Raw genomic sequence first — 125067 nt, forward strand, 5'->3', positions numbered from 1 at the left:
GACTATGGGAACGATTATTACCCATACATGGGCTTGATAATGTAACTCATTACGACAACTTAACAATGTATTATAAGTGAGGATATATCAATGCATATGGAAAACTATGGACACAAAATCGACTGAAAAAATCTGAAGATCTTGGATAAAGGGAATCCTAAAAATACCAGGAAATTTTTAGAAGCTTGGCACTCAGATCAATCATCAATGAAGAAACACATTGAAATCGATCCAACTTATCAACCTATCAGAAAAATTATGGACAAACATAGGACAAAAAATCAAACTAATGGGAGACGCAACTAAAATAAAGAAGTAAATAATGATAGGTTTAAGGTCAACACGAACCAATCAACATCGAGGTCTACAGAACAAACTGTGAGCCGCATGTGGAGAAATTCGAACACTTCACTTCTGCTTGAAGTTTGTGCTGATAATGGCGTTCAGAAGAACAATGAAAGCTCCACGGCCAAACCATCCAACTCAAAGAACAAAGCTCAATCAAAATCATCCACCTGAGTTACAAATCTTCACCATCCCAAGCATCGAGTCTTTAGCTTACGGTCATTCTGCCACAACACCTTGTGAAACTTTGATCTCGCTATTCATTCAAAGCTAGTACACTGCACATGGCTAATCAGTAATTCGTTGAGAGAACCACATGACAATAAAATTGGTTTCTCTAGATAAATGGGATTCTTTAGCTGCCTATACACTATTTTGCCAGTGGATGTTGGGGAAGAAGCTGCTAATTTATAAACTTTAACATGTTTTTTAGCCACCCACAATAACTCGAACTGCAATATCTAGTCTTCACGGATATCCTCATTTGAAATAATATCCGTTTGTCCAAGATTTGACTACATCGCTACACCAGTATACCAATGAAACTTATTCCAATTAATGTGCTAAGAATTTCCGAAATAGTGCAATTCAATGCAGTAGAACTAGATCCACACAAATGAACGTACTATATTTGGAGTTCATAATAAGCGCACAATTAATTTCGCAGGAATCATCAGTTAGTACAAATACCATATTTGCTTGATGTTATAGATATTTTTCATGAAATGTCATGATACCGGCAAACTAAAACAACGCAATGTACATTGGAGTTATTATACAGAAATTTGAAAAGTTGTGTAAATGCAAGTTTAATTCGTCTAAGCCATAAGGGATACAGTTTTCATGTTTCAGACCTAACTTTATAAGATAGGTCAGCTGTAATAAGTCATACAAAGTAACGTCGCAATTTCTTTATCTTATCGGTCAAGGACTTTCAGTATACTTTTAGGGATCAACTATGTGCGTTCTAGAAAATCATATTACATCCTTAGAACTGGAAGTTGTGACTGATAAACTTAGTAAGTCTAAGAGCCATGAAGTCCAGTGAATGTAAGACTTTTGGGATATTTCACTCCCAAATCTCAGACGCTGTTTAGTTTTCTCAATTTCAGCTTATTCAGATACAAGCTTATCTGTGAGTTAAGCTTACCAAAATGCATGTACCAAATCTTTGAGTATGAAGAGGAAGGAACTATTCCTCAGACCGGTTTCGGATTTTACCCAGATCTTTATTATTCTTTTTATATCTAGACTACGAACTGAAGAGAATGTATACAGAACTTCAGGGTCTTCGGCAGATAAAAAGGCTTTGTCAAGTGTAAAGTAACTGTATATGTTATTAATGTACATACTGAACAGTTGGAGTCCGATGACTGAGCCCTGGAGGACATCAGTATCAATGTTCCGAAGGTAGGAGAAAGGTTGCTCTGTTTTCACCACCTGGGTTCTATTCTTTAGGAAAGATGAGATCTATTTGTTCATTTTACCTGCTTTACCAAATGTCTTTAACTTAAATGGTAGAGACAAGTGCTGTACTTTATCAAATGGTTTGCTGAAGTCAAACTACTGAGTAATAACTACTTTCACTTCATCCCTGTTTTCACTATATGACAATATGATATAGTCAAGGACAATCCAACCATCAAATAACGTATGGATATCCCCTTTGAATATAGTCCTTAAATTGAATAACAAATGTTAGCGTCCAACTAGTGATTATCGACGACTCAATACAAAAACTCATCCTGATTGCTACCCCTTACAATACATCCACAGCACAATAGCGACCGTTTTTCAAAAATCAACCTAGTTAGAGGGTAATATCGAAATTCTACTGGCACGGATGACATTTATAAAGCCGAAAAATAATCAAATCAGATGACGGTCTGATGAAAAGATTGTCCGCAGTATAAAGCAATATCGTTAGATAAATTGTCCTTGCATACATCAATAACAAAACAGCCGTTAGTATCTCTCAACATATCAAGACAATTAATTTACATTTCAAGTCAGAATTCAAAAAAATGAGTTTCTTAAAGGATCGGCAAAAAAAACTAAAAGATTTCTATTTTATGTAAGGATTTTGAGTTGGTTTTTATGTATGCCGGAAGATCTATTCAAATTCAGCTCCTTTGGATTTTGCAGGCTAAAACTCCAAAGTGCTTAAATATCACTGAAAAGTTTCGGGACGCTATCTACGTGTAGAGACTTACTAAATTTTATGAACCTGAACCAGAATTCCATACCTTTGTTTTGACATGATCGAAGCAACTATATACACTTGAGATAAATTATGTATGAAAATTAAATTCAGACATGGAGGTAATTATTAAGTAAAAGGATCATTAAACTTACAACATATGTTGCCTTTCTAAAGGCTGAAATTTGAGGTGTTTTAATGCACCACTCTCTATAGTATTTCATAGTCGATCGCTTTACGAAAATGTCAACAATACCATTGTGGTCAGTTTTAATGTCAGATCAGAGTTTAAGAAAATGACTTGCCCTCAAAATCCGTATTTTAATATAATGAAGCACTACCCACTTTCCTTATGGAAAAAACGGGGAAATGTTAACGAAATGTGCTTTGTAACGGTAAGGCAAACAGTGACAGATTAATTATTTTCGTTCAGGATCCTACTATCAAATCTAAGGTGTTGCTAATAGATGGTTTAGTCACTGCAGTAAACCATATCACAACTCCAAATAATGAAAAGTGTAATTTAAGCCTTACTGACGAATATCTGTATCTAATTTTCAAGCCAGTAAAGAATAAGAAATTTCTTATTAGACTTGATTGTAGAACAGAGAGTACGGTTGCCTACCGTGTAACAGTGACGAATGCTGTAAGGTTTCCTAAAGTTTCAAACTTGTCGCTTTGTCTTCCTTTGCCATCGCTGACTGCTTCACCAGATTTAGAAGAACCGAAATGGGTCATTTTGCGTTTTGATCTTCGTAAAATCATTAATAAATACTCCAACTATCATTACCATAGCTTGATTCGACTACAACTATGCTGTAGTTTGTTAATATATGCAGCATTTACATCTGACAATAAGTATTCACCATTTGTTGTGAGGAAAAAGAATATGCTCAAAAATTCAGTTCTCCCACTTCCAAAAGAGTTTCAACCTGTATTAAATTTACAAAAGTTATATGAGACTTTTGAACTAGTTACCATACCTGAAGATGGGACTGAAGACTTCGAGGGTATGTGGGTCTTTTTATTTATCTGTATCAAGAATATGTTGATAGTGATATTACTTCAAAATATACTGCTCACATATTTAGTAAGCGACTGTTATGAAGAGGACCAATATTCATTGTTGGGCCTTAAAGTGTCTGTAAACATTGATTTTTTGCGCTACTGTTAAGCTTTGGTTTACCATTATTTTGTGGGATTGACACACGCATTTAGTCACTCACTTAGTTAAGCTTTGCAGTACGCCTTTTTCTCTATCGTCTTCCTCTATCTCAGATATATAACTTTTTAAATCCAAATCATTCTTCAGTAATAGGGATAGTAGGTTGGTGAACCTGTGTTAATCCTGACAGATTGCTTTTCAGTGAAGGTTCAGTTCCTCCCTGAAAATATTCACTGATGGAGCTGATACCACTTGTTCGGGTAAGGCGTTCCAATCATTGACTACTCGAGAAAAACGGGACCCCACTTTAAGTTTATTAGATCGCGGTTGAATGCTGAAGATACTACAGTTTCCTTTTACTCGTTGAATATCGTTCACAATATTTCCATAAATGTTTTTGTAATTAAATACTAAATAACATAGAGAGTCGATGGTTCGCGTCCAAATTGTTTGTTCTGTTTATATACTAAACAGTTAGATGACTACTTTAGATGAATGTTTACTAGCTTGATTATCATTAACAGAACACTAGAGCCCTTTCTATACATATCTTTAGGTGACTTTTCATAATGAACTGGTACACAATTTAAAATATACCCACTTTACTTGCTTGACTGCGGACTCAAAGTGTAGGTTTTGAAATATTTTAATTACACTACTTTACTTTTTGTGCTGCCATAGATACCGGTTTTTAATAGGAATTGTAAGTCACGTGACTGAAGAAATTGTAGGTCGCTTATATGAACAGCGAGTTTTTTGGTGTTGAACAGGAATGATTTGACCATATAGCCCACTTCAAAAACACATTTCGGGGTTAATACTTTGTCTGGATTACTCTGATGTAATATCCACGTGGTGCGGTTGTTCTATTGATTTTATAAAACAAGTAAAGCCTTACTGGAAGCATCGTCTGTGTTTTTTACACACAAATAGGAACAGTACGGAGCAATGACAGTGCTTCATGGGCCAGTCTATGATTTCAGCCTCAGTTTTGAATGGACAGGAGGCTAGGTGGCATATGTTGGTTCTGGCGGTGGTAGACTCTCAGTTGATCCAAATTTCCTTCGGAAGTGTCGACAGATGGAGGTTCAATCGCGTGTTGAGATGATGTGTTCCATTCGTTGACGAGTTGATGGGAAAGTCGATAGTCAGCTGACAAATAATCTGTTCTGGGCTTGCGAACCGTTTTGGCGTGTCCTCGTAAACTCTCTGTTTCAGAAGACAAGAAAAGTGAGGGCATATCAGATGCAAACTTATCACTAAGTAATTAAAAAACTGTGATCAAGTCGCCTCTGATTCTTCTATATGACAGTGGATATAGGTTTAACTTTGCCAGCCAAACATCACACAAAAGCTTCGGCATTCCAGAAGTCAGCTAAGTTGCGATTCTTCGAACTTTACCCAACAACTCATTGTCTCTTTCAGGCAGCGGTTAGACAATTGTATGTGTACTCGAGTTTAGGACGAACGAATACTGTATACAAAGTCAAAATGGTTTCAGCATCGACATGACTAAGAGCCCTACGTGTTGACCACAGGGTTCTAAAACCTTCAGGGCCAATGCTTGACAGTGTGGATTAGTCTTTAAGTGTAGGTTAACGATGACTCCTAAGTCATTGTGTGCCATGACAACAGGTAGCTCACTGTAATTCACAGTGTATGTATATGTACCTTGGTGAACAAGATGCATCATAATGCACTTGGGAGCATTTATCGGCAACTGCTGAATTTTTGACCACTCAGATAACTTTACCAGATCATTTTGAAGTTCCAAACTATCACTTTTACTTTCTATCGCCCTCCAATTCTTGACATCGTCAGCATATATCAAAACCAGTGATCATAGGAGACCAGGAAGACCACATACACCCAGGAGGAACAACACTGATCCCCAAACTGTACCCTGAGGCAGTCCGTCAAGCCTAGTTTCCCAGTTAGCAACTTTGAGTTCACTCGTACTCTTTATTGACGCTAAACTGGGAAGTCTGTTGTCCACAATAATGAATTGCCCCCAATCCTGACATTGCGTAACTTACATAACGGCCTGTTGTAAGGAACTCTGTCGAAAGCTTTGTTGAAGTCAATGTAAGCCCCATATATAGATAAAGTTTGGTCTTTAAGAGCGCATCAACTTTCACGGGCTACCAATAAGTTAGTGAGACAGAACTAACCTGTCCTAAAGCTGTGCTACTTTTCAGAAAGAATTAGGTTTTCGTACAGATGCTTAAACAAATCCTTCCGAATAATGTTTTCTGAAATCAAACACACTGGTTAGGTCTATGGGTCGATAGTTCTCAGGCCTATGTCTCGAACTTGTTTTGAAGATGGGACTTACTATAGCATTCTTCCAGTCTTTTGATAATCGACCCTGGGTTACAGATAGATTGAAACATCTGCTTAAGGTATTCGCGACAAGATTTGCTAACCCCTTTAGTAACCTCGTATGCAATTCATCGAATCTAATGGGTCTGCCTACGTCAGGTTCACTTAGCAGACCGAAGACTTCGAGTTCTTTAATGCTCGATGTGTTATGTGTGTTTATCAGTTGTCTGAACTGTAGGTGAAGGCATCTCTACGATATGTATTTATTTATTTATTTATCTGAACGCATAAATATTGGTACAAGAGGGCACCAAATATATATGCGTCACACAAACAATGAGAATTCGAAAAGAAAAAAAACAATGACGAACAGATTAGTGTAAGGTAGCGTAATAATAATAATAATAATAGTAACATTGGGGGAAACGGAAAGGCAATCCTTCGAAGTCAGCGATGATCGAACACAGAGAGTCGTCTAACATCCTCAACTCGGAGTGACCAGGTTTCACAAGCATAGAGCAAAACTGCTCTCATCGACGAGTTGTAAATCCGAACTTTTACAGCCAGACTAACATCATGAAGGCGCCAAAGATGACCCAGATTGGTATGAGCCACTCTGGCTTTCACTATACTTTCATTGAGCTCACCACTCACGCCACCAGCAGCACTTATGCAGCTACCTAGATACACGAACTTCTCGACTACTTCTATCTGCTCACCATTCAGGGTGAGTACAGGATTGGAATCCTGCCAGTCTTGTAGAAGTACTTTGCACTTCGAAGGTGCAAAGCACATACCATGCCTACGGACATTGATCGCCAACTGATTAAGTGCGGATTGCATGGCTTGGGCATTATCGCGCGGTAAGACAATATCATCCGCATACTCAAGGTCGAGAAGTCTTTCTCCAGGCAACAGATCCACACCACCATTACTTACATCCATCAGAGCTGTTTCCAGAATGTCGTCGATGGCAAAGTTGAAGAGGAATGGTGAGATTGGGCAACCCTGTCTAACCCCACTGCTCGAATGGAACAATGGAGAGAGGTGGTTGTATGCCCTCATTCTGCCTAAGGTGTTTGTATATAGGGCCTTTAAGATGTTAATAAACTTCTCATGCACACCCTTCTTCAATAGACAATCCCAGAGAACAGTCCTATCCAACGAATCGAAGGCAGCCCTGATGTCAAGAAACACTACGATTGTTGGCCTTTGATAAGTATGGAGGTGTTCTAACATTTGGCGGAGGGTGAAGATATGATCAATACATCCTCGACCAGAACGAAACCCAGCCTGCTCCTCGCGAGTCAATCTTTTTCGGGTTTTTAACAACCTATGAAGTATGACGGAAGCCAATAGCTTGGACGCAATCGGAAGTAGACTTATCCTCCGATAGCTGTTACAGGAACGACGTGAACCCTTTTTAAAGATAGGGACAACTATCGACTCACTCCATGACGTTGGTACACTCTCTAGTCCCCAGATCTTTGTAAACAACGTCGTCAGTCCCTTAACCAGAAAGTCACCACCATCTTTAAAAAGAGCCGGAGGTATTTCATCTGTGCCCGGTGATTTGTAGTTTTTCTCTACGATATATATATTGCTAAAGTAATTTGATAATACCTGAGCTTTGCTATGATCGTCCTCCACTAATGATGCAGTATTATTGTCTTATAGCAACTATCTTATAACCAATTTTAGGTCATGCCCTTTTATTAATTTACTTAACAGACAATTTTATTTGAATTGTAACAATTCAAACATTTCTTTGTACCGTTATGATCACTAGATCACATGACAGACTATAGCTAAAATGTTGATTGCTTAAATATCACTCACTCAAGTTCCCCACTATCTACAGACTGCATCAGCCAATTTTATGTGAATTTTATTACATCCGACTTGGTAGAGTCTATCCGTACACCTGGCTCAAATCTCTTGTCGAGAAAGCTTCGAGCATTTGTGTAATAGATCATTAGTTACTTACTTACGCCTGTTACTCCCGATGGAGCATAGGCCGCCGACCAACATTCTCCAACCTACAGATCCGAAGACCATTTAGGTGGCTTCGTGCTGAGTCCAAAGTGGCTTACGAATCATTCTCTATCAAAGCCTCACCACCCAAAAATCTACATCTTCAAGGTTCTTCTCTCCAGCATCTGACCTTATTTCTAGTTATTCTCCAGCTTCTCGCCTTTATACACGGTCCGCGAGTCGCAAGTCCTTATAAACAAAAACTCCTGATATCTTTAGCTTAGTTTGATTGCTCCAAGTCCATTAAGCTACCTAGTCTATAAACATTTAGCAAGGTGATTCCAGAGAACTTCTTAAGCATTAGCTGGTTTAGTGGCTCTTTTCTCAACTCAATGTCATGCTCAAAACGAGTTCTGGGTTCTGAGCTTTCACTCTCTTTGACTCTATGACAGACAAGTGACCTGTCACTATGATCAATCTTCAATTTCTCAGCTACAGTTTGGGGGACTGACATTTCTTTAGCAACCTTAGGTCGTTTCTCATTCTTGATCTGTAACCATTCATCAACTTTCATTGGGGTAGCAATCACAGCCACGTTGCAAACACTGTGGAGTCCTAGATGATTGACAATGACTTGGGAAGTCGGGTTGTTGTTTTTCCTTCTAGGAACAGACCCAGTCTTGAGATTAGGTTTTCTAGGCATTTCATACTCACTACCATTCGGGGGTTGGCGGACAAAAGAAATTTCCTTTCTTGAGCTTGTATTTCTAACAGACCTCTTTATAGGCCGTCGTTCCTCCGTCCGTCCGTGTAAGTCAATCGACTTTGAGCTTACTTGAGGTAACTTCACATAGATCTGTGTATTGACCGAGTGAGTACCATTTGATGGGTCTAAATTACGCTTGCTAATACTCCTTTTAGCAGCATTCACCATTTCAGTTGCTTCAGATAGCAATGTGTTTGTGTCCGAGGCACATTACTGACACAACCACACGGAAGTACTTTTGTTAAACCATTTGAAAACCGCAGGCGTTAAATTCGTGAAAACTTGGTTGTACCATTCTTTGCACTCATGGCACTGCATGCCATTTTCTACAGGGTATCGACAGCCTGGTAGTTGGTAATCGTTTTTTACACTGTCCAGTCACCAGTCAGAGGTTTTAGAAGAGAAATTAAACACAAACAATACCCAAAGACAAGAAACTAATGACCAGAAAAAAGTGAAAATCTGTAAATTGTTAGTCACAAAAGTTCAGATAAATGTATAAAGAACCAACTTACTCAAAAGTACAGATGATAAATTACTCTCGTAAAAAACGATACTGTTGGGGATTATATGAACTGTATTAGCAGAATATAGATAGGATTAAAGCATGCTTCTTGCAGGATTGTGTTGGTACACGTCGATTGGCTACTTCTTAACCAATCAGCGCTAGTGAATACTTGAAGAAGACTCCAGAATCTCGTGTAAAAACTATACATATAATGACGTTTTTCTCATTGTAATTCCTACTTCCATCTACCCTTGTTATTTGGAATATAGTTTCTTTCCTATTTAACTGTGTTCTGATTTGGGCACTTGTCGAGCGAGTTAGTGTCCAAGAATACTAAGAAATAGGAGTAGCTGGGTCGTAAAAAGAGAAATTATAACAAAGTGAAGCGAAAACAGTAATCGTGATATACTGTAAACGATCAAAACAATAAAATTAATTCAGCGAGGAAAAATATCACTGTGCTTTTTAGATGGCGCGCATGCAATTAGTTAGTCCATATTTGTTATCCTTGAAATTAAGGATTTTCGGTAAACTTTTCAACATTTATTGATCTCCCATTTGACGTAGAAACGGTTTAGTTTGATGATTTACTTGGCCAGTGCTCGGGAAATCTTTGTAGTAGTCTTCGGCTTTTCGTCATAGTAATGCCAAGTAAATAAAACAGTGTCTTTGAAAATTCTTACTCAACGTAGTCTGAATTTGATGATACAGCTTTGGTAGCGTGACGTTTATCGTGTTTTCTCTTCGACCCACACTAAAGATGAGTTAGTCTCATACTTTGTATTAAAAGAATGGCCATATATACACATTTCAAAAGTTTCTCAGTAGTCTTTCATCTTGCGGTTTTAAATGAGTTGTCTCGAAAGATGTGAATTAAGCTTCGCATTTGAAGGCAGAATTACTCAAACTAGTACGTAGAATGTTCTGTTTCAGTGAAAGGACTTTCTACTCTCCTATTTTTGGATCGAAAACAACAACAGACAGCAACAAGTAACAGTACAAGCAGAAGAATTCAATCATTTTCTTCAGTAAGAGACATCAAGTATGTTGAAGGTATTTAGATTTGATGAAGAATTATGGAACTCAATACAAGTTATTTATCTTAATCTTTAAAATATCTTCACACTTTAAATACCCCTCAATTTTGTCGATGTATTTTGTTAAGCGAAAAATACTGGAAATACGAAAACGACTGAAAATATAAATTTATTATCAAGTGTTGAAAACAAGAATTGTGGGCAATCACCACATTTAACAGGGCCAAACACGTTGGAAAATGTACATAAACATAGGGAAAATATTGTTAGGGATGATTATGAGGTAAGAAAGTTCAAAATTTTACAATATTATTTTCAACTTTCATTTTATTTTTAATTCTTCATTTAGTCATAACTAAGCGAAATCATTATTAGTATCAATCTTATAAAGTTATCATCATGTCTGTTGTTTTCCTTAATACTAGCTATTTGTAATTGTTTGACTTCAACGAACTCAGAATTAAAAGTAGAAGGTGACTTGCAAATTTAAAGCCATACCTTTCCATTTCTAACCATTCTGAGTACGTGAACATTCTCATCTATTTTTTCCAACGTTTGAGAGCTAGATAAATTATATAGATTTTTGAAAAAACTAACTGCATATTAATTTACATGGGGTTGACAATCAACGTTATCGATATTTCTCTATATGACTTCGAGTTATATATACTTATGCATTTATGAAAAACGTTTGTAATCAAGTTTCTAGTAATAAATACAGAGTTTGATAAGCATGAGTAATAAAGTAAGGTTTTATGGACTCATGATTATTTCATTGGTCTGGTTAATAAGAAATTCTCATTCGTCTCAACTAGGAGTTCTTCCATATATTAAATTGATTAAATTTACACTTTAACGCATTGACATTCACTAAATGGGTTTAATATTTAACAAAGTGAAGTTAATCAATGTACTTATTTATTATCTTTTTCCAAAAATGATCACATAATTGTAGATGTCAAGTACGGATGAACTAAATCACGAAATGAGTGTTTTACAGGCAGACGGTGCTCACGTGCTATTTACAAATATATCTAACCAAACCATTGAGAATAATGCTAACGACATGTCTTTCGACTTGGTTTATGTCGCTTCATGTCCTTCATATTGTACAAGTTTAATCATCACTCAAAATGGTTGTGTAATTATTTTTCCTTGTGCAACATATCTTATTGTAATGGAGGTTGGTAGTAGGCGTCAATGTTTCCTAGAAGGTAAGTTTCTGTTAGGTATTCGTTCCTCATCACATTCATTTTTCATAACATTCAGTTTTTTACTGTTAGTTCACAAGCTTATTAGAAATTCAAACTGTGCATGAGTTATTTATTGGTCAAAACATTTTGTTATTGATAGACCTGTTTGTGGTTTCTTCTTAAAAATCTTTTTCATGGTTCACAACTCAGCTTTATGATGTATGAGGTCACCAAAACTTCATTAATTCACTTTTCATTGAATTAGGTCACACTGCTGAAGTAAGTGGCATTTGTCAAGATCCAGGTGGTCAAATTATTGCTTCTTGTCAATCTTCAACATTGAGTTCTATTAACTTATGCCTTGGTGTTGTTCATGTCTGGCGTATGCCTAACTTACTTCAATCTTCACTGCATATTCAAAAGCCACTGGGAACAGGAAGGGTCCAAAATGCTCAGTCTATGAAAGGTTTATGTATTTCAGATCGAGGTGAATTTTTAATTGCTTACGGGATGGATGTTCGCTCACGTGGTATGATAGTTGTGTGGGATTTACGGGTAAGTTAATTAATAAGTAATTTTGTTATAGAATTTAACTGGAACAGTGGTCAGTTGTTTAGCTTAAACTTCGATAACGCTATAAATGACGTTCTGTTATGGATTTTTAAGTAATTCTGATTTACTCGTCTAGATTAGTTTAAAGAATCGAATACCGATAATCAATAGTTTTTGATTATACTAATCTAAATATCAATATACTAAGTGTACAAATCTTTCAACTTTCGTTCAAACCAAATTATGAGGAATTAGCATCTCCACATAAGATTTGAACTTTTTGTTTGATGTCTACTTTCTAGGTTCGTTATTTCGAAATTCAATGAACCATTTAAATCTCATATATGCTGTGTAAATATCAGTAAAACGTTACTCTAACTGACTTGCATTTTTACCCCGAAAATCATACAAATTGATCCAACAGATTGTAGTAAACTATATATACTTTTAGATATTCAGCAAAATTAAAAACAACCAGTTATTGAGTTCACATCCTATATGCGTTTAAACTAAATTTACTCTCACAATGTGAATGTATGTATTTTAGATGAATACATAACTTTAGCCAGATTTGTATCTCAAGGCCTTTTGAAATAAAGACAGATCAACCGTTTTGAGGTTTGTTAAGGTGCAACACTATTATAAGGAGTCTTTTTAGATTCTGACTAGAGGGTGATAAATTAGGGTTGGGGAGAAGATTGTATGGACTAAATGGAAGTCAGATCAATGTAGAGTAATTAGTCTTGAAGCAGTTATTATGAATCATTAGTCATAATGATTGTAAGAGGTAAATCAGAATGATTAGGACTACCTAGAAAAAAATTATTTTTTAGGGTTATATCTGTCATGTGAATTCCTTTCTAATGCTTCTTTTACTTTTCACTATAACTTAAAATAAATTCTTTTGAACCCACACAGTCACAACTAGATCAGCATACTAGATACATGGAATGTTATTTTCACATAATGATAATTATGTGATATTTAAATACAGTAATTAAACCTTTTGTAAATATTATTTGCGTTTGCTTAAACTTTATTCAATTTGCATTTTTTAATTTCCTGTTTAGAATCTTCTTCATAGTAGTGTATTACCATTATTAATCCGTTCAACGGTTGACAATACAATTAGTTGTTTTTGCCTTCTACCAGATTACTATAAACAAAATGATGTTCCCGACTCTTTTATACGATTTGCTACTGTATCTGGACTTAATACTTCACATAATACAATGGACTGGAATATAGCAGATAGATATCAGGGTATAAAAAAGAATAAATTTAGTGAAATACGATTATGGCGGTTTAAATATGCATCATTAAGACAAGATACCGTTCAAAAATGTGGAATCTCATTCAATGGTACACTAAAAAACAAGTACCATTTATCTTCCTCAGTTGTTTCATTAGCTTCACTTACTGTTCCGGCATTACGTCAATCACTAAATTTTGTGAGTTGTTGCATTAAACCTCAATTTCAAAATTTGAATCAGTCTTGTAATAAGTTGAATTATTCACTACTAGTTGGCTCTTCTACAGGACATATTTTAGAGGTAATTATCAATCTATCAATCTTTTTATTTATTTTTGATTATAGTCGTTCTTAGACTAACTGTTGCCAATTTCGATAAACACTAAACTAATATAATCTTTCGTAAACGGGAGGCCGAAACTATCGGTTTTATCTCAACACAGAACTAGTGATCGTGTTACTTCATTGGTGTAAATACCCTATTTACTGTGTAAAAATTGCATCATTTAACTTTATTATTATTAGGTAACAGTTATTTCATTGTACAGTTTCCTCGGCGTTTCGTCAGTTGATTCGAAGTTAGGACCCCATTTTATTAGCTAGAGTATTATTATTATTATTATTATTATTATTATTATTAATGGCCTTATTCAATATTATATTTTGGTACAATATAGAATTCTCAGCACATGGTATTTCAGCAAGTTACTCACGCAACAACAACAAAAAAACACAGTAACAAATACAAAAAAAGGTTTTTCTAAAAAAACCGAAAAACTGTACAACTTTTAAAATTAAAGGCATTTTAAGAATGCAGGTTATTGACTAGGTTAACTTTAACAACCTGTTCGTCACAGTATATTTGCTAGGTAAGGTATTGTAGAACTTCTATACTTTTGCTTGCGTGCATGGATTTTAATGTAATTACGTCTCGTTCTACCAGAAGATATACAAGGAGAAAGATAAGAGTGAAGGGGATGGCTAGTATCTGATAAAATAACACCTGCCAAGAGTTTGCATGGTTTTAAATGTCTATCCACAACCATATTAATTATGACCTCGAAAGATTCACCACACATCTTGCTAACTGCCTTCAGTACTCTCCGCAATACAACAAAGTCTTTTCTCAAAAGCCCGGGAAAGAATAATGGAGAACAATGAAGAATAATAGGTAATATGCAAGAATTGACAAATTGTAAGAGTAAGTGACGAGTAATCCCAAGAGCATGCATTCTCTTTATGTAGTAGGTCAGACGGAAAACCTTGAAAGACTTCAGTGTAACCACTTGATGTCCTGTATCGAAGAGATAGTACTACTGAATACTTTCAATCCACGCGATCTTCGACTTTTAATGATATGTTCATTGAATTGGACGTAGGCTCTCCTTTCTTTTCTATCAATTTAACTGCTTTGGCAAATACATGTGAACTTGTATGCACAGTTGATGGTGGCATACCTGAAAGGGTTATCGATCTTTGATTGTGTTAAAAAAACATGTTTTGGACAAGGCAATCAGTCTAGCTGCAGGACAAGTCCTTGTCAATGCAGTTTTAGTCTCATACTGATTGACCCTGTCACATCATCACCTTTGAATTTAAGTTGCATAGAAATAGGTTTTTTGTTTATTGTAGTTTCTTTGGGTTTTTCATCTTCACGTTTCGCACATTTCTCACTAAATTCCAGTAAGTATCCGTTGTTCGTAAAACACCTTTTAACATTCATTAGTTCATCTTCTAGTGTATCGACAGCACATATTCTTTCTGATCTGTGAAATAGTGTTTTAACAAGTGCCTTTTTGTAAGTGATTGGACAGAAGCTATTGAAATTGAGATGAATCCCACTCCGTGTGTCTTTCCTATAAGCTGAAAGCTGGACCGTGCTATTCTTCCCTCGTTTTATTGCGATATCGAGAAAATGGGACTTGTTTTCATTTTCACGTTCCATAGTAAACTAGATATTTTTATGAGCTTCGTTGAAAAGCTTCATCAGATTTATTGCATGTTGTTGATTAGTACATACGATGGTGTCATCGACATACCTTGAACAAAACACCATTTCACCAATCGCTCCTTTGACCTTGGTTTTTTCAAGATTAGCCATAAAAATATCTTTTAGGACAGGACCTAACAGACTTTACATTGCTACACCAACAGAATCAACACAGAAACTCAGTTTGAGAATTTATTTGATCAAATGAAAGGAATGCACCAAATTAATGGAGAGAAGAAAGACGGGCTTAAATCAAAATTAGTTGATATCACGAACCAATACCTTGTTTCACACACAAGTCTATAGTAATAAACAGCAAAACCAACAATTTGTTTATAAATAGAGAAAGTAAATATTGAATTAATGATTTTGTGTCATTATAAAAGTTGTTTATATTATAAGTCTTTTGTAACTATTGCAGTTAATGAACTCCCAATCCTTCTTTTAGGTCGATTTAAATCTTTTTTGTATTTCGAATATGTATCAATTAACTGAAAAATCGCAAGAAAAAAAATCAACAGAGCATTCAAGCACAGTCGAATTGCAACTTTCAGCTTTTAGAGAATTTAGAAACAATCAATGGATTTTAAATTTTCCAGATAATCTAAATCATTTGAAGTCTAACCTCGTTTCAATAGCCTCTATGCATTGGATAACTCCGGGAATTAATTTTTCTTTAGGCTGGTTAGCCGCGTGCACAAGTGATGGTCGTCTGTTTTTATGGGAATCTAGTAATTCACTAAGTTCAGTTGCTCTTTCAGTAAAATATCCTTCGACAATTACTGCTCTCGATTCGTGTTTTAGTAAACAAGGTACTTTAAATAGAAATACACAACATCAAGTTTATATTTCTGTAGCAACATGTTCTGGCGGTCTTGCTTGCCTCGATCTTAATTTCGAATTCGATTTACATAAAAATTCTATGGAAAATAATGAGACAAATATTATAAATGAGTTTAAACTATTAAACTGTTCTCCTAGACGGATTCTTTCATGGCAGGCTTCCGGCCCAATCATAGCCACAGATCTCGTTCATATAGATAAATTAGAATCGCAGTGTATATTGGCTACCTTAAGTATTGATGGGTACGTTTTTTCCAGATTAAAAAATTTATTTATTTCACCTTACTGTATAATATTTAAAAATATTTTAGGAATATTGTAGCTATAACAAGAAATCTCATGAGAATAACTTCAAACCAAAGTAATGTTTGTGATACAATCAACTTACGACATGTATTTCAAATCTTATATAACAGATCAAACGTCTAGCTTAGTTTTGCTCCTAATTCCTTTAGAAAACAGTTTATTGTGAAAAAAATTGCGTATAAATACACTTAGAGTTGAAGTAAACCACGCCTACAACAGCTGTTAGATAGTTCTCAACACCTAATTAGGTTGAAATGCCTATTTTCTTCATTTATATTGCCTTAATCTGTTGGGGAAGGATACATAGGAAGACTACATTTTCAATATTTTTGTGAATACCTGTTTGGAGAAGTAAGTAATTAAAAACAATATTATCAACTTACCTCAAAATAAAAGAATGTTTTTTAATTTGTAATTGTGAAAATCTGGGTTTCCCGCTAGTTCTATGCCTAACGAAGCTTATTGGATGACTAGATGTACTTTTTAACATTAATGTACCCAGGATATTTAAGACCAATACAGAGGATTGTTTAAAATATTGCCACTTTCGTGTATAGCAATGGCTTTGAATGTGTCATTTCGTTCTATTTGTAATTTTTCAACTATTATCGTAATGAATAAGAGCTCAGGTAGGGACAATCATTTTATTGTTTAATACACAATTACACAACATCTTCGTAAAATATGAGAACAGTACATTAAATACTTCATTTGCAAATTTTCCATCAATTGTCCTTCACATTTTGTATGATTTTTCCAACTCACAATTCCTTTCTATTTCCCCTTCTGTTTTCCTCAACTCGATCTTCTTAGCCCTCTGTTGGCAGGTTTTCCACTTCCGATTGTTGTTAAATACTACTTATATCTGTCGACATGTGTAGCACACATCACATTATAACTATATACCAGTGATTGATAATCCTTTCACAGTGATTTTCAATTAATATTTATCATTCCAATGATTAGTTTATTAAGGTAATGATTAATTACTAGAAGGAGTATAATCTGTAGCTTCTTTTTCATATTTTCCACTTGTTGATCCACATAAAACTTAAATAATATTTCTTGACAAAATGAACTTCTGTGTCAATATATGAACTTGTATCTGAATGAACTATAACTGGTTGCATTTGGTTTAGTTAATTGATGATGAAAAAATCAGTTATTCATAAACAACATGGAATTAGTAACTTTATTTGTGGTAGTACAAAAAATTAGGTGATATGATTCGAGAAGAAACAATAAAAAAGGTAGTTATAGATTTTACAATCTAAGGAATGATAAAAAGTCAATAAGTCTGTGCCATCTGTATCTAAGATCAGTTCTGATCCATGTCACCCATTCTTCAAAGATTGGTCAAGATCATGAGGATCTCAACCAGGTGGTCTGCACATGCTAACATGCCTCAGTTCAACAGGCAGTAACTTCGTGTATTAATGCTGTTTCTTGCTTTGGTCGTTCGTAGATTTCTTTCAACCTATCAAAATGATGAAAAATGTTTAACTGTAATATGGAATTTTCAAGTTCTTTTAAATATCATTTTAATTATTTTAAGTTATAAGAATATATGATAAATCCTGGCCGATTGAATGTTTAAAATATGTTCTTGGTTTATTGAAAATGATAATCTTATGGAAATAATCGGTTTGAGTAAGGACAAATTGTTGGTGAGCTCATTATTTGGTTTATTTTTTTAAAATAATGAAGCGGACTTAGAATTCGACATATTTCATCTCGTCCAACCTTTACCAATCAATTTGAAGATGTCGAAATGAAAAGAATAAATGTTCATGAAAACTACACAAACAAAGAACTTGTAGAAAACCCATTAGTCGACTTAATTATTTCGGATGGGACGCCAGCTTGTATTGCTATTCAACCGAAATTGAATTGGTCAGAATTAAACTTGGAAGATTTAGATATATCTTGGATTCAAATTGCATGTGGTTATTCTAAAACTGGTCTAGTACGTGTCTTCTCTCCAGCCAATGCACAAATGTTATATGAACTAAATTTCCATAAAGATTGTGATGTAACAGGTATTGGATTTATACAGTGCAACAAAGTAACCATTGATGCTATAAATATTCCCTTTTTAATTTAAACTATTCATAATTGACAGATGATCAGTTGATGACTAGTACGATTGATGAGTTTCTTCAGTACTTTAGTCACGTATTTTATGGATAAGTCAATTTAGAGGTTGGTAACAATCTATATGTGCCGGTTTACTATCAGAATTATTAGGTTATCTCCAATTTGTACATATTTTGTCTCGTCAGATAGTCAGACTAATAAACCAACTATTCGTGCGAAAGTTAACAGACTTCACATTCCTCAAACTGATCACAACATTCTAATATTAATTTACAAAAATGCTGCATTATGTATATCAATTATTGAAATATGATTATGGTAGTGGTTAGCGTATTGTATCTGTAGGTTAAGAGAGCTAAATCCGTTATTTACCTTTGAGATTATTTTTGATGAGAATTGACTAAGCTAGTAAGGTAAGAAATTGCAAACCTTCTGTCCTAAAGTATTAATTGCATTAAGAGGAACAACTTCTTCTAAGTGAGATGAACAAATAATGTAATCCATTTTCCCCAGGATAAAGTGCCTAGCTGAATCGTTTTGTATAATTGCTTCTAGCTTCATTAGTATTGCTGATCTTTTACTGGATCACATAGACTAATTGAAGAATTCGTATTGCAGCACTGATGTGATATACTTATACGGAAGATTATGAAGAACTCACAGTATACCTGATGAAATAAAATTGTGTATTCTAATTGATGAAAAAATTATTGTTTATTCTTTAGCGATTCCATTCAGTGATGATGACGATTATGTTGAGTACACATAGTCTAATATGCAATTTGGATAATATTTTCTGACTACTTATAAGTAACTACATGTGTAAAGAGACCATTTCATTTTGTCCATAGTGTAGCACACTACCTTAGATTTTCATTTACAGATCATATGTTTAAACTCTCCATTTTCAAACAGTGTGCTCACTGAATATTTATTTTTCGAGAGTTATAAAACATTTCGATTTCGTCTGGACGGTGGTTTTCAAAGAATTCTTGTCTCAGTATTTGTCTGATAATGTAAATATTGGGATTTTAACATAAGTAAAAGAAAGAGGTGATGTTTATTCATAGTTCTGGAATTTGATAACTGTTAAAATCAACTTGATGGCGTCCTAATTCTTCTCCCTTATTCAGAAATGTCAGTTGAATGATTCACAAAAATGCATGGTTTTTACGTCAACAATGAACATTTTTATGTTGTCTGTAGGTACTTCTGTCTTGAACTAAGCATTATTTGTACAGATAAACCTTGACTCAAATTCTAACAAACACTGTGACAAAATATCTCTCCATCCCATCGTTGTTCACATTCGAGTCCACTTGTCTGTAATTAATAGATCATATTTTCCTCACTAATTTAACGTCATGTGAATATATAAATATGTTTTCCGCATTAAAATTCATCATCATACAATTGACAGACATTATCCTAGTTTGATATATGGTCCACGGTCTATAAATCGCTTTCTCAATAGTATTTAGTACAGAAATATACTTAACATTAACCAAGATTCGTAATGAATATTCAAAAGCGAAATCATATCTGTTTAAGTAGTTATTTTTAGTAATCAATCAAATAATATGTAAATAACACAAAGTATATTAAATTCCATACTAAAGTGATTTTGATAATAACATGTATAACGTAAACTTTAAAACGTTTTACGATAATTTCATAAGAGAGATAATGATTGGTAGAGCTAAAATAAAAAGTAATTGTTATGAAAATTCTATATCATTAATTTAAACGAAGAATGTTTAAATCACTCCTGGAGTACAACAAAGAAAGAGGGTATATTTATGTGGTTTCGAAACATGAATTATTTGGCTGTTGGTTAATTTTTCTGGCTTCTATTACTTATAGAAAATACTTCGTACGGGTAAAATGTTTGTTTTCAACTTTTTTTCAGATATGATCATTTGTGTAAATATTCTCAACATATTTAATTCGTTCAGAGAAATTTAAATGTACTCGGTAATATTACAAAGGCTTTTGTATGGTTTTATTTTAACTCGAGCTCGGATTTACATCATAAATACAAAAATCTCAACTAATTTATTATTTCCTGTCGACATATTTTACTTTCAAACATCAAAATAAAAGCATTCTGATAATCAAGAAAGTTTTCTGTTCGTCACTCTCATATACTAAAGCTGGGCATCTAGTTATATAATCAGATATTATTATGTCCTTAACTTATATGGTTATCGCGAAATACGATTTTCAATTTAAATACACTAACTTATACAATAAGAATAATGACGCATACACCAGTACTAGCAGCCTACAGTTTCGATTGGTCCTTTTTCTGCCTAGCTCTGTCTGTTAAGTTCAGAACACCAAATCTCAGCCTCCGTGATACGAATCGTATATTTGAAACATACTGGGTTTATATACAAACAAATGAAACTACATCACACCATAAAATAGAAAATAACATTTGTACTAGATCAAGCCAAAAGTGTGACTAATAGACTGAGAATAACTTGAGGACATTAAATCATAGAACTGTAACCAATAGCCCAAATAAAAGACTAGTTCATACAATGTTCAAAAATTTCAGATATCCAGAGATTGTTGGTTATGTAATGGTTGAAAAGTCGATGAAAAATAGTAAGATGAAAAACTATTTACTAAATAAGAAATAATAATTGTTCCCTTGACAGTTATGAATGATTTATTTTTGTATAAATCATGTTTTTTATTAACATATTTTTTGTTCTTCATTCCCAAAAATAAAAATTATAGCTCTACTTTATTCACCATGTGGTAGTTATTTGTACACTTCAGATAGTTCTGGTCAACTAGCAGTTTGGAAAATTACACATGATGATAAACAGAGATTATATGAAAGTCAATTAATTCATTCATTAAATTATCAAATTGGTATATTTAATATAACTAAACCTATGCTAACAATGATGAAACAAGATAATCATTTAGTGTTGTCAGAAATCAGGAAAAGTATTATTACTGTATCGTCTAAAGGATTACATATTGCTTATATGGGACCTCGTTTAGATATGCTTACTATTGCCAAAGGAGTTAATGCTTTAACTGTAAAACAAATTGATTTAAGCCATTTGATATTGCAAGTGAGTTTTCACTATTTGATTCAATTTATCATCAAACCAATCTCAGCGTTATTGCCATTTGAAGTAAAAATTTGTTTAAATTATATACCAAGAGGATGGTCAGTGATTTAAAGACTTATCTCCCAACTTTTGTTTTCTAAGTTTAGTTTTAATCGAATCACTTCGAATTAAAAAAGTAACTAGATATTAAGTTGCTCCTAAAGAAACATGTAACAATCTGTCACATTTATTTGAAATCGGTCACTTAGTTTTAATTAGACTTTAGGATTATTTCTTTATTGTTGAAAGTCAGGATTGTGCTAAGCTACTGGAATATTTCTTGGTAAAATATAGAACGACTAATTTGAAAGCTTATTCGTTTGTTTCATTTGTAATCAGAGGACATTTCTTGACTAAAATGTGTGCACCCCCGTGTTGCGGAAATATATTTTATTTTGTTTATCTATCTATATAATACATAAGCAAACAAATTAAATAGAAGCATTACTAAAATGTTTACAGGGAAATCTTTCGCTGCAAAAGTACGGATACTTATTTATACTTTCACGTATTTAATCATGATTGTCTTTCAATCAAATGCTGATCTGTTATAGAACAATCAATTAAAAGATATTACAATTCATAAAAAAATTCTAAGAAACAAGTGTAAGGCAGTAGATGGTGTAGCTCTATTCACGGTGTTTGTCTATTCCTCAATTAGGTATGCTAAGTCACCGTTTTCTGTGATTTGTAATTCTAGTTAAAGCAAGAATTATTTGGAAAAATCATTATTTTTCTCTCGTTCAATTAGTTGTCATTCTTCCAAGGATGTATTTGTAAAATAGTATATACTTTGACTCCTATTGAACTTCTTTTTGTATGCTATTGCGAAGTAGGATACATATATAATAGACGAAATATACCTATTGAGACATAAAATAAGATTATTCAGCGAAAAGTTTTATTTTCGGTGGATTCATTTGCAAAGCTGTACAGTTGCAAATATATACTTATTTTTCAAAATGATAATAATCACAATAATAGTGATTATAAAATTTTGTTAAACATGGTAACAATGAGGTAGAATAAACAAAGGTATCATTTTATGTATACTAAATAAACATTTACATGAAGTTCCGTTTGTGTCTGAAATGTATTGTCCCTTTGAGCTAATTTACAGCTTTAGATTATAGTGTTTGAATTATGACGTTCTTCATATTCTTATTCAACATGAAAACATATCTGTTACTACTGATTTTCTTTAAAAAGATTGTAATTTCAACCTTTTTCCAGCATTTTCCTAATAATCAAACAAAATCAACATTGAATCAAGATAATAACTCAATCAATTCATTAAATTTTATTCAGTTTTACTCTCAATGTCATAAAACTAAAAATCTTAATCATAACAATGATACTGGTCATGATGATGATAATGATGACGAGTTTTTGTTTATCTGTACATCTCAAGGTTATCTGTTTAAATACAGCTTATTCGATAGCAAACTGATCAGTTGTGCAGAATTTAATGTAGTATCAAATTCTAAGACAACAGTTTATGTTAATGCTGTTAAAATTACTCCTAATGGGCAAACTTTATTATTGGCTGAATCATCTACTCCATTTATATACATAAGTTCAACTAATCTCTATCCATTATATGAAAATATCAGTAAAAGTATTGATAAAAATGATAAAACATTAAATCGAAGTATAATTTATCGAAAATTCACTGGTCATATTTACCCAATTGACAATTTCTACATAACTTTAGATGGACAATATTGTATTAGTATTGACAAAGGTTGTTGGTGTCAATATCCTCATTTTGTGAAAACTAAGACGAAACCTGAGATATATAATATCACTATTACAAAGGAAATGAAAGCAAGTAGTATATTTATGTGGAAATTTGATTCTACACAAAGATCACATGAATTAAAAGTGAAAAATAATTCTAATAACAATGTAAACATGTTGAAAGATAAATTACAAACAACAGAAAATTCAACTTTCACTCAACCATTTTTGTCATATGAATGTGAGAATAAATCATTCACACCAATTAATCAATGTAATACTATGGAAACAAATATTAATAATAATAATAATAACACTTTCGGTAAAGTCGTCAATAAAAACTGTGAAATAAATAAACAACTGAATATACAATATAACTATTGTCCATTAGCTCATCGACACTGGACTGTTTATGCTAACAGTAAATTGAATACTGCGAAAGGATTCAAGCCAAATTTATTAGATCAATTGAAACTTACTTTAATCAATGATAATTGTATGAAAGGAATAGTAGTTGGGTTTGGTTGTTTCAATCATATGATTGATAATTTGATATGGGACTCCGATACTGGTATATTTATTTACACTTATGAATCTTTGCTTGTAATTGAAGAATTAGAAACTGGTCTACAATTAGCATTTCGGTCTATAGTATTAGGTAGTTTAGACTGTACAACAAATTTCGCTGGAGAAATTTTTAATTCACTTGCCTTAGCTCCAAATAAATCAGTGTTGGTTATTGGTTCAACAACTTATTGGGATTTTAATGAAGATAACTCCAGTTGTACAAATATTTCTTCATTTATAACTGTACCAATCAAATTCACTCTTTATAATGGCCATCGTCAATTAAGCCATTTATCATCAGCATTTCCAACATTGAAGTATGATCAGAGTAAAAGGTTTTTATTGTCTACCAATAATAGTTCCATTGGGAAGGCAATCGATCCAGATTCTTTGATAGAAATCAATTCAGATGTTTATGGCATTTTATTGACTATGACATTTACAATGGATTCCAGATATCTTATTACAATTGAAGATTATCACACAAATGAAGTTAAATTGTGGTCGGTGCTCAATTGGACCTTATTATCAACAGTTAATATTGATGGATATTTTAATCAGATATTATGTTCTCCATTGTTTGGTAATGAGTTTATTACAATTGGTGCTCAGCTAAATCAGATTGATAATGATAATGTCAAGTTATTAAATCATGAAAGTTCTATTCTGTTTTGGAAATTCGATGTTAACCACTCCACTCATATTAATGATGAAATTGTTAACATTAACAATGTAAACAGTAAAGATTTAGTGAATGCAAGAGATATACTTTCATATACTAAAGGAAAAAATTGGTCATTCAATCAAAATAAATTTCTGTACAATACAGAGTTCTGTTCTGCAGCATATTTAAAAATTCCATCTAAATACGATTACTATACCACCATGCATAAGATGACCTTACTAATTCTTGTATCAGACAACTTTGGAAACATCAGCATATGGGATGTGAATAATCATATGTGCTTGCACAATTTCTCTGCAGAATGTAGTGAAGTTAGTTAAGAGTTTATTAGTTCATTGTTTTATTTCATAATGTAATAAAAACAACAGCATATTTTTAATATCCCAATGAGTAGGAAATTAAATCTTCATGGTGTGAATCACAAATAATACCAAGCTAGATCATCATAAACATAACCCTGAAAGCATTGGACAGTCGTTTAATCCTAGTATGGGACTCCTCAGAAGTGTACACCAAAAAACCTGCATCCACGAGTCGATCCTAAGACATTCGACCTTGAGCCTTGGACCAAACATTGTTAATGTTTAACTTGGATTAATTCAAGATATTGTGTGACCTTGGTTTCTTGCCTGAGAATGATACTTATCTAATAATATCCTTACCTTTCATTTATTATTAGCGTCTTTCATTATTACAAGCAACTTAAAAATAAAATTGTTTACTTTTGAATTGTTTGATTACACCAATAATGACGTTTCATAGACCCAATAAAATTGCCACTCTTCATTTGGATTACACTAGTTTAGTTGATTCAAATTATTCCAAGTACTATGTTATCAGACAGTACTTTAAAAAAAGTTCAGTCAGCTTTTTAAAGTGCTTATTTTCGTCAACACATTAGTCCTTATAAATATATGCATATACGCTGATCTTTTATTAAATTTCAGCGTCTGTATTGCAAGTTTTTATAATTCCTCTATCTTGAGACCTCTAGCATCTTACTGTATTTTGAAAGGAACTGTCATCACTCTGTTACAAACGGTATATATGTTTATTGGCAGTTTTTAAATAGAGTTCTGCACCCAGAGAACAAAAAGACAATGTCACTTGTTTTCCAATAATAGCTTATGTTCCCAATAACTTCATCCACTAATCTATTTTTTTGAACCAACTACGCTATCGATTTAGAAAAATTGTCACCGTCTTATCATTTTCTTTGTGTTGCAAATCTTTACTTTCTATCAATCTTAAGAACCTACTCTACCATTTTTTGATGGTAATTATCAAGTCTTCCTTTTAATCATGTTTATTTTCTCTATAAAATTTCAACGCATTATATATATATATATATATATATATATATATATATATATATATTCAACTAGTAAAATTTCTAAAAATCTCCACAAAACCCCTTCTGATAATAAACATCTGCTCACTAGTGACTGACTTCAAGAGATGTTCCTGGAGTTCTAGTGAGAAGCCGTTACCAGTGGAGTTCAACCAGGTCTGTTGTGAGATATCAACTCACTGAAGACAATGGTGGACGGTGGCGCAACTTCGTGGATTGGTTGGTGTTAAGTCTTGTCGATTGGACGCTATATTCGTTCCTAAGCTAGCCTGATAACTCGCACGCTAGAACTATACAGCGACCTGAACACTAGAAAGAAGACGCAAAGTATGAGAGAGACACTTTACTCCAAGGTTCGTTTTTGTACAGAAAACATGGGTATTTATAGATGTTAACGTTTGTTAAATCAACATCATATTTCGGCCAATCCGTTAGCGACATATTGTGCTACTGACCAATAGTAGCACGCCACGCTGGAATTCTAGAATGCTCCATCATGCTCTGATTGGCTAGGACTCTTCGGCTCCTTTTGGGCCTCTGGAGGCTCCGTCGAAGTTCTCCGAAAGCCGACTCAACAGTTGGAGTTAGCCATTAACACCGTTGGATGTCGGCTCAGTGGTCTAGTTGGTTAAGCGCCTGGCGCGAGACTGGTGGGTCCTGGGTTTGAGTCTCATGGGGTGCGGGATCGTGGATGCGCACTGCTGAGGAGTCCCGTACCAGGATGAAACGGCCGTCAAGTGCTTCCAGGTTTTCCATGGTGGTCTAGCTTCAACTGACTAATGATTTCAACTAGTGATTTTTTGTTTTGTTGATTTTTAAAAGCATAACTTATTAAAATCTAATCGTTGTATCGATTACAATCTTCACGGTTATTTTATTTTTATTCCCCCAGATTAGTGTCATCTCCTCCGGTGGTTCATATGGTTTTGTTACAGGTAGTGTAAACGGTTCACTACGCTTTTGGCGATTAGAAACAGAATTTCCCATTAATGAACAACTTTCAAACAATCAACATTATTCATTCCACAACAATAGTGATGTTAGTCGTAACGGGATTAAAAATATTGAAGTAAAACAGATTAAATATATTAATCATTTTGATAATGAAGTAATTTTATCAGCATGCTTTGATGTAGAAGGACAGATTGGTGTTATTAGTACAAGTAACTGTAATGTATGGTACGTAAATATACATATTTCTACAATTATATATATACCTTACCTATACAAAATTAGAAAGCGGGGACTATCATTCAGTGATAGTTCAGTCTATTAGTGATCTTTTAACTTAAAATCGGTAATTGTTAATTTCCTATAAAATATAATTTTTTACATCGTAATCATTATCATGTATTATGATGTTATTACATTACCATCGGTTTACCTCTTTATTTTTTTATAACTTTTTGGCTATTGATTTTATTAGCTTCATTACAGTTATAATCAAACTTTTATCTATTCAGTTTGAATTGCCTATGGATACAAATGATTAACAAAACATTTAAGATGTTTTTGATATAGATAGTTCAAGACTATTTGTTATCACGGGTCCACAACCCAACTAATGATCAAACCCGGAACCTTTAGGTTTTGCTACGAACCTTCAAATCACTGACATGATATAAAATTTTTCATGCCTCTAACTTCGGTATGATTTCTGATACGAAAGCGAAATAGTCCATTACTTCTTGGTTTTCATTAATTGCGTAAATATTGTCAATTCGTGGCGGAAAATCACAAATATTGACAATCTCAATAAGCCCTCTCAACACATACACCAATAAACTAATTATTTTATTAATTCTATTCTACTTATATTAATAACTTGATATTGTTCTCTCAAGTCAATTCTCATAACCAGAATTTACTCTTGAGTTATTTGTTCATAAATTATTTGCCCAATATAACTAATACGCATAAAAGTCTGCTAAATTCCTTTCATTGTGGTGTTAGAAATTTTGGTAGATTAACTGATATGACGGGATGAAAGGGCGAAATTACATTCTTTTACTGACTGTGACTTTTTGTTCAACATTACTTCTGTTTTAATTCAACGTGATAATTATTCAGTGTAGTATTTGTTTTGTTTTACCGTATGATAATTGATTTGTCATAACACTAATTTGTTTGAGTGTAATGTTTGTTTATGAAACAAGATTTTTCGTATTAAATTAACCTAAACTATACTGAGCATGACACGCAGCATGTGATTTGTCATAATTCTAGGTATTTTTCATATATGTGACATTGCCTTAATTAGTAGACAAAATGGGTGTACAATCTATATATTAATGAGTGTATTTCCGAATAGGGTCGTCGTCGTGTTTTGGGTTTAATAAATCTTTACTTGTACTAGTCTTGGTGTTTTTACTTCGCGTCTTGAAAATTGCAGCGGTTCCTCTTTTAACAACTGTAAGTAATAAGCTATTTTGACACAGAAGTCAGGGAAGAACGGAGCTAACAATAGGCGACGCAGTCATAACATTGATCTAATACCTTTGTCCCGTTGTACTATTTAAACTTGGATTAATTTTAATTTGGTTATTTATTCTTTGAAGAAGTGGCTTACACTTAGTCACGAAAAGCCAGAAAATGTGATTTCTCTACTCATTGGGATATTACAAATATATTATTTATTTATTTATAACAATCTATCTAATGCTCAATTTATTCGAATTTATCAAATCAAACCTTGGTAATGATACCTACATTTGTCCTAGTTTGTTTAGTGCTGAATGACTAAATCATTGTCAGACAATGATGTATAGCTGCCGAACAATCACACCTAACAAATATTTATCAATAGTGTCTAAACTTTTTTTATTGGCATTCTGTAGGATTCAGACGATTAGCCTCTTTCAGCTTAACAATGCTTGGAATATTGTCTGAATATCTTGTTTAGGAATATGGATCTATCATTTGGGTAGGTTGTTTCTTGACTAAAATGTCAACGGAAACAAAATTGTCAAGCTGATAAATCTTGAAAATAAGATACTATTCAATACATGCATAAAAATGATAAGTTATTATAAAATACGTATTTTATGAATTAATTCATTTTGATATACATCTTCAAATTGTTTTACTTTATGATATTCTCAAGGTATGTAGATTGGTCTGAAGTTGAAGAATCAACAAATCAAAAAATTTCATCTGTAAATCATTCGCTATCAAAAATGCAAGATTATTTAACACTTTTAAGTAGTGGATATAAAACACAAATTATTGGATTAATTTGGTGGACAAAATCTCAACAACAATTATTTAATGAAAACTTTCTAGATAACAATGATTTCAGTCATATGAATGATATTCTGATTACTTGTACATCAGATGGAAATATACAATTATGGAATCCGGAAACGTGTCATTTAGTTTCTGAATTAAAGGTTATTTCATCAGATGATAATTTATATTTGGGTTTTGTTCAATTTCTCGTTGAAAATTGTTTCATGTTCATAATATATTTTTTTACTAAAAGTTTTTAAACGAAACATCGTTTATTATTTGGTTAACAGTAGATTGCCAGTTTATTAAGTATCTTTGTTCTACTTTCATTAATGGTGTAGATATGAACCTTTATGTTTAAACACAATTCAATAATTCATTTTGTATGGGATACAGATACATTCACCTGACGAGTTCCAAATAGGACGAAACGTGCATCATGAATTCCACCGTTAGTCACCATCCAACAATAAGTTGAAATTAATCAATCAATTTCAAGATCTATTAATGAAGAGTAATTTGATTCATAGATTCTAATTTTAAATTAGATCATGATAAGCTATAGATAGTTACTGTGGGCCAAAATCTGAATTAATTCTTTGATATAAATACATACAAAAGGTGAATTTCCTCACTACTGGGATATTAAATAAGAACAAATGTCAAAAAGTAATCCATAACTCAATAGCGACCGATGGCATGTTTATTTAGTCTTATCATGCTAACCAAATTCAATCGACCAATTTAGAATATGGTCACTAGTCTAAGTAACTTGAAATTTCGTGAATTATGTTGAAATGTTAGGTTGTTGGACTTCATCATCTCAGATGGTGTGAGCTATTCGGAGTGTATTTGAGTAACGTGGGTTCGAATCACACAAAAATATCAATTCTTTTGAGAATTCAGTTACGTATTTATGTTTAGTACTAACTCAAGTCTAGGGTTTACTGTCGGTTTTTTGGATTCCGTTGATTTAGTAGTCATAAGAAAATGAATAAACTAAACAATTGTAATTTGTAGCGTTATGTAATTTACATTTATATTTATAATGTGTTCATCACATTGTGAACAACAAATCAAATAAACATAGTTAATCGTTAAATGTATTTAATACCGTAGGACGATTCGTTCAAAATTCTAAACGTCTATGAACTTCGTAGACATAATTTGTCATGAGGGTTTTATAATTTACCCGTTGAATTTTTCAACTAAAAGTAGCACGATTTATTATTCAATAGGCTGCTTGTCAGTTCCCTTTAATATAGATACTAGTCAACCTTTGATTATAATATTATTATATTTACATCTCAGTGCGAACTGATATTTCACTGCTTTACTGTAAATAAACATCATCACTTCAACTTTTAGACGGACTATGCTACTATAATGTCAGAAAGATAATTGAAGTTCAAAATAAATCCAATTAAATTTAGACTGGTGGTTTTCAGGTTATTGGACTTACACTTTACTAATTGGACATCATTACCAATTCAGTAACCCCATCAGATTTTAGTTTCCACAACCGAAACATTTAAATGTGCCTACTCTATAAGCCAGAGATATGGCATTGTTCCTGCTTCACTGCATTGGATTAAAAATCGTATGTCTTCTCTTTAAAACAAACGTTAAGTTCACCTGGGCGAAAGTTGCTATTCTTACTTGTTATTATAAGATCTGAAAAAGTAATCGAAAAAAAAACTAAACATATATTTAAATCATCATTACTACCTTTTTCTTAAATATCAAATATTCTTGAACATATAAACATTTTTAAGTATAGACATAAATTATGAAGTCATAAAATGGTTCATTTCTTTTTAACCTTTTAGACTAATGAGTCAGCGAATAGTTTAAACGGATCAACAGTTGATTTATGTTTGTTAGACTATCCCGGTGTAATATGCTCTGGATCAGAAGCAGCTGGCGTCAATGAGACGCTTTCATTCAAGGAAGATAGTAATAATAAAAAATCACCAGGATGTTTAGCTATTGCTTATACTGATACATGTGTACGATTATTTTGTTTGCATAAGGTAACGAATATTAAATATTTCATAGATATTTTATTTCTTTTTAAATAAACGGCATGATCATTATTTATAAAAGCAGGATTCACTATAACAAATGAATTTACGTTAACCAGTACTTATCATAGAAAGGTATTCTTTTAAGAACTAAAACAATATGTTTTAATATATGAAACAACTGTTTCATTGCAGATTAGAATTATTCACTGAACTCATGGTTTGTACCTTCAATAATTCAACCTGAGCTCAGGTCTACATAAAGACGAACAAACCGTCATCGAGCAGTAAAATAAGTGATGTTTTGATGCCAAGACCTTGTTTAATAAACCAAGACGGAAAGTTGAACAAATTGTAGATTAATTAGAAATTTAGTATTGTCTGTATGATATTTACCAATGGAATAAACAATGATGCAATCAGTATGAGATCTAAGGATTATAAAGTTCATTCATGAGATATCAAACGTTAAATCTTTTCTTTAATACAATAAGGAGTATTTCCTTTTATGGTCAACTATTTACAGCTCACGTTAAATAAAGGTAAATTAGAATAACTTGTGGTCTCTAAAGTATGCGCACAGGCAGTTTTGCCGTATGTGTATCTAAAACATATATCATTCTACATGAAAAACCAAGTCAATTTATTTATTGTTGAGCAAGTGTAGATGATTGGTTGATACAGAAAACTTTGGTCTTATGCGTTTTTGTGATTGTTAGTAAGTTGTACTTGGAGTCTTGTAAATATTGCTTTCAAGTTAGCCACTCTTCTTATGATAAGCCATTTTGACCACGTTGTTCAGTTAAGAAATTTCTGAATTTCGAGATCAACAGGTTTATTTACAAGATGGCTGATTCACTTTCCTCAAATCAATACAGGTGCTAACTGTAACAGCAAAGGTACCTATTATTCGCATGTAAACTCCCAACACCAAAAGAGTATTATATTGATCAAACTATTTTGATTCTATGTACATATAATATTACTGTAGGCTAAAATAAACAATCACACAATTTTTGAGTCAGACTTTTCTCTCTCGAACTTGAATGAAAAGTCATATCAGCTCGGGTAGGCTGGTATCTGACAGGATCCCAGCACGGATTCAGGTCTTTCACCAACATGCGTCACTTGTGGAGTAGGAGGACTGTCCATCTCCAACCAAGGGGGCGTATACTGAGCAGCGATTCGCTCTGGGTTACTTTATGCATGTGAATCATGGTTTTAGAAAGTGAAAAACATGTGTAAGCTTTAGATTTTTACTTATAGTTATCCTCGAAACTTTGCTCGTGATTGTATAGGCTATCGAGTGAACGATGTTGAGGTTAGACTTAAGGTTATAGGCAAAGTAAAAAATCGGTCGATGAAATTTTGCATCTTCATCCACTTTGATAGTTAGGAAACGCGTCAGGTATGCACAATCACTCCCTACTTCTACAGTTAATCTTCGGTAGTATAGAGAGATAGATCGGGACAATGTTAAAGACTTTCAAGCCACGACACCGTATCAGTCCATGAAGCTGTTGGTCTGAGTTATGTTGGTAAGCCCAAGCTACATGGTTGTGGTCTGCGCGATAACTGCGACCAGGGGTTGAAGACGTAGGACGATTATGCCTAAAATCGCTAGCAATGACTCAGAAGTATTCACTCTTCATCTTTCTGCTTCTTGAGTTTGAATATTTATTTATAAATACCTTTTTCAGCCTATTCTAATGATATTCTCAATTTTCGGTTTATCTTATTATCATTGATACTACATTATTTCAATAGCGTTTTAAATTCAGCTTGTTTGTATCATACGTGCTAATGTGACATAGCAAAGTGGGCCAACTCACATTTATCCAAGGCTCTACGTGTAAGATGGTTGATCTGACAGATCTTAAATGAGTTTTGAACTGATGAATCATGTGTCTGTTTAGATTCATAATCGGTTCAGAGATATTTTCCAACAGCTTATAAGTTTGTTTAATAAGCTGAATTATGCAAAAAGTATCAATGGCAGTCCAATAGAACTATGAAAGTGTAATTTTCAAATCCGCTGTTTCAATTACAGAATCGTTGCGTGATCGAGAGTTAAAGAATGATTATCATGATTTTATACACATCTCAATGGCGAACGTAATTAACCTATAAAGATAATATTCTTGAAATATCGTGTTCATGATTGATTTAGTTTACAAATTTTAACAGATACAATTAGGAATTTTTGATTTTCTGAGAAATAAATTTTAGTAGATAACTATCGGTTCTTGAATTTCGATTTCAATCTTTGAAAATAATGTGACTGTTCGATAAGTAACGGAAAAAAATAGTTACTTCTTATGAGTTTTGTAAATTGATGATTCAGTCAGTGACAGGCAACACAGAACGAAATGCACATATGCACAAGTCGAAGTTGCTATACCATGTCAACACAGCAAGATTGGATTGTCAAGACGAATCCCAAAATAGTAGAAGTAATAACAGGATAACTAGTAGTAAAAACATTAAGCATAGATAATGTGATTCGAGAATAGGGAATAAATTTGTTCAACAAAACAGTATACGTTAATTCTAAATCTCAAAATCTAGGGGAAGACAACATATGGATGTGTCCGGACCACTGAGACTGATTCTATGCCATATCATCCAACGTTTCCAACTATTTGTGACGATAATCGGGAGCATCCCAACCAGATAGTCTTCAGCTACTAACAAGGCTTAATCCAACAGTCAGTAACTCTATGGACTAATGCCAAGTTTTGCTCCAGCTATCTTTAGCTTTCTAATGTACTGCAAAAATAAGGGAATGTAATTAATAATTTAAGAGGTGTAATTTAAGATTTTGCTTTTCAAGTTTTTAAAAAAATCATAGTCATCTGAGGAAAAACGTGCGACAATAAAAGGTCTATTACAAATATGCAAGATCATGATATACTGTTGAACTTTTTATACTTTTTTAATACGTATGAAATCGTAAATTATAAACATTTTTCAGAATACGACTAACACTTTGCTTTAATGGGTCAAATTCTCGTTTATAGATGTGTCTAGTCAGTGAATCTGAACGAATATTTCCACAGTTGGATGATCAGATTACTGTAATCAGATTTTTTAGTCCATATTATTTAATTATTGGGACTAGAAATGGTTTACTGGTCCTGTTATCTATAGGTTATAATACCGAGAATAATAATACTGATGATAAGCTATATTCACAGCCTATTTTAATCAAACGTATTATAAAAGATTACCTGGTCAATTATCAAATCCCTATGCCTATTCTATGCTTGAATACTTATTCACAACCTTTATTGTATGATTATTATTTACATCAACTGAAACAAGATAGCAAACAAACCATGGATTCAATAATAAAGTCCGACATGAATGAACACAACCAATCACAGTCGTGAGTTTATAAAATTTGTTCTTATTACTTAACAGTAGAGGAAATATTGACTAAACTACGTGTATTAAAACAATCAATCAATCAATCAATTAAGTAACCTAACACTTACTGATATTTACTTTTAAAAGCTAACTTTTATTTAATTATGCTAAATGTGCCAATGATATGAATCCCAACTGATTGCAGTGATAAAATTGCATTCATTCCTTGTCTTTTTCTGAATCATGAGATTCTATATGAAAGAGAATATTGTTACTTCCCTTTCGATACTCTTTATCTTGTTAATTTGTTTCGAGTATGTTGATCTGAGATGTCATCATTTAAATCGATCTAGATTCATCTCAAGCACGACTGGCAAACTAAAATTTTTTTAATAGCTTGATGATCAGTACTATAAAAGTCTTGTTAGATTTCTTAATTCATCGGTCACATAATACAATGTGTCACATGTCCTAGACTAAGTAATTAGGTCTTCTTAAAAGTTAGTTTCTTTGATAAATCTAAATAGTGAAATGAGAAAGCAATAACTATAGTCTCCGCACTGTATCTCGATGCTTTTAATTTGATGAACTAGGCAAAAATATTTCCATAAAAATTCTATATCTATTTAGTCTTACCTATTCACAGAAGAATGGGATACGTCGATTATTTGTTCTGAAGGAACAAAACACCTCTTACCTGATTTTTATCTTAACTATCTTTCTTTATCCACATCTTTAAACACAAGAACAGAAAGTTGATAGTTTACTTCACAAATTGACCTTTGTATAACAATCAATTGAGTCATGTAGATGTAAATCAACATTCTTTGACCTCACCCAATAACTATTTTACAATATTTGTCCTTTGGAACATTCAGGATTGGAGTAGAAGAGAGCAGTTGCATATAGTTTCGAAATTGTCGTAAAAGTTATTGCTGTCTTTTCAAAGACGTAGCACTATCATAAAGGTTAATATATTCCGCTTCGTAATACTCAGCTACAAATGGCAAAGCTAGTAAATATGTATTATTCCATGATGTAATGTTAAACGGTTTCCTGTTGTAATAACAGAACAAGTTTATGCACACAGAAACAATAAAACAATCTATATTTAATATAGTAACTTCACATAAATCTAGCGTAGAATATTTCGTTTAAACATAAAAATGTTATGCTTATTACTATCCAAACGACTAGGTAATAGGATTTCTAACATTTCGCCTCGAACAACAAATGGTATGGGCAGTGGTATGGTTAAAAGTGTTTGAATTTATTAACAGTGTCGAGATAGATTCTTCATAATAAATAAATTTGTACTAACTTGTAAAAAGATGTTTATTTGATGCGAAAAAGCAGTAACTTATTAACAAATGGAACCTCATATTCACGCTCAGTTGTATTAAGTCTAAATTCACTACAGAAGTAAAAGTATGAGATATGTGATAGCTACAGTTCGTTTAGTTTTCCAGAATGAATTAGTAATTTGATTCAATTAACTCTTTTTTTACAGTCTAAATATAGTTTACAAATTTTCTATTTTAATATGAAAACAGCCATCATAAAAACAAATCATATTTATGGCCTAATCAAGATTTAGCAAGTACTTTTCAAAAAAACGTAGAAAGAGCATTTGTTTGTTCACAACATGACTTTCAAAATTGTACAATAGTATGGTTTTATTTTTTAAAGCATGACACTAATACTGGATCTTAAACAACCTTATTTTTGAAAATGAAATGCAAAATAATTCCAGTGAATAGTTACTTAGCTCCGTGAATGAAGACTTATCTGAATAGCTTAAGGTGTTTTTTGAAATTCAGGTTGACAACACTTTTGCACATGATCCTTTAGAAAAACAATGTTATTAGTCTATTTTTTTTGCAATAATCAACTACATATATGCAATAATTATAGCTACAATTATATTGATTAATTTTTGTATTGGTTGTTTAAATCTTCCAATCGACGTTTAGGACTGCAATCAACCAGTCTCTTATTGGCATATGTACGTTCTGTGCGAACTGTCTCGATATTGCTTTAAGTTACAAACATTATAAGCGGAGATAGGTGGTGGATTCCCGGACGCAGACTTCGTCCCATTCGCGAATCGTCAACTGGGTGTACCTGGATCCCAGCTTATGTACATTACGGGATTCAAATCCAATACCGTCCGCTTCAAACACCGTCGCGTCATCCACTTGGCTACTGAGTTCAGATAGTGGAAATCAACTTTGGGATCGAGGTACATCCAACTGACGAAGCGCGCGTCCTGGATTGAACTGCTAGCCACCATTCAATTCTGGCAACAATTATATTAGTTTCAATAGGTCAAAAAAGTATTCCTTTATGAATTGTCGCGAAATGTTTTTTCTGCCTACATCTAATACTTCATATATATGCATAATTATTAATTGAACTATCTCTTGTTACATGTTTCTTTCGGAATCTTTTTTCTTCATAATACAAGTTGGATATGCCTTGCAATTGGAGCAGAGAATCGTTTAAGTGTATGGAATTTATCAATCTGTGCAAATCCTTATCATCATAATCCACTGCGATTTTATCTTCTTGCTTGGTTACCATTGGAATCGCTGGAATTTAATAATAATAATAATAGTGATGATAAAAATGAGCATGCTGAACTGTCTTATCACGCCAACTTTTTACCAACTCAAAATCTGAAAGATGTTCTGAAATTAATAAGCTGTAAGTAGTATGTATAATTTATCGAATGAAGATTTTCAAAATTTCCATTTTATATTTATACAAATTAATGAATATGGCTTAACTTTATTTACAGTTTTCTAAAAGCTACAATACACTTAAGTTATAACATCAGTATGCTCTGCTTGTGTTGGAACTAACCAATAAAGTATGTTATGTATCAATTAAACACTTGATATTTCAGCATAGAAATTTCTAGTAGCTTAAAACGATTACGAAAGATAAAAGAAATATGAGGTAACTTTATAAATGAGGAAAGAAAGTGATATAACTAAGACATTGAACTTAAAACAAAATTTGTGCAAACTAAGGAACATGACAGAAAATAATCACAGAAGATTTCAATCATTTCCGAAAAAATGACTTTTTTTAACCGAATACACTCATTTGTACATGGATATTAGTGTTGTTGGATGATTAGCCAACAAATATCATACATAACTGTAGTAGTGGGAATACAAATGGATTTTACATTAAAACAATATAAAAAACTGTTATGAATAAATTTTACTTCGAATAAACGGATGATCTGCCACTCAATAACAGGAAGACTAAATATACGTATATTACAGCTAAGTCCAATATCTCAGAAACGATATGTGTAAAGAACTGTAAGTTGATTCCCCTCATAATTTACACTTAGTAACATATTTTACAAAGTAACAAACTAGTCACAATAGAACAAAACTCTATACAGTCGATATATTTAGCAGAGATTCGATTTTAAAAAATCGTTCCTCATTGAAATCTTAATATCAAAAGTATTATTAAATCTAAGCAATTACTTGGGAAAAGGAACAAATAAATCTAGGATATATTGCACAACCTTAAACCAAAAGTTACCTGAGATATTAATTTCCTGAAGTCTGAAAGCAAATAATTGAAGGGTAACTGATGGTTTCTTATGAGTATAAAAATGACTTGCACTTTTGACTGTGAAGCTTAATTCATTTCACTGACAACCATCAAAAATTAGTATACATTAAATACGCAAATCAAAAAACCATCCATATTGTTTATCGTCGTCAGAACACAAGAATTCCATATACGGCATATTGTAATCTGGCAAACAGAATTTTCGAACTCATAAGTAAGTCTGGTTTATACTCCGACACTTTTATTTAATTGAATATTTCTCCCATTTCAATGTATATCCATGGTAAGTTTATAAAACTATTGGAAGCAAATGTAGTATTGACAATATATTACAATTTAATTAAAATACAGAAATGAACGATTGTCTCTTTTCTCGATAACAAGAAAATAGTGTATTTCCAAGAATCTGCCTTATACAATGGTTTTAATGAGATGACTAAAACTCATTAACAATCCGATACATACTTTTAGTGAAAAAACGCACAAATATTATAAAAGATAGACCATGTTACCAATTGTCTTCCCCATAATTTATCAACTATGACTCTTTAGGCCGCCAGTGACCGTGTCGAGAGCTAATACAGCCTTGAATCGCTGACCCAAAAGTGAAGAAGCGGATTAATTAGATTCTCTGTATAACTAAATAATAGTTTTTGGTCTTTTAGGGTGTTATAGTTGCGTGAAGACTACCTCTTCGTGGTTCCTGCTAGAAACACGGTGTTCTGTGGCTAAGTGTCGCCAAAGTCCTATGCAGTGCCTGTGTGCCTTCAGTAGCTTGAGTGGAACACATCAGGGTAACGCCTATCGGCTGGGGTGAGGGAGGGCTATTGTCTTTCTTTTTCTGAGTGAGAATCCCACCGGCTGTCCTTTCGGGATGGCTCAGTTTTACCCAGTTCTAAGTTGTTTAGAACCTTCTTGTTTCTGATGATTGACTGAGTGTAGGTCTTACAGGAAACCTTCTGAAACATCCCCTAACCAATGTGGATGTTAACGGGTACCACCTGGGTGTTAATTTGTTCGGTCTGAAGGAAGTTTTTCTTAACGTTTAATAAATTATATTACCGATGGTGAATCGATTTATTTTCCTTCTATTTGCTTTTTTATACAGACGATGAAGAAATTCATGAGAAAATCGACAATCCTTTTATTATGATATACGCAACGAATGAAATAACAGAAATTACAAACTTATGGATATATTCAATTGATGATTTGATTAAAGCCCAACCAGAATCATCATCATCATCATGTTTACAGATAACTGGTAAAGTGGAATCAATTAACCCGGTATTTATACTTCCTTCTTCAAATACTAAAACTTATCACTTAACATTATCATATTTACAGTTAATTACACTGACACGATCATCATTAAATAAATATCAAACTGAAATCCAATTGTTAAACTTCTATTCTAACGGTTTACAAATCAAATCTAAAAAAACTATTGGACCACAGTATGTACATAATGCATGTATGAAAGATAATCAACATTATGTATCATCTTTTCCACTTATCAAATCAATCATTATACAAGAAAAGAATAAAATATACATTGCAGCCGCTTATGGTAAAGAATTATTTATTTGGGAAGAAACATACCATTCAGAAAATAATTCACTGTATTATAGTTAGTTTATTGGAAAGATGTATATGTAAATAAATTGTTTGCTTTTGTCTACTTTTACAAAAAAGGATATTTCCATTGAATTTATCTAAACAACAATGCACAGTATTTCAGTTTCATTACGTGAATATTTCTACACATTTCCTAAAAAAATGCGCCTAGTTACGTAAAACTAAAAAAACAAAATAGAATAAAAGCGTATTTATTACGCAATTGACGGGTTACAACAAATCATATTATCATTTTTTGCAATTATGGCAGTCTGTTACAATCAATAGTCATGTGAATAAAAACCGGTTTAAGGAAACAAATGACTAAATAAAAGCAGATGTTTACGAGTTTTTTTAATTTTTATTGATTCTCAGACTGAATATAAATCATTTCTTGCGTTTATCGCTCTTTAGGTTTTTCAGTGCATCAAGATACTAATAAAAATATCAACAATAGGTTATGAAGATCGCTGAATTCAATTGAGATCATAGGTCAATTTAAATTAGGAAACCATTAGAAATCAGGAAGCACGAGAAGGCCGTTTTATCCTAGTATCAGACTCCTTAGTAGTACGCAACTACGACCTCACAACTGGGACTTGGATCCAGGGCCGTCGGCCTCACACGTAAAAGCTTAACCTCAAGACCACTGGATTGGGATTCAATAATGTACAAGTCTAACTTCAATCAACGCAGGATAATACACGACCAACTTTCATTATTATAGATTCAATTCCCGGTTGCAGCGTTGTCAACACACGTTGATGAAACGAATCGACAGTCCAGTGCTTCCAGGTCTTCAATGGTTGTCAAGCTTAGATTGGTTCCTGGTCTCAATAAAATTAGCAAGAATTAGAATGATCAAGCAAGCCGAATCTCTAAAACATACAGTTAAACCTGAACAAATGGAGACTATATATGAATGGGTAGAAATGAAAACTATCGAAATCTAATAATGCAATATTTTATTAACTGAATTCAAGGGCAAAATCTTCTTTAGTAAAAAATTTTTAATTCATTTAACATACTCGAAGGTTGGTGTACAGCGGTTAAATTCATGCACTTATTGTATAAGGACTGATGAATACACCAGGCATTTTAAATGAATACTCAAGATTTAATCCTGCTAACCAATGGTTGTAAGCAGTGTTTAAACTACTAAGATTTAAACCTAATTGATAAGCATCAAATGATGAAATGTAGTTCCTACGGTTTAATTCATTAAAAGTGTATGGCCGAAATTACCTTTAATCATTTAACGACATTAATTCAATTGTTTCACAAAAGCTGTTTTAAAAACAATCAGTAAATGCGAATAAATAATGCTGAACGTTTACAATTTAAAAAAAAGAGATTTAGGACAGTCAAAAAATATGTGATTAATGTCACAATGTAGTTAACAATATATGTCTAATAACCAATTATATCCTTGCCAACTATAAGGTCTCATTGAATCTTCTGTATACTAGCTTAATCCTACCAGGTTATGTGGACTATGTTAAACATAGTAATATACTGTGATCGATGACGAACGTAATTCAGTGATAACTGCAGCAAATAAACGTCTTGCAACTAGTGAATAAATTACTATAAAATCAATATTCCAGTACTTTTTCTCTTTAGGTATTGTACAAAACGTGTAAGTGTAGAATAGAACAGTTATGAAATTTTTACGAAACTTTTATTGGCGAAATCTTACGTAGTAATCATGTTTGGTAAAAAAAAAAAACAAATGCATATAACAAACAACTGTAAACAAGAAACCATTTTCATTGTCAAAATAATCTACCAAAATCATTTTTATCACTGATTAGGGTGATAAAATGGAAAAATTTATGAAAATATTCGGACATATTCAAAAGGTGGTATTGCTAACAATAAAAATAATAATAACGCTACGCTGACGACATTGGAGCGATACTCTTTCATTAGTTTCGATATAACAATGGAGAGAATAATCCGAGAAACGAATCAAAAATTAACAACAGAATTTACGAGAGAATGATTACTGTATATGTGTGCAAAGAAGGTACATTTATCGAGTTATATAGTAATGTGGAGTTACGAAAAAGTTGAGTGACAAAAACAATTGATAAGTTTAAATGAAAAAAAGACGTATTGCTGTGGTATTGTGCACTAAACAGTCTAGAGTAGTGTTTTAAGTGAAATCTCGAGACCACTCAACTGTTGAGAACAGTGCAGTATGGAAATAAACATGTTAATTTTACACTAATATCAGGAGAGATAAATCGATAACAATAAAATATGTAAAGGAAAAAATGACAATGAAATATATGGAAAATGATCCGAATTCAGTAAAGGAAAATAATGTGTACAGAGATGATTTATCAATTACATATATGAAAGTGTCAACCTGACAGACAAGGATTCGCAAAAGAACAATTAAATTAGCACTTAAGTCACTAAAATACTATTTTCATTTAATAATTTACAGATTGTAATTACCATCAACGTGTACACACACCTTACATTTTCATGAAATAACTTCTATTCAATAATCGAATATAAAATAGATATTGCTGTGATGAGTTGTTAAATATTTGATAATAAAATATGAAAATTGTTGATGATTGTAGTGCAGTGCGGAGAATAACACACAGGATAATCAAATACAATTACTTGAAATTATTTTCACTACTCATAACATCTAATGCTTCCAAGAGAACCTCCGTTGGTCCCTTTGATACTTCAACAGCGTCCTCATTATTAGTATAATCTATCAAATGTATAAGAAAAAAAAAACAAAAAGAAAGTCATTCACCAGGTACTGGGGTATGAGCCGCACACTAAATGTGATGGCTAATGATACTACTCGGCTGCCTAAACTAACGTCCAACAAGGTTCGAACATGGAAACTAGTGACTGAAAGTTGAATACCTCAATCAACCCACCAAGCCACTGCTCTAATCAAAATCCATATAATAAAATTTATCACAAAAAAGGAGAGTAACATAATTTTAAAGAGGATAAAATTCCAGAAATCCTCTATAATTTATCGCAACAATACACAGAACCGGAAACTAAAAACTTGAAAGTCATATCATAATACTCATTTATTTCAACACTACAGTAAATCAACGCGTGAAAACTTGTGTTTTTCAAAATTACAAATAGTCGTATCACCGCACATTGATTAAACAGTTCTGAAAAACCTACTACATGACACCTACAGTTGAGACCTACTTGTTCAAAGGGGTGATATTCTTTGAATGAGACCGGGAGAGTTTTCCAAATTGCAGCAGTAATTGCATTCTCTTCAGCAAGATTTGGGATGAAGAAAAAATACCAACAGATTGGGAAGAAGGATACCTGATCAAGAAACCAAAGAAAGGCAATCTCAGCAACTGTGATAACTACAGGGGCATCACTCTTCTCTCAATACCGGGAAAAGTCTTCAACAGGGTATTGTTAAACAAAATGAAGGACTCCGTAGATGCCCAACTTCGAGACCTACAGGTTGGATTCCGTAACGATCGATCGTGTACTGACCGAAACGCGACACTACGGATCATTGTGGAACAATCAAATGAATGGAATTCATCACTCTACATCAACTTCAGTGATTACGAGAAAGGATTTGATAGCGTGGACAGAACAACACTATGGAAACGTCTTCGGCACCACGGCGTGCCTGATAAAATAGTCAACATCATATGGAATTCTTATGATGTATAATACTGCAACATTGTGCGTAGAGGATAGCTCACAGACTCGTTCAAAGTAAAGACCGGTGTCAGGCAAGGTTGCTTACTCTCATCCTTTCTCTTTCTCCTCATCGTGATCGACTGGATCATGAAGACATCAACATCTGTGGGAAGAATGGGATACAATGGACAGCTAGGATGCAACAGGACGATCAAGACTTCGCAGATGATCTGGCCCTCCTATCGCAAACGCAACAACAAATGCAGGAGAAGACGACCAGGGTAGCAGCAGCCTCAGTAACAGTAGGTCTCAATATACACAAAGGGAAAAGCAGGATTCTCCGATACAACACAGCATGCACCAATCCAATCACAATTGACGAAGATTTGGGAGATGTAAAAACCTTTACATATCTGGGCAGCATCATTGATGAACATGGTGGGTCTGATGCAGATGTGAAGGCGCGAATCGGAAAAGCAAGAGCAGCATATTTACAAGTGAGGAACATCTGGAACTCAAAGCAACTGTCAACCAATACCAAGGTCAGGATTTTCAATACAAATGTCAAGACAGTTCTACTGTATGGGACAGAAACCTGGAGAACTACGAAAGCCATCATCCAGAAAATACAGGTGTTTATTAACAGTTGTCTACGCGAAATATTTCAGATCCGTTGGCTGGACACTATTAGCAACAACGTACTGTGGGAGAGAACAAACCAGATCCCAGCGGAGGAAGAAATCAGGAAGAAGCGCTGGAAGTGGATAGGACACACATTGAGGAAAGCACTCAACTGCGTCACAAGACAAGCCCTCGCGTGGAATCCTCAAGGCCAAAGGAAAAGAGGAAGACCAAAGAACACATTACGCCGAGAATTGGAGATAGACATGAGAAGAATGAACAAAAGTTGGATGGAACTAGAAAAGAAGGCCCAGGACAGAGTGGGTTGGAGAATGCTGGTCGGTGGCCTATGCTCCATTGGGAGTAACAGGCGTAAGTAAGCCTGTAAAAATTAATGAAACAAAGAATATATGAACTTGAAAAACAAAGCGCACCAGACAAATCTCTAGACCTTTAGCGCAGTACATTGTAACTGCTGTGATATGACAACGACTAGTAGCATGAAATGGATGAATAAAAACTTGATTTTCGACAATTGATTATCTAACTTTACTACTGGTTCGGAACATTGTAGAGACGGATGTATATCCTAATTCAGAAGAGCATCTGTTCATAATTTCAAAGTAGTAAAAAAGCGGATAAAAGACAAATCATCACATCAAAAGCAAACTAAATAAATTAAAGTGTCACTATTTTCCAATAACTCAAACAAAGCATTCTTTGAAGACACATAATCTGAAAGAATGAAATTGAATAAAACGTCGTTAGAACATTATCAAATAGTTGCTGCTTCTGAAATTTACAGTAAATTGATTATTATGAGATGGAAAGCTTCAGGATTAATTTTAACTGATTCTACACCATCAACCAATTTCGTGTTCTCTGCACATTCGCTATCTAAAGTACGGTTAGTAATGCTAAATGGATTCTTAGATTGTGGTTATTGCAATGATGTTCAAACCTGTGACTAATTGCTTATTAATTGAATGATTAAATTTTAGTCAATGCTCTATAGTTAAGTTGGAAAAATAAAATAAACCTATTTAACTGGTAAATATGTTATTAGCATAGAAGATATTTACAGTTAAAAAGAAATTAAACGTACTATTTGAAACATGTTCATATGCATCAATAACAGGAGGTTCATCCATGTGTACAGATTCATGTGGCGAACTAACAGGTATCTTTATTGAAGGTTCTTCAGAACTTTGAGAGATATCGCACCAATTATCATCTACTAGTTGATTAGTCAAAACTGGAATATCTTGATTCATTGTGGAATTCACATCTTTTTCTTCAGTGGTATTATTGTTACCTTCATCATTATCATCGTCATAATCATCATCGAGTACATTTGGAACTTCTGGATCATTATAAGGACGTAATTTAGGTAAACGAGATGATAATACTTCTGACCTAGTGGTCCAACCAACTGGACGCTGTGATAAATGTGATCCTAACTTAATAGGACTTCCAGCTGTTAATTTCGTACGTAAATGGAGTTTCGATGGATTTTTATTAAGAAAACGTCCACTAGGAAGTCGACTTAAATTTCTACCAGTCGAAAGTTGCTTCCGATGTGCATGGAAGTCGTTAGTAGCACGCTGATGACATGTAGGACAAAAATATACTTTAGGAAGCTAAGACAGAGTAGAAGTAAATAGAGTATGTTGACATGATGCACAGGAAAGAAATCATACAGTTTTATGCAAAAATATACATCAAATGAAACCATTAACAATTGATAAAATAAGAAAAGAATCGGATACAACTGATTAACGGAGTAACAGACAATTACTTCTTTCCAATGAAAGTACTTTGTAACTGAATTGTAAAAAAATATACTATCACACAAATTTAAGGTTCCGTTAGTTAATGTATGATTCACAAACATTAGTCTTAATAGGTTGAAGACTGAATTATTATAATTCATGTAATACAAGGTGCCTAGGTGTACACCACTTGAGAATATGGAAATCATAGAAAATACTAACTGATAAATCGGACAGAAATATATGTATAACCTAGGAAACGTTTGTATCGATATTAGTGAATACAATCCACATAACAACAGTAAGGGAAAACCAATGATAAGGAATCAACAAAAATTAAAAAAATGAAAGTTATTAACCGACTAGATGGATAAAATGTAGATAAGTAGAAACTATAATTATTCTTACTTCACAGTAACCAGCTAAATCAAATTTCTTACAAATGTTTTGCAAACTTCAACCAATAAACGAGTAGTCCTCTGCGTAGGACAACAATGTTATATAGATCGTCTTAAGCTAACATCACTTTAATTGTGAACTGACTGTGTATTAGCGAGTACAGAACGATGAAAGGATAAATGACTAAATATGGATACCCCGTAGCCTCATGACCACAGTCAACAGAATTTCATAATAAATCCAATTATGTTATATCTTTACCTCGTACTCTGTGCTCATGCACACCACGTATCGTTTTCACATATACACAATAATACAAAGCTAAAAAGAATTGCGTTGATGGTTCTAAAGACCAAAGAAATTAACGACGAGCACAAAGAAATGACTATTTAATGTTAATTCTTCTGAACTACTTTCATCAACCAACCATGTAAAAGTCAGCGGACCAAATTAACTTTCATTAAATAATCTACTCATAAATATTACTACCGATATTATCGTCAAAGTGACTACAGTGAGAAAATCAACTTTAAAAATATGGAATACCTGAAAATGATGATGAATTCCGACGCATATCTGATGATACCATCGGCAACATGCTTCACATTGGACCCATTTTACAGTACCAGTTTGTGGATGTAGACATGGTCCTGCTGGGCATTCATCATCTTCATAATTAGACGCTTGATCATCTGTAGCACAATCTACATTTTCTTCTTCACTTTCATCATTATTTAACATAGCTTTTGTTGCTGGCATTGTTGATCGAATCCCACTTAGTCTATCCTGTCTAAAGGCTGACCTTTTTCTACCGACAGTGTAACTAAAATAATTGGATGTCATTTTACGATACGGTATTGATTCGCGTCTTGAGTGATACTGTTCATTTGTTGGTGCCTATGACGAATTTTTTGAACAAAAGATAATAATTAGTGAGTCGGATAGGGAAAATTCCAAGACAGTGAACTGTAAACTAATTATAGATGAAAAACCATTGTCCATTTTACCTACATTCAATTATTTATTATGAAAGCGTCGAAAAAGTACTTCTACATAACAGTGGAAAACAGTTCTACAACATCTATCAAGTTAGACTTCATAACTGATGAATCTATGCTTAAATATTTAAAGAAAACATATATACCTGAAGACTGAAATCAAGTTTAAAAACAATCGACGAATTTAATATTGGAATAACTTAATCAACTACCATTTAGCGGACACCCCTAATTTTTTAAATTATAAACCGCAGCATATTATTTACAAAGGTGGAAACGTAAAACGTCGACTCCAAGAAGCCATTATGTACATAAATATGTGTTAAATAGACATTCTTTTTTATTTATTTGAACACATAACATTGGTACAAAGGGGGACCACGATATAAATGTGCACCACAAAATAAAAATGAGATACTAATACAAAAAAAGAACAAAGATGGATAAAATTAGTGTGTGAGAGTGAAATAATAGTAATAATAATTGGAGAGGCAGTTTAGTCAGGAAGAATACAACCAGAAAGGATTCTTTCAGTAGAAGTTACTCTCATTTATGTAAAGAAAGTAAAACAAAGCTAGATCAAGAATCTTCACTGACTTCTATTCTGAGCCATATCTGTTATATCTTAGCCATTAAATTTATAGGTAACATCTGTTACTCTGTTGAGTTACTTAATTACGTATATTTATATTCCTCCTACAATAAGCTTTATTTTGACCTATTGACTATTATTATACGATTTACTATTCTTAAGTAATATCTAGTTTATTAATTGCAGTCTCTCACAATCACAGCCACTTTCTGGCTCGATCTTGTATAATTGTTATTTTCTATTTTATGTTATGATGCGGTTTCACTTGCTTGCATAGAAACCAGTTATTTTTGAAATAAATGGTTTGTACAGTGGAAGCTGATATTGGTGTTCTGGACTCAACAAGTGGGGCTAAGCAGAAAAAGAACCAATAAGAACGCTAGGCTGCTCACACCGGTCAATACGTCATTGTTGTGGAACAATGCTAAGATTATATAAGTCTAATTCTCATTGGCGAATAAACCACATGATGAATTAACCGGGCGAAAGTCACAACAATGTATGATAACCTTTGAAGCCACTGTGTTGCACCATTTCTAGGACCCCAATCAGGAATTCATGAAAAACCAACAGAAGCCATTCTTGTACGGCTTTCTTTCATAAACCGACACCATGTCATAACACTGACATTCACTTACACAAAGGTATTCTTAAAAGAAATTGAGGAACTCAGCAACGAAATTAAGCAGTTATAAACCATACATTTTGATAAACAATGATATCATTTAACTATCCTAAATTAAGTGACTGGATTGAAGCATAACCACGTGACATTTTAGTTGAAAGTCAAGTATTGATATCAGTATGTCATGGGTCTATAACACTGTGTATATAGATACGATATATGTCTTCCCAGATTTTGTGTAGATGAAATTTCATCGAAATATTTTTAGTGTTGAGTAATTACACCTTTAAAATACAGTGGATTGTATAGTTAGAAGATTTCATTACTCAATATTCGCGTGAAATAAATTATTTAATAGTAGTAGTACAGTGAACCATAATAAGTTATGAATAATTGGGATATAATAAAAATATGTACAAATCCTTTCCGAATGGTAAATTCTAGTTTAAAGTAATAGCATAGTATATCTGTTCTATTACTACATTTTCAAAGGAGTATTTGATACGAAAACGAATAATTCGGAATTTAATTTAACACTGTATTATACCATTGACATCTTTTATTTCATTTCAGTCACAAACAACCAGTTTGTGGTATAAAACTTATTTACCGTTTCCAAGTGTTCTTCACTTGTTGACGAATCACTATATTCATTATTAGAAAAGGCGTGTGGACGCCGTACAAGGCGTTCTCCACGATAAACCCGTCCAGTTCTCCGAGATGCCATGCATAATTGGCCACTTAAAAATCAAAGGCAAACAAAATAGAAAATTATTGATTGAATGTGAGAATTGATAATCATCTTAACAAAAAACATGGTGTGACTGTACTAAGCACAAAATAATGATTGGTTCATTATCAATGAATATCTGTATGAGATGTGAGTACGTAATAGCGTACACTTATCTATGTATTACAAAAGGTGTATGCTTGGATAATTTTGTTATCGTAAAAAATGGTGATTCTCCGCCTGTAGCTCTTCTAGAGTTGCTGCCGGTCCCAAGCCCGGGTAAAAAAGGAGGGTTGGGCATGAGATTAGCGTCCCCATCCCGAAGAAAACTAATTCGCTAAAAAAAACGCTTACCAGAAAAAATAATTCAAACCATTTAAACACTACCCTGAGAGTTAGAAAGTCTTCATTTAGAAGAATTACGACGCTTCATGGTGAAAGCCGAGTTCCTTCGAAAGCCACGAGGCCGATGCCCCTTCTAACAACCAGAGCAAAAATTTTTATAGGTACATGGAATGTCCGAACAATGTGGGAGACCGGAAGGACCAGTCAAATAGCAACGGAAATGAGGAGATACAACTTGGGAGTAGTGGGAATCAGCGAGACCCATTGGACCCAAGCTGGACAAAAAAGGCTAAATAAGGGAGAGATGCTACTATACTCCGGTCATGAAGAGGAAAATGCTCCGCACACTCAGGGAGTTGCTCTAATGCTGTCCAAAGTAGCACGAAATGCACTTGGAGGATGGGAACCTCACGGATCCAGAATCATCAAAGCATCATTCAACACAAAGAAGGAGGGGATCACAATGAATATTATCCAATGTTATGCACCCACCAATGATAGCAACGACGACATTAAAGATCAATTCTACGAGCGGCTACAGTCAATCCTAGAGAAGTGCCCAAGAAAGGACCTCACCATTCTGATGGGAGATCTAAATGCCAAAGTCGGAATAGACAACACCGGATATGAAGATATCATGGGACGACATGGACTGGGTGAGAAAAACGAAAATGGGGAAAGATTTGCAAATCTGTGTGCATTCAACAAATTGGTCATAGGCAGCACAATATTTCCACACAAACGTATACACAAAGCTACATGGATCTCACCGGACCACACTACAGAGAACCAGATAGATTATATTTGCATCACTAAAAAATTCCGAAGGACAATGGAAGATGTGAGAACCAGGAGAGGAGCTAATATAGCTTCAGATCACCACCTAGTTGTGACCAATTTAAAACTGAAGCTAAAGAAGAACTGGACAACTGGACAAACAGTATTACAAAGGTTCAATACAGCCTTCCTTCGAGATACTGACAAACTCAATGAATTCAAGATAGCTCTCAACAACAGGTTCCAAGCCTTACAGGATCTACTGAAAGAAGAAACTACTATGGAGGACAACTGGAAAGGTATCAAAGAAGCATTGATTTCAACGTGTCAAGAGGTTCTGGGCCTAAAGAAGCATTATCATAAGGAATGGATCTCTACAGAAACACTGGACAAGATCAAAGATAGGAAGAACAAGAAGACAGCAATTAACAACAGCCGAACACGAGCAGAGAAAGTCCAAGCACAAGCTGAATACATAGAAGCAAACAAGCAAGTGAAGAAAAGCATTAAAGCCGACAAGAAAAAATACGTGGAAGAACTAGCAACGACGGCGGAAAAAGCCGCAAGAGGAAATATGAAACAGCTTCACGATACAACGAAGAAACGAGCAGGGAATATATAGTAAACCAGAGAGACCGGTCAAAGATAAAGAAGGTAGGCCAACTACTGAAATACAACAACAGCGGAGCAGATGGGTAGAATACTTCGAGGAACTCCTGAATAGGCCAGCTCCAATGAATCCACCGAACATCGAAGCAGCACACACAGATCTTCCTATAGATGTCAATCCACCAACGACGGAAGAAATCAGAATGGCCATCAGACAAATCAAGAACGGGAAAGCAGCAGGACCCGACAACATACCAGCTGAGGCACTGAAGTCAGACATCGAAGTACCTACAAACATGCTTCACCTTCTATTCAAAAAGATGTTGGAGGAGGAACAAGTGCCGATGGACTGGAAAGAAGGACACCTCATCAAGATTCCAAAGAAAGGAGATCTGAGAAAATGTGAAAACTACAGAGGCATTACACTACTGTCAATACCAGGGAAAGTCTTCAACAGAGTTTTGCTGAACCGGATGAAGGATGCAGTAGACGCCCAACTTCGAGATCAACAAGCTGGATTCCGTAAGGATCAGTAGTGCACAGACCAAATTGCGACACTACGGATCATCGTCGAACAATCAATTGAGTGGAACTTCTTACTACACATCAACTTCTTTGATCATGAGAAAGCGTTGAACATTATGGAAACTTTTTGAGACTATGGTTTTAGTACCTGAGAAAATCGTCAACATTATCCTGGATTCATACAATGGACTACACTGCAAAGTCGTGCATGGAGGATAGCTGATAGACGCACTCCATGTGAGGACCGGATAAAGACAAGGTTATCTACTCTCGTCACTATACATCAACTTCATTGATTATGAAAAGGCATTTGACAGTGTAGATAGGAGGACATTATGGAAACTTCTTCGACACTATGGAGTTCCTGAGATGATTGTCAATATTATCCGGAACTCATACGACGGACTACAGTGCAAAATAGTGCATGGAGGACAACTGACAGATGCATTCCAAGTAAGGACCGGAGTCAGACAAGGCTGTCTACTCTCTCCCTTCCTCTTTCTTCTGGTGGTCGACTGGATTATGAAGACCTCAACATCTGAAGGAAAACACGGAATACAATGGACAGCTCAGAATCAATTAGACGATTTGGACTTCGCAGATGACCTAGCCCTCCTATCGCATACACACGAACAGATGCAGACAAAGACAGCCAGTGTATCAGCAGTCTCTGCATCAGTAGGCCTCAGCATACACAAGCGGAAAACCAAGGTCCTCAAATTCAAGGCGGAGAACAGCAATCCAATCACTCTTGATGGCGAAACTCTGGGAGATGTAGAATCCTTCACATACCTGTGAAGCATCATCGATAAACAAGGAGGCTCAGATGCAGACGTAAAGGCAAGGATTGGCAAAGCAAGGGTTGCATTCCTACAATTTAAAAACATATGGAACTCAAAACAACTTTCAACCAATATCAAAGTGAAAATCTTCAATACGAACGTCAAGGCAGTTCTACTGTATGGAGCTGAAACTTGGAGAACTACAACAACCACAATCAAGAAGGTGCAAGTATTTATAAATAGCTGTCTACGCAAGATACTCAACATCCATTGGCCGGATACCATCAGCAACATCCTTTTGTGGGAGAGAACAAACCAGCTTCCAGATGAAGAGGAAATTAGGAAAAGATGATGGAAATTGATAGGACATACACTACGCAAATCATCAAACTGCATCACGAGGCAAGCCCCAACATGGAATCCTGAAGGGAAGCGAAAAAGAGGAAGGCCAAAGAACACATTACGTCGGGAAATAAAAGCAGATATGGAAAGGATGAATAACAACTGGAAGGAGGTGGAAAGGATTGCCCAGGACAGGGTTGGATGGCGAATGCTGGTGAGCGGCCTATGCTCATTCACGAGGAGTAACAGGTGTAAGTAAAGTAAAACAGTAAGTAAAAAATGGTGATTCAGTAAAACATCTCACAAATCATACCGATCATTTAATGAATAGTCAAATAATATTATACATTGTGAACCTTGCACCGAACTAAAACTCTACAACAACACTTGGAATTATCGAAATTAATACCGAATTAAATATCACACATATAGGGTGGAGTTGCTTGACTTGGTTCTATTACTATCAGCAGCATACATATCAAACTGAATTATTGGTTATATACATCAAATTTTATCGTTACTGTTGGTACTGTGTAATTAAAAAGTACAAATAGTATTGTATTACAAATAAAAATACCTTAGATTTCTAGCACGTCTGTTAGTTGGCATTTTACACTGTTTACTGTTAGATAACATTGTATGACATTTTTGTTGTAGTACATTTCGCATAGTTGAATTATAAAAATGCTTCTGTTCAGTGGAGCGCATAGATCTATAACCAATAGCATGAGGTGGTCGTTGAACTGAACGCCGACTTCGTACAGGCAACAAACGTCTAGGTCTACCCATTTTATATCGTCTTGCTATAGTCAAATCTGATGCACGACCTCTCAAGCGATAGGCCTACACATGAAAAAAAGAATTAATGAATGTATAAGGATCTCGTTTGAATAAGCAGATGGCTACGATGTGTGAATTGTATAATATTCATTTGCATTAGGAACGAATAACGTACCTTCCTGTGAGGGATAAAATTAGCACGAGTAATAGGATCTGAAACTGATGACGAACCGCTCTGTTTTTCCTCTGCTTCTGAATATATTGGACTATGACGTTGGCGCTTTTGCAACTCACTATTTTCAGTTACGGATGTGTTGCTATCATCAGAATGTTCCATGTTTTTATCCAATACATTGACAAAATTACCTACTGAACCAGAACCTCTTCTTTTTCGTCGTCCGGCTCTCAATCGTTCAGATAATTTTGATTGACTTGATTGTTGAATATGACGTAAAATTCGTCGCTTAAGACGTTCTTCTTCTATTTTCGCAACAAATGGATGATAGGCACCACAAGATTCTGTTTCTTGATCGGAAGCTAAATGCAATTGCCATAACCATCGTGTTTGTGGTAAATGTACTTCTAATAAGCACGCTTCCATTATTAAGTTTTCTAATATTTTACGAGCTTCTGCAGACAATGGGAAGTAAAATTTTCGTGTCGATTGTATACAAGATGTTTTTCTTGTAGTTTCGAGGTCTGTTGTTGGAATTTTGGAATGACCAAGACGATTAACATTGCAAAGATCTCGAGCATGGTTTGGTGATAAAAGTGAACCATGGTGAAGTTTATTAACTATAAATGATAATAATTCGATTAAAAGAGTTGAATAAAACTAAATACAATCAGTATTTTAAAAAATGATAAATTAATCTATTCAGCTGGAAGATGATAGTAACTTACTGTTGATAAAAAAGTGGTTAGTATAATAAAGAACTACAAAGTTATAAATCGCAATACGATCAAATGTAGACCACCCTTTTAGAGACAACGGGGATCGAACACGGAGATTCGAGAAACATCCCAATTTGACACGATGCATCACCATCAGGATTCAGCAAAACCAATCACATTTATGAGCTTACTAACTATTCCTAATGATTCACCGCAAAAATTGAATGTAGACAAAGATATAACTTAAGCATAAACGTTTGATGAGGTCTGCCTAGCCGTTTTCCTGTATCCTCAGAATTCTCCTACACTTGAGGCTCAAGCACATGAAAAAAAGAATCAAAGTAAGGCTAAAGACTCTACTTCAAGGTTAGTTTATGTAAAGAAAATAATATCATTTAAAGATTGATGGGTAAACTCGACATTCTGAAAACTTCAGGAAACATACTAAAATTAGTAAACAAAAAACGGCAATTATCAGATAAGGTTTTAAAATACAATCCTTGGATTTTTTGGGAAGCTTTCATCGCATACGGACTGGACTAAGTAGTTTTCGATCATTTCCTAGCTTCTGAAGACTTTTACTGGGGATTCTTAAGGGCTACAAAAAATAACTTTGGAAACCGATTCTCTAATGTAAAGGGGGAATTAGGGTAGTACAACACCAAACAGTAAAACTATATTATATGAAGATTTCATGTTGAAGAGATATCCTCCAAGTAGTAGTTTTATAATCCCACTACTATGTAACTGTACGAATCCTTACAAAGTGTTAATGATGATTAATATATTTATATGACCTAAATCTAACTGTCTTGCGGATAGAGTTTTTAGGATACTTGTAAAATTTTCAGACACATCTTTCATTTACGGACATTTAGAGTGACGTTCAGTGAATTAAAGTTGCTCAATGTATTTAGAATAAAATGCCAAAAGATTAATTTTGAATGTCAATAACTATTAATTAGGATGAAATTACATCAAACTAATGACTGCTGAACATAACTATACATGAAACCTTAGTTTGAATTACTGATCATAATTAAGTACTCAGTAATTATATATATACCCAAAGTATGTAGTAGCATCGTCACTACACTGTAAGTTGAATAGACTACATAGAAGCTTAAGGTATTACGTTGTTACTGTGACTGAAATAATTAGGCATAAAGTGTATTAGTAGTGAAATATGTATGAAAATGGTGTAAATTTACCACAGAAATACTTGGTAGTATTAAAAAGTTATAAATTGAAGATATTTTGAACGATACGTTGAAATCAGTTTCTTAAACCCCACCATTTATGACCTAAGGCCATTGAGTAGAGAAAGACAACATAACTGATGATATATATGACATATATTTTCATATTTGAAATTGTGAGCCGATTTAGGCTAGACCACCATTGACAACCTGAGAGCACTAGGCGGTCGTTTCGTCCGATTATGGGACTCCTCAGTAATGCCGCTAGGTTTTCAATAGTGGTTTAACTTAGATCTACTCGTGATTTCAACTGTAAATACACTACAATCTTCACATGTCCCCCATACTTATAACATAAGCATATAAACAATAAATATTATTCTGTGAAACAAGTGCTATGAAATTCAACTCACAGTGCATTGAATCTGACCTATCAGTAGAACATGGGCTAAAACCAGTATCTCGTTGATTCATAATTCTACCAGATAAACTGCCACGATTACCAAATTGACTAAATGAAATATCCGTTTTGAAATTACTGTACGATTGTCGATTATACACTGATGATAAGCTTAAATCTTGTTTTAGCACAACAGAAGATTGTGAATTTAAAGATGCTGAAAGACCAGCTAAAGCTTCAGCAGCTTCCGCCTCTTTTAGTTCACCTGAATGCGTACATCCAGTGTTATCTGATGCTGATAATTGAGATTTACAACCTTGTTTACAACTGGAAAATTGTAATTCCAAATTAGACAGCCTTGATGATGAAGAGGAACGCATTTCATCAGGAACGATAAATTCACGTGGATTACGGTTAACTGGCATTTCCATCTACACAAAACAGTCAAAGGAAAAGGACAACAATCACACTTAGATAATGTATTTCCCCTAAATCCCTATCAAAATGTGTCAACAGAATGTGAAAATGTTTCACTAAACTGCTTTACATAATCATGACTTACTGGTAATCTAAAAAGTAAACAGAAAACAAAAACATATGATCTGGTAAGAAATATGAATCGGCCTAGAGTGATACAATTCAGTTAAGATCAGTGAACAGTAAAACACAATCATTCGAACAGTAGTTGGTAGTATTAGCAATAACAGTCAAGGAGTTATTACCAATAGTAGTAGAAAACTAAAGGAAAAGATAGAAATGAAGAATAATATGAAAGATAAAGTAGAAAATTAAAAATGGTGGATGAATCTGACAAAATGAAACCGATTTCAAAACTCAAGAGAAGGATCGACTTGGGGAAATGATTTTAAGGGTCTTAATAAATTCTGTCTGACCTATACATGGAGTACATACGGTTACTAGATAATAACTTCATGGATATAGTAGAGATAAAACTGGGTGAGTAATAACACAGACAACAGACGAAAGTAACAACACAATACAATCCTATACGGAGTACTTCAAATTCGAGCTCTTGCTTGTGTGTTGTTGTAGTTCTAAACTAATAAGAATAAGTAGTATTTTGTCAGACTAATTCAAATTCTAGAGTCAATAGCAGATTAGACCAGTTCGTCATAATTGTGACTTACGCAAAGGTTCGATACCGCAAAGTGGGATAATCTGGTTACGCTAAAAGGTGGTTGAAACTTCACAAACACATTGTTTCTATCAATAATATCGAAAAAGTTGATCGTGATTGTTTGCAATCCATATAAACCTTATCACCACCTACAATTCAATGTTAAATAAAAACAGTGGGGATGAAAAGTGTTCAAACCACATTTCGTCATAGACTGACAGAAGCTAATTAATAAATGAAAACCACAGAAAACTGGAAAACTGTTTGTTTGGTGTGATAATTCTTAGTCAGATATATTTAACGTAGAGACTGGAGCAAATGTCTATCGCCATACCACATTGGGATAACAAGATGAACAACAGAAAAGCGAAAATGGTGAAGTAGCAATTATAATGAGAAAGACTGGAGATCGAGAATATGGTTCGGGAAGAGGAAATACATGAGTTTGTATTGAAAGATGAACACCAGTAACTAGAAAGTTATAAACTCAAACGAAGACAAAGAATATCCATTTAATAAGTTAAAAACAATAAGAACGAAGGTAAAACTTGGAAGACAGTTAATGAACAAATTTAACCATTTATGGAAAAGCAGCATATACACACATAACAAATAAACTTCATATTATCTTCTGTTAATAGAAAAGCGAAAACAATTGAAATAATGATAATAATTTACTTTGGACATTGTAGAATTCATTACTTTCCAAGGTGATTTGGCAGGCATTGAAATGTTACCAGCTCGAGGTCTAGCTGTTGGTAAATATGAACCAGCTGTTTGCGTTTTCGCATAATCAATATCAAGATAATCTTGGGAATGCGATATCATTGATCGAACAGTGGTATTTGAAGAACGACTATCAGAACCTAAAGAACTTTTAGACGAACAGGCAAGATCAAGTGATGTACCTTTTTCCGGAAGGTAAAGTTTTTTTGAATTAATTAGTATTTGAGAAGTATCATTACAATTTGGACTTGACATCAATTCCTCAGAAATATTCTCTTCTATTAAATTGATCGAAGGCATAGTCATATTGGAAAAGTGTTCATAATCGGACAGAGCTTGTTTAAGTTCTGTATTAGACTGTAAGCATAGACGAAAAAGTGAGAAAATAATAAAACCTATAGCGTAAAATATTCACAGTACTAAACGATATTTAAGAGCGAGTAAAATAAAAAGCGAACATCCATCTTTCTAGTGCTAAATTCATGGAAATAATACAAAAAATAACAATAAAAACTATTTACATTCACGAATTTAGAGCTAAACATAATTTCTAGGAACATTAGACAAACAGATACCATCAAAATAGAGCCTGGTACAATTAAGCATTGGTCCAAGCAGCTTATACCAGTTGCTATAGCAAAAGAAAATCGAAAAAAGTAGTAGTAATAATAATAATAGTAACGATAAGACAATAGACTAAATCTTGGGAATATGTTTTAAAAAGACAAAGTGGAGAAGTACTCATTAAGAAATACTTGAATTAGAGATTGAGAAGAAGATTAGGATTGAGCGAATCTGAGCCATGTATTTCAAAGTATTAGGGCACTGGCAGCAGTTATCGCGGGAACACCAACCAGGTAATATGCGTCTATAAACATAGTACAGGCCAACAGTCTATGACTTTATAGAATGATGCTAAATTTTTAGTTCGGTCGCACGATAAACTAAACGGTTTAACGAAGCAATGAAAATTAAAATAAAAACATTTATCAGACCAATTTTACTTTATTTAATCAAAAGAAAAGTTGAATCCAAACCATTTCAATTGATTTTTTATGCAAATTAAATTTTAGTCCTCTTTCTAATAAAGCAACTTCATGAAATCGCTTCATTCGATTTTCGGACAGGCGTTCTGATAACATTCCTCATTTCAGATTGCCTCCAAAAAGTGCAAGATTCTAAATTAACAAGCACACTAACCATTCCTTTAGTTTATTGAACTAAAATGGCAAATTTAGTAGTGAAAATAAAACTGTTTGTTTGTGGGGGATAGTCGTTTGAAATAAAGGATATAACTCAATGATTAATTAAGCAACTCTTCTGGCTTGAGCAAATAATCTTCAATAAAATCATGTACTTAGTCTGCACTATGTACAGTAAGGAACACTGGTTACTGTATATAGTTCACCTGATCGTTAAAACGTTGGCCGAATGATTTATTGTGGGTAATTCACAATAAAACGTAAGATGGTTAAATTGCTAAGGAATCAACATGGACACTAAAGAGAATGATTCTACAATGATTCTACACAATTTCAAACAACTTACTGCAATCGACGTTTGAATATGCTTGATAAAGGAAATAGCTCGAACACAAAGTAGTTGAACCGCAACGAATTCTGGAAATTGATGGAAACATAAACTAATTTCATGGTGATTGTTGTTGCTGCTGTTCACTGTTTGGTCATGATTTGAGTCATTATTGCATGAAGAAAGATTATTAAGTTCTGAGACAAAATTAAGGACTTGTTTTAAATCTGGTCTTAAACTACATTCACACCGTGGGCAAATATATCTCATACGTTCAGTTTCTGAATCCTATAAAATAATGATAAGAAATAATCTACTTCAAGTCATGAAACAACGATCTTTATCTGAAACGAAAACCTAAATTAATAGGAGTAAGAAATTAACAAATCAAATTATCATCTTCAAAACATCCATAATGAAAAGTAATGTTCAAAACATAAAAAGTTATTCGTTCTTTAGAGATAAAACTAATGATAGAACCTACCCCAAAAAATGTAACAAGTCGAATCCTAGCATGACCAGTATCGGGCCCTTTACCTTGATCATGTTGGTCTATTTAGTCAAATATCAACAGATTAAAATCAATTCCAGTTATTTACTGCTGTCCTCACTCATGTCTTTTTCTCGCCGAAATCACACTTAGAAATTATCATATCCAGACTTTATTTGTTCTACAAACAAAACAGTTGAGTTTCTGGCCCTGTACAACATACAGTAGACGCATGTCAATGCTGTTTTAACGTCTACATTGAATTTTCACCCTATTAAAAGTCATTTAGAATCTGCCACAAATAAATCAATTAAGCAGATTAAATCTTAAAACGTTACAAAAATGAAACGTTTATTTCACCATAGATCTTTATAATTTATGCTTTATGTACGACAAAACTGAACTGACAAATATACATATTACCAAATTAAGCAGCCTAAAAGTTACTTTTCCATGAAAATCCATAGATGATTCAAAAAAGGTAGAAGGATACATCCAAAATTCTGTCTATTCCAGAATCATTCATAAAAATCGTCTTTTTTCTTTGTTTTTGGATGAAGGCTTAGCTGAATAATTTATTAATCAGTAAGTATAATCAATGTTCAACCAATGGACAAAAACTGTGAAAATGTCTTCAAGAGATGCTATTTTATTCATTCATTTGAAAGATTACACTATCATTTCTCAATAGATTAATGCGTGAACAAGCGGTTACGGCAACTGGGTAGTGTTATTATCTCTAGAACTTAGAGTGTAACTTATACTTAACTATCTGGTGAATGAATCAAACTCTTCTAACCATCGTGGTAATCCGATAAGCACATACAAGTCGACGCAGAACGCAGGACAACTGTGTACCAACTTAAGTAATCAAATCCTAGACTGCTCTTCTTTCAACTTCATTCACCTGAGTAAAAAAACGAGGAAAATGATACAATTCCCAAATATTACAAACTATTTTCTCTGTAGTTTAAATTTTTTGTCCGCTTACTTTTCCTATTGTTGATGTTAAATCACAATGTCAAAACTTTGCAACCACAGTCAATATATACTTGAATCATAGCATTGTGTCGATTCTTTCTGCATTTTTGTTTACCTCCCCATACGTATAAATTGATGATAGTATCTGGAATTTTGAAAGCAATACTCTATGGTATAGTCCCTAACTTCCATCATAATTTTAAACTTAATATGGGAGAAAAAAATTTGCTCAACAATCATCGTGAACAAATATTAAGAGTTTATTGCTTTAAAAAGATTAAGTGAGTATAAACACTCACCTTTAAAGCTGGGAGTGTAACACACCGACCGTGTACCCAATCACGGCATAATTCACACTGAAGCATAAAACTAGTAAGTCCAGGCTGTCTACATATACAATAAACAATTTTCTCTTGATTTTTTGCTCGTGATTTTCGCATATTTGTACTGCGTAAATAATGCATTAATGAAACTTCAGCCTCAACAAAACGATTATACGTCGAACTATACACTTGTTCCCAATTGGACACATTTGAAATTTTAGCGAATTCCTATGGCGAACAAAGTAGAAAATACAACATTTAAACACTAGGGAAAATCATTACCTTTTAATTGAACAAGTATATAAATTAGTCTTATTTAAAAGTGATCAGTTTATCCAAATTTAGGCTTTAAACCGGTGGGAAAATTGTATATAAGGTTTCTGTAATAAATAGTTGCATCTTATGAGTGAAACTATATTCGTTTTTTATCAGTTATGCTATTCCTAGGATCTACAAGAACTAAATGTATTAGATTGGATTCCTAGTGTGGTTGTCGGTGTCAACTGCTGGGAAATCACATATGAGGACGAAACAACTGCCTAATGTTCCCTGACTTTAAAGGGCACCGTAAATGAGGTCAATACTACCTACAATTTAAAATAATCTCTATAAAACAAATAATGAACTACGTATGACACGACATCTACCGCATTAAATCATACTCCTCAAATGATACTGATAGTTTGTAATAAGTGTTTGAAAACATTGATCTCACTTATGAGCCTACAAAGTACAATAATCGGTATAAAATATATTATTATATTCTGAATATAATCATTACAAGTAAAGAACACGAATAAAAAAGCGATGACACTTGAACTGCCACTGTACTGAATACAAATGGAAGACATATTCAACATAAATTTAAAGTATCCAACAACTCAAATAAAAGTGAAAATAACTTCCAAAAATTACATGTTTTACTACATAAAATAATTTTCAAGCAACAAAATTTTACAGAATTGTATGTTCGTAGATAAAGCAATAATAATATTACGCTAAGCTATTTGTTTCAGCTCGATGAAGTGATTCTACAAACATTATATTCACTATATATAGTAACAAAACGGAAGTAATCTTTTCATTTAGACGAATAATAATAAAGCGAATAAATATACACTTACTTGTACATTATCTTTGCACAACGATTTGTATGTTAATGACTGAAAATGTGGACTACGTGTATGCCGTTTATATGTAGTAGGTGGACAGTTGTTTGCATCTAAATTAAAATTATTTCTATATGAATCCGGTATAATATCTGGATCGCCATCTAAACGAATAAGCCATTCTAATGCAGATGCTGATCTAGGCAGTAGAATTTCTAGTAAACTTCGAGTTGATTGTGGTCGTATAAATAATTTTGATAATTTTTCATGGAATTTATTCAAATCTGATAGCTAAAAGTTTATTAATTAAAAAAATGTGAAGAGAGGAAACAATAGCCACGGTTATTTCCATATTTGAAGTGAGTAATACATAGAATAAAATCAAATAGTCTATTTTAGGACAAATAATTCACGTTGTTTCCCTCGTAACGAAAAAAGACTTTTGATTCCGGTTGTAAGATGATCACATCTAATTATTTCACCTACGCCACACTTAACGTTCAATCTTTCACCCACCTCAGTTATAGTAACGTCACCCATCAATTACACCGTAGAATTACATAAACTTCTAATTAGAATAAAAGAGAGTCATAAGTCGCATATAAGTTTGATTCATAACTTATATAAATACACAAGTGTAATATATATACAAAAATTTGCAGATCTCACATGACAATTTTACAATGAAAACGAGATTAAAAAATAACTAACACATACAGTAATTACAGTGAGCTTAAAGAAAGTCAGTGGTTGTGAATACATAAATAAGTGTCCTAAGGAAATCATACGATAGATCCAACTTAACCTAATGGATCATTATTCGAGTTTGATTTTTTCATTCTTATCTAATCCTAAAACATATTTTGATTTATTATTGAAAATTCTAATTAAATGATCAAAGATTAGTAATTTCAAATTACTTATATTTCACTGTTTGATTACATATTGAGCATATTTCTAAATCTAGTTTATTAAGCGTTACAAGACATTCATTTATATACAAATTAGCTGATAAATATTATGTACAGATTTTTTGTTAGTCATTTACTCAGTTGAAGTTAATTGGTGATAAACTTGCAGTACATCAAATTACATATATTTTCTGTGTACATCACTTATTTATACCTGTCACCTTTCGTGGAGAGGCATAGGCCGCTCAACAGCATTCTCTATCCAACTCTGTCCTGAACAATCATTTCCAGTTGTTATTCAACCTTTTCATGTCTGATTCCAATTCTCCGAGCAGTGTATTCTTTGGCCTTCCTCTTTACCGTCTATTTTCAGCATGACATGCTAGCGCATACCTCGTGAGGCAGTTTGATGATGTTAATGAGGTATGGCAACTTGGACCGATGCATATATGTGCCTGGTCCTACGTTGTAGCTGACTGACTGACTGAGTTTGATGATTGATTTCATCAATATATATCCTATCCATTTACAGCATCTCTTCCTAATTTCCTCTTCAGTTGGAAGCTGGTTTGTTCTCTCTCATAGTAGGCTATTCTTGATGTTATCCGGTCAACGGACATTCAGTATCTTGCGTACACAATTGTCTACAAATACTTGTACCTTTTTGATGAGGGTTGTAGTGGTTCTCCAAGTTTTAGCTCCGTACAGTAGAACTGTCTTGACGTTCGTATCGACGATTCTCACCTTGATATTGTTTGACAGTTGTTTTGGGTTCCATACGTTCTTCAACCGTAAGAACGCTGTCTTTGCTTTGCAAATCCTTGCATTTACGTCTTCACCAGATCCTCCTTATTCATCGATGACGCAGATGATCAGCTACGTGAAAGTCTCCACCTCTTTCAGAGTTTCACCATCAAATGTGATTGGGTTTGTGTCCTTCGTGTTGTATTTGAGGATCTCGCTTTCTCCCTTGTGTATGTTAAGGCCTACTTATGCAGAGGCTGTTGCTACACTAGTTCTCTAGACCTGCATTTGTTGGTGTGAATGAGATCATCTGTTAATTCCAAATCTTTTAGTTGATTCTGAGTTGTCCATTGTATTCTGTGCTTTTCAGTACGAATACAAACCGTGAAAGCGTGACCTATTGATCCTTTTGATGTTATTTTCGGAGTATGAAGCAAGTGGTGTCAGAAAAGTTACCACCGCAGCAAAATCCGATTTAAGGCCTCCTCGTGGCGCTGCTGGATAGTAGGAGCAACCATGTTAGCCAACTTAAGCGGTTGAAGAAGTCGAATCGATTATCTACTCTGTTGTTTCTTATTAACCTGGGTTCTAAACTAGGGGCTCACTTAGCTATTGCGGGCTACCCTATGTTTAAGCTTATGTATAAGAATTTCAGAAGTTTTCGAACTTGTGTAGTTCAAGTATGTAGGTATGTATGAGCTGCAAAAATATCTGCCTTATGTCTAATAAAATCAGAGGCCTATGTATTAGGTCAAAGACATAATAAGAAGATATGGTAGCAAATACTAGAGTGAGGTGACCATCAACCTCCTCTAAGAGTGCTTATGCTTATGTGAGTGTCAGGAATTACTGAGGCGGTAACCATGGGCTGAATGATATGCATGTAATGTGCAAGAGCCTGGTGTAGCAAATAATTGTTTTTTTGGAGAGGTGAACATCTACCCTGCCAAGTGGGTGAATATACCTATATGTATGCTGTGGGATACATGGGGTGAAACCTGTGTTACCGGTGTGCATGTAACGTACATTCGCTCACAGAGTAGGTATACCTGTATGTATGCTAAGTAATACTCGGATGAAAGTCGGTGTGTAAACTAGTAAGCATGTGGACTATACCTATCCAGGACAAGTAAATTGCAGAAAACCTTTTACTTGTTACTTGTGCAATACCAATTGCATGCAAAGACCTATGAAGCCGCTGCTCCCCACTATATTACATCCACGTAGTGAGCATATGAGCCTCGAAAAATGGAATTCATTTCAGAAGGTCCGGACGCGGATCCCCAGTAGGCTTTACCAATCAATCTAGCTGGAACACCGTACCACAGGGATAATTGACCTGTGGTTTGTGAGAAACACAGAATGAATACATCTGTGCCACTGCCACCGATTCTGTGTGACGTCATACAACATTTCCAACTACTAGTCATGGTAATCATGAGAACCACAACCAGGTAGACCATAGTTACCAACACAACTTAGTCCAACAGTCAATGACTTTATACATTTATATGTTTCAGCTTAGCAGCTCCTAACACCTCCCAATACCTAGGTCGATGAAAATTCGATACCTCATTAACGGATTTGTCCTATTTATTATGCACAATGCATCAACATAAGGCTAGACTCAATCTTTGTTTGATATCTCAAATGATGAATGCATGCCTAATGTACACAAATATATGAAGCCATTCATCAATAAAAAAATCGTACTTTCAGAATAACCAAAAATAATTAATTCAAACTATTTTCAACAGAAAACAATTTCGATAGAAAAAACAACCATATTGTTGTATGTAATTTCATAATCAAACAGTATATACAACTGATTTTTTTCAAACACTTAAGATAATAAATACATATTTTTTTGTGATATCCTAATCAGTAGGGAAATTGTATTTTTATTATAGGTCACTTCTTCAGGGTAAACAAATATATTTATATAAATATAATGAATATATTCATTATTAACTTTATACCCAATGCTCAATTTATTTGAAACTAACAAGTCCAATCTTGGCATTGATACCTACGAATACTTAAAAGTTGAAAATTACAATAAGAGTAATCTCAGACAGTCATTGGTGTGTACACATTTCGAATTAAATCTATCAACAAAAAAACATTAGCATATCACAGTATATATATATATATATATCCCTAAATATGATATAAAACTCCTTACTAGTTTCCTTATAGAATCATTCTGTGGGAATTTTATAACACAATCTTGTATACTATCTTCTAGTGTATTAAAATAAGACTGCCAATTGATTGGAGTGGAATTCACTGAGCCTAAGCCAACCTCATCTAATATTTCTTGATCCATAGTGCATTGATTATTGTTATTATTAACTGTAGAATTTGCTTCTTCTTCTTTTTTCTGTTTCACTTCGGTGTAACATTGTTCTTGTTGAAATGTGTTTCGATTGTACTCATTCAATGATGATGATGATGATGATGATGATAATGAAATATTCTGTAAGAGTAACCTTGCAAATAATTCAAATTGTTTCTCATATTTCTCTGCTTTCTCACATATTGATTGAACATTGGTAATGGTAGTCAATTGAATTGGTAATTGCTCGGCTATAATTAATTGTTCTTTGACTGAATTCAAAGATAGACTACCAGGTCTACAAGAAGAGTACCAAGAAGAAACAATAGACAAATACATTGAAATACATATTTTTTTTTATTTTGTAGACAATAACACTCATGAAATATAGATAGCGTAATCTTACATATTTATGACAAATGTGATTAGTTATCACAAATGAAAGTACATGCATAGATATTAGTAGGTTTCACAAAACTAGACTAAACACTATACAGTGTTAAAAAAAAGTAAAATTAAGATTTGCTGATACGGTTTTATTTAATTTAACTGCGGTGTAATCTATAGGTTTATGTGCTCAACTTGTAGTGCTGATGTGTGAGAATCAGTTATACACAATATGATTCGCTGCCCCATAACCGAATTAGATGAAACTTAGTTAGAATCTGAAATCTATTACTTGAAAATCGACTTGTGTTTTTTTTCTTTACCAACTAAGCCACCGATCCATTTGATTTCAATATAAACGCAGCAAGTCTGAGGAAATGAAAATAATTCCAATGGATTGGAACCCTTAAACACTATTTCACCTTAACTAAAAGCTAGAATTATATCATCATAATGAGTTTAAATGTTTATAACTTTATATGGCTACCGGAGTAATCCACTCATATTGCATATTCATCAACACAGACTCATCAAATGCAGTTCATAACACTAATAGCGAGAAGATTAAAACCGTTACAATTGAATTATATCTCTATATATTTAGCATGTTTAGAAATATGTGGAAAAAGAACATAAAACGTAAAGTCCCCCATAATCGTCGTTGCCACTGATTTCAGGATTTTATAAATAGGTTTTCGGATTCGAAAGTGAACAAATCTAACACACATCGACAGATGAAATGCATGATAAAACCGTGTGGCTGATTAGTGACGGCTGCACTCAAACCCCAACCTACTTTTCGTCCGAGGTTGAACGATTTAAGATCGAAGACAAGACCCATAGCCAGAAGAAAAAAACCAATTCTAAAATGATTATTTCCCACGTCCTACCGGAATTATAAATGAAAGACAACTTTCTTAATTTTAAGAGAGCTCACAAATGAATTCGGTGAGGACAGTGATTGTACAACGATAGACGCATTAAATTCATACAAAAAAATCACACAGCTACTATATATATATATATATATATACCATTCCCCTGAAAGTAGATTAATATATTGGAAGACAACAGCACAAAGGAAACCAATAAAGAGATAATCATGTCATAACTGGTTAAAACGAAGAGGAAAACGTAAAGTCATTTAAACAGGAAAAAACCTGGGACTTCAGATCAATATATGATAGTGTTATATCTAGATGGTTGTTTTTCCTGATATACCGCGTACAACTTGAGCACTAGAACGCCAAAACCCTTCCAAGCCGCAATGAGAAGACAGAAGACTAGTGAAAGTAATATTACTTCAGACAGTGTCAATTATAGTACAAAATTGTCAGGTATTTATAGTTTTTAGTAGGAACGAAATCATCATTACAGTCCTCCAATCCGCATACTGGTGAGCGGCCTATGCTCCTTCACGAGGAGTAACAGGCGTATGTAACTAAGTAAGTAAGTAAGTAAATCCGCATACAGGGGGTTACTAGCATTGTCCAATCGGGAAGCTACACGTAGGAATTCTAGAATATTCCTCTAAACGGTCCTGACAGATAAATTACTAAAAATCGTATTCTAAAGAAGTTATAAGTATGATTCAAACATCCCTAAAATTAATTCATAAATTATGTTTTGAATTATAAACATTTCAGTGAAAGTATTATTCAACATGAACAACTGTCTGAAGATAAGAAAATATAGCGTAAATAAGATCACCAGATATTTTTTTCAAGTTTTCGATAGATAGATGTTCTAAATGTGATAGATATATCAAATGATCCAGATGAACACTATTATTCTCTAAACTTAATTGTCACCGAATCAATGAAATTAAAGTTTTACATAACAGAGCTACCAAGAAGAATTAACAAATATGATTTGTAATTCATTAGATGACCAATGTTTAACGACATAAGAAAATAGATATTAATATAATAGAGTAATATGTAGGTATTTTAAAGCAATCAACTTTAAAGTACTAGGTAAAGGGCTCAAACTCAGAGATTTAGGTTGTCTAGAAATACTGTCAACGCTTTCTTAGACAAAAAAACATTAGTATATAAATATGACATCAATATTTAAATATTAAATTATAATTACATTTATAAACACAACGAACTTTTAGTAAACCCATAAACTACAATAGTTTGACATAGAAATTATGATAATTTCTTCTTTCCAATAAATTTTAAATGTACAATTGTATAGTGAATATACTTGAAAAGTTTGAAATGTGAAAATAATAATTTCATTTAAATAAAAATAATAAAAAATATTAAAATAATACATACTTGGCTTGAATAATTTCATTTAATCTTTCTTCAATCAACTTTACTGTAGATATCGTTTCTAAAAGATGTCGACTTTGAATACTTAATACTGTATCTAATAAACTATGTGAAGAAAAATTATATGATGAATAAACATTTTCTGAAATATTCATTACATAAGCAATAGCTGAAGCTACATGACTACCTTGAATTTGTAAATCGCATAGATTACTTAATGTTGGTTTACTGATGATTGTAATATCAGTTGATGGATTTGTGTTACGATATTTTTCAATTTTCTCTTGAACAGAATTTGATTTATAATTTAATGCTTTGTCTACTTTTTCTAACCATGTTAGACATTCATGAACCTTGAAAAAAAAAATTAGAAGAGAAAAAAAATTATTTGTATTTGGTGTAGATTTCGGTTTTGACTGAAAGCGAATCGGCGTTAGCCACTAATAAAATTTGTTCACTTATTTGAAAATAGACACTACTATGTTAATAAATCTTAAATAGAAATATATCATAACAGTTTAGTTCTAGTCAGTATGAAATCTGTATATTAGTTGGTTCCTATTTAAATCACTTGCAAAGTTAACTTTTTCCGTTTTAATGAATCTATCCAACATTAATAAACAAAGCTGGGTAAAATACAAGGACAATTGGTTGATAGTGTCAAATTCTCTCCGTTGGAACGTTACACTTGCATTAGTTACCCCTTCCAGCCAAACAAGTTGATGAAGCCTGTTAGGCCCTTCTGGAGAGAAACAGGCCACATCGAAGCACGGCACAACTACCGAGGCTAGAATAGTTGTTTCTGCAATCCTTTGGAGTTTGCCCAATGACGAGCAACTCCATATGATACATGCACCACTTCCAAAAATTTTTTGTCGTTTTCCATTCCAAATGTAACTGTGCTATGTTTCTCTGTGGGTTTCGTAATCGATCGGTGGATATAGGTAAGAGTGGGTGATTAACCCGATCTCCACCACCCGGGTTACCGCTCACGTGAGTTCTTGAGTCATTCGTCTCATTATCCAGGAGGCACGACGCGGACGTGTGAGTCGGATTTTGCCTCTTGAAAAAATCATTAACACCTACCTCATGAATAAATGAGCAATAATTTAATTATCCCACAAGTGCCGATTATTTTATTTAGAGTGAAAAGGAAAGCTTCAAAATTTAACCACTAAGTTCAGAGAATATCTATCTGAGCTGCATATATTCTCCAAGATTTCACAATGAAGAAAAAAATTTACAATGATAACTTGACATTTTGATATACTAATCAATATACCAACCTAGCAACTGAAACTAGGTTAAATAACTTAGTTTTTCTATCAACAGTACGCTTTTTGATAGGTACTTTTATAAGTGACTCAATTATTAAATAATAATCAGTTAAAGTGGGTGTATATGTAAAGAGACAATTCACATATGTATACGAAGCAGTCCTTATTGCAAATGTAGTTCAGAAACTTGTATGTATTCACTTTCTTATTGAATATCATTATTTTTCTTAATGTCTATGAATAATAATTAGTTACTGATAAGTTGCCATTACAGGATTCCAGTGTGGTCATTCACTTGACCTCACCTCGGCAAAACGGAGAGCCAACGAGATACACCCTCCGTGTATCTGGTGACCCGATGGCCAGTTCTCGTGGACTGGCAGGAGTAGGCATAGCACTAAGCATGAGGGCGGAACAAGCACTGCTAGAGTGGATCCCCGTCAACAGTCGTCTATGTGCTGTTCGGCTAAACGGCTCCGTAAGAACTCGGAAGGATAGGGACACACGTCGTTGCCTTTTCGTCGTTTCTGCCTACGCTCCCACTGACTGCAGCTCAGATGATGTGAAAGATGAATTTTACAGAAAGCTGTCCGAACTTCTTCAGAAAGCTAAACGCTCAGACATAGTACTCGTAGGGGGTGACTTTAATGCTTAATACCAACACGTGATTACAGTACAATGGTATATGACTAATAATAACTATGTAACCGAACTTACTCTTTTCAATTGATTTAATTCGGGTAATTCAATATCGATCGCGTTGCCAACGTTGATATATTCTGCAACTTTTATTACGGAGGGCAATACTGATCGAAGTTGTAGCTCTATTTTATTTGGATCATACAAACTACTGTTATCATTAGTAGTAGTGTTGATGTCGGAAATAGATGAAATAATGCAACCATCATTAACATCGACAATATTATTGCCATTATTATTGTTATTAAAAAAAGGTTTCTTGTTTAAATTTACTAACAAATCACGCACTTCACTTCTCCATCTAGTGATATGATCAGCAAATTCTTGTAGATCTTTGTATTCCGGTAAAATAACCGGTAAAGTTGAAGCTAATTTAACTAGACTAGCGAATTCATTTAGTGTTAGCTACATTAAAGGTTAATAAAACAAAATAAAATAGTAGTTAATTTTAACAAAACGTTTCAGTGCACATTCTTCTTAACAATACACAATGACACTACTGATGAAGATAACAGTGATTACCATTTATTGGGTTCCATACGTTCTTCAACTGTAGGAATATGGCCCTTGTTTTGCCAATCCCCACCTGGTCATTTACGAAGTCCAAATCGTCTAGTTGCATCCAACCTGTCCATTTTATTCCGTGCTTCCCGTCAATTGTCGAGGTCTTCACCATCCAATCAAACATTAGAAGAAAGAGAGATGGGTAGAGTAGGTAACCTTGTCTTTATCCGGTCCTCACCTGGAATGCGTCTATCAGCTGTCCTCCATGCACGACTTTGCAGTGTAGTCCATTGTATGAATCCAGGATAATGTTGACGATTTTCTCAGGTACTAAAACCATAGTCTCAAAAAGTTTCCATAATGTTCAACGCTTTCTCATGATCAAAGAAGTTGATGTGTAGTAAGAAGTTCCATTCAATTGATTGTTCAACGATGATCCGTAGTGTCGCGATTCGGTCTGTGCACTACTGATCCTTACAGAATCCAGCCTATCGATCTCAAAGTTGGGCGTCTACTGAATCTTTCATTGGGTTCAGCAACACTGTTGAAAACCTTTCCTGGTACTAACAGTAGTGTAATTTCTCCGTAGTTCTCGCATTTGCTCAGATCTCTTTTCTTTGGTATCTTGATGAGATGTCCTTCTTTCCAATTTGTCAGCACTTGTTCCGCCTCCCAAACTTTTTTGAATAAAACGTGGAGCATACTTGCAGTTACTTCTACGTCTGACTTTAGTGCTTTAGCTGGCACATCGCCAGGTCCTGCTGTTTTCCCACTCTTGATTTGTCTAATGGCCATCCTAATTTCTTCGACCGTTGAAGTGGGATCTACAGGAAGGTCTGTGTGCTTCTTCGATGTCCAGTGGATTCAATGGAGCTGGTCTATTCAAGAGTTCCTCGAAATGTTCCACCCATCTGTTTCTCTGCTCTTGAATTTCAGTGATTTTCATGCCTTATTTGACCTTGACTGGTCTCTCTAGTTTATTATTTCCCTGTCAGTTTCTTCATCGTGTCATATGGTTATTTCATATTTCCTTTTCTTGGAGCTTTTTCCGCTTTTCCACGTATTTATGCTTGTCCGCTCTAATGCTCCTCTTCACTTGCTTGTTTGCTACTGTGTATTAAGCTTGTGCCTTCACTTTCTCTGCTCTTTTTCGACTGTTGTCAATTACCGTCTTCTTGTTCTTCCGTTCTTGAATCTTGTTCAGGGTTTGTATAGAAATTCATTCCTCACGATGATGCTTGTTCTGGTCCAGAACCTCTCGACATGTTGAAGTTAGTGTCTTTTTGATCCCTTTCCAGTTTTCCTCCATAGTAGTTTCTTCTTTCAGTAGATTCTGTAAGGCTTGGGACCTGTTATTGAGAGTTATCTTGAATTGGTTAAGTTTGTTAGTATCTCGAAGAAAGGCTGTAGTGAACCTTTGTAATGCTGTAACTGATCTTTATCGTCGTCATTGCTATCATTGGTGGATGCATAACATTGGATAATATTCATTGTGATTCCCTCCTCCTTTGTTTCGAATGATTTTGTGGTGATTGTGGATCCGTGAAATTCCCATTCAATAAGTGAATTTCGTGCTTCTTTGGATAGCATCAGAGCAACCCCCTAAGAGTGTGGTGCGTTTCCTCTTCACGACCGGAGTACAGCAGCATATCTCTCATATCTAGCCTTTTCTGTCCAGCTTCAGTCTAATGGGTTTCACTGATTCTGAGAACTGCTTAGTTGTATCCCCTCATTTCCACAGCTAGTTGACTGGTCCTTCCGGTCACCCACATTGTCCAGACATTCCACATACCTGTAAAAATTGTTGCTCTAGATGTTAGAAGCATCGGCCTCATGACTTCCAAAGAATCTCTGCTTTTATCATGAGGCGTCATAATTCTTCATTCAACTCGGAGAGCAGAGTTTAAGTGGTTAAATTCGTTTGTTCTGGTTAGCGTTTTTCTAGCAAGGTTGTTTTTGACGGGATGAGGTTGCGGACTCCATACCCAACCTTCATCCGTTACCCGGGCTTAAGACCGGCAGTAACCCTAGAAGAGCTACAGGAGAGAATAACATGAATATAGCTGAGGTAAATCAAATGGAAGTAACCTGAACACTATATGATTGCTTCTATCATTTGCTATCAAGTTGATTGGTTCCAAAATACGTAATAAAAAATTGTCAATATGACTGATGAATACAAAGAACCGTCAATACATAATTTAGAAATAGGTGAATCTTGCACGTCACTACTTATGGATGCCCATGAGAGCCACGTCTTTTATCAACAAGAGTTGTGAAAGAAGAAACCATAAATTTAAGCAAATGTAAACGCCCCAAATGCCCTGGTACGGTTGAGGGTTAGGAGAATGAGCTCTCCTTTGCGAAATGCTCTCACATGGCCGCTCGTGTATAACCACTGTCAAAGAAGTCCTAATCACTGCCTTCTTGCAGAGGGGGTGTTGTTCACGAAATTGAGAGGACGAAAAGTGAATGTACAGCAATTAAACCAGGTTGGTGGATATAGAGGATCCACCTAGGGGAATCGGAAAACTCTGATTCCAAACCAATGGTGCACACAAGCTCCAGGATCATGAGGGAATAAACGGCATATGAACCAATTATTGGTCACCGGCAACCATGGGACTGTATCTTCTGACGTTGATCCACTGCCTTGTGGATCAGATCTTTAGGTCAAAGGCTCCAGGTGTGGCCCTCTTTGAAAACTACCTGCTCTGATTTGGGCACCTGAGCAGTATCACAGCTCACTCACAAATCAAGTGACTTGTGTGACGTATATAGATTTTGGTGCTTCTTTTGTACTAATGCTGACATGTTTAAATAAATAAATCATTCAATGAATCTAAATATAAAGTAAACTTACTTTCGAAATAAAAGGACCTTTCGGTGCGGACGATTTATTTCTAGTCCGGTTTGAACTAGCGTAATGACAACTGGTACTTCTAGACCTGAGTTTACGACAACTGTCATTATGATTATTATCATTGTGACAATTGGCTTTTAATGAAGCATCCACTTGTTCGTTTTGATTAGTCTCCGTCATTTTATCTTCTTCCCTTTGCTCTAATCTTTCTGTATAATCATCATTATCATCATCACCACCGTGAAAACTACTTCTACTTAATCTTCGACTGTTTTTAGTAAACGAAGTACCACTAGAATTTCGAGAGTCTTCAATACTGACTTCATCATCTGTTTCTGAATTAGATCTGCTAGAAGTTGATGTGTGTGATATATTGTGTACAATTCTATCAGTATTTTGTGTTAATTCTTTGCGTTCAGAAGTCCCATTATCATTATCAGCATCATCATTCTCAAAATCATGATCGTCATCTTCTTCATGTTCTGAATCTGTCGATTCATATTTGACAGATTTCATTTCAGTTTCCTGAGTGATTTTCATTGATTCACATGCATTCTTATAGCTGGTAATTAGTTTGCGAACGACTGATGAACATTCACTAATAGTATGAACCACGTGATTTAAACGTTCCACTAATGTATTGGGATACTGTCGTGCCCGGCCAAGCTTTAAAAGTTTCTGCAAAATATTTCCGATAAGTATAATATAAGAATATGTCGTTAGGAAAATACGACTGAATTAATCGCGAATAATTGTAAATACAAACGATACGCTGTGTAAAGACTTAGTGATTAACAACATCAATTAACGGCCATTGCGTTTAAATATGGAATATTTTCTCAAAAAACCTATACTTGTTATCCGATTTAAAATCACTTCCCTAATGAAGTCAAGTAGACTGGGACTAATTATGATAAAAGTGTATTAAAAACTGCAATCAAAACAGAATCAGTACATAACACAACTAACTGACAATCCCATAATCTATTTACGTAGAATGGTTAATGTAATCTACTATACAACAAAAGTATACAGTGATGGGAAATCTATGTGAAAAAAAGCTGTCTTTATTGTGAATACAGTGTAATCTTTCTTAAACTAAATAACTTTCACACACGACTATGTTTGAAATAGATTCTATTAGCTATTTACGCAAAGTGATTTTTAGCATCCCTTTAACAGATCCGCAAAGTAACCAATATAAGTCATTCGTTGACGCAGTGTCTATGGAGAATAATTGACAATTTCTATAGATAGAAGTAAGGATAGTTAACTCCAAGGAAAATAAATAAAACTTAGTCGATTAGATGTACTACGTTTCACAAAATGGGAAATGTTTCAGAAAACAACAAGTAACAGAAAAAATCGACTTTATTGATGTTCTTTTCATTAAAGTTCTTTAAGCTTACTTAGTTTTTAATTCATAGTAGTCTTATTAAAACTGAATCCAACAAATGTGAACTGATGGCTTACTACATAAATTCAACAGTTATTGCTGATAACTATAGTGTCTCCTCATTTATACATTTCGCCTTTTACTTAAGATATTATTGGAAAGGTACAATATGATGACTTCTTGTGAAGCGATAGTTCAGTGATTAGGGTATTTCACCTTCAATCACTTAGTAGATTTAAACTCCCCCACTTTGGTTAGGTTAGTACTGTTAGCGCTAGTAGAGCTCGGAGCTAAGTACACAAACCTACGCCTGGTAAGAGTTAAATAAATAAAGAGATGTTTTTTAATGGAGAACTGCTTTAACTATTATCTTCACTTTTCAATAGATTCGAAGTATTCAGTAAAACATTCCTCATGGTTTCACTTAATTGGTATACAATACTCACGAATTCGTTATACTTTTAGCTATTCCGGCTTTCACATCTGTCATACTGTTTATGAATAATTATTGTAATCTTTCAAATAATAAAACGATTTGTTTTATTTAGTCGATCAATATTCAACACATGAGCTAAGTCTTTATCATAAAATGATGCCTGAAATGAATGTACAATAATCTTAAATAATATATGTGTATTCATATTATTCTTAAAGCACCATTTAAATTGTGAAGTAGTTGAAAATAGGTTATAGAATAAAATGTGATCATATCCTAGTTTCAGTTTTATTACTTCAAAAAAATGCATTAGAATAAATACACTAAATAATAGGCGAATCCGGTTGTAATGTGGAAAATTTTTATTTAAGAGCAGATATCTTAATTCAGTTTTCATCTCTAGTAAAAGATTAGTTGAAGGAAATCACCTCCTACAAGTATATGTGACAGATAGTTTGACATTCAGGAACTCATTAAAGTCATGGGACTAGAATTTGTCCTCACTTACAGTGCTTCAGACGAACAAAATTAAAATAAGATAGGACGAACCAACAGTGGTTATTCATCGTCCGTACAAAACAGAACAAGATGACAAGGAGAAATAAACAAGTAAAAGAAATGAATAATTATAAATAAGTAGATAATAACAATAAAGTAGACAAGTATAAATCAGAAATAAGAAGTTTGAAATATGTCTGAGACATAGACGTAAGCAGAAAGCCAAAATATCTACATCATTTGAACAGACTTGTAGTGACCTCACTTCAAGTTCCCAACAACTGACTATCACTAGACTCCAATCACCACTTTTTCATACAGCACAGGCCAACAGACAATGACTTTATAAAACAATCTTTTAAAAAGTACTATTCTTCCCACCTCCCAGTAAAATTTCCTTGTATGTTGAGATAGACGATGTACATGACATGCATGGTTGGAGGCTCATATTTTTACCCTACAATTTGCCGCTTATTTCTATAAACCCTTTACTACTTATGATATTGCTGGAGTCTTTTTAATACCTTCAGTTAACTATTGATTGTATTATTCAACACCCGTTTTTTCCGACTAGTTACAAGCAATAGTACTGAATATTGATTGTTAGCCGTTGATTTATGATGATAATTAAATTACGTCGTAGAATTCTTTGAAATTTTCCAAAGGAACACACCTTGTATAGCCCTGCCGTTTGGTGATGTCATATTTCTTTAAGAGAGAGCTCAGGTTTCAGAATGACTATCAGTTATGAAGAAATGAACAATTCAACAGATTTTCATGCATTCGAAATGATGATACGAATATGACACTACATAGACAGTAGGAAATCGAAATCCAAGAATCGAACTAAATATGGATTTAACACTCGTATATGATACAAAAGATTAAAGATACGTACGCAGTTTATGAATTGAGCTAATACTGTAATTTTTACTATCACTATGTTGAAATCTTATACTTATGATGTTCATTTTACGATTAAAAAGAATAAGTGAGAAATATCTATTCGATATTAAGCCAGATTTAACATTAAAAGTATTTAAACTTGAAGATCGTTTTATGAAGCTAAGAATTGATTGCAAAAACTCGAACCTTAAATAAACTATTTTTCTTTCATCAGTTTCTTTATATAGTTATAAGTAACGTAGAACCTGAAAAATAAGTCTATCAGTTTAAATCCCCATACCACATTAGCACATCCAGACGAAATGACCAAGACAGGTACCTGAGTAGTTGAAGTAGTAAACGTATCACTGGTTGTAGAAAGGATTAGGTATAGATAACATGATTACATAAGAAAGAATAGTAACAAAGATCAAAAATCAAGATCTAAAGGAAGACAAATAGCGAATTCACCTATGCCATTCTGGCTTATTCTCAGTTACATTAAACGTTTCGAACTGTTAAGATAATCGCGCAAACCTCAGTCAGGTAGTTTAAACCTACAAATACGGCTCAGTTTAACGTCATACTGTCGTGGACTGACGCAATGTCTTGGTTTGGCTTCTAGCTATCTTCCAACCTAGTCGTTAACCAGCAAACATCGAATGTCAAGGTGTGTGGTGGTTTAGCATGCGCATTAAATGTCCTAAGTACTTCAGTCGATGAAGATTCAATAACTTATTAATCGATTTGCCATCCTTACTTAGTACTGTGTCTAACATGACTCTTGCTCATTAGATGGTCTTTGCAATCGCAAGTAACGATTTCACTATTCACAACATTAATTATCAATTCAGTATTGTGTAACCAACTTACCAAGTAAAAGCATGTGTAATCTACTTTCAGCCATACTTTTATTGTGCATGTGAGGGTTAGTGATATTAACCATCCAGTTGTTCAAACGAACGATGAAGGGATATCTTACCCCATTATAATACTTTTACTTATTATAAACTAATTCTTTGCTTTTTCATCTATATAAGTCATGCTCTTAAAGTGCATTTTGCTTTAGATAGTCATTCAGTCAGTCATATAAAAAACAAGATATGACACAAGCAATTGTAGATCAAAAGTTTCCGCATTTCATCACATCAGCATAGTAAGAGAAAAATAACAAGAAACAGAAGAAACGAAAATAAGCAGTAAGAGTGGAAAATCAAACAAAAACAAATATTTTTATAGATTATAAATCACAAGCTAAGCAAGACCGCCAATGGAAACCAATACTATGATACACCTCGGTAGTGGGCACTCACGACCTCGTATTCAAGCTTTGGACTCAGGACCTTCGATCTGGTTATCGAACGCTTAACCCCTAGACCATTCAAACGGCACCTAAGAGTGTTAATGTCTAACTTCAATCAGTTCAAGATATTGTGCGACCAACTTCTATTGCTTGCGAAAGATTACAATCTCACACCCAAAATGATTGCGCAATACCCTGGATTTATTGGAGTTGAAGATCAACACCATTGGATGCTAGCTCATTGGTCTAAAGACTGAGTGTTTGTGCACCAGACAGAGGGCCCAGGGTTCGATCCCCAGATACCGAGTCGTGGATGCCCGCCCCCACAGAGTCTCATACTAGGACGAAACAACCTCCTAATGAGTTACGGTTTCCAATGGTGGTCTAGCTTAGATCGACTCATGATTTAAAAGCTATGTAAATTCTATGATCTCCACAAACACAAACATACATTGAATGAGTTTTCCAAGTGGACATCAACGCCTAAACAAAATCACTTCACAACTTACATTTAAATCAGACAAAGTTAATTTATGATGCTGTTCCTGATCAGTTTTCAGAGAAATAGACGATGAAGGCTTTGAACCCACTAACATAAAGCAAAAAAATAAAATAATGATAATCATAGTGAAGACGTTACGTAGTAAAACCATAGTAGAGACAAATGATTACAATAAAACGATGAACAAACGAGAAATAACGATTTCTGGGACAACTACATTGTACTGTGGTGGAATTAACAATACTTTTATGTCTTAATTTTTTTAAGTAAATAAACTAAGGTTGAAAGTTTTAGATGCCAGTATTTGGTACAATGGTTCAAATAACCACTAAAATAACCAAAGGGATTAAGTTACAGTTTCAGTGGACGCTTGGACGATATTGTGTAGTCTACTTTACAAACTGATCTTAGTTATACATCCATTGAAGACCAGAAAGTACTAAAGAGTTTTTTTGTCCCAGTATAGGACACAGCAGTGAGTAACCACTACCTCATTGGTGATTGGACTGAATACCTTTCGGTCTCACCGTATGCACGTAAGTGTTAGATTACAGAGACAAAAACTGATGATTTACAGTTTTAACATTAAAACGATTCGAGATATCGAGGTATTCTTAGTGTAAAAAATAAAATTCAGCAATATCCACTCACATCTTTAACGATAGAGATTCATGATTAAAAGACATTACAACTAGGCACAAACGATAAAATTTATTAAAACTATGTAGAAACGACGGTAATAATAAGAATAATCTTTCTTACCAGTAGCAAGTTCATTTTTGTTGTCAACATCTAGTTTAGTATCAACGATAATATCCCCATGATCGTTTTCTTTGGTATTATTACTACTAACAGTACTGGAATTATTAACACTATTATCAACATTATCACAAATGGATAATTTTAAATGATTATTTAATTTCAATAGATCCGTTTGATGTTTTAAATTATCACCAGATTTATTTTGTTTGATTTCAGTAGTAGTAGTATTAGTAGTAGTTGCCGTTTTGAGCGCAGATGATATTTTTATTGTATCAACAGAGTTTTGCATTGCACTAAATACTTCATTTTCAATTTGATTCTTCCATTGTTCAAATTCAATTAATTTTGATTGTAATTTCTCCTTAAATTCAGTTAATTCATCTAAATCATAACGATAGCGCATAATTTGGCTATCACGGGGACAACATGTACGTATTTGATAGTGAGCTAAACAAACCATACCTAAAGAGAGATGTTAAAGAAAAGCTAGAACAGGACTATAAATGGTAAAATATTAATTTAGTTTAAATAAACGTAAATATTGTAATGTCTCCCCCATTATTAATGTTATAATTTCTCTTTTTACGGTTATGACCCAGCTATTCCTATTGCTTAGTATTCTTGGACACCGATTCACTCGACAAGACCCCAAATCAGAACACGGTTGAACAGGAAAGAGATTATATTCCAAATAACAAGGTTAGATGGAGGCAAGATGCAAGTCAGAAGCACAATAGGGAAAAACGTCAGTATATTTATAGTTTTTACATAAGAAGATTCCAGAGTATTCTCCAACTATCGACTAGTGCTGATTGGATAAGAATCAGCCAATCAGCGTGCACCAAAGCAATCATGCATTGAGCATGCTTTAATCCAGTCTATGTCCCGCTAACACCTCCCCTTTGAGCAGATTCGTAAGATCTGGTGCTAGGGTCCAACTGCAACTGAGTGACTGGCTTGTGCTCTCGATTAGTCCATCGTCTAAGCAATAAAGAATTATCACTTTTTTCTTGCACAGAGACTGACGTGTCTGTTCCCGGCGTTTTGATTTTTTTTTTAAAAAAAGTATGCATAACTTAATTCTCCAACATTCTCCTCCTCCGCGAAACAATGTCGGATCCTTATATCTCCAAGTTACAAATAATAGGACTTTCTTTAAACGATGTCTCTTGCATTGAATGTCGGATCCACCAGAAATGACTAGATGATAATGAACGACCTTTGATTTGAGGTCAGGGTTTAATTCTTCTGAAGCATTACTTTCAAATCCATTAGAAATTTCATCAGTGGATAATGGATCACTACGGAAATCATCTAACAAAATTAATTTAGACTTTTGACCATAATTTGACTCAGTCGACATATCTTCCTCATTTTTATAAGAAATTTCATCAAAATTACATGCATTATTCTGAGAACCCATATCTGATACATTGTCATTAGAAATCGGATAAGCTGATTCAGTATAAATTTCTATCTCACAATGATTTTGAGTAACATTCAGTATATTTGGGTTCATCGTGTCACTGCAGTTATTTTCTGAATACGAGTCCTCATAGCTTTCTCGGCTAATATCACGTGGACCATAATTTTGTTCTAGCTGAAATTTATTTTCGGAGCTAGACAGGACCAGTAGTGTTTCATTCAATTCTGGACTCCGGGCTTCATCTACAGGGTCTGGCTCTTGATCATCTCGTATTGCCACAACTTTATGAGCATTCAGCACAGTATTTTCTTGCTGTGAGCCGGACACGTTACAAATATTACGTTCTGATTCAGGTATAAAGGGATTTGAACCATCCACTAGATATGCTTCTGAAATGTCTGTTACTGCATCATAAACAGATTTCTTATTTTCTGGTCGAGTGAAAAGTGTGCTCAATAGTTGTTGTTGCAAGGCTAACAACTTCTGCTGGTGCTGTAATATTAACCGCAACTGTTCTAAAGGTATCGCCATTTTTCTTTAGTTTTTTTTCCCGTCGCCACTGTTATAATCTCTTTCTTCTTACGGTTATGACTCAGCTATTCCTATTGCTTAGTATTCTTGGACACCGATTCACTCGACAAGACCCCAAATCAGAACACGGTTGAACAGGAAAGAGATTATATTCCAAATAACAAGGTTAGATGGAGGCAAGATGCAAGTCAGAAGCACAATAGGGAAAAACGTCAGTATATTTATAGTTTTTACATAAGAAGATTCCAGAGTATTCTCCAACTATCGACTAGTGCTGATTGGATAAGAATCAGCCAATCAGCGTGCACCAAAGCAATCATGCATTGAGCATGCTTTAATCCAGTCTATTTCCCGCTAACAATTAATAACTGATACATTTAGTTATGGTAACTATCATCTTGATTTTATTCATTTAAAATTATGTGAATTGGAGGAATATGTTGCCAAAAAGTTCAGATACCCCTTAATGGTCGAACATAAAAGGCATAGCTCAATATAAGTAGCTGTAAATACATCACCACTAATAGCCAATCAAAAACGTTATGTGGGATGGGGTAAAATGATGCCCAATATATTTACACATTAATATGCATGTGGTTAAACTCATTGGTGTATTAAGTGGGAAATATCAATATACCTTATTTGACCAGACAACAGCATACGATAATTAACTCAAGTAACCAGGTTATGCAACTATGCAATTTTTAACGGTAAAAAAAACATCCGTATAGACCAATAATAAAAAAGTCGTTCCCGTTTAGCAGATGCTACTTATACACTAGAATATCAGATTCCTGATCAATGCATTCAGAAACTTGGCATTCCAAGTCAGATTACTTTTAACAAGATTTCAGGAGAATTCGTTTCCAAGTGCACAGCCTTTAGAAAGTAATGCATCTGTTTAGTACTGACAAAGATTAAAATAGACCTGTTTGTTGAAAGAGTTAAATGTCGCTTTCAATATAACTAATCCGGCTATTAATCATATATGTATTGCAAATCAGACATTCATCATATTTGATCCATATATATTGAATATTTTGCTAGATTCCCAAGAAATGATAGTTCTGTAATTAAGAGCTTAACAGTGAACAAACGACCTTAGTAAACTACTTGGATTACCATAGTTCCAGCTTTAGAAATAACTTTATATACACATATTAAAGGGCGGCCTGCTTGAGCATCTGAGCTACCTGTTCCTGCCATATAGATATCTCAACAAGTTATCTATTTTTCTTTGTTTTAATCTATCATTATGTCTATTTATCGCATAACCTATTCTGCTGCGTTTCTGAAAAGTGTACAACCTTTCGTTGTCAAAGTTACAAAAAACTCAATGAGACAATGTGGTTGCTGGCAATATACAACGAAAAGAATGCACGTTATTCAGATATTCATTTACTGAACTGCTAACATCTAACTGGCGATCACTCAATATTTATCGCCAGGACCGACCGAGAAGAAAGAAACGGAAACTTGTTGAAATACTTTGCGCTGAGAATTCTATATTGTACCAAAAATATATTATTAAATAAAGCTGATGATAATAATTAAAAAAACTATACTGTCTAGGGTAATGCATAGATGAACATTAAAGTACATAATAGGTATTTGTCAATCTTCTTACTTTCCGAACATTTACACCCCAACGATGACAAGTAAAGTGTTGTCCTACATAAATCACATTCTCTTTTTTCATCTTCCGAATTTTCAAAAACCATTCGTTCCGTAAGCCTAACACCAATCCTCGCCAAATGACGTCTCAAACTACGTTCAGTAGTAAGTAAATCACCTAACTGTTTTGTGATAACCGTTAGAAATTCCACACTGAGTGGTTCAACAGACTTAGCCATACGACACAACAATTCGGCATGTGAGAAAACTGGAGTTCTATGTAAAAGTGCATAGTGCTCAATACAATTTAGCCCATATTCAAGCTGAAATAAATCAAAATAAGGCAATTTCAGTTAAGGACGTTTAAAATAATATGCAATATATATGATCATTACAACACTTCATTTAGGACACGACTAAATAGTAAACCAAAACATTGCAAAATACAAAACGGTGCTCAAAACATCATTACTTATATACACTAAAATAAATCTGACATCTCAATAAAAACAGTGCACACCAAATAACTGCTTACATCTGATAAACAACTTGTTAAAACATTCTGCATATCCTGTCTACAACATCAACACTTATCACATACTTATTCATTTCTCACGCTGAATAACACGAAGTTCGGCGATAGAAGCCAAGCTATTAACTTTTGATTTTTGGGATAAGCAGTGTCTAGACGACCAAAAACAGATGGAATGAAGAATGTGTATCTCTTTAGTTAACCTAACCTCTAAATTTCCTAAAATCAAAGATAATAACTTGTACCCTACCAATTATTATTCAATTAGAGTAAATTGTTTACAACCCTATCAGAACACAGGATCAAATTAATTGCTAAACATATCCAGACGCCTAGGTGACATTGTAATTCAAGTTAACACTTAAGTATAACTTTAGGGAGACAACAAAACGCCAAAAATATATGGTTTGCCAAAATCTCTCGATACACAAAAACTGAGCATTTTGTCCTTCTCTTTTTCGTTTACAGATCCAACATTTAAATTATCTTTCAAAAGATTGAGTGCAAAACAAACGAACAATAATTCAGTAGCAGAAAGCCCTGTTATGTTTACCCAATCTGCAGGGCAAAAGTTAACTGCTTCCGCAAAGTTAAATCCTTGGTTGAAACCAGCATGGAATGCGCGAGGAAATGTCACTACGAATTCACCGACCATTTGGTCAGTACGATAAACGGGGACACCATGTGCTTGGAGTCTAGATGGTGAGACCATTGTAGTCATATGATGCAATAAATCTGGAGAATTGACAAATAATTCAGGGACCTCAGAACGCATGGCCAATTCGAAAGCATCGGCGTAGTTCGTTGGAACTCCATACCACGTTTTTGGCTCACCCCTGAAAATTTCAGAGCAGATAAAACAAAATAATCGGATGTAGTAAGTGGGGAATGTCACTGAATTGCATGATTTTACAACAAGTTGAATTTCCAAGGTGCTAGGTATATAAAAAAGGGTTTTGAAAGTTATTGAACTCTAAATCGTAATAGGGTTGTTTGTATGGATGTAACATAAAAAATAGACGGCGGAAAGTGTTAAGGTTCAAAGAACCGGACAAACATAATATTGTAGGATCTCGCAAAAAGTATTGATGGGTTCAAGTCTTTATGCTTCACTGCACAAAAAGAATTGACAGAAGAGAAGTATTGCAATCAATATTTCAATCAGTAGCTTTACCAGATGTGAGCCGAAACGACATCTACGATTAAATACTTGTAATCTACTTGTATCTTTCAACACTAAAAGAGGTACCTCACGACCACCGAGTAATATATAAAGCAAATAGTGCACAGTAAACTTCGATTTGAAAAATAGTCGGACACCTCACGGTAACACAATTCAAACAGGTTATTATTTATTTATTTATTTATTTATTTGAACACATAAATATTGGCACAAAGGAACACAGAATACATATGCGCCACACAAGTCACTTGATTTTTGAGTGGGTTGTGATATTGCCCGGGGTGCCTCAACCAAAGCAGATAGGCGAGTACAAAGAGAATCTCTGTTTCTATCCTGATATTTCACACATGACCATATCATCAGGACTTAATGAATTATCAACATATCCGTACTTATTCCTAGCATACATGTGAGCAACAGTAAAACTAAGAAAGGAATCACCACCAATACATAACAATTAGAGCGCTTTAACCACCATATCACTATTAAGTCTGCTCTATAATCCACTAGTTGTGATGGTTTTCATTGTAGGATGGTTGTTTTTCATGAAAGCTGCTTCTAGTTGTATGTAACAATATCCAAACAACTGTAACTATGCCTAACATTATAAAATCACACTAAGGCTAATCAGTCGGTTTGGGCACCCGGGCAGTATCCCAGCCCTCACATAAATCGAATGATTTGTGTGGCGCATATCTATTTGGTGCCTCGTACCAATTTTCATGTGTTTAAATAAACAGTAAATAATTAAAAGGCTAATCAGTCAGTCATTATCAAAACAGAATAGCGCAAGTGTGTGTTGGCTAGAGTTCCCACACCACATTAGCATAGAGATTAAACTAAACATTTGAGTAGAGAAATTCAAATAAGATTAAAAGATAAGATAAACAATAAGATAGTTGATTTTGGAAAACAATGTACAGTATGTCCTTATATATATATATCAGAAGCAAGGAAGAGTGAACTTAAATTCCTTGATTTTCAATTGTGAACCAATAACCAAGCATAAATTCACGTATTCCACCTTAAGTCGTACTTTTCCTGAATGTATTAGTGATAGTACTCACCTCCCTGAACCGGAAACTGATACGCCGCTCAAACCCATGATTAAGATGTTGAAAGTCGAGTCCCCTAATCATCGAACCTCTGTTTCACTAAAGAAATTGCAACAGACAATGTAGCTTGTTTATCTACTTATTTGAACATACAAATATTGGTACACAGAAACACCGAATACATATGCGCAACACAAGTCACTTGATTTGTGAGTGGGCTGGGATACTTCCCAAGTGCCTAAGTTATTATTATTTATTTATTTGAACACGTAAACCCTGATAGGAAAAGACACGGAATATATATGCGTCACACAAGTCACTTGATTTGTGAGTGAGCTGTGATACTGCTCAGGTGCCCAAATCAGAGCAGGTAGTTTTCAAAGAGGGCCACACCTGGAGCCTTTGACCTAAAGATCTGATCCACAAGGCAGTGGATCAACGTCAGAAGATACAGTCCCATGGTTGCCGGTGACCAATAATTGGTTCATATGCCGTTTATTCCCTCATGATCCTGGAGCTTGTGTGCACCATTGGTTTGGAATCAGAGTTTTCCGATTCCCCTAGGTGGATCCTCTATATCCACCAACCTGGTTTAATTGCTGTACATTCACTTTTCGTCCTCTCAATTTCGTGAACAACACCCCCTCTGCAAGAAGGCAGTGATTAGGACTTCTTTGACAGTGGTTATACACGAGCGGCCATGTGAGAGCATTTCAAGAGGGAGAGTTTAAATGAATATGAGGACAAATCCATTCCAAATCAATATTTTTCACAAAAGCACTCTGCATCTCAAAAATTAAGACCAAAGTTAAGCTGGAATTCATCAGCCTAAAAAAACATGAAAGTAAGTAGTTATTAGTCCCAATATAAAAAAAATTCGGACTTGATAGGTAAGTATACCTTTCCCCCTGGGTTATATTAATATGTCAAAACGTAAGCTGTACATCGAGATGAAGGCTTGTTGGGTAAATAACACTTAATTAGGTATGAAAAGAAATATATTGGGAATCGCGGATGATAAGATTGGTGCTTACATATGCAGATAGTTAATGGAGTAACTCCAATGATCCTCTGTGTGCCAGCAAAAACAGGAAAACGCCATACCAACATAGCACCAAGGAATCTGCAATTAAGATAAACTTTGAATCAAATATAAATGCAAAGCGATCTTACGTAACGACATTTATTCCAGAAAAAAGTCAGAATAATACTTTCGTAAGTATAAATAATGATCACAATCCAACGTAGTGTGACTCATTGGTTCAAGACATAGCTTTTAGACGTCGAGTTTTAATTCTGAACTTCACCTTGGTTACTTTTTGGAAGAGGGAGTAAAGTAGCATTTTTACCTATCATTTAAGTGGGAAAATAATTTGGTAGACGAAAGCAAGCTTTTCAGTGAACAGTTAATGTATCAAGTCCTTCTGTAAACAAATCGCTACAGGGAGCGTGGTATGTAAAACAATGAACCAGTGGTCTATGTATATATACATACATACATGTATACATATATATATATATATATATATATATATATTCTATGTTCCATGATGATAAATGACGAGTATGATTGACATAACTATGCTCCACTCAATAAGAAAAATCGATTACGAAGGTAGTGCATTTTCAAAACAAAAGGATCTTTGAGCAGTTAAATAAGATTCACAGTAATATCCACAGAACTAAACTAAACGAAATCCTAGTGAAGAAGTGAACGTTTCAACTCAAATTTAATGGAATATATAATGGTGTCCATTGTGTGTGTACGTATGATAATTGGATGCTGAATCTTTTTTCTGTTATTGCACTTCTTAGTTTGAGTTGTTGGTAAATAAAAAATTCTGCATTGATTGTAGGCTCCAAATGAGCGGTCAGTGAGTCTTTTTAAAAAGCGCTAATATATGTAGCAAAAGCCTGTGAACAGAGTACCACCTGGGACATTCATTTCTTAATGTATGCCCACAACCGCTCTCCTTTCTCTCGTTGCTTTACTTTCCGAATCATATTAAATTATACAGTTATCAGATAACTTACTAAGTAAGATGGTTTACAGTAAAACCATAAACATATATAAACTATCGGGCGAAGAGTAAGCTGACCACTAGGAATTAAACTATCTAGGGAAATGATCAGAACAATGATAAAAATATTTATTAGTTAATTGATGCTGTGTTCTAGCACAAATTATCCCATGTGGCTAAATAGGGCGGAACTTGATCACACGAATATGTATACATAAACATTCAAGACTTACAATCATGCCAGATATATTCCGTGGTAAAAATCTAAGAGCAGAGTTATCTAGCAGAGGAGTGTTGTTTAAATTCCAAGGTGAAGTAACATAATGTTTCAACTTCTGACTTATCCTTCCGGGTCGGGAAGTTGGGAAGCCTGATCCATGTTCACGAGCATTCAGGTCGGCCCCATACTCCACACTTACCCCAGTATCTTCGGAGCCAACAAGGCGCCAAAATTCGGCTTCAGTCTCTTCAAGTGAAACCATCTAAACAGATGAGTTAGAGTGAGAAAAACACTTACATGCGTTGGTTTCCCAAAGTGTTTCGCCTTGAAATCATCAGCTCGAATCCCAAATGTATGAAGCGTATATTTTACATTTGAGCTTTTAAATCCAAAAGCCTCATATCGATTTAACCGCTTATATCTCCTTATTATGCAAGAACGACAGTACCAATTTCCCTTGGGAACATCAGACAAAGGTGGATCAAGGCAGTACGTGTGACATGCTCCATAGGTTTCACAACCATCGCACAAGAGGAGATATTTGTCATCATCACCAAGATTGCACACAGAGCATACCATCTTGTTGACCTAAAAGAAGTAAATTACTTAAACGGTTGTGTACCGATGGTTTATTTTTTCGCGACTGACTTGAACATGAAAACTCTAAATGCTTATTATCATTTACCTATGAATGGCACTATAAATAATAATAGTACATACCGATTCATCAGCGATAAACGTATCATAGGGCAACAAGTACTTCTTATAGTGTGAACACAGAGCAGAGGCAAAAGATGGAATTGCTGGCAAGCCGATTTCCCCACAAATTTTACACCAAAGCTTTTTTTCGCACACAGTTTGGTAGCCGCCAGTACACTTTACCTGTTTCCATAATCGATAAATATCGATACTTTTCCCCTTTATTTGGGGGACAAACAGTGTAACATCCTAAAGAATGCAGTCATTAGGTACTCCACACTACCTGAGCCTCCCAAAAATTTATCAGAGAAGTAATAAAATGATATCTTACACGATTATACGCACTAACATCAGTCAACTCCTGCACTCTGGGAACAAAAGTAAAGTTTTGTTGATCGACAGAGAATGGTGGCTTCCAGCCCTTCCAAAATTAATAAATAATAAATATGATAAGACCCTTACATTTGGGGGGCGTATTTTACAAATCCCGTAATTAAATGCTACCGGGGAAATACGTTGGACATAACTAATAGGGTCAGTAAATTCTTCAGTTGTTGGGTTGAAAACTGGGGCGGATGGAGGGCGGATGAAATCCAGAGACATGGGCGGAAAAACTAAACGACTGAGACCTCATAAACCCATTTCCTAAGCGCTTTGAACAGCCGCTACTCATCTTACGTTTCAATGACCTTCAAATCTCTACAGGATACTTCAGTTTCATTTCAGTTTCCGTTTGGAAAGGACTAGGTAGCCTGTATTTGTCCTGACAGTGGTGGTCTCTCAGTTGATCCAAATTTCCTTCGGAAGTGTCGACAGATGGAGGTTCAATCGCGTGTTGAGATGATGTGTTCCATTCGTTGACGAGTTGATGGGAAAGTCGATAGTCAGCTGACAAATAATCTGTTCTGGGCTTGCGAACCGTTTTGGCGTGTCCTCGTAAACTCTCTGTTTCAGAAGACAAGAAAAGTGAGGGCATATCAGATGCAAACTTATCACTAAGTAATTAAAAATCTGTGATCAAGTCGCCTCTGATTCTTCTATATGACAGTGGATATAGGTTTAACTTTGCCAGCCAAACATCACACAAAAGCTTCGGCATTCCAGAAGTCAGCTAAGTTGCGATTCTTCGAACTTTACCCAACAACTCATTGTCTCTTTTAGGCAGCGGTTAGACAATTGTATGTGTACTCGAGTTTAGGACGAACGAATACTGTATACAAAGTCAAAATGGTTTCAGCATCGACATGACTAAGAGCCCTACGTGTTGACCACAGGGTTCTAAAACCTTCAGGGCCAATGCTTGACAGTGTGGATTAGTCTTTAAGTGTAGGTTAACGATGACTCCTAAGTCATTGTGTGCCATGACAACAGGTAGCTCACTGTAACTCACAGTGTATGTATATGTACCTTGGTGAACAAGATGCATCATAATGCACTTGGGAGCATTTATCGGCAACTACCGAATTTTTGACCACTCAGATAACTTTACCAGATCATTTTGAAGTTCCAAACTATCACTTTTACTTTCTATCGCCCTCCAATTCTTGACATCGTCAGCATATATCAAAACCAGTGATCATAGGAGACCAGGAAGACCATATACACCCAGGAGGAACAACACTGATCCCCAAACTGTACCCTGAGGCAGTCCGTCAAGCCTAGTTTCCCAGTTAGCAACTTTGAGTTCACTCGTACTCTTTATTGACGCTAAACTAGGAAGTCTGTTGTCCACAATAATGAATTGCCCCCAATCCTGACATTGCGTAACTTACATAACGGCCTGTTGTAAGGAACTCTGTCGAAAGCTTTGTTGAAGTCAATGTAAGCCCCATATATAGATAAAGTTTGGTCTTTAAGAGCGCATCAACTTTCACGGGCTACCAATAAGTTAGTGAGACAGAACTAACCTGTCCTAAAGCTGTGCTACTTTTCAGAAAGAATTAGGTTTTCGTACAGATGCTTAAACAAATCCTTCCGAATAATGTTTTCTGAAATCAAACACACTGGTTAGGTCTATGGGTCGATAGTTCTCAGGCCTATGTCTCGAACTTGTTTTGAAGATGGGACTTACTATAGCATTCTTCCAGTCTTTTGATAATCGACCCTGGGTTACAGATAGATTGAAACATCTGCTTAAGGTATTCGCGACAAGATTTGCTAACCCCTTTAGTAACCTCGTATGCAATTCATCGAATCTAATGGGTCTGCCTACGTCAGGTTCACTTAGCAGACCGAAGACTTCGAGTTCTTTAATGCTCGATGTGTTATGTGTGTTTATCAGTTGTCTGAACTGTAGGTGAAGGCATCTCTACGATATGTATTTATTTATTTATTTATCTGAACGCATAAATATTGGTACAAGAGGGCACCAAATATATATGCGTCACACAAACAATGAGAATTCGAAAAGAAAAAAAACAATGACGAACAGATTAGTGTAAGGTAGCGTAATAATAATAATAATAATAGTAACATTGGGGGAAACGGAAAGGCAATCCTTCGAAGTCAGCGATGATCGAACACAGAGAGTCGTCTAACATCCTCAACTCGGAGTGACCAGGTTTCACAAGCATAGAGCAAAACTGCTCTCACCGACGCGTTGTAGATCCAGCGAGACTAACATCATGAAGGCGCCAAAGATGACCCAGATTGGTATGAGCCGCTCTGGCTTTCACTATACTTTCGTTGATCTCATCACTCACACCCCCACCAGCACTTATGCAGCTACCTAGATACACGAACTTCTCGACTACTTCTATCTGCTCACCATTCAGGGTGAGTACAGGATTGGAATCCTGCCAGTCTTGTAGAAGTAATTTGCACTTCGAAGGTGCAAAGCACATACCATGCCTACGGACATTGATCGCCAACTGATTAAGTGCGGATTGCATGCCTTGGGCACTATCGCGCGGTAAGACAATATCATCCGCATACTCAAGGTCGAGAAATCTTTCTCCAGGCAACAGATCCACACCACCATTACTTACATCCATCAGAGCTGTTTCCAGAATGTCGTCGATGGCAAAGTTGAAGAGGAATGGTGAGATTGGGCAACCCTGTCTAACCCCACTGCTCGAATGGAACAATGGAGAGAGGTGGTTGTATGCCCTCATTCTGCCTAAGGTGTTTGTATATAGGGCCTTTAAGATGTTAATAAACTTCTCATGCACACCCTTCTTCAATAGACAGTCCCAGAGAACAGTCCTATCCAACGAATCGAAGGCAGCCCTGATGTCAAGAAACACTACGATTGTTGGCCTTTGATAAGTATGGAGGTGTTCTAACATTTGGCGGAGGGTGAAGTTATGAGTTATCAGTTCCTTAGTCAGAAAGTCACCACCATCTTTAAAAAGGGCCGGAGGTATTTCATCTGTGCCCGGTGATTTGTAGAGTTTCTCTACGATATATACATTGGTAAAGTAATTTGATAATACCTGAGCTTTGCTATGATCGTCCTCCATTAGTGATGTAGTATTACTTCCCCCCCAAAATACTCTCAGATTTCCTCTTCTCTTAGTTTTTTATTGGTTAATGTACGAGCATAATTTTTTAGGGTGTTCTATATATTTCTTAACAACTTCGTACAGAATTGTAGATTTGCCGAGGGTCTGGACACAAATATTTCCATCTTCCCGATATTGAGATTTTGCCTCTTCAGCTCCTAGTAACCTAAATTTCTCTCAAATTCTTCTCTTATGGAGAAGAGTGCAAATCCCTATACTGAACCACGGTAAGGAGTTTGTCGGACCCTTTGGTGTAGTCGATGGTATGTGCGGTGCAGTGAATTCTATGTACGAATATCCGAATCCACCTCAAGCTGTTTCAATTAAAGATTCTGGTGTTACTGACCAATCAACTGAGAATACTGAATGTATATTATCTTGTATATTTGCTTTCAAAACATTTCGTCTGCTTTGAGCTGACACATCCACGCTAATGACAACTATGTGGAAATCAAAGACCAGAACTGCATAGTCACTCCTGCCTAGGGATGGCACATAATGGAGGTTGGTGGCGTCATCCTCAAAGTGGGTCAATATGAGATCCGGTAGTTGAAACCGTCCAGCAACACCTCATTCACCTCACAGTTTGGACTACGGTAGGTAAGCGCAGTCAGCATCTCTTGTCACTCGCATTTGATGCGGCAACTAACTACTTCTCATGTCTCTTTTTCATGGGATTTGTTGTCAACAACGGTAAATAAGCTACTATTTCTAATGAACAGAGTCACTCCTCCTCCTCTGCGCTTCTGGATTCTGTCGGCCCTTACTGGTGTGAAGCGCGTAAAAACTTGTTGAAGATGGTGTGTCGGTAATGTTTCCACACGATTGGACAATACCTACCTGTAGACGTCGATTCGTTAGATATTGCACAGGAGGTGTGTTGTATATCTGAAGTATGCTGCGAAACGTAGTCCAGTTTTTGAGACTGGACGGGAGTACATGTCTGAAGACGGGCTTAAATAGATGGTAAGATGTTTGTGGTCAGTGAAAAGAGTGAATTCTCGGCCGTACTCCGATTGTTGAAGGTACTGTACAACACAATACATTCTTAGGATTTCCCTGTCGAAATTGCTGCACTACTTTATAACAGCTATAAACTTAAGAAGTTGGGAAGCATGTTGTGCGCCAGCAAATGTTGTAATTTATAGATCATGCCTGTAAAAATGACGTGTACCTGTTCATGCAGAAATATATTGTTATTATTTGAACTCTAGTATGAACTAAGAATCTCAGAAATAACGTAATCGGATCAAGAAGTACTAGATAAGCACTAACGAATGTACTGTATTTGGAATTCGAAATCAAGCATGCAACAAGTACAAAGGAATCATTAGTTGATTCAAACACCACAAGTTTGTAGCGTCTGTGGTCATGATGAATAGTATGAATAATAAAATGTTAAAGTATGACAGGTCTGTGACGTCACTTCATGTTATCTGTGATTTTTCTTTGATTGAACAGACCTCGATGCTAGAAGCTGCGTTGAACTCCGGAATCCGGTTGGCAGATGCAAACTGTTCTTCTACAGCGTTGTTTTGAAATGAGACAAGCACTGTCTGCACCTGTTGTGAAGCTTAAACAAAAGAGCTGTCTAAACAGGTCCTCGTCAAAGGTCTTTTGAGCATCCACCTATCAAAAGCGTAGCAACATGTCTGTTGCCGAGCCATGTTGTAGATCAATTTTGTTGGAATGATCCAACCTTTGTCGATCGGTTGGATTTCTACTCTCAAGAATAGCCCTTTTAAAGTTTTACAAGGTTCAGAAACATCACTAGTAAACATACTAGGTGCGACGTATCTGTTGAGATCTCGCGGTAATACTTTCAACACTGAGATGGATTGTGTACGTGCATCTGTCACGCCATTCTTGTGGAAGTCAGCTTCTGAATAGCAGAACCAGGCTACCTTATTTTCGGGCTAGAATGGTATGAGGCGAAAGAGGTTCAGTCCAAAGTAACTTGGGCGTCTGTACTATTATGATGGAGATATTATATACCGATGAGCGAAAAAAATTTCGAAAATATTGTAGCGGTAAATAAATCCCCAAAATAAATAGCACTAAGTTTTCGATATTGGATGCTGACCATATGTTTTAGTGGACTCATCTAGCTGAAGGCGCTCGGTCATGCATCCGCACCGGATCACGTGTGGTAACGCCGTGCTCAACATCAACCGCAATCGCTAGCCAGATTAGATCAGAGAATTCCGATATATTGGTCATCGCCAAATATACTCTTCCGATCTCCTTGACTCTGTCTTTTGATTTCTCTGGGTGGGAACGAAATATATTAGGTGTTACTGGTAGAAGCGTTGTCAAACACTGAATACCTGTGACATCATCATTAGTGAGACCAACGTGATCTGGTACACCGAATTGCAACTGTGAGACTGTTCCTTTTTGGGATTTTTATATATCATTGCCTTATTTTTTATTTTTTAAACATTGATTTTTTTCGTGTTTTTTCTTCGATATATATTTTTTTCCCGTCGTTCATTATCGTACTTCATATTTCACCATGACTGAACAGACACCTAAAGTACTCAAGCTTAAGACTTTGTCCCCGCCTTCGTTTCAACTGATGCCTTTCTGGCCCGACAACATCGAAGCCTGGTTTTGCTACGCAGAAGCCGACTTCTCCGAGCACGGCGTGATCGACACACGTGCACAATTCCTCTCAGTAGTCAAGGCACTACCGCGCGAATTCAACAGGTACGTAACACCTAGTATGTTTACTAGTGATGTTTCCGATCCTTACGAAATCTTAAAACTCTCGATTCTTAAACGAGGAGACCTAACCGATCGACAAAGGTTAGATCAACTCTTCAATAACATCGACCTGCAACACGGTTCTGCGACGGACATGTTGCAACGGATGAGAGAGGTAATAGGCCCAAGAACTTTCGACGAAGGTCTATTCAAACAACTCTTCTTGTCAAAACTTCCCCAACAGGTGCAAGCAGTTCTGGTCTCGTTCCAGAACAACGCCTTAGACGAGCTAGCTGCATCTGCCGACCGCATTTTAGAAATTACGAAACCTACTACCGAGGTATTTTCAGTCAAAGAAAAGCCTCACACGACTCAGAATGATATAACCGACTTATGTCACACACTCACGCGTTATCTTAGTCTTCGTACCGACCGTAAGAGATCGCGCACTCCACGTAGAAGCATTTCTCGTAAGCGATCTGTCTCTAGACCACGAGAGACAGATAACCCCGATTGGTGCTGGTATCATAACCAGTATGGAAAGTTTTCCAGAAATTGCAGAAAACCCTGCAATTTTCCCAACACGAAACCGACTGACTCGAAAGACAACTGGGGAAACTTCCAAGCCGGCACGCGTTAACGGCAACCGTAGCCGGCGAACAAAGCCGTCTGTTATTCGTCACAGATGTGACAACGAGAGTTCGCTACCTCGTCGACACTGGCGCAGAAGTTAGCGTTCTCCCAGCAAATCCTAACGACAGGCTTCACGAATCGACCTTAAACTTACAGGCGGCAAACGGAAAACCGATCGCTACGTATGGCAAAAGGTACGTTTACCTTAACGTGGGTTTACGCAAACCCACTCACTGGATCTTCGTTGTTGCTGATATTTCTATGCCAATCATTGGTATGGATCTTCTACAACACCATAATCTGATCATCGACACGCGCAAACGGAGGCTAGTAGACGGAAACACTAATTTGTCCGTTTGCGTAACTTCCTTTTCTGGTTGCAGATTATCCCCAGTCACAGTTAAGCATATGATCGAACCACTCCATCAACCACCACTCGATAAGTACCCTGGGATACAACAAACTCAACCGGAACTACCGTGTGTAACCAGCAATGTTACACATCACATCACGACTACAGGACCACCTGTATTCTCTAAAGCACGACGACTAGCTCCTGAAAAGCTAAGGTTAGCGAAAAACGAATTCGACCATATGATAGACTTAGGAATCATACGACCGTCAAGTAGCCCATATGCATCTCCGTTGCACATGGTCCCTAAAAAGGACAGCAACGATTGGCGTCCAACTGGTGACTATCGGCGATTGAACGCGAAAACCATTCCCGATCGTTACCCGTTGCCTCACATTCACGATTTGACAGCTACCTTGAAAGGTACAACTGTCTTTTCGAAAATCGACTTGGTTAAAGCGTATAACCAAATCCCTATGGCTACTGACGACATACCGAAAACAGCTATCATAACTCCTTTCGGACTCTATGAATTTTTGCGAATGCCTTTCGGTCTAAGAAATGCTGCTCAAACATTCCAAAGATTCATAGACGACGTTTTTCGAGGTCTCAACTTCGTACACGCGTATGTTGACGACTGTCTAATCGCAAGTCCGGACAGAGAAACACATCTCAAGCATCTGGATCTTGTTTTCGAACGATTACAAAAACATGGCATTACTGTAAACGTTCAGAAATGCCAATTCGGAACCGACTCGTTAGACTTTCTGGGACACACTATCGATGCTCAAGGTATCCGACCCCTTAGAACCAAAGTGGCGGCCATTCTGGATTACCCAGAACCGACCACCGTCAAGCAATTACGCACGTTTAACGGCCTCGTAAGTTTCTATAGACGTTTCATACCGAAATGCGCATTACTTATGAAACCTCTGACCGACCAACTTCGTGGAAATGCGAAATCCATCAATTTGAACGACACCGCACGAAAAGCATTCTCCACAGTTAAGGAACTGATTGCTAAAGCAACAATGCTCGCACATCAGGACACCGAAGCACCCATTAGTATCGCAGTAGACGCATCGAACTCGGCAATCGGTGGCGTCTTACAACAATGGGTTAACAACTCTTGGCAACCCTTGGCATTTTTCTCTAGAAGGTTGCTAGACACCGAATCGAGGTACAGCACATTCGGTAGGGAACTCCTAGCTATGTATTGTGCTGTACGGCATTTCCAACACTATATCGAAGGCCGTGAATTCACTCTTTTCACGGACCATAAACCACTCACTTTCTCGTTAAGCTCTCCTTCTGACAAGTACTCTCCTCGTGAGTCTCGACAACTGGACTACATTTCGCAGTTTACTTCAGATATTCAACACATCTCTGGAGCAAACAATGTAGTTGCAGACGCCTTATCTCGCATAACTTCCTTGAACAGTTTCCAAGGAATCGACCTTCTTAAACTCGCCGAGCTTCAAAAAGAAGACACTGATCTTCAGCACGAGTTATCGTCCACAACACTTAAACTACGCATCAAACAGATGGGATCAGGTAACGAAACCTTACTTTGTGACACATCTACAGGTAGGGATCGCCCAATCGTGCCGAAACATTATCGACGCAATGTCTTCAATACATTGCACAAACTTTCGCATCCAGGTGTTCGTGCAACCATCAAGCTTATAGCAGAAAGGTTTTGCTGGCCTGGAATGAATAAAGACGTGAGGGAGTGGGCACGCTCCTGTGTAAGCTGCCAAAAATCTAAGGTTGTCAGACACAAAAAATGTCCCCTAGGCTCGTTTAAAACCCCCGATGCTCGTTTCGACCATGTTCATCTGGATTTGGTAGGACCTTTACCAGATTCAAATGGATACTCTTATCTTTTAACCTGCGTAGACCGTTTCACTCGATGGCCAGAAGCAGTACCTATTAAGGACATCACTGCTGAAACAGTGGCCCGCACCTTCGTCGAACGATGGGTAGCAAACTTCGGTTGCCCTTCAACCATCACTACAGACCGCGGACGTCAGTTTGAGTCTGATCTTTTCCGTCGTCTGACCACACTTTTGGGAATCACTCGCTTCCGAACGACTGCCTACCACCCACAAGCAAACGGGTTGGTAGAACGTTTTCACCGACAACTAAAAGCTTCACTATCAGCTGCAAACGTTTCACAGTGGACCGACGCTCTTCCACTTGTCTTACTAGGTATTCGCAATGCAGTGAAAGCCGACATTGGATACACTGCGGCTCAACTCGTTTATGGAACGACACTTCGACTTCCAGGAGAATTCGTGGATCCTTCATCCTCTTCAATGAACATGGATCTAACCTCCTACACGAACAGGCTTACAAACGCAATGCGTTCAGTTAAACCTGCTTCCACTCGACCTCAATCAACTGATGTTTTCGTTCAACCTGACTTACGATATAGTACACACGTTTTCATTCGTCGAGACTCGCATCGACGACCTTTCGAATCAGCATACGAAGGACCTATCAAAGTTCTTCAACGCGAACCGAAGTACTATATAGTCGATAAGAACGGAACAAACGATAGCATCAGCATCGATCGCCTCAAAGCAGCGTATTTAGAAGGAAATCCTATCTACGTCGATTTTCCTTCGTTACAATCGAACGAGACGACTCCACTCATAATTCCTCAACCGACAACCAACACTAGCGATGATACTCCGAATGTATCTGAAAATATACCTAAAACGACGCGTTCTGGAAGAAGAGTTAGATTTCCAGAACATTTAAACGACTACTGCACGTAAGGCACTACTCGACATTTTATATTATCTCGATCTTTGTTTTTAACGATATATAATTTTTTTTAAAAAAAAGACAATTTTATTATGTTTATATATTTATTTTTTTTTTACTTAAAAAAACAAAACAAAAAAAACATTTTTAACGCTATTATGTGTGCTTGAGTATATTTTCCATTTTTCGCCGACATTGTGTTTTTACGCACATGCGAGTGTATTTCGACATGCACTTACACTTTCTTTTTTCTTTTCCAGGACGGCTGGAAAAGAACAATGCAGTTTACGAGGAATCGAAATTTTTCGTTGTAACTTTTTCTTTTTTTACTATGTTGTACCTCGGTCCCATATAGTAAGGAAAGACGACCAGACGCTGCTACACTTAGTAAGCTATCAGAAGAGTGTTTACCAACGACAAACTCGTTGGGTTTAAACTTCTGGCTGGCCACGTCTTAGGGTCGTCACTGCCTCACTAGGGGGGGAGTGATCTGTAGCGGTAAATAAATCCCCAAAATAAATAGCACTAAGTTTTCGACATTGGATGCTGACCATATGTTTTAGTGGACTCATCTAGCTGAAGGCGCTCGGTCATGCATCCGCACCAGATCACGTGTGGTAACGCCGTGCTCAACATCAACCGCAATCGCTAGCCAGATTAGATCAGAGAATTCCGATATATTGGTCATCGCCAAATATACTCTTCCGATCTCCTTGACTCTGTCTTTTGATTTCTCTGGGTGGGAACGAAATATATTAGGTGTTACTGGTAGAAGCGTTGTCAAACACTGAATACCTGTGACATCATCAATATTAAAAAAATATCACAGTATATGAAAATACAAGTTTAAACATGACATATAACGTCCCAACAAGGAACAGACACAGTTTGCGAATAGGTGTACCAGATCACGTCGGCATCACCACCAAAGATGCCACAAGTATTCGGAGTTTCACAATGCCTTAACCAGTAACACCTTTATAATTGAAGTATTCCAACCCAGTCAAATCAGAAGTCAGGAATGAACGAGTTCAAAGATATATTTGAAGGCCACAGGTATGTCGAAAAACGTTAGGTCTAAACTGTTTAGTGGTTGAAAGGGTTGCGTAGCATGGCGCGCCCACTAGTGATCTGGTAAGGATGGGTGACCGAGAGCCTTCATATAGGTGAGTCCAGTAAAACTAATGCGGCCAGCATCAAATGTCTAAGATTTACGGGGCAATTGACTGTGGGGATTTATTTACCCCTACGATGGTTTCGAAAAAACGACCAACGTTTCGATGTCTAGATACCTAAACTAATTATCCCAACTTACACATTGGTAAACTCAACTTTGAAAATAATAAAGTTATCTACCTAAACAACACATTATCCAATTACTGAACAGCAATTAATGTTTTATTGTTTGAACAGTCAGGCCAAAAATCCTCTGATAATCAAGCTTATGAAATGGCCATTAAAATAATGATCATTAGATTACTCTGCATTTGATGACAACTTAGAATTATACATGATCAGTTCGATCTGATTTAAATATATACGACAAATAACAGATTGTCCACTGTTTAATCACTTGTATTTGCGTTATACATAATTTTACATCATGTAAGTAGAATAAGAATAAATTGTTTTTCACCCCTTTGTTACCTTTTACTTGGACTTTCATTTAATTGACCTTTATTAATTTTCATAGAAAATGCCCTGACAAGTATATGTGTGACCAGATTGTTGGAAATATATAGCGCAAATACATAACATTTTTCAGATCAACTCCGTCTTCTCATTATTCCATCGAAATTTGTAAAAGGGACTAATTGCTTTAATCACTTGTACTTAAAATTCACTTTTACCTGGCTCGCTGTATAGTGTTAACAGCGTATTAGTGGTGATTAGAGGATTGTATTAGGATTTATAAGCATCCATTTATTATTATCCTAAAGGTTCAAGATTTAATGATGTAAATATATGTTTTCAGTTTTGCATTATTTGTCTACGTAGATTCGGCTTACGAAGATCAGTCGATGAGATCTTTAGTTTCCATAGAATATGAGCAACTCATAGCTTGCTATATGAAGTTGAATATGTCTACTTAGTCGTTTTTCAGCTCAAATCGCAGCAACCCAATCTCCGGGAAATTCCGTGGAATTTTTAGTGTTTTCCTCGAAGTCATATAAAAATTCGTAGTTTTCCCCAAAGTCTGGGAAAATAATGGGGATTCCCCCAAAATTTCAAGTTATTTTAATGAAAATCCCAAGATCAGGAGAAATTGTCTGAGGTGTTTGTCACATTTTCCCAAATTTTTTCTATTACAGCTTCCCCAAAACATAAAATTTTCCTTAAAATCGGGAGATTGGTAAATATACACTCAAAATGCACAATCTCTTAATATTAGGCTAAAAGTGTTCTGGTGTAAATAAATTAATGAAATACTTTGAGGAAAGTTAGTCGCATCAAAACAATATCATGCAACACACAAACAAAAGTTTTATGTAGTAAGATTTAACCGCTAGTGATATAGTGTAACGTAACTATTATACAATACAACATGAACAAACGGTCCTTGAGGTGAAGAACAAGCCTAGTTGTTTGCTGAAGAATATTAAGTCATTCATATTGAATTGAAATTTATTATGCTTATCAAGATAATCATTTCTCAAACTGTAAAAATTCGATACTTATGTATTAACATTTTTACGGCTAACAAAGTATACTATAATAACAAACGTCTTCTATATAGTATGCCGTATTTGCTCACATAACCAAACATGATATCATTAAAAAATTTCGTACAATAATCACAAAGGTCAATGCTAAATATGATGTTCAAGTTAATGTATTGTTTGTACGCTAAGTAGAGGATTTGTAGGAACTAAAGCACCGCCCAGTTAAACAGTTCATAAAGGCAACTATTTTTTACTCTACTAAAGCTATAGTGTGTAGTGTAAGCTTAATTTGGATTTTGAGACCCTTCAGTTTTGTGAGCCGATGAATCTAGACACAAATACTGATCATAGAACCGTTAGATTTCAATAAGTAGCTTGTAGAGTTGAACCCATAGTTTGATCTGACTCCAAAAGCTTTCGTTCTGTATTACCTCATAAATCTTTTCAATATGAAAGTTAGTTGGGGTTAAGTTTCTGTATCCTACTGTTCATATAATATTTATGTACTAAATCATCAAACTTAAACCATGGACATTTTAAGTAATTACCCTTGTCTAGGTAAACTAGTGAATATTCTACTTACACATCTACATGACAACGAGTCATTGCCGGAATGTCCGATATAAATGAAACCTAAATTAAATCTTCCACTGAAAAAATAGGGTTTTGATGTTGAACGTTTTATCCTATCGTACAACTGACGAACTACCGATATATGTTGCTTGGTTTCTATAAATGAACTAAATTGATCTGTTACACTTCATGCGGTAGAAATATTATTTTTATGTTTTTGTCATACAACAAACTATCTAAAGTCATAAGTCTCTGTCTAGAATTTTGCAAACCCGAAAAAGCTCGTCGATAATTTCAATTTATGGACCGAAAATCAATTATTGTACTACGCTGACAACATCGTTCGTTTAGCTATCACTTCTTATAGAAGTACTTTCAAGATTATATCTACTTCAACAAGATTAGTGTAAAGACGATTAAGAAATACTTTAGTTTAAGATGCTTGTCTCTCATAAGATCTAGTCCCAGTTATGGAGAACTGCTAGACATCAACAATGGGAATAAACATAAGCGTGACTGGAATATTTATTCAATTAACCGATTCCTAAAACTCATTTTAAATCAACGAAATGTAACTTGTTTTCGATCAACACCACGTGAGTTGACGCTAGAATACTAGAAATTCAGTAACTAGAATGCTTAGTCTCATTATTTCTTTACTATCATCAGCCATTATTTGTCAACTAATAATTTATATCTATGAGACCTTTTGCATGTGACTAATCGAGCATCTCTTTGAAAAGATTACGCATGTATGGATGTTTGTGTAATGACTGCATAAATACAAAAAGGACTTCACCCAACTCAGCCGGCAGCTTTTTCCGAACTTTCCTGCCGCCTATTGAGTCTTAGTTGTTCGTTTTACCTCTATAATTTAAGAAATGACCACGTAAATCGAATACATAAAAGACTAATCAGCTAACGTGAAAAACACTTTGTAATCGATGACAAATGAATTGAACTGAATGGACACAACTAAACTGGAATAATAGTGGTATCAGATCAATACTAAATTTAAGCGTCTTTGTAATTGATTTTAAAAACAAAAAAGGCACTTAGAATCACCAGCACTTGCATTAGAACAGAAATAACATTGGTAATAGAATATCCAACAATGGTATTGTAGTGAAACAAATCCAGGAATGCATGAGACTTGTCTCATTTGCACTATAGTGAAATGAGTAAGAACTATTCAGTGTCAATTAGTCAGCGTGTCTCAAATATTTATAGATGAGTATAATAATAGAATAGGATCAACAGACAGACAACCAAACAAAGGGATATTAGAATTCACATGTAGAGTATTCGAACTGATCACACAACTGAGCACAAGTTAACCAATAAAACTGAACTAATGCATTTGACAGTCACAAGCTCAGCTAGATGTCGTATTCCCAAATGAGCGTACGACTACATCCATTTAACATGTCTGTATTAAGTACCATAGACACAGAAGGCGCTCTATAAAAACAAACCCGAAAGCCAATTAGGGATTAGATTTAACAATGTGTGTTCATGAAATCTGACTCTTGGTAGGTTTTCGAACATAGGTATGAATAACAGCGTCCAACCGCAGTCACAAGTTGTCCGGAGGTTGCGTTTGAACACAAATGGTTAAGTTAAAAGCTCACGGCAAATTGTCTTCGGAGGTGGTGACTTCAAGAAGAGTTTGTTAGGGTTGTCTACTTTCCCCATTTACACCAAATATAATCCTAAACCCACCCCTAAGACAGATAGACACTACCAAAATCGAGCCGGAAAGAGATATCCATAGGCTCAAGTTACCACACCTGACACGCTCTTAAGCATAACATGCTGCCTAAGTTCCCAGATATTGATCTTCCATCTACAGACTACTCATCCTAAAGTGCTTCGATGTCGTAGTTTTGTCGTGCGAAGATAGTGATAAGATGCGTTCCTCTGAACTCCTTAAACAATTTCCGGATGAATTTCGTCCTTCGAAATCAATTCCTAATCTGATCGTTGTAAGCGGAGCTGTTGAGTGCATCGACCTCACTTACTTTAGAAGTCCCGTCAGCTCTGATGACTGACAAAACGACGATACAAACACAAACAGTTCGATGGACTTTTCCGATCACCCTACCCATGGTACATAGGTTGATGTGGCCATAAATTGTCAACTTAAGAGGTTGTAAACGGAATACACCCATTAAGACATTAAATAAGAAAGATTAGTTCAGCGAAGAGTTCTTTTCGGCGAATTCATTTCCAAAGCTGTACAATCACAAATATACATACTTAATTTCATAGGATGATAATAAAATTCTGTTAGACATGGTGACAGTGAGGTTATCATGCTGAGCCATCCTTTCGCAACGATAATTTTCCTATCTATCTTTTGATGAATACTCAAGCCATTAACAATGAAACGATTAGTAAACCTTCCTTGTTTTAAATTGTTTTTTCTAATACCTTTGTTTATTTAACCTCACTGTCACCATGTCTAACAGAAGTTTATTATCATCCTGTAGAAATAAGTACACATATTTGCGATTGTATAGCTTTGAAAATGAATTCACCGAAAAGAGAACTCTTCGCTGAACTAATCCTTCTTATTTAATTGGTTGTGACAAGTTTGTGTATAATCACTCGCTGCTTACTTTGACACGCAATTAGCCAGCGGGTACGTCAGACGAAAGCTCGGAGAGATCAAACCAAGAGAAGGTACCAGTCGATGAAGCTAATGACTTTCAGACTGATGGGCTATACGCAAGAATGATGATCATTGGTTGAAAATTCTGGCCGATATCGCTTAAAATCGGCCACGGTGTGATAGATATCTTCACCTAACTTCAATATTCTTTCTGTCCCACCTTATAACCAGGATCTGTATATTCAGCCTTTTTGATAGCCATAGAAAATACTGCTACTTTGTTAATCCAATCTCCCTGTAACTAATATATGCGTCAGGTCCTACGTTGCTTAGGTATCATATCGTCAGAGCGTAAAAACCGTAACTCTACCAATACTTCACACTTAGTTGGTAAGGCTCAAAACATAGTACGCCAAATCGTACTGATCATTTAGCTACACGCCTGGGAATCCATTCACAATAATTACTTCAAACGCTATTCAAAGGAATGAGACTGAAACAAAATACCCACAACTGCCACTAGTCACTTAGTGTTGTTCACTAAACAAAGAGCTTCATTTTAAGCTGTAGAGTAATGTTTGTGTCCTATTTCGATTAAAAGAACTGTATAACATAGCTGACCCACATATGATAGGCGTATTAAAGTAAAACACGAAGGATGGGAAGGAAATAAATAGACTAGTCATCCCCAGTAGATAATCTACTTTTAAGATATTGGTCGGAAGGCGTCTAAAGAGTAAGTATTTTCATAGAATAAACTTAGGAATTGTCAGTCTGTGTCGTATACGTTAGAGAACGTAGTGGTTTGGGTTAAAACGCGGAAGATCTTAACCAATATTGCTGGTGCATTTACACTGCCTAGTTACAAACTGATAGTTTCATAAGTTTAACGAACTATATAGGTTGTTTTATGCGTTCTTTCAGTCGAAAGGCGTCAAAATTAACCAAGATACTCTAACTAGGGCCTACATGGTCGATTGTACTCCAGACCGTTGTGCACTGTGCTGTTTCGCGATTCCACGACGTGTATAGAATAAATTAGTAGACGGTTGCTATAAACGTAATTATGAAAAACCTATTAACTAGTTATACTGTTATTACGTGTACTGAATGCAACAACCGGAAAAAGATGGTTGTAAAGGTATTTCTTGGTCACTTCGGTAAAGCATAAGTATTAACCTGAAAAGGTCTAAACTAGTCATACAACCCAAGTCAACTGTGTGGTTCTGCACCATACACAATTAGCCCGTTCAGGTTAACATTTAGTTACACAGTATGAGGAAATAGCGTCATCAAGCAATAAGTCAACCGTCGTCAGCTGTCTCTCAACTGATGACTTATGTCCTAATCAGTATACTGAATGCATTTGAGAGAGTAGACCAAGTTGGGAAAACCAAACTCCAGGGTTCTTTCTTTATATGTAGGACCCAAAATATAATTAGTAGAACGAAAAGGCTTAACCGCTTTACTTATTGTAGTAAAACTTTTTGAAGTGGCAATCCGTATTATTTTCTAAACACGATCTGAGGAAAACATTCTGTAGGATTTTTCAGCCCTACCTTCACTCAACAACGTCACATCACTTGTGCACCGCAAGTTACACAAATCTATACTTAAATGACCAAATATACAACGCAATTGGATGCAAAACACGGAAGACACTAAGCAGCACTATTAAGCAAATGTCAGCAAACCTCGATGTTATTCTATATCATATACAGTGCTTGGATAGTTGCGAAAATATGCAATGTAACTAGCTCACGTACATCTAGCAGGTATATTCAGCACAACCACTGTCTTGGTGCGTAAGCAATTAAAGCAAGTATACGACCAAAAATGAAAAAAACCTTGACATAACGATGTCAAGACTAAGATTCGATGAAGCCAATCAACTAGTCAGCAGGATAGTGAAAAGAGGAGAGTAAGTTAACATATAACCATGTGTATTCCAATTATTTACTTCATTCTCATACTCTTGACAATAGTCATCAACTCTTCCCTTTTCTTTTTAGCTCTTCTATGTCCACCAATGCGACGCTTGGCAAATTTGAGTGCTCTTTTTTCCTTATCGTTTTTCAACAACTCAAGCATACGCTTCTCAAACGGAGCAAAGCCTACTACCTCACGTATTAGACTTCGTGCAAACTTTGCTTGTTTAGTTAATCGCTAAACAGTAATTGTAGCTTGAAAATCAACTTACCCCTCTTCTATTTGAAGGCTTTTTAGGACGAATATTTTTTGTTTTCTTGAACCCCTTCTCTCGACCAACGCAGACAGAATACTTCCTGATGTTGCTCATTATCACGCAGCCCTCGTGACCTAGACTACTCAAATGCCGCCAGGCACTTGGCAGATTAGGAGAACAAATTTAGTTTCAGTCCTCAGTTATGAAGATAGTAGGCAGTTCAAATTATGTCAATTCTTGAGGCCTATTTTCCAGTGTAGATCCAGGTTCTTCTTGAAAGTGTTCATTGATAGACTTGATAACAATTGTTCGGGTAGGTTATTCTAGACGTTGACCGATCAGCGAGAAAAACAGAATATTACTCTAAGTTTACCTGACCATGGTTTTACTGTAGCCTCGGAAGTGACTATAATTTAAGGTGGTGACGAGATAAGACATGTCGGTACTCAGATCACCATATAAAATACAGAATGCTAATACATGTCCACCCCTCTTTGTACGATAACATAAGGGGAAAACATTTGAAAATGCCCATCCGTAACTTAGTCTTTAAACAGTAAACGTGCTCGAATGGGATGGTGAAACTAGCTGACTGGATGTAATACTCTGAGGCATCACGCTCGAAATACTTATTCATCAAAGCACTTGAATCCTCAACGAAGTGAGCACAACACTTAAAACTCTTTGGCAGGTGCTGCATCTAAACAAGTCTCGGTTTCAAAGTAAAATGCAAAGCGACCATTTTTTACTAGTGGGAATATGTAATGAATATTGATAACAAAATCACGACGGTGTATATAGACAAACTGCAACAATGAAGGTTCATATTCTGAGTTAACATAAATGGGCTTCGCAATGTACCTTGTAAATTCGCATGGAATAATAGTTGATAGTAGGCTTCCATCAAAAATTCCATCTAAAGCTACAAGATCTATTTAGGTGGTATGCGGCTTGTTGAAGTCCACAATGATATGACAGCAATCACCTTTACGCCATGTGCAGAAATGAAATGAGACAAATTCAACAGCGAGACAATGTGAACTCGAAATAGCCACCGTCCCATGTCTCGATTGGATTGTACAGTCATTTATATACCACAATTTTGCACCTTTGATGTACTTGATTACAATAATAAATATTGTCTGCCAGAGAAGATGCATGCTATTTTACAGGCATGATCTACAAACTACAACATTAGTTTGCTTACAGTATGCTTCCCAATAAAAGTAAATAACAGTACATTCGCTCAGATATCATAGAGCGCTATTGATTACGTTTGTGCTTTAGTATTGCTCTTAGTACAGTCTTTAAAATAATTTCCAAAGTGACATCGCGTCCACGTAAACACCAAATCCAATCTCGGCATGATTGTGTTCGAATTATGGTCGTACTAAGTATTTATGCATAAAACTTTTTAGTTTACAGTCGTTATAAGATAGGTTTTTAGAGTGCCTAGTGTGAAATATGACCCTGAGAAAACGTCAAGTTCGTTCCAGGCGTCTGAAGTCCCACAGCTGTACCCTCAGAGCCAGATTCTGAAAAAAGAGAAACAAGGAAGCAAGAAGACTCTTGGAAATGGACGTCAAACGGCGCTTAACATTCTGTAGTTGAGCCGATAGAGGTATGGTAAATTAGTAGATTCAGCTCATACTAGCTCTTGTAATTAGAGACTCTAGATGAGAGAATGAAGTAATAAAGAACAAAAAGTTATGATATTTAACAAGGTTCGAATGATTGAAAGAAATTCGAAGTCGGAATAAAGAACACTGTTTATTAGAACGAAAGGCGTATCAAGAGAGTAAAGTGTTAAGAAAACCAAAACTATACCTTTTATTGTCTGACTTTTTAGTTTTTTCATCCTATGCCAGCCACACAGTCCTAGCGCAAATGTCAAAGTTAGCTTGTTATAGGTTGTCTTAATAGAATAGCTAATCCAGCATAAAATTGGAGACATGAGTCTGAATCGTTAGCGTAGGAGAACAATCTCAATATCACAGATTGATTGACTTGTTCTTAATCATTAAGAGCCTGATACAAATTGCTATGCCCCACAAACATGGATAGATTGAAGTCATCGCCCTCACCATCGACGCTTGCTTGTCAGTAACTCCACACTCCCTCATTTTGCGATGTTGGGCTCATTTAAGCTCATTTTCAGATGAATTTTATACCTCACATAATGCTCTGTGTTTCACATACTGTTGGAAAACACTATTTCTATAAGTATCGTAAATATGGGTAAGCCATCAACGCAACGCTTTAATTTACTGTAGTATAAATTAAAGGTTGTCAGTTTAAGTATAGGCATTAAGAAGGATAGTTGTTTACCAAAGTATGCGGAAAAGTACAGGAGTACATGAGTTATAGGTAAGGTAACAAGTGGTGAAATAAAAATAATGGTAAGTCAACATAGTGTACATGAGAGCAGAGGGTTGATGAAGAGTAGACAAGAAGGAACTCCCATTGCCTTCGTGCTGATGTTGTCTTGTGCTATCTTAACCGGTCGACGGGTTACAGGCTCCATCATTGCAAGAACACTGGTAGTAGGCAGTCAATCGTGCGGCTCTTTTGACCTTTTAGGGTAGTAGTGAGCGTCCCTTAGCTACTGAGTTTACCTGAGCAGTATGGATAGGTTCATTGAGTTACCTGCCTACTTCAAGTAAAAAATTAAGGAAGGAAAATTATCTAATACAACTGCGAAGTAGAAAAGTAAGGAAAGTTGAACTCAGGGTCTAATTTAATCTATACATGTAGAGAGTGTATGACATCTAAATGTGACGCAGATGTATTCGATCATCTTAGATCAGTGCAAACCAAAGCCTGATCAAGAAGTCTTACAAACGTATATAATTCATCTGCCATGCGTACGTCAGAAGGAAGTATGTTTCGTATTAATGCATACTTGATGAGGAAGTCGTTTGCCCGAGTTTTTGATCTGTATTTCTCAACTTTTACCGTGGATGCTTTGTCTAGAAGGTCGTATTCATGTGAGTCTAGAGAAGTACTATATTACATGTGGAGTAAGTAAGGTTTTTGAAGAGTTTGAAGTAGAGAATCAAATCGAACGTAAGCCTTCTTTTCCGAAAGGGTTCTGGTCCCAGGATATGACATCGGAAACCGGGGCCAGTGAGTGAGTCGGTCTTGAGTATTTCACACATTTAATCTCGTTGTATTCCTTCCATCTCAAGCATATCGGATGGGCGTAAGTTGGAAAATGAGAACGAACATTATTCAACGATAGGTCTCACATCTGTCTTGTAAAGAATAATGTAAGTAGTGTATTTCCAGGTCACTTACTGATGTGAGTTTGGGCAGTTCGTTCTTGTTAAGTGTCAGTCACACATGAGAGTAACCTCGTTAAAAAGTCTATCAATCATGTACTACATGACCTTTTCTTATGAAGCCGAGTTGCGACGGGTCTATTATATCTTCCTTAAGTAGGTGATTTTGTACCATATTTTCCATTGTGAGTGATATAACCGGAATAATATTTATAGGTCTGTAATTTTCAACCAGGTTATACACTCGAAAGTGATTCCTAACAAACGATATTATGGCCCCCCTACTTAGATTTATAACCCGAAGACTTCTTATACAGATATGTCTTATAATAATTGGGGAACAAGCCACATCTACAGTAAGCCATGTTTATATGACGGCATTGATATCGTGACTTAATTCTTTTTTTTCCACCTTGCTTTCGAATTCTTAACTCAGCAAGAGAACTGTTTCACTTCATTCGATTCTGAAGTAACCAGTCTGGCAGGATTGGAATATTCTGGTGAAGAAGGTTTTTATGCGTTATTCAGTATGATGTCCTTGTTTTCTCTACTTCCGAGAACTCACTTCAGTATTTTGTTTGTTTGGGTCTCTCCCGAAAACACCTAGTGAATCATATTACTTTAGTAATGTATGTACACACAGACTCTTTTTGCACTGCATTCCTAGTAGTAGATTCCATCAACGTCAGATCATTGGCATGATATTCAGAAAGTTTATTTTCTTTTGACATCAACAGGCTCTAAATAATTGAACTTGAGACGTACTTGATTTCTTCACAAGTCATGTCCATATCATTCGATTGCGCTGTTATTATTACCACCAATATATACCGAGAGCTTTTCCTTAATTGTTCCTTTGCTTTTAATTTCCCCTCATCTGCGCTGTTCGACTTCTCTTTCGAGGGAGTTTTGCTCCCCTCATATCGTACGGTATAATTCGCTTTATAAGCAGTGTTTAGAATGAATCAAATTTCAATCAGTGGCAAATTACTAGTACTGACATTGTGAGACTTATTAAGATCATGCATACTAATAGTTCACACAGACCTCCTCTTTTCTTTAAGAGTGCTGACAATTAGGATCACAGTCCTTTCATCAAGGCTGAGAGGAGAGGTGTCAGAACTGACGTAACAACTCGTAGTTTCAATTTCGTCTGATTATGGGACCAACGGACGAGCATCCATTGACAACTTCACCAGAAAGAGAATACCTGAAACTTCACCTAAAAGAATCACTTTAGTTAAACATTGACCTCTACACGCCCAGGATGAAGTGGGTGACGGAAACGTTTAAGGGCGGCCGGCGGTAAACTGGTATACATTTTAAGAAACCATCTCAAACAACCTCCACACTGAATGCCATCTTCAAGTGGGAAGAGACATACTGGTCGATCACATAAACGACATATTTAGGCCTCAAAACTATAATTTATAAATGGACCATTCAGAAGTGTGTGACCTCAAGTTAGTTGCGCCCATTTCAATATTCACTGATTAAGTGTGATTGGTTTACAGCGAGTTTCAAGGAGAACATTGTAGCTGATTGATTGCGACATGTGAGATTAATGGGAGGTTACCTTATTTATGACTTCAGTGTTTAACTGACTGATGGACAACGCACAAACTGTAGTGACGATATTTTATTCCGATTTAATGTGTATGATAGAGGAAAAAGTATGCAAGAACGTGGACTTTTTTCACTTGATCCCGATAATTTCCGTAAACTGAATAAAAGCACTCGTAACACTGTCTTTAACCTTTGCAGATGTTACTGAAGCTTCATCATTTCAGTGGTATGAGTACTGTAGCGTGGCGTCGAGTTGAGGTTAACTATGAACACCGCTACCAAGAAACACGTGCCAAGTTAATCAGAAGGCGAAGGTTAAACGTAACCAAAGAAATCCATAAAATCCCCGAGAAGCCAAATATCAGAAGACAATTAATGGACCAAATCGAGATATATATTTGCTGGCGATCTCGTGGTATCGAAAGGATACCGAGATCGTGCCAGGATACAAGCTTGGTTACAGAACGTAACCGAATTCGCGCGAAGTCACAATCAAAGTGTGTGAATAAGAATGGAAGCACAATATAGCTGTCATTAGCACGGTCAAACAAAAGCACGTTAAAACAAGCACTGGTACAGTTGGTTATAATAATAATTGTTTCTATTAAACCAGTAGTGTTCTCGTGATAAATGTGGGTCACTACAGTACTGTCCGATGTATATGCAATGAAATTAATGAGCTTGCATCAGTCGTTTAGAAAAATCGGGAGAATCTTAGAAATCTACAAAATAGTTTTCGGAAAACACAAAATCAGTAGAGAAAGAAGTGCTAAAAAAGACCAGTTAAGTAGCCCTTTCTTAAACATGCTAAGCAAGAGACTGATAATTCTGATAGATCATTTAAAAAGAACTACTTCCAGTGCGTGAGAAACTGATAGGCTACAACAAAACTGCCAGTTATACCAGAGCATTTGTAGTCGAGTACCACAACATACATGGACGACTGGAGCGTTTGTCGAAGACTTTTGACTTGACTAAGTGCATCGTATCGTCGTTCTAAACAAAATTTTTCAGACTCAACCACAGAAGTACACATCAGAAATAAAGAGGCAGTGTGGTCGAGCCTAATGGGATTTTCGCAGCCTTATCATCGCTCCAGATGTCGAATATTATGGAGTCACATGGATGAGTTCCTGTACCGAGTGAATTGCGATTTCAGAACTGCAGAGCCTCAGTCTAACCTTGAAAAATTGTTAAACAGTGTAAAAAAAATTGACTTTACTTCAACGTTTTGGCTTTGTATGATGTTTTCTCATTTTAAAATGATGCCTTCCGGATTGAATGTAATTCATCAAGAGCGCCAAGGATTCGTTCAAAAGTCGTTCACAAATTATAGTCTCCTCATTTAAAAAATAAAATACGTATGCATCCAAACGAAGTTGAAAGAATGTTTTAAATGAATCGTATAACCAAGTTTTCAAAACCTGTAGTTGCATGTTCTATTTCGAAATTCAGCCATTAGGCTTCTCTCCCTCATCGGATTACCAATGTACTGAATTTGTGATCAAAGGTTAGTGAATTTAGATTCACTCTAAGAGCTAAGGATGTTAGCTGCTGTGTTTCAGTTTTTGATAAATGTGTACAGTGATTTGGTTCTCCCCTCTGAAGAGGTATCAGGACGCTGACAGCGTTGTTTGAATATATGTAACGCAGTGGACAGAATCACAGACCGAAACGTGACACTACGGATCATCGTTGAACAATCAATTGGATGAAACTTCTTACTACACATCAACTTCTTTGATTATGAGAAAGCAATCGACACTAAGGATAGGAGAACATTATGAAAACCTCTTCGACACTATAGTGTAAGTACCTGAGAAAATCGTCAACATTATCCTGGATTCATACAATGGACTACACTGCAAAGCCGTGCATGAAGGACAGCTGATAGACGCATTCCATGTGAGGATCGGATAAAGACAAGGTTACCTACTCTCCCCATCTCTCTTTCTTCTAATGTTTGATTGGATGGTGAAGACCTCGACAATTGACGGGAAGCACGGAATAAAATGGACAGGTTGGATGCAACTAGACGATTTGGATTTCACAGATAACCTAGCCCTTCTATCCCATATACGTGAACGAATGCAGTTTAGGTGCTTCTGCATCAATAGGTCTCACCATACACAAAGGAAATAGCAAGATCATCAAATACAACACAGAGAACACCAACCCAATCATACTTGATGGAAAAACTCTGAAAGAGGTGGATAGTTTCACGTTTCTGGATAGCATCATTGATAAGCGCGGAGGATCTGATGCAGACGTAGTGGTGAGTATTGGCAAAGCAAGGACAGCATTTCCACACTTGAAAAACACATTGAACTCAAAACAACTGTCAACCAATATTAGAGTGAAAATCTTCGATGCGAACTTCAAGACTGTTTGATTGTACGGAGGTGAAACTTGGAGATCTACCACAACCATCACCAAATTGTGCAAGTATTTCTAACCAATTGTCTACGCAGGAAACTGAGTGTCCGTTGAACGAATACCATCAACAACAGCCCACTGTGAGAGAGGAAAACCAGCTTCTAAATGAAGAGGAAATTGGGAAAGATGCTGGAGGTGGATAGGACATGCATTGAGGATAACATCAAACTATATCACGAGGCAAGCGCTAACATGAAATGTTGAAGAGAAGGGGGAAAGTGGGAGGTAAAGGTACACGTTGTTTGGAGAATTGGAAGCAGACATCAAAGGGATGAATAGCAACTGGAAACAACTGGAAAGAATTGCCCAAGATAGAGTTCAACGGAGAATACCGACCTGTGCCTGTAGTGTCGGTCATTATGTTAAGCCCATATACCTTATTCTAGCTGTCGGACAGCCCATTCTACTTGAGTCACATTCTGACTTCGTTATTTATTCGCTTATCAATCTTGACTGTTTTTATATGAGCGCGTAGGTGTGTGTACATTTCTCATCCCATTACTCATCACATGTCTGTAACTTTTGTGTAACTATAAGTATTGATTAACGCTTGTTTAAATGGGGGTTGACACACCAGCCATCTCCACTGTTTGTCGTTTCTCTTCTCTCTATTCCATTCGCTTTATATACAAAATATATGTATTCACAAGTCCATTCTCGTTTTTTGACTTATTTAATTCCGTTATTGACTAACGCGATTTAAGTCGATGATTATATACGAGAATAGGTGACATATATATTCCACTAACAATCATTCATTAGGATCTCCTTGGAGTCAGACTCCGGGCCACTAAATGCTTCTCCACGAGAGATAACAGGAGTAAGTAAGTAAATACACATATCTCATACATTCATTACCCATGACAAACAATCGAAGAAGCGAAGAGGAGAAACAGACCTGTGAGGTAAGTATTGCAACTAGCTGTATTACCGACTACTGGAGTTAGTATAGCTCAAAATCGATAAATGCTAGTGTGTCAAACAGGGATAGGATAAAATATTGATCGATAGACAAACACACACAAGTACATACAACTCATATAAGCGTGGAAGTACAAGGACATAGAAATGAGACGTGTATGTGTGCTGAATGTCACGATTTCCTATGGAAAGTATTGAGTTATTATAAAGGTAAAAATGACTCATCATCACATATCGAGTTACTGAAGTTTCTTAAAAACGTAGGATGAATCATGTGTATTAGTACGAGCTTCAAGTGCAGTGCTAGAAGTACTCAGGTTGTTTGTTCCCTTACCATCAAGAGAACAATTTTTCACTCTACAGCCAACTATCAATTCTAATGTTGCATCAGTTTCCGAGTTGTCGCAGTGTCGTTTCGAGATACCTGATGCTTTTCAAGAACGGATTAGACCACAGTTACAAGGGTCCTGACGATTTCTAGAATCCGTTCTGTGAAGGGAGCTAGTTCCCCCTTGAAACAGTGTAAAAAACAAACGTATCTGAAATATTTGTGACTGCCTTAATGAATAATCGTATTTTTAGGTGGAAACTGAATATATAATAAAATACACGATTTCGTAGTTGGAAATATTACTACATAAGTAATTTATGAGCAGTTATTAATCTAGATTTATAACTAGCCGTTGAAAAGTAATGACTTGTTCGTTTGGACATTTAATATCATATGAATCATAATTTTATGTAAAATTTGCGTAGCAGAAGAGAGCAACTAATTGATTAAATAACTACATTTATCGTGTAAAACTCAGTACATGTGTGTACAAATGTTAGTATCTGTATGTGTATTTAAAAAAAGGTCATCTAACTGGTTTCTAAATTAATGAATATCATAAATATTTTTAAAGCTCACTTTATAGCTATCAGAATGATCTCTCAAAACCATTCTGGTAAGTAACTGAATTATCAATTTATTCCATGAATTTATCTGGTAAAATAGTTTACCAATTACAATAGATGTAAATGAAGTCCTACTTATAATGACTGTTTAGCAATCTGATTTGAGCACGTTTTCCAGTATTTCCTTATAACTGTTTGACTCAACAAATCAAATGCAAGTGATCCTTAACAATGACTCCTTACCTATTAGTGATGAGACCATAATTAATGGACAACCTTTGAGCGACTCTAAACGGACCTTGAGATAACTAGGACCAAATGAGGGTTATAAACCTGTGTGAAGAATTATAATTATGATTTACAGTTGATGATTAAGGTTAGGAATTAGATTTAAGGTTTTCATCACGAACTGACATCAGCTATAATGCCAAAACTCTATTTAACCAAATGGATGAGTGAATTTCGTACCAAACTCCGAGACCTGTTATCTTATACCTCACTGGTTCGTCCATAAATTATAGTCTTGCCGGAATCCTCGAAATAGCGCTATTTAAGTCAGACAGAACGAGGTGAGCACAAACGCACATATTGTATTTGGACTTAAAAATCAGGTAGTCATCAAGTACAAATGAATCATTAGTTCATACAAACACCGCAGGCTATCACTCTGAAGATGCTACAGGTATTTGGAGTTTGACAACGCTTTAACCAGTAACACTTTCTACTATGAATCGTACTCACTAAATGAAATCAAAAGACATAAGTGAGGAGGTTCGGATATATATTTGATAGGCTATCAATATATGATGAATCGACTGATCTAATCTGGCTAGCGATTGTAGAGGATGTTGAGCACGGCGTTCCCACTCGTGATCTAGTGCGGATGCATGACCGAGCGCCTCCAGCTAGGTGAGTCCATTAAAACTAATGTGGTCAGCATCCAATGTCGAAGACTTACAGAGCTATTTATTTTGGGGATTTATTTACCGCTACATGTCAATAAATCAGTTTTCGTAGATCTGAATATTAATGACTGTAGACAATAATCGAGAAGCTGTGAAACTTGATCAGGAACTTATTATCAGTACATTTCTATAGCCTCAAGCGAACTTATACTGTTTTAACGACATAAAATTACCCAACTCAATTTTTGATAGGCATTTACGATAAAATGGTTTACTTGAGTATTGGCAAGTACTATTTCTGGTAACAAAAATGCTCTGTTTTTTTGTATAAATTCTGAATTCACTCGGTTGATAAAACATCACTTATCAGTCGGCCAAATAACAGAAGTTGTTAATGATCCCATTTTATTGTCTTCACTTGTTCTTCAACTTACTTTAGCATGGAATTCAATGATGCACTCCTTTTGCCTAAGCATATTACATTCTGTAATTCCTTTATAACTGCTATAAATTGGGGGAAGATTCTATATTTTTCATAAAGTTTGAGATAATCCTCATTGAATCATAAAGGTAGAAATGTTGAGGAGAAATGATGTATGTGATAAAAATACCAAGCTTTAAGTAAACTTGAAACAAAGAGAGTTAGTCACTCGATATTACAGTAATCGTTCAATATGAATAATAAAGATTCACTTATTTCTTTTATCTCATTCCAATTTAATGCCTATAAATTTCTGTGTAATTCTCGAATGAATATGTTGAGGTTATTTATTTTCGATTGAGCTGCATGTTTACATAAATTATGTCTGGAACAACTTAATGATAACCTCATACACGACTGAACAAAATAATCAATAGGGTCTCTGCATATCTGGGAAGTGTGTATACATGAATTATAATAATAATAATATTAAGATAATCAGAATAATTAAAGCCAAGGTAACGATAACGATAAGACGTACGTCCAGGAGCTTAAACCAGAACTATGCGTACAAAAGAAGTACGTCTTATCGTTATCTTGACCTTAATTATTTTGATTATCCTATTATTATTATTATTATTATTATTATTATTATTATTATTAGTATTAGTATTAGTAGTAGTAGTAGTATTAGTAGTAGTAGTAGTATTAGTATTAGTATTAGTATTAGTATTAGTATTAGTATTAGTATTAGTATTATTATTACTGCATTCCCCCTTTTTTGTCTTATATTCTCATTATTTTATTCTTAAATGCTCATCATATACATGAATTGTTTGTTTTGTAAATTATTTTTAAAATGTTCATCTCATTCACAAACTATCATACAGGTAACAATAGATAGTCAGATATACATGGTTTGAGAATATATGATTTCTAAGCTGGTTAAATCATGATGAAAATAGTAAAAATACTGTCTAATGCATAAATAACTTTGATCAACTTAGTAAAACTAGTTGTCATGGTTCATGTTAATTTCAGTGTTACATTCAATTGTTTATTGGCATAATCGTTTTCTAGAAGTAATCAAATGTACCAATGATAAAGGGGCTTTCTAATGATTATTAAAATAATTGATTACAGTTTTGTATTCATTATAAGTAGTAATAAGATGACTAGGATGTAACCAGAAAAAAATAATTTCTTGTTAACTTACATAAGTTATTGTATTTATATTTGTATTAAATAGAGCAAGAACAAAGATTGGTGCATAATAATATGAATTCATTTTATTTCGTTAGATTCTCATCATTTGCTTACAACCTAAAATATTTGAGAATCAGAGTTATTACAGATATTGACATACTTATACATGAGAGGGTGATTAAGGATGTATATATGTATCATGATGTATCGAAGATTCCGATAAAGTTGGTGAGGTCATAAAATTTTGTTTCGAATAGATAAAGTTTGGGAGGGAAAGTTCTAGAACATTGAAATGGTGATTAGAACTCATGAAGTTAACAAACATTAGATGATTGTGTAATTAAGTAACTGAAAACAGATGGTAATAAAAAAGATATGAATAGGAATCAGTCGGTTATGAATGATGTAATTTTAAACTTCAGAAAGAGTTGGGATAATGAATGACGCAATAAATGAAGAATAAAAAGGGGGGTCAATGTTACCAGGGCAAAGAAAGATTCATTACTGTCTCTTTCTGCATACATAGATCTGGTTTTAGACGTTTGGTCGCTATCGCTTCGGCGAATTTCAGAAGATTGCAGTTTGATTGTTTGTTAATCACCTTGAAGGACTTCAGTGCATCAAACGGGTGCTGACAGATGAAATTTGACGTTTATTCAATAAATAATCTACAATATGTTATTGATTGTAAAAGATTGTCTGCTTTTATTCTAGTATACTTGTGCAAATATATCTACTACTTCAAAGTAATTAAATTTTTCTCATAATTTATGTTGTATATCATTTTATTATGGAAAGCCAAAAGTATTTGTTTATGGCTTTCGTTCAGATAATTAGGAACACATAAGTGTTAACATACTAAATATTTAATTAACTTCATCTTTCCTCAAAACAACGGAAAAATTATTTATACTTTTACTTCAACCTCCAATAAAAGAACACACTGATTCGTATCATTCTGATTCCAAATGCAAAAGAAGCACTTTAGGTGACGTTGCTGTTCTGCATCACAATATAGTGTTCAGCTTGGAAAAGGGTAAGAAGTACGCTCGATGCGCTTTTCTGGACTATACTTCTGCTTTTGATTCTATCTCAAGACAACTTTTACTTAACAAGTTAATCAACGTCAACACTGACAGCTGGATAACCAATTGGCTATGTTCCTACCTATCTGGAAGAGAACAGTACACTGTGTTTGAAGGAAAGTGTTCGACGTCTCTACTGTCTCATGAAGGTGTTTCACAAGGAGCTGTTCTTTCATCACTTCTTTTCTCTTTTTTTCTTCATGATCTGCTATCTTCCACAGAAAACACTTTTTTCGTGAAATATGTGGGCGATTTCATTGTATGTATGCCGATTTCTACCTCTTTACATCCCATAGAATGAGTTTTTGTCTCGTATTGAATGATGGTCTGTTGTTAATGGTCCCATACTTAATCTGTCTAAATGTCAAGCCGTTAAATTTAACATGAGACATGAACAGCACCTAAACACCATTTTGCGATCCCATAGTGCTTGTACCAGTGAAGACTCTGTGATAAACACATTGTCAAAGGTCAATTATCTTGATGTTACCTTTTCCCCTGATCTCTCTTGGTCTTCTCATGTTTTACTGTTATCGAAGAAAGTTTTCCGTCTGACTTACTACATAAAGAAGTTGCATGCTTTTGGGATTACTCGATATTTACTCTTACAATTTGTCAATTCCTGCATATCACCTTTTATTCTGCTGTATTGCGGAGAGTGCTGAAGACAATTAGCAAGGTGTGTAGTGGATCTTTTGAGGTCATTATTATTATGGTTGTGGATAGACATTCAAAGTCCTGCAAACTGCTGGCAGGTGTTTTCTTATCAGATTATAACCATCCCCTTCATTCATATCTTTCTCCTTGTATATCTTATAATAGAACGAAACGTAAATACATCAAAATATCTATAATACCTTACCTAGCAAATATACTCTGTGACGAACAGGTTGTAAGAGTTGACCTAGTCAATAAACTGTTTTCTTAAGCATGTCTCTAATTTAAAATGTTGTACAGATCCAGATCTTTTTCTTTTCTCTTTTGTTTTTTGTAAAAGAAACTTGTTGAAATATATTGTTCTGAGAATCCTGTATTGTACCAAAATATAATATTGAGTAAAGCCATTAATTCATGATCTTAATAAAAAAACTTAACAATCTCCACAACCCCCATACTGACAAATTGACGTGATGACAGGTGTACTAGTTGTGATAAGAATAACAAAGGCTTAAATCAATGTAACATAATCGGAAATAGGTCAATGATTAGAAAAATATAGACAGTGAGGTTACATTTATAAAATTATAAGATTACGTAATAAGAGGTGTTCAGATAATTGGGCAATGTAGGCATATTTGAGAAAAGAAAATGATGGGATAGGGTGAAGAAAAATAAATAAACAAAGAGTGCTACAAATTTCTTATGAACACAAAGACTTGTTGGCTCGAATTCTTATAACTTCTGCTATAGGAAAACTAGTAGGAATACAATAAATAACGTTAAATGACTTGTTTCTGTCCACTACATGACCGCTATCGATCAAGTGTGATAGAACCGAGCTGCGAATTGTCTTGACATTACCTTGTAGTGACTCACATTTATCACGAGAACACTACTGGTTTAATAGAAACAATTATTATTATAACCAACTGTACCAGTGCTTGTTTTAATGTACTTTTGTTTGACCGTGCTAATGACAGCTATATTGTGCTTCCATTCTTATTCACACACTTTGATTGTGACTTCGCGCGAATTCGGTTACGTTCTGTAACCAAGCTTGTATCCTGGCACGATCTCGGTATCCTTTCGATACCACGAGATCGCCAGCAAATATATATCTCGATTTGGTCCATTAATTGTCTTCTGATATTTGACTTCTCGGGGATTTTATGGATTTCTTTGGTTACGTTTAACCTTCGCCTTCTGATTTATTTGGCACGTGTTTCTTGGTAGCGGTGTTCATAGTTAACCTCAACTCGACGCTACGCTACAACCTTTTCATAACCACAAAGGGAGGTGTTCACTAACTCTTTTGTTCAGTTTCCTGGTAGTGCGCCCAATATAGCTTTCTCCGCAGGAGCAGCTGAATTCGTAGATCCACATAGAAGTGGCATAACCAGGTAACTTATCCTTTGGTTGGGGAATCACCATAGATCGGGTCGAATACGATAGCATTAAACGTTCTCTTCACTGCTCTAGTCAGTCTATCACGTAATACATCACATCAATTTATACTTTTCACCTATTATGTAATCTTTTTCATTGTTATCATTAACTAGTAGCGTGGCGTCGAGTCGCGGTTAACTATGAACACCGCTACCAAGAAACACGTGCCAAATAAATCAGAAGGCGAAGGTTAAACGTAACCAAAGAAATCCATAAAATCCCCGAGAAGTCAAATATCAGAAGACAATTAATGGACCAAATCGAGATATATATTTGCTGGCGATCTCGTGGTATCGAAAGGATACCGAGATCGTGCCAGGATACAAGCTTGGTTACAGAACGTAACCGAATTCGCGCGAAGTCACAATCAAAGTGTGTGAATAAGAATGGAAGCACAATATAGCTGTCATTAGCACGGTCAAACAAAAGTACATTAAAACAAGCACTGGTACAGTTGGTTATAATAATAATTGTTTCTATTAAACCAGTCGTGTTCTCGTGATAAATGGTGTGTCACTAGAAACTCATAAACTCCCTTGATTGGTTTAATAATTTCGTATATGCATATAAATATTACTGTATATTAGAGTAAAGCCTGATAAGGACCTAATCGAAAACAATATTGTTCACTTATATATTTTGTTCTAAATATGAAACAAATTGATAAGCTAACCATGAGGAAAAAAGAGTAGAAAGAACAAATAAATTAAAATAATAGGATGTCTAACGTAACAACAAACTCAAGACTAAAAGAACACTAGTGAATGAGCATAGTTAAGTCACGGAGCTCTGTTTAAGGTAATCCCACTCAGCCTCTTCAGTCATTGTGCTGGCCCTAACCAATCGATGTCAATCAAACAGGCATTCAATGACCTGATGGATTCATGTTATCTCTTGATATGCTCGTTAGGAGCTCTGTTCCAACCTGTTCTTATATCAATAAGCATTGGGTACCGGTGTGATCAGTGGTTATGTAGGCGTAACACAGTCATTTGACCCATATTAGTTCATGATTCTATCAACAGCCTCAAGGCTGAAGTATATTTTCTTTCAAGAACTGTGAGTGCACCAGTGAGGATAAGAAACAGCATTTAAAAAGACGGTTATGTTAATTTTGCGTATGTGTAATCTTATCTTACGTTAGTGAATTATTCTGGATAATTTAAAACGGGATATGGATACTCTAAGAAGACGCTTATCAATTTTCGGGCGTTCCAGCTATTCTATAAGTTATTAATTAAAAACTGATTCTATTCAATATCATTTTAGTGGAGCTAGATGGGTCCATAGTCGATGAATTTAGTATGCAGCCAATCAGAAGGATGTCTAGTTTGTTGATTAAGTACACTATTTAATTTTCTTTGAATCACATGAAAGCAATTTTACCACTTAACTTAGCTTTCATTTCACCAGTCCATTCAATACGAGTAAAAGAAAAAACACTGCAAGAATTCAAGATTATGTAGTGGGATCTATGTAGTTATTCAATAATCTGTGTTTGTAGAAATCATAATATCAAATTACAGATTTGATGATGAAATTAGTTTTGTTATTTTATTTCATCTTTTTTTGGAAAATCTCACCTAAGATTGGCTTAGATATTATCTTACGGATATTTGATTTGATTTCTACAGATAAAATTAATTTAACCAAACGGAGTGTTGCAGGATTATTACCTTGCACAGTAAATATATGCTTGAATCAAGGCATATGTTTAATGGATCCATTGTTCAGCAAATTCAGGTGTATATGTGGGGCATATCATTCTGGTAATCTATGTGAGAAATTTAATAGCAGTATTTTCATCTGTTCAAAACTTGGTTTATGTAGACCACTTGGTGTAAGTGTTTCACTGTGTAATAAAATATTTGAAATTCCTTTATGACTCTGTTAAACAGAGTTTATTATTATTTAATGGTTGGCAGGTGGTATGAACCAGTAAAGACATATTTTCTTATAAAAAAATTCTTTAATTGTGCATGAACTAACATCTGAAACAATTTTTACGTAGAATAATAGTGTTGGAAAGATATTTATACAAGCTATTACTGACTACTTACAAGTAGTTCTAAAATTATAATCTATTCATTTTGCATTGTATCCTGATTTTATCCATTATTTAGGATTTGTTAAAATGGATTTGAAGTTTAAAAAATGCATAATCTCCTTCCTTTTAGTAAGAAATTGTGGATCATGGTTGATAAGGTTCCTTAAAACCCTATTACCTAATTGATATTCGCTGAAAAAATATTTTCTGTGATATGTTATTTAGTTGTGAAGTTATGAGTTAACTTACTCTTATAAAAGAGGTGGCATTATTTGCACTAAACTTGGTCTTTTGGAGCATTATCTTGGTGTATAAATCTCTGCCATAAGCTCGATGCTAGAAGACATGACCAATGCAGGTCATGCATCACTACGAGAATCATTATTCAAAGTGATCCACGCTGCCTAAATGAAATGACTAAAATACAGTTTTAACTAAAATTGTGTATAGAACAAAGACTTCACTAATTTTACTATTAAGGCTTAATCCCTATCTCCAAAAACCATGGGTATGTTGTCTGATGTTACCCTGCTCAAAATCCCCGTTTTTAGTCCCACAAGTTTTTTTCTTCTTTTCAATTTACCTATACTCGTCAAGTCGAGAAATGTCGTTCATTCCTCTTTTGTATTTATTACATTCACCGTAATGGTTCTTGTTACTTTCTGACTATTGCGCACCTTTTCTTCTATACTTTTAATTATGGAAAACTTTTCTAACTACTTAATACTATATTATTTAATAGGTGGTATTGATTATGGATCTAACTTAGTTTGAGCTTCATTGAAAAACCAGGGATCAGCCCTCAGTTGAGGAATCGTGTACTGGGACAAAACACTTGTCCAGTGCTCCCTGGTTCCCAATGATGAATGAAATTTGGTTAATCTGCAGTAAATTTCACACGCGAATTGA

At 35.1% G+C, this 125067-nt stretch overlaps 4 protein-coding genes across 6 annotated transcripts; 2 read left to right on the forward strand and 2 right to left on the reverse strand.

The window, feature by feature from the left end:
- Positions 1-2784: 2784 nt before the first annotated feature.
- Positions 2785-40752, forward strand: WDR90_1 (WD repeat-containing protein 90; the record flags this gene model as incomplete). Of its 2 annotated transcripts, XM_012942846.2 has the most annotated exons (16): positions 2842-2940; positions 2979-3555; positions 10446-10600; positions 11273-11531; positions 11776-12065; positions 13133-13615; positions 15753-16390; positions 18161-18492; positions 21299-21645; positions 22918-24987; positions 26920-27206; positions 29131-29416; positions 31085-31288; positions 34300-34667; positions 37116-37354; positions 39357-40752. In XM_012942846.2, 16 exons carry the CDS (start codon positions 2842-2844, stop codon positions 39881-39883), a joined length of 7161 nt encoding a protein of 2386 aa, XP_012798300.1. In that variant the 3' UTR covers positions 39884-40752. The 2 variants fall into 2 exon arrangements, with proteins under 2 accessions (XP_051069471.1, XP_012798300.1); XM_051213490.1 differs by having other exon boundaries at positions 2785-3555.
- Positions 40753-41206: 454 nt separating this feature from the next.
- KDM5A_3 (Lysine-specific demethylase 5A) lies at positions 41207-89981 on the reverse strand. 2 transcript variants are annotated; one of them, XM_051213491.1, is made up of 26 exons: positions 89749-89981; positions 89570-89707; positions 89308-89535; positions 89210-89272; positions 88885-89175; positions 88601-88849; positions 87381-87469; positions 84662-84944; positions 83590-83899; positions 80006-80467; positions 79251-79330; positions 74224-74901; positions 70875-71261; positions 68884-69233; positions 66059-66509; positions 62234-62509; positions 61086-61337; positions 59334-59603; positions 57738-58142; positions 55935-56352; positions 53604-54223; positions 53226-53491; positions 49149-49278; positions 46870-47220; positions 45258-45792; positions 41207-42602 (listed from the first exon to the last, which is right to left on the reverse strand). In XM_051213491.1, the coding sequence occupies exons 1-26, from the start codon at positions 89887-89889 to the stop codon at positions 42502-42504; spliced, it is 7824 nt and encodes a 2607-aa protein (XP_051069472.1). In that variant the 5' UTR covers positions 89890-89981; the 3' UTR covers positions 41207-42501. The 2 variants fall into 2 exon arrangements, with proteins under 2 accessions (XP_051069472.1, XP_051069473.1); XM_051213492.1 differs by lacking the exons at positions 41207-42602; positions 45258-45792; positions 62234-62509; ... (13 more) ...; positions 89570-89707; positions 89749-89981 and having other exon boundaries at positions 46344-47220; positions 55935-57208; positions 61086-61863.
- A 5887-nt stretch (positions 89982-95868) lies between these two features.
- On the forward strand, positions 95869-97169 carry MS3_00005418 (uncharacterized protein; the record flags this gene model as incomplete). Its single annotated transcript, XM_051213493.1, has 1 exon — positions 95869-97169. A coding segment is annotated over exon 1 (780 nt), but the record flags the coding sequence as incomplete, so codon positions are not given.
- Positions 97170-107058: 9889 nt separating this feature from the next.
- RPL36 (60S ribosomal protein L36) lies at positions 107059-107401 on the reverse strand (the record flags this gene model as incomplete). Its single annotated transcript, XM_012942849.2, has 2 exons — positions 107059-107268; positions 107303-107401. The coding sequence occupies 2 exons, from the start codon at positions 107399-107401 to the stop codon at positions 107059-107061; spliced, it is 309 nt and encodes a 102-aa protein (XP_012798303.1).
- Positions 107402-125067: the final 17666 nt, after the last annotated feature.

Source organism: Schistosoma haematobium, chromosome 3, assembly GCF_000699445.3.
Source record: "Schistosoma haematobium chromosome 3, whole genome shotgun sequence".
Lineage (NCBI taxonomy): Eukaryota > Metazoa > Platyhelminthes > Trematoda > Strigeidida > Schistosomatidae > Schistosoma > Schistosoma haematobium.

Coding starts and splice junctions, on each gene's coding strand:
- KDM5A_3 (XM_051213491.1), bottom strand. CDS start 89,889: ATGTCTCTGGATTTCATCCGCCCTCCATCCGCCCCAGTTTTCAACCCA. Junction 49,279..53,225: donor AGACGTGCTAGAAATCTAAG/GTATTTTTATTT, acceptor TTGATTTTTAAG/TGGCCAATTATGCATGGCAT. Junction 42,603..45,257: donor ATATGAACATGTTTCAAATA/GTACGTTTAATT, acceptor TACATTTGATAG/ATTATACTAATAATGAGGAC.